Genomic DNA, 144,179 nt, shown 5'->3' on the forward strand with positions numbered 1-144,179 from the left:
AAATTGGGGCCTCAACTGCCCCTTCTTGCTGTGGGGGCTGCTCTTTGTCATGCTGCCCTTGTTCTTGCTGTAATTCCTGTTGTTGTTGTTGTTCTACCTGCTGCTGTTGTTGCTGCACCTTCTCATGAGGTGGCTGTTCGGTCTCCATTTCCTTTTCCTAGCCTTTGCTAGATATATCTTCAGTGGCTTTGGGTGCTTGCTGATTTGCAGTCGAGGAGGATGCAACTGCCCCCAATTGTGTGCTTGGAAGGGAAAACACCTGTGAACAAAGTTCAAGGTCAGCCATCTTCTTTAGATTCCTCACCGCTCTTTGATTCAGCTCTTCTTGTGTAACAGACTCTTCTAAGGTTCCTCTCCTCCATTTTACTTGGTTTGCATATTTTTCAATGTGAGGAATCTTTTCATGATCATAGCCAGGCAGCTTATATTTGAGCCTTCTCAAAGCTATGAAGTGATTGGGGTCATAAGGTTTCCAAAGGAAACTGGTTTGAAGGCCAAGGGACTCAAGCATCTTGTCTGCTTCTTTCCAACCTTCCTCCCTCTGGTTATAGACAAAGTGGCCAAGTTGGTTCCTGACTTTCAACTGTGCTTTCTTGCCTTTGCCTGAAAAGTGAAGCACATCAACATTGCCAAATTGCCTGAATTATTCTAGGGCAAACAGCCTCATAGGCACATATTTGGGTAGTCTGTAGGGAGGCAATTCACACCCATATATCCTGATGACGGTGTGGTTCTGGTAAAAGTACCAGTCCCCAATGCTGTATGATTTGGATAACTGCAGGATCCTTTGGATGTCATCAGTGAGCCTTGGAGGAGGTGAGCTCATCAACATAGACATAGCTGGGTGGATGAAGAGATCTATGAACTCACAATAAGTATAAGGAGACTCAAATCTACAGTGGAAAACAGAGGACCAATAGGCCACTGATCTTGGATTGCCTTGGGCATCCACTCTTTTGATTGGAAAAGAGAACTTCTGATGTTGATGATATAAGATTGAGTGGTAAATGTAAGAGGTGTATCTGAACACCCTCTCTCTTGCCAGGTTCATTAATTGCTCATGTATTTTGTCTGATATATAGGTGGCATAGTCATAGCAGATAGGAGACTTGCCAGGGGAAAACATAAGCATCATTACCAGCATAGTTTCATCAACAAACTCAATTGAATTGTAGCCCAAAATGGGACTAATCATGTCTGCAAGATCTCTGCCCAATTGGTTGAGGTATACCTGATTGATAGGAGGATACATCACAGAGTCAGAGTCAATGTACAGCTGATTTAATTTGGTGACCTGAGCATCTGTCAATCTGGCTCCTTGATTTATCAAGTCTATGAGTGATAGAGGGACCAGTTTCTTCTCAGTCCTGAAGCAGAGCATCTCTTTGATAGCTTCTGGGGTGATATAAAACACAGCTGAGCCTGAAGGGTCAAGAACTGCCCTCTGAGTGGGGTCATAGTTTTCAGCACACAGGTGGATCAAATCAGGGAATTGTTTAACCTGAGGGAGCTTGAAAATAGGGAGGAAAGACTCCCATATGCCCAGCACATCTGTTCCAGTCTCATGTTTGGCCTTCAATTCATTGAGCAGTTGGATGTGGAACTTGGTCCTCATCAACATTTCCTCTGAAATTTTATAGTCCATGTCTGCTAGAGGCTGCCATTCCAATTGTCTCTGAGGGGCATTCAATGGAGCAACGTTTAATGCCACCGGGGCCACTGGTGGATCCATGGTTTCTCCTAGGATTATGGATGGGTGTTGCTATGCAGAACAACACAAAGGAGTTTTCTTTATCAGAGAGATGTGAATTATTCAGGGATGAAGGATAAATGATCAGCTGCAGCAATTGAAATACTGCTTTAAGGTGCAGATAAGACTAATGTCTGGTCTTAATCTCTCTCTTATAGCAGGTAGGTGTAGTTTGAGTGGCCGGTTCGCGATTGCGCGAACAGAGTGCAGTTTTTTGGTGAAATTTAGGCAAACAAGGCTCAGCTGATGATTTTCGACCTTTCAGTTGCAAATGGGGACTAGGCACAGGGATTTTGCCGGCGAATTGCAAGTTTCTTTGTCTCTTAAGCTTTTTTGAGGGAATTTACAGACAAATCAGGTGTATGAAGGATTTACGAGGATAAATACCTGGTATATAGCGAGCAACGGCCACGAATGCAGGTAGAAATGACGTGCTGAAGGTCTCCAGGTCGAATTTAGCAAGGTGGTGAACGTTTGAACGTAAAAACCATGCAGAGAAAGCAACAATGTTTTGGCAAAAAAGTATGAAAAACGCGAAAATTCGGCCAAAATATGGATTTTTTGGGACATTGGCGCCTTTTTTGGATGACGTCAGCATGACGTCATCGGGTGGGGTCAAGGCCGGATGACGTCAGCATGACGTCATCGGGTGATGTGGCAAGGTGTGATTGGTCCACGGGGATAACGAGGTGGCAGGCATATTAGCGCAGGGGCAGACAAGGGTGCTGACGCGACGGCGGGGTGGCACTGACGTGGGCCTGACGTGGTGATGACGCTGGACGGGCAGATCAACCGAAACCGGGAGTGGTTAGCGGTTTCTCATCGCACCGCTTTTGATACGAAAGCAGAATTGTCAGGCGTACCTCCGATATGCTGTGGGGGTGACGCGTGGCAGAGGCCTGACGTCACCCTCTGACAGATATCGGAAGGTATCTGTCGGACGTCGGGGCTGGTCCGATATGGATGAGGGTCGTCGGATCAAAGGGGTCCGATCCGACGGTTGACGGATCAGTGAGGTGATCGGACAATACGAAAGGGGGCGGGATTATTTTAATATTTCTTTCGGGATCTGTGTTCGGCGGAAACCTCTTGGGATATGGCGGATTGTAAAGGTTTTTTAATGCATTTTCAAAATAAAAATAATACGGCGCCGATACTTTGGATAAGTCAAAAAAGTGGGTTTTTTTGCGCTTATTGCAAATACAGCGGGTTATAGGTAAAAAGGGTTTTTCATAAGGTTTGCTTAGCAAATAAACGTTTAATAGGTCAAAATGGATTCAGAAGGGGGAAGGGGGTTAGGCTTAGGTTTCTCAAACTGACCAGATGTCCATTTGATCCCTGACAGAGGACTTATTGGCTATAATGCCAAGGGGAGGGATATTTATACAATGCTTGGGGGTTTATACACCATGGTGTTATAATAGTAGGGGAAGGGGTAACATAGGGGAATTATATAATAGAAGTTAGGAATTAATGTGGGTGAAAGAGTGGATGAGGGGTGATATTACTAAGTTTATTTGAAAATAACTTAGCTTAGGGAGTAGATCAAAATGAAAAGAATTTAGACAAGAAATGTGGCTTCTAATAGGACTAAGAACCACCATAAAACCACCAATTCTTCCATGAATCTCAACTGATGAGGGGATATTAGTAATGAATGGGAAAGGGGAAAAGTGGGAAGTTAGACATGCTTCTTTGTTTTGCTGCAACCTGATAGAGAAGAAGGACTTCTCAATCCATTGATTCTGCTTTGTGAAATAGGTTAGCACACCTTCAATTATAAGGAATGACACTTCTGCAACCCCATCTGCCTACCCATCTATTTGCCTAGCATTTTTTGTTTCTTCTTGGAGGGTGCACTTAGTCTTGCAGACCCTTATTTGCCTTTTCTTTTCTCTGGCTTTTTTCCTTTTGATTTTCTATCTACTGCTACCCTTATTGCTTCCAAGGTCCCAGATTAAGCAGTTGGGAGCCTTACTTCTCTACCTAAGCTACTTGTCTGCCAAGATTAAACAGTTTGGACAGACTTCTTTCTCTATTCTACAACTGAAAATTTAAAACATGGCATGATCCAGATTAGGCAGTTGGACCATCCATCAAAATTGAGTCTATATCAAGTTATATGCACAGCTTGTCTTCTCTTGGAAATATGGGATCTTTGCATCATCAAAGCAGAGCATATTTGGACCTTTCCTTGCCAATCATGAAATATGAAACCTATTGGTATAGGCAGCTAACAGGATGAATATCTGAACAAACGGGTTTGAAACTTATCTGAGAATCACAAAGAAGGTCTAATGCCCTCTCATAATAGTTGCAATAACATTTATTAGATTATTCATTCATCAACCATTCATCAATTAGTAAAACATGTCAAGAGCCATAACTAAAACCTATTATGAAACCGTGCTTATGACTAGGATATAACCGAAATAATAATTATGATAGAACAACCATCAAAGCCACATAATAACAAGTACAAATACTCATGAAATACAAGAAAAAAAGACCTCATATTAACATTTTCAAAATCCAACCAAGTTAGGGACTTCCATGTACCACTCAACTATAGATTGAGCTAAACGAAATCTTTCTTTCAGTCAATCACCCCCATGCCATATTCCAAGAATGAATGTGGGACTTAAGAAAAAAACAACCAGGGCTTCCTGGCGATTAAACCACCTCCACCCTCAGGCTTTACTGAAATCCCGCCAAAATTGGTCAAGGGATTCCTAGGCCCAAATAAAGAACCTAAATAATTAGGCTTTACCGCAATCCCGCCAAAACTAGTCAAGGGATCAATAGGACCAAATAAGAACATAAACCACCAATATTCACCACAATCCCACCAAAATCGATCAAGGGATCCGTAGGCCCTAAAAATTCGTGGATGCCTTAGAATTGCTTCACCAATACCTTGAGGAATTTCTCATCTACACCTTCAGAATTTACTACAATCCTGCCAAAATCAGTCAAGGGATTATGAGGCCGTTGGGAATTTTCCTAAGGCCATCTCACCTGGTTCCAAAACCATTTGGTAATCCAAAGCTCAACCGAACAAAATAATCCCATCGCACCATGATCTAGAAATGCCAAGAAAACATTGAAACCATTGTCAAACCTAGAGAAACCCATGCCAATGACAACAAGAGAACCAAATAAATAGATGCATGTACCATGGATTCATAAAAGAACTAGTAAATAACACATGCAACCTGTTACCTACAAGTATTCTTGCTAAAGTTGTTTGAATCAACTTTTCCTTGCTTGTTCCTTGCTTTCCTTATCCTTCTTTTTCCTTGCTTTCATTTCCTTCCTCAATGTTAGAGTATTCCAAGAATTCTCTAAGTGTCCAATAGTATGTGAAAATAGAGAGATCTCCAAAATTAAACTGGCAAAAAGTTACAAACTGATCCTCAGAAGCCTTTTTAATATTGAGGCCTCTATTTTCTTCAATTTCCTCTAATTTCCCTTGAATTTCCCTCTCATGAAAATATGTGTCTCTTCACCTTCCTTCTCTACTATTTTCCTTTATTTCATAAATAAAATGTCAATTAATGCCACTTTACATTTTCCAATGCCTTTACCAATTTCCTTAGCCATAAAAAACCAAATGAACACCCACTAGGATTTTTTTCCCAACATTCAGCTTGGAATATGTGTCCCATGCTCTTGGTCTTATTTTTCCTTTATTAACTTTACTACATGAAATTTTAATCCAAGGCTATTACATTTAAATATCAAGCAAATTTCAAAAATTTTAAATTCCAAATATTTAAACCTAAACTTCTCACTAAAATAACCCTACAAAATATACAACTCTATTTTTTCCACATTATAAAATGATCCATTATATAATTTTATGATCCAGGTGGATATTTGTGGCCATGTGCCTATTCCATAGAGACCCCCTAGTCAATTTCATTTGTTTCCTTGTTCATTTCAGCATTTACTATTTTTAGTAGTTTTTCGGGTCCTGAACTTCCCGAGCAGTTTTGACCCCCTAAACGACGCTTTTCTGGGGTCCATGGCAGGACCATCTCCATAGGCAATGACTTGCAGCAAAACTTGTAGTACTCAGAGAGACCTTTCCAGCAAGGTATCATACATGCCAAACAAAGATAATATGACCAAGTTACAACCCCTAGAATTTGGTTTCCCAACTAACCACAACGGGGCCCACAAACTCTTGGTGTTACATCTCCTGGGGTTAGGGTTTTGGTTGTTTAGGGGTTTCTCATTTTTTCCACTAATAAATAGGCTCTTGAGCATCATTGTAACATGGTTTAGATGCATGTAGCCACCACATTTCTTCTTAGATATAAGCTACCATTGCCCGAGCTATCTTATTTCCATTCTCTTTGTAAGCATAGTTCTGTACTTTACTATTAATGAAATGAAGTGTTTTTCTATTGCATCTTTGTGTTTATGATTAGATCTGGATGTTGTTGCGTTATTTTTTAAGTTTGAATCAGTGGTATCAGAGCGGTCTGCTAGATCAGCCCCGCAAAACTTGATGACCTCCCATGGCAGAAGAAAAGAAAGACGAGGGGGTAGGATATCCTTTCAAAATTTCTCTCAAGGAAGCCCCCAAGAAATAGAGGGATCTGATGATGGATAACTTTGCCCAGATCCTTCGACAGCTACCCACAGGCGATGCATATTCATCAGCAGCCACTCTGGAGGCTTCAATCCTTTTAAGGTACAAGTTAACTTCAATATTCCCATATTTGAAGGCTTAATAGATGCAGACGTCATAGATAAATGGTTAAATCTATTGGAAGGATATTTTTCAGTTCATGACTTTTCCAATCGGGAAAATATTACTTTTGCACTTCTTAAAGCCACCCCACAGATCAAGGATTGGTGGGAAACCTACTGTGAACAAAAGGACTAGAGTGAACCCTCACTATTTTTAGCTGCATCCACTTGGAATTCTTTCTGAGACGCCATCAAGGAACAATATTACCCTGTCGGGAACTATGAAGACAAATAAATAAAGTGGACCACACTATGGCAGGGAAGGGACCAAGATGTGCCAGAGTTCACAAATACTTTCCATACCCTTAGCATAAAGCTGGGTATCAAGGATACTGAGCGGCATTTGGTGCTCAAGTATTGCGGTTGTCTACAAAAGTACATCCAGGATGAGATGGAGTTCTTGGACATTTCCTCGCTTGACATAGCGTATCGATATGTTGTCAAGATTGAGCAGAAATTTAAATAGAAGAAGCGGGAATTTGGATCTACAGATTCAAAGAAAGGAAAAGGTGCCCCCAAACCACAGAACAAAGGACCAAGCCAAGGCAGCACTACCCAGGATAGCCCGTAGAAGCTACAAGTAAATAACAACACCCTGGAGACATAGAAGGACATGGGAAAATGGTGTGAGTTCCATAATAGATCCACTCACAATACAACTAAGTGTTGGGACAAGTAGTCAATGATGGCCAAGCTGAAGGCTTCTGAAGCAGACACAGGTTCTAACACTGAATCTAATCCCAATAAGGGAACTGAGAAAGGGAAGCATATTATTGTTGCGAAGCCCAATGCCACCATGGCCACCACTAAGATCTAGAATATTAAGCCTACAGATCTAGAGGGGGAATGCCTCTTCCACTCACAGATTTGGGTGAAGGGTTCTCTGCTGCAGTTCATTATTGACAAAGGGAGACAAAAGAACCTTATTTTAGTTGATGTTGTGAAGTGGTTGGGCCTAAAGACTATAGCACATCCAAAACTATACACCATTGGGTGGCTTCACCAAGGATGAGATATTTGTGACAGCCAGCAGTGTCGCCTTCCCTATAGAAACAAGCCCTTCACAGATGAGGTACTGTTTGACATTTCTCCTCTTGAAGTTTGTCATTTATTCTTAGGACAACCATATTTGTGGAAGCGAAATGTTGTATATGAGTCTACATCTTGCTCTGTGATTATTACTTTGGCTAATAAGCTGTACAAGATACTGGAGGTAGCCTTACCCACCACTATCTCCTTGATCACTGCAAAGCAATGTATTAAGATCATTTCCCAGACTAGGAAATTTTTTTTCCTTATGATTCACCCCCAAGGCAAGAAGAAGGTTGTGGCCATGGCTTCCAGGCAAGGCTCCTCTGCACAACAATAACAGATGGACAAGGTCATGTAGGAGTACAAGGATATTTTCTTCTCACCCACAGGGGTACCTTTACACTGTCAGGTCAAGCACTCCATCAATATGACCCTGTGCATGTCACTTCCCAATGGATTAGTCTATTTACACTCTATTCTAGACAACAATGATATTAAGAGGAAAATTCAAGAACTATTGTAGAAATGACACATCAGGCCAAACCCATCACCTTGTGGGAGCTCAATTGTATTGGTAGAGAAGAAGGATGGCACTTGGAGGCTTTGTATTGACTATTGAGTGCTGAACAAGATCAATGTTTCGAATTGGTACCCAATCCGACAAATTAATGACCTTTTGGACCATCTCAAGGGGGCCAAATATTTCAGAAAAATTGGCTTGAAGTCAGGTTATCACCAAGTGCCTATCGAACCCTCTGATGTGTGGAAGATTACCTTCAAATCCAAGGAGGGCCTTTTCAAATGGTTGGTCATGCAGTTCGGATTAACGAACACCCCTGTAAACTTCATAAGACTGATAGACGATATCTTGTGACCCTTCACCAATGCATTCGTGGTGGTGTATTTAGATTACGTCTTGATCTTCAACCAGAGTTGGGAAGAGCACCTTCGCCATATTTGACAGGTCCTTCAAACCCTTCGCCAACAAAAGTTGTGTGCTAACTTGGAGAAATGTGCATTTGACCTAACCCAGGTTCAATATCTAGGGTACATCAGATGAGCAGGGTGTACATGTGGACCCATCAAAGATACAAGTCATTCAGGATTGGCCAACCCCAACCACTCTAACGGAGTTCATCAATTGTTTGGGTCTTGCCAATTTCTACTATAGGTTTGTGTTGGGGTTCTCTCATATCACTTGGCCTTTAAGTCAAGTAACCAAGGGTGGAGCAAAAGAAAATTTGTTTGGGTCGGAAACCCAACAACAATCATTTTTTGAGTTGAAGAATCACCTCTGTTCTACACCAGTACTCACATTACAAGACCTACAACAACCATTTGAGATTGAGGAAAATTCCTTTGACTATGCTATCACTATAGTTCTTACTCAACATGGGCATCCAATGGCTTACCACAGTGAGATAATTTCAAACACAATCCGAAAGTACCCCATCTGCAATAAAGAAATGTATTCCATTGTGCAGGCTTGTTGTCAATGGAAGCATTACATTCTGGGGAAGGAAACAATCATCCACACAGACCATCGACCTCTACAATTCATACATACACATGGGAAGTTGCAGAATGATCACCATCAGAAATGGTACACCTATTTGTAACAGTTCCATTTGGACATTAAGTCTAAGAAGGGCAACACCAATAATGTTGTTTATTTCCTCAGCCAACCACTAGTCATGGCACTGATCACTGTGCTCAACTCTTGTGGGCATGAGACATCGGGGTGGCCACATCTTGACAAGATCGATCTCGAATTTGGTAGCATATACTAGACACTCTTGGAAGGGAAGTAAGTTCCAAAATTTCACCTTCAGGATGCACTGTCTTGCCATATGGGACACATCTGTGTTCCTTCAAGTGAGCGTGCCAAGAGGATTTGGGAGGCACATTATAGTCGGGTCGCTGGATACTTCGAAGTAGAGAAAACAATGGAGGTATTGAAGAAGTATTTGTATTGGCTGAAACTTTGTCAGGATGTTTGGAAGTACATTAGATCCTACACCATCTCTGCCATTTCCAAACCAACCATCAAGAAGAAAGGCTTGTGTACCCCCTCTACATACTCCTAGCTAGCCTTGGGAATATGTCTCCATGGATTATAAGTCGTCCCTTCTACTAAGCACGACAAAAATTTCATTTTCATGGTTGTCGATAAATTCTCTAAGATGGCCATCACAGCAGTGGCCACTGTTAAGCTCTTATTTGAGCGAGTATGGGTACACTTTAGGATCCCACAGTCCATTGTCTCATATTGGGACAATAGGTTCCTAAGTGCATTTTGGTCAAGTCTCTGGTCGATGCTAGATACAAAACTTACTAATTACATGGCTTTCCATCCCAAAAACTGATGACCAAATAGAGGTTGTCAACAGGATGATCGTACACATTTTGCCCATGTACAACTCAAAGAATTCATGCACGTGAGATGAAAATATAGCCTATGTCCAACATAGTTACAACAAAACTCTCCACAACTCAACTGGCCACAACCCCTTTTAGCTAGGGCTGAGATTTCAGCCATTATGCCCCATTGATGTGGCCATACCATTTGCAACCATTCAGGTAGATTCGACTCACATTTAGTCTGAAGCTAAAAGGGTTAATAGCTTCATTGAGTGCATTCAACAAATCTGCCATCAGTTCCATGATATATTGCACAGAGCCAATGCTAAGTACAAGTAGCACCATGATCAACATCGAGTGTTGCACAAGTTGCAGGTGGGCAGCAAAGTTTGACTACATTTGTAGAAGGAGAACCTTGCTAGATCCCATCGTAAGCTTCACTTGCTCCAATATGGGCCATACACCATCACCAAGGCTGTTATCACAAACAAATTGATAATCTAGCCTTAATTTACTAGATGGATCGAAGTACACCATGTAAGGCCAATTTTACCATAGTAAAATTGCTTTCACGGTGAGAAATTACTTAATAAAACACATTTGTTAAGTAATTTATAATTAAACCCATGAAGAATAATTAAATAAATTACTATCGGCCTGGGGTAGCTCAAGTGGTGATGGCTGTGGAATGAAGTCTCACCGAACTGGAGATCTTGGGTTCAAATCTTATGCTACCCTCTCCTGTAGTGGGGTGAATAATGGACATGTAAACTCGAAGATTGGAGAGTCCTACCAATCTTACATTTTTTTTTTTAAATAAATCACTCTTTATTTAATTATATTCTAGGAATAATTAATTAAACCATTGATTAGTTAATATTTCTTGTCATATTTGAACCACTTATGAAAAATAAACAGATAAATTATTAATTATCTTATTTTTCTCTAGGAATAATTAATTAATCACTAATTAATTATTATTCCTTGTCAAGTTTGACTAAATCCCTTAGGAATAATTAAATAAATCATTATTTTTTTATTATTCCTTAACCTTATTCCTTGAGATGATAAATAAATCATTTATTTATTTATTATTTCTAGATAAAAGTTTAAATATCTTTTCCCTCCTAACCAAATATAATAAAATATTCCAAGTGGCTATTTCTAGAACAGGGTTAATAATATTTTATTATTGCTCATTAGTCGAGGATAACTCAATATTTTGTTATAAATAGAAGGCTTTTCCATTCATTATTCACTTTTGATCATTTTCATTGTTGCACTCGTTGTTGTAACTCTTATTATTATCACAGTTGCACACCATTTTCTTTCGATTTGAGTTCCCATTGAGCTCAAACATTCTGTTTGCTGGGTTTACAAATTATAGAGGAGAGAGACTCTACAAAAGTTGAAGACATTTGATGATAGCCAAGAACCCATCCCATAGAGGGGGGCTGGTAACATTTATTTGTTCCCTTCACAGGTGTTGTTTAATAAACTATATTCTTTGTGTATCGAGTTTCCATTAGATTATTGGAGTTACCCGCATTTATTATTATTTCATTTTGTTGTATAACTATGATTGTGGCATAGATTGGGGCTTTGATAGGTTTTGTTTCTATCATTTGCTGCAGATCTACAATGTTTAGCAGCCATTTATATTGTTGAGATTGTTTGTCATCCACAATCTTAGGTGATTTCTTTTCATACACCTTTGAGAAGAAAATACTACAAAAAAATTGGCGACTCCACTAGGTTTTTACTTCTGATCTAGAAACCTAGGTGACCTTCAGTTTTCAACTTAGGGTTTCGTATTTTTTCAGTCTCTTAATGTTGTTTACTAGCTTTCTAACCCTAGATCTATCAAATTTCTATCTTCCGTAAGTTTTATGGTCTTTTCCGCAGGTCAAAGGAACCAACTACGACAAAGACAACAAATTTTTCCCTGACTTGCTGACTGGGAATCAAGGAGCAGAAATCGCACTGTTCTATCCCAAAAGTGTGATCTAGAGGTCCATAGCACACCTTATGGCTGAAAAAGTGTGATCTCCCAAGAATCAGGTCAGTACCTACGTTTTTTAGGGTTTCTGGGATTTTTTCATATCTGTTTCTCGCTTATGTCAAGAGTTATCTGTTGGGTTGGTTGACCACTATCCTATCCTACTTAGGCCTTGATTTACTCTATTTTTCTCATCGAAGTGGAATTTATCCCCTTAGGGCTTCTAGTAGACTCGTACCTTTATAGGAGGAGTTTAGCTGAGTAAGAAGTCTGATTTTTTGCAACGCTTTCAACCATATTTTCCAGATTTGTACCCTTCTATTTCTAATCTTCAAAGATAGGTTTTTTCCATCCAAAGTTTCATCTTAAACCTTGTTTGGTCATTTTTCTTAGGGTCCCATTGGTTTCCCTAGGTTTTACACCCATCTCCCTATCTTTTTGCAACAATTTTCCTCTCCGGTTTTTTGTTGTTGTTGCACCAATTTCCAGCAGCATAATGTCATTTGATCCCACTAGCATTGATGCTTAGACCTCTTGGCCTTTTCAGTGTGTTTTCAATTGATTTCGCCACCAACCAGCACAGTGTTTGCAAACCTAGTTTGGGTGGGGTATAGTTAATTGATTTGTTGTTCATTTTTTGTTTTCAATTTTAGTTTATTTTCAACAAAATTTTTTCTTTTTTCAAACACACTATGGGCTTAATTAATAAACTCACTTGCACACACAAGAACGCCTTAAGCCAAGGGCGCCTGGTTTACACCACCAAGCCAAGACTTAACATAATTAATTTATCTCCCCACACAAAGAATAAAACATCTTGTTAATCTCCCTTCACCAATTCTGTGTCACTTGTGTCTTACCACCATTGCGCCACCAAGGTGTTTGTCGTGGAGACTCTAAGGCCTTCATGACTAGTTTCCGCTTGGGCATATTACTCCTCCCCATAGGGTTCAGGTTCATAGTCCCCCGAGTCCCCATAACAACTCCTCTTCTGGTTTATCTGATTCCCCATCAGATTCTGAGCCTCCTCCACTAGATACCGTGACCATGCCTGGACCTACTACTGGTGTAGGAACTCAACCCGGTGTTGGCACCGGTTCTACCTAGTAGTCACATCTAGAAGAACCATCTCACAAACCATTCCGGTAGCTACCATGCTACCTTTTATGGTTGGGTTCAGCCTCCCGAAGTTTAGCCAGTTGATAAATGACCCTATACACCATGATGTTGGTTGGCCAGCTATGCTGACTATGCTTCCCTACGAAATCCCCAAGTTTGAGGATAATTCTAGAGAATACCCTACCAATCACGTCCGCTCCTTCCATATTTTGTGTTCATCTAATTCCATTACCGATGACTCCATTAGTCTTCGATTGTTCCAATGAACGCTCACTTGAGATGCTACAAAATGGTATGTAGACCAACAATCTACCTCTCATTCATTTTCACGATTCTTGCTAAAGAGTTCCTCTCATATTTTCAATTACCTCTCTGATACGATACTAATACAGAGATCTTCACCGCATTTCGTCAGTCCTCTACCAATCCTCTTTCCGATCATGTTCAGGAATGGCGTAGGAGGAGCACATGTCGTGCCCCGCCCTTCCAAGACCGTGTCTACCTCGATTGGTTTCTTAGGAGCCTTTTACCACCCATTACCAAAGATTTATTATCTCACTTTCCTCAGACAGAGGAAGAAGCTCTCTAAATTGCTTTGAGATATGAATTGATTTATGCGCAATCCAGTTATGTCTATACTATCATTCCAAATCTCCCCCGTCCTGGAGGTGCCAATGCACCTGGGGAATATCACATTACTGATGGTATCTTTGGATCCATTTCACATCCTTCTCCATATAGTTTGCATAGTTATGGTTTCCGTAGGGGGGCACCAGTTCCTCCAACACTTGTGTCCCTCCTGTTAGCAACATGTTTTCAGCGCCGCAACCTCGCATGCATCCTCAGCCCAAGAAATTACCGCCCCCTCAAGGTCAAGTGTTTACACAATATAGTGTGACCAATCCCCAAAATTCAAAGAAAAAGAACAAGGGGAAATGTAACAAGGGTAACTAGGGTAATCAACATAATCAACCTAGTGAATCCTAGGGGAATGAGCCTAACACCAACAACAAACAATAGGGCAGCCAGCCCAAGAAGAACAAGGTTATTCATACAAACACGGCTTGTGTTTGTTGTGGTGTACATGGCCATTATATACATGAGTGTCCTCTCTTACCGCAGATGCACCAAATGTGGGAAGCTCAAGCACCTTTTAGAGGTCAACCACCCATCCAACAATTGCCTCAGAATCCTGTGCCATCTCAACCGACAATGCTTACAAATCCTTTTCCCCATCAAGGATTTGTCATTTCTCAACATCAACCAGGTCAAGTAGCCCACCCCGCCCCAATCTTTTGGTCCTGGTGACTACCAGATCCTCATGATGAATTCTGATGAGGTTAATCCCTCTAATATCAACCTGCAAACTTGGTCACATCAATATGACAAGCCATCGACTTCTTCTACTATTGAGTCCAAAGCCAAAGCATCTACCTAGCCTCTTACAATGCCGAATGGCCCGCTAAAGATCCCTCAACCTAAAGTTGCGTTAATTCCCAAGATCCCCAAGGGACCATTACATCGTAAAGCAGATTCAACCGAGCTGCCCATACATACAGTATTGTAGACAACTTGGTACAATCACCTGTTTCCATGTCGACAATGGAAGTACTCCTATCATGACCATCTCAAAATAAATCTCTACTAAATGCTTTGGGCATAGTAGATCCTTCCGATGATTGTTTTATTGTCTTCCTAGTTGATGCATCAAAACATCCCCCACTACCTTCATCTGTTTCTTTCCAAATACCAGTCTGATTCCATAATGCAATCATCTCTCGATGCATTATTGACAAAGTTATATCCACCTGTGTGATGTCTACTGCCATTTGGAAACAACTCAAGTCACCTAAACTATCCCCATCCACCATCACTTTGCGTGCGTGGGATGATCACTCCTCCCAGCCTCTCAACATGTATTGCAATTGTCCAATGACTCTTGTAGGCAAGACTTTCCATGTAGACATTGAGGTTATTGATGCCCCTTTAGATTATAACATTCTCTTGGGTCATATTTACACTTATTCCATGTCAGTCATCGCACCTGCACTTTTCCGCAAGATTTTATTCGCCGATGAAGGGAATATCACCACCATTGATCAGTTGAGATACTACAAGTTGGAATCCATGACCTCCCCTAATTCCATTATCTCGTCGATGTCTGGCAAGAAGTCTTCAAATCCTCTGACTGGTGTTTCACCTGGAGTCTACAAATATTCCTCATTATTATGTTCTTTCCCCAGTCCTTCCCCTCTTATATCTGAGCCTATCTCTTTGCGTGTTTGCATGTTACAAGTGTCACGAGCTTCTCACAAGCATTCTGGTACATCTTGTCAATAGCTAGCTCTTTAGTACCCTGTTGTTACCCTTTCAGCTGAGCCATCAAGATCCAACCCCCCAGGACCTCCTCGTTTGTGGGAGCCTCTCCTATGTTCTCACCACAAACTATTCCTCCAGGTCTCAAGCATCTAGGAGTTGTTTCGCTAGGACATTACCCTGTAGGCCAGATACCTTTCTTATTTCCTCCTCTGGGAATATTTTCTTCCCTATCATGGCTTCGCTGGTCCTCCCTAATATGACTTTGGGGATCCTAGTCTAGTACATTGATCCCCTTGCAAGCACTCCACCTCGTTAGATACCACCATATCATGATTTAACCCTGGCTAAACTGGTCCTTTTGGCCCTTGCTGCTACTCTAGTTCCATCACAACCTCAACAGGAATCCACTCCTGTTGCGAAAGCATCCGGACAGGGGGCCAAAGCGAAGAGGAAAGAACCTAAGGACAAGGTTCCCCAAGCTTCTCCATCCCCCAAAGCCCCAAATTCGTCACCTCCATGCACTTTCTATAAAGTTGTTATGCACGCCACAAATAATTGTCCTAAACTTCCTCATCTCAAACCTTTGGTTCATGAAACATTCCCTGGGTTTAATATCCCCAAGGTCCAAGTTACCTTACCGGGTCCAGCCAAGAAACTCATAATGTTATGCACAATTCACCCATGTGCCTTGTGCAATCATCATGGTCACTATTACCATTGTCTCCCTCATCTTAATGAATTTCATGATTGCATGGAGGCGCTTCATCAATACGAGACCACTCGTAGTGGATCACATACTCGTCTACCTATGGATTTTGGTAGCACTAGTAAACCAGAATAGGGGGACTATGGTCGCACCATTGTGATCCCTCCCCCCGATGTTAAGGTGATGGACTCCAAGGTCCATATCCTTTACCTATCATCATCTTTGAGTTCCTCGTAGGAAAACCTCTCTGAGGTTTTTGCACGTGCTTCTATCGACTCTCTTTCGACGGAAGCCCAGGTCACAACATTGGTAGAATTTTCATCTACTAGCTCTTCGTATACCATTCCAAATGATGTGTATGTGAAACATTTTTTCTCAGGAGGATGCACCAGGTACCTCCATTGCATCTTGTAGTCAATCTTCCTCTCGTCCCTCCATCTTCCATTCTGATGAAGACATCATGGAATCCATGACTACCCTTGATTATCCTTGGGATGATATGCACGATTAGTTTGTCAGCTATGATCTCCACAAGGTTTAGGGCCTTCTCCTCCTGTCAAATTGGAGGGAAAACACCCTTTTATAGGAAAACCCACAGCTTTTCTTTCACACATTGTGACTATACCATAGCTTCATTTGATGAACCATAAACACCATTGGAAATATCTCATAGATTATTATAATCAATGTCTCTTATTTTTTGAAGATTTGACACTTCACCAGGAAATCATTTTTCCAAGAAGGATCACTTCGTCGCCTCTCAAAATCGAAATTCTTCATAAGAGACACTCCTAGTTTCCGAACAACCTTCCCTTAGTGCTTGTCATCTCACTTGTTGATTTTCATCATGAACAACCATCATTTTACTCATGATTTCATGGTCCCCACCGGGCCTATTCTGTGTGGCAGTGTCATTGGGTCACCCTTGTTCAGAGCATCCGTGATGAGTCACCCTTTCATCCATGGAGTCAGTTTCATATCCCATTATATCATATCAAAGTATTCCATCCATATTTTCATACCATTCATCATGTGTTTCCCATTTTTTCCTCAAATCACACTGTCCCCCATCTCCTCTGGAGTTGAGTCAGTCACTGTGAGGTCAACCATGCACTTTATGCTCTCATAAGGGAAGTCGTTTGTTTCTCCCTCAGTCCCATTTTCCTCCATTGTCCCTGTTTTGGGAAGTTTTAGTGTCTACGGATAAACGCTTAAACTCCTAGACTAGTAGCTAAGTCTAGACAACCATGCAAAGCATTCTCTACCTTTTCTATAACCAATAGATTAAATAAGATAGTAAAGAAGCCTACTTGTAGCTTTTGCTTACTCCTTATCTCCCTTGACCAGTTCTGTCACTCCTTTCCATACTTAATCCACTTTAAAATTACCTGCACATTGACAGAAGACAAAAACCGATCAAAGCATATGATAATGATCTATTGATTAAACATAGAATGGAATCAAGTTCATAATACACATACAAAAGCATCAATGGACAATACAAACATATGGAAAAAACTTTGAACACTTTATTAGTTAAAGGAAGAGTTACAAATCAATTTGCTTGATTCAATATCACTCCTCCAGTTCAATCCCATCCTCTCCTCATAACAAGCAAGACATTTTGACATCATTACAATACTTGAAATCAACTCAAGTCTCATACTGATAGCATCTCCCTATAATTCAATGATTTCCAGCCCCTGATCACATGGATGAGTGGTCTTTTTATAAGTGAATGAAGGAAATTATGCCATAAATGGTGATAATGAATGCCCTCCCAAACTTAGAATTTAGTTCCATGGAGGAAGGGATAAAGGGATTAATGTTCCTTAACTCCCTACCTCATCCAAATTCGAGCTCAAAGGATTTGACAAACTTGGGAAGCTTCTAGATGCACCCAATGGATAAGAATATTCCCAAACCCCAATAAAATTTCGCTCAAATTCTCCCAGTGTAAGCCAAAGATGGCCCAAGTGCGCTGCATAGCACCCAAACAGTGTACTGGACTGCACTGCAGTGCACCCTAATGAAGGCCTTCCTGTGTTGATCTTCTAAAAGGTTGTTTTTGGATGATTTTAGTCATGAAATCTCTTGGGAAGGAGGCATTCTGATGGTTGACTTCATTTAGGGCATGTAACAACTAAATTAGGGTTTGATGGGCCCTAATAGTACTGATCTGTAGTTTGGGGTTGATGTCCCCAAATGGATCCACAATAGTTGCCCCCTAAAGCATGAAGTCGTAAATATGTATGTCGAGTGAAATGATTTATCATGTGGAGAGGAGGTTTCGAGGCTAAAGGTGACTTGCATCAATTACAATACATATAGCAAGATAATTTTTTTTTTTCTCATGAACTCGCTGAGGGAAGGCATACCCATGCTCAACTTATAAACTTTCATTACATGTACAAATATAGTCATCTACAGATATAGACCCATGAATGGATGACCATGAATGTAAGGCCATTGTACATCTGATTTAGTACTCCTAAAAATATCACAGCTCGGATAGATGAAACTAGATCCAAGGTCTTCAATCTCGTTCAATCTTTTGCTCAAGTACAAGTCTAACCATGTGAATAGATGATCTGAAGTCGAACATGGGAAGACATCGTCTGATTGCCAGCCAATGATGTACGCTGTTAACAGACGTGAGAGGAATCACCGATAATGATAATGACCCTCAAGGTACTACAGTACATTTCGCATGGTGTGAATAAATGATTTGATGTCGAACACCATACAACGTCTTTCAGTCGAAGGTCAGTGATGTCAACCTATCGCCGAAAGTGAGAAACCTTCCATTGATGTCTACAGGCCTCAAGGTACTGAAGGGGTGTTTCTAAGTCAACTTCTTGGATAATGTGCTGATGTTGACAAGAAGCGACTCATTGTAGGAGGGTCTTGATGTATCCCACATCAACGACACAAAATGAGGTAAATGTTTTTGGAGATGAAAAATCGACTGACGACAGAAGGTTCAGGAATGGCGATCATGAAAATCAAGGTTTACGGTATTGCAAAGGATGAAGTTTTAACTGAATGACTTCTCTTGAACATGTCAGCGACACTAAGATGAATTGGTATCATTGACCCAAACAATGTAATGGATGGTATGATAGACCAACAGTGTGATAACCATCAAGCTGAATGACCCAACCCACATAGTCACGGTGATGAGGTGAAAGTGTCATGTTCAAGAGCGACTTGCTACCATAAAGTGTTTCCCCTTTTTCCAATTTTCCCCAGTCATTGCTGACTAGTACCTCTTTACTTTTTATCTAGCTTGAGGAGGATAACATATGCTTGTTGTATAATTCCACCCTTCGAGTGAATCCATCACTATTTGACGTTTTAACGAGTCTAGCAAAGGTGAAACTCGGAGTTGTCTAGATAGACAAGTTTGTCACTATTTGATGTTTTTAACGAGTTTAAAGACAAAGATAACTCAGTCCTTTTCATGTTTAGAGAGTTTGAAAAGGGACCAAAAGGAAACTCCACAAGTTCTTTTTCATAAATTAATCTCTCAAGTCCAAAAAAGCGTAAAATAATACAAGAGAGATACCTTTTCCAATCCGTTAATGAGTTGAAAAGGACAAGCGCTCGAGAATCTTTTCATATTTAGAGACTCTGAAAAGAGCTTAAAGATGACTCCATTTTGAGGAACGATTGGTGTCTAGGGTAGCAACTAGTTCTGGTGATGTTGAAACTTCTCAAAACATGTTGATTTATGTGAAGAGGCTAGCTAATAAGACCACTCATTGCAATTGTTCCTCAAAAAGGGTAAAATAACCAAGTGAATGCATATGATCGGCCAAAGGGATGGTGGCGATGGGATGAAAAAAACCAAGGCTCATCTAATGAAATAGGCTGATAGAATGTAAATCATGAGGGTTAAATTAGAAATGGGTTCATTTTTACACAAACTTGAACCATAGGGAACTATTCTTAGATTCAGTTTCATGTTTATACAAGCTTGAAACGAAAAACTATGATTGAATTGAGTTTCATGTTTACACAAGCTTGAAATGAAAAAAATATGCTTGAGATTGGTTTACATGCCCCCAACATAATGAAAGGGAAAGTCTCCTGTAACCAGATGGAAGATGTTGCGGTGAAGCAGGACGGTTATCCAACACCTTTTTGGCTTCATCCAAATAGGGTCAAAGGTGAATGGGGTGATTCCCTTCACATAACCTACAGGGAAACTTAACTTTACCACTAGGTGCATGCCCCCCAAGGTTCATTACATTCACCTAAGTAGACCACTCGTGGCTATCAAGTGGATGGAATGAATATTCATTTACGAGATCAAGTGAAAGACTCGACTGGAATTTTACGAGATCTACTCAAAGTATCAACTTGGAACTTTACTCCAGGGGACCTTTTTTCATTTTTTAATGACCTTGACACACGACAAGGAAATCTGCTCAAATTCGTTGTTTCATCTTTTAACAAGCTTGACACAAGACAAGGAACTATGCTCATGGGCCGTTTTCATTTTTTAACGAGGTGATACAATAAAAGAATTATCCTCATATTCCTTGTTTCCTTTCTTAACAAGGTTGACACAAGACAAGGAACTATCCTCATGGACCCTTGTTTCATTTTTTAATGAGGTTAACACAAGACCAGGAACTATCCTCGTATTCCTTGTTTCATTTTTTAACGAGGTTGACACAAGACCAGGAAGTATCCTCATTCTCCTTGGTTTCATTTTTTAACAAGGTTGAGAAAATACAAGGAACTATCTCGTGGAGCCTAGTGGAGTTTCGAATTTGTTTTAGGAAGTTTTAGTGTCTAGGTATAAACACTTAAATGCCTAGACTAGTACCTAAGTCTAGAAAAATAGTGCAAAGAATTCTCTACCTTTTCTATAACCAATAGATTAAATAAGACAGTAAAGAAGCCTACCTATAGCTTTCGCTTACTGCTTATCTCCCTTGACCAATTCTGTCACTCCTTTCCATACTTAATCTGCTTGAAAAGCACCTGCACACAAACAGAAGACGAAAACCGATCAAAGCATATGATAATGATCTATTGATTAAACATAGAATGGAATCAAGTTCATAATACACATACAAAAGCATCAATGGGCAATACAAACATATGGAAAAAGCTTTGAACACTTTACTAGTAAAAGGAAGAGTTACAACCCAATTTGCTTGATTCAGTATCACTCCTCCAGTTCAATCCCATCCTCTCTTCATAACAGGCAAGACATTTTGACATCATTACAATACTTGAAATCAACTCAAGTCTCATACTAACAGCATCTCCCTATAATTCAATAATTTCCAGCCCCTGATCACTTAGATAAGTGGTCTTTTTATAGGTGAATGAAGGAAGTTATGCCATAAATGGTGATAATGAATGCCCTCCCAAACTTAGAATTTAGTTCCATGGAGGAGGGAATAAAGGGATTGATGTTCCTTAACTCCCTACCTCATCCAAATTTGAGCTCAAAGGAGTAGATAAACTTGGGAAGATTCTAGATGCATGTAATGGATAAGAATATTCCCAAACCCCAATGAAATTTTGTCAAATTTGCCTAGCGCAGGCCAAAGAGGGCTCAAGTGCACTACATAACACCCAGACAATTTACTGGACTGCACTGCAATGCACCCTAATGAAGGCCTTCCTGCGCTAATCTTCTAAGAGGTAGTTTTTGGATGATTTTAGTCATGGAATCTCTTGGAAACGAGGCATTCTGATGGTTGACTTCATTTAGGGAATGTAACAATTGAATTAGGGTTTGATGGGCCCTAATAGTACTAATTTGTAGGCTAGTGTTGATGTGCCCAAATGGATCTGTAATAGTCCCTAGTGTCCGTCCATCAGTGACATTACTATTTTCCCTCGTGCCTTAGTTGAGGATCCTCATTGCCTCACCTATCGCAGGCCCTATTCTGTCAACATCAGCTCATTTATTCTAGAAGAACAACCTAGAGGGCTATGTATCTTGGTTCCAACTTCCATTCTTGTTTGGTACCTTGGATCAAGTAGAGGGACTCATTATTGCCCTTTGACTTGGTTGTTTCACGCTCTTGACTCATACACTTGATCGTCCAATGATGTAGCAGATTGTACCAGCAATTTCTGGGTGTGTGTGAGAGGTTTTAGACCTCATGAGGGGATGTCCCTTCAGGTAGCCCCTCACATGCTCAGATGCCTTCATATTATGCTCTAGCCTCAGATGTAGTTCCACAGATTTTATGGGTTCGGTTCCTACCGATCGCAGTGTTCATAGCATGCACGTCTCCTTCAAATGATCCATTTAGTTTTGCAAAGCCCTTCCCTGTTCAGCAGGGCTTCTTCGGTTGTTCTACCCTCCCTCCAACCCATTTTTTAAGGTAAGGGTCATTATATCTCATGTACTCAAATGATATTATATTTAGTCCAAGCTAATGTTTTTCCTAGGTGCATTATGTATATGGGACACATTGTATTATTTTCTAACTCAGTTCCAGCTTTTCATGTACCATTCAGCATGTACTTCATTGCTCAGTTTTATGTTTCTGGGTGCATCATCATTTTTGTATTAAGTTATCTCGACAGGTATAGGTATGCCTCTCCTGCCTCACTGAGATCTGGTACCACAACATGAAAGGAGACTTGCATGGTCTATCCCCCTTTGTCCCTATCCTCTTCTACCTCAGTTCTATTGGTCTCTCTCTCTCTCTCTCTGATACCACTTTGTTGTTTAGTGATTGTGTCTTTACAACATACTTTGGTCACATGTTTTACTCCTAACACTCGTACATTTGGGGGTAATCTATTATCACCAAAAAATTGATCATCTAGCCTTAATTTACTAGATGGATCGAAGTACACCATGTAAGGCCAATTTTATTATATTAAAATTGCTTTCACTGTGAGAAATTACTTTTTTTTTTTTTTCTATATTAAGACTAACCTACGTACCCACGGGAGATTTGAACCGGTGACCTATCGCAAGGAGTGCCTTAACAACACACCCATTCACCGTCAATCCAAACCCCCGTGGGCCACTGTGAGAAATTACTTAATAAACCACATTTGTTAAGTAATTTATAATTAAAACCATGAAGAATAATTAAATAAATCACTATTTATTTAATTATCTTTTAGGAATAACTAATTAAACCATTGATTAATTAATATTCCTTGTCATATTTAATCCAATTATGAAAAATATACAGATAAATTATTAATTATCTTATTTTTCTCTAGGAATAATTAATTATTATATATTGTCAAGTTTGACTAAATCCCTTAGGAATAATTAAATAAGTCATTACTTATTTATTATTCCTTAACAATATTTCTTGAGATGATAAATAAATCATTTATTTATTTATTATTTCTAAATAAAATTTTAAATAATTTTTCCCTCCTAACCAAATATAATAAAATATTCCAAGTGGTTATTTTTAGAATGGGGTTAATAATATTTTATTATTACTCATTATTCGAGTATAACTCAATATTTTGTTATAAATAGAAGGGTTTTCCATTCATTATTCACTTTTGATCATTTTCATTACTGCATTCACTATTGTAATTTTAACTATTACTATTTTCACACACCATTTCTCTTTCCATTTGAGTTCCCATTGAGCTCAAACATTTTATTTGTTGGGTTTACACATTATAGAGGAGAGAGACTCTACAAAAGTTGAAGACGTTTGAGAATAGCCAAGAACCCATCCCATAGAGGGGGACTTGTAACATTTATTTGTTCCCTTCACATGTGTTGTTTACTAAAATATATTCTTTGTATATCTGCATTCCATTGGATTATTGGAGTTACCTTCATTTATTACTATTTCCTTTTGTTGTTTAACTATGATTGTGGCATAGATTAGGGCTTTGGTAGGTTTTGCTTCTATCTTTTGTTGTGGATCTACAATGTTTAATAGTTATTTATATTGTTGAGATTGTTTGTCATCCACGGTCTTAGGTGATTTATTTTCGTACACCTTTGAGAAGAAAACACTACAAAAAAGGCCATCAGTGATAATTCCTTCAAGCTCAGCATCCCACTGTTCCTTGGTCTACACCCAATATTCAATGTAGATTTCCTTCAGCCATACTTTCCACCATTGTTGGACACATATGACATTACAAAACAGCTCACACCAACAAATCTCAACCCGGACTGCATGGAACATGCCACAACTAATCAGATCATGGACACACATATCAATAACATTCGTCAACAGAGGATATAGCTATATCGAGTTGTCAAAGAATGCCAACTCCTTCACCAGGCCAAGTGGTTCACCAAGGACTAGGTTCAACAGAAATTTCCTTAGCTCCTAGAGGCTCTGCACACAATGGGGAACAATGTTTCCTAAGGGGGGAGGAATGCTCTAGGTGGATATTGGTAGCCACCCACCTATTCCACCTAGACCCCCCAGTCAGTTTCATCTATTTTTTTATTCATTTTAGCAGTTTTTTGTGTCCTCAACTTCTGGAGCAGTTTTGACCCCCTAAAAGGCATTTTATTGGGGTCTGCAGAAAGTTCGTAGCCATAGGTGGGGGACTATGGCGAAACCTATAGTAATTAGAGAGACCTTTATAACAGGGTATCATATGCGCCAAACAGAGATAATACGACCAAGTTACGACCCTAGGAAGTTGGCTTCCCAACTAACCCCAACGGGGCCCACAAACTCTTGGTGTTACACCTCTTGGGGTTAAGCTATTAGTTATTTAGGGTTTTCTCATGTTTTTCAATAATAAATATGCCCTTGAGCCTCATTGTAACATAGTTCAGAGGCATGTAGCTGCCACATCTAGTCTCATAGATAAGCTACCATCGTCCATGCTATCTTATTTCCATTATGGTTGTAAGCATAGTTCAATATTTTTCTATTAATGAAATGATGTGTTTTTCCATTGTACCTGTTTATGATTATATTTGTAATTTGTTGCATTCCTTTTTAAGTTTGGATAATTTTAAACGGTGGAAAAATAATATTTGTAAACTCATCTAATAAAACTTAAAAAATTCTAAATAATATTTAAAAGAAATTTAAATATTAAGTATTAAGTATATTTATTAAGAGAAGTTTAAATATTAAACATCAATGTATCGATAAGAGATTTATATCAATTGGATCAAGAAGCACGAGAGTTATTTATGATTTTTACATTATTGTTGAAATTATTATTATTTTGTTTTGTAAATGGATACTTTGTATTATATAAAATTCTAGGATTACATAGTTGTGCCACATTTTCATCTGAGGATTTTATCTTCATCAAATCATTTACAATGAAACCAATAGACCAACAGTTATCTAGATATACATGGTTACAAAAGTTCGCAAAAAAAAATGCCACACATAGAGGCTTCACTCAATAAACCTCTGACATAGCACGTGTCTTAGTGGATTACTAAACAATACCCTTAATTTGAGTACATATTGGAAAATACATCTAAAAATCACATTATTTAACCCTTTATAAATACAAACCCAATACACCTTCCCAATTTAAAAAACCCCTACTTTCACTACATATTGTAGGTATTAACATTTTTTATACCCCTTTATATTTATATCCCCATTATTCCATTCAACTGCACTTTATCATGTTCTTATTCTTCATTTGATTCCAAGTTTTAAGAATTCACGTGAAATGTATATCTAACCTTCCTTGATTTTAGAAAAAACTCTTTGAAATATATCCCCTCAGACACATGGTATATTGTGAAACAAGTATGTCAAGGCGATGGGAGTATTAGGGAAATGTAAAAATGATAAATATTTATCATTTGTGGCCTCTAATCCAAGGCCCATAAGTTATTCAAGGTTGAGATAACTAAAATGGAAACTTCCTATCCTTTAATTTTTAGATGAGATGAATTGAAGAGTTATCCAGAGGCTTCTACTTGCATTAGGTTTTTCCCATTGTACCTTGTCTTAGCCAATACTTTGTCAACAACACTATAAGTGGCTGATATATGTGTGTGCATATAGGTGCGCATGTGTGTATATACTTTTTTCCCATATCATATAAATTTTAAGTTGAGATGTTATCCCAATTATCGTGTCTAGATCTCTTTACCCCATCTTATTGCATTTCGAAAAGATGCAAATTGATTTATTTTTTTTCCTAATATTAAGGATACTTGGCATCAAATTGGTCACATAATTTTAATGGGTTCTTGGGTAGATATGTTAGAAAGATCTCTTATTAATATGGTGGTATTTTTTTCTTGAGGCATATTTTTTTAATGTGGTTGAGAGTGGACACAATGATTTGAATGAAGAACACAGTATCTTCTCAAGATCTTTGGGAAGCATTACTTAAGGTTGGAGAAGAAAGTGTTTCCTAGGTTGTTATGGATGGTGCTTCAAATTATGTGGGTGTTAAGAAGTTGATCGTGGAGATATTTAAGATAATTGATGACATCCCTTGTGTTAGAGTGTCACTCATTGTGTGGATTTATTACTTCATGATCTAGACAAATTTCCTTAGGTAAATGCAGAGTTTGTAGATGAGAAACAATTATGAATTTAATCTTCATCCATCACCTTACAATGATCGTCTCTAGGAATAATGATAGCAAGAACTTAGGCTTTTTGACACAAAATTTTCCTTGTTTACATCATTTTTTAGAAGAGAGACATAGGAGAGGCTAACATAAATCTCTCGTTTCCACACCTATATATGGATTACTTTGCTTATATGATGCACATATATGGGAAAAGACAATTGAAAATTAGCTTTTGTAAATTAACCTAGGATTCCATTGTTTAAACATATAATTAGTTTTTGACATTTACGCATTTGAAAATCTTTGTATTTTTTGTTCCAAATGAAAATTGATTCAACCTTTATGGAACGCGAGCCACTATCCAATTTATCTAACCAATTTTAGACTATTCTTGTGAACAATATCAATGAAATTTCTCCGAGTCGCTTCATTAGTTACAAGTTTAATAAACTAATGCTAAGCCAAATCCATTTTAGATTGATTAACTAGTGAATTAATGAGGATGTGAAACTCACTAAGCTCTAAGAAAAACATGTTTGTAGAATAAAAGACACACGTAATACTTGAAATTCCACTCATATCACTTTGTTAAGTTAAGCTGCCAAAATTGTTCCAGATAACTTGCTAGCATATTATTATAGAAATCACCCTGGAACTTCGTCAATTATAAAACACTCACAATTGAGTCTTTTCCACAGTGTTGCAGGCTTGTAGTAATATCTTACAGCAGATCTTTTTCATTTTTGAATATGTCAGAGTGGCATTGATCCAGGTGGATATTGGTGGCCACCTGCCAAGTCCACCTGGACCCCCACCATTGTCTTTCTCAGCATTTTCAGTTTCCTTAATTGTAGCACAACTTACTATTTTTAGCAGTTTTTCGGGTCCTGAACTTCCGGAGCCATTTTGAGGCCCTAAACGACGTTTTTTGGGGAATCCAAGGGCAGAAAGAAATAGTGCCCGTTCCACCAATGATAGTGCTCGGATAGGTCTTTCTAATGAGCTATTGTACGCGTCAAACGGAGATCATATGCCAAAGTTACGACCCCGGGAAGTTGATGTACCAATTTACCCCAAACGGGGCCCACAGTTTGGCGTTTCATCTCCTATGGTTAGGTTTTGGAATGTTAAGGGTTTTCCATTGTTTCTCAACAATAAATAGGCCTTCGAGCCTCATTGTAACACAATTCAGAGGCATGTAGCCAACACATCTCTTCTCAGAGATAAGCTACCATCGCCCTAGCTGGTTTATTTCCATTTCTGGTTGTAAGCATATTTCAATATTTTCCATTAATGAAATGAAGTATTATTTCCGCTGCATCTTTGTGTATATGGTTATCTCTGTAATTTGTTGCATTCCTGTTTAAATCCGGATCAGTGGTATCAGAGCGGTCTGCTTTTTCTCTGTTTTTCTTTGCATGTCCCCAACAAGGTCGGGATATAAGGAGTTAGGGCTTGAACTGGTTGAACCTTTGCAAGACCAGCCTCGCAAATCCCGACGGCCTCCCATGGCGGACGAGAAGAAAGACGAGGGGGCAGGAGATCCCATCAAAATCTTGCTTGAAGAAGCCCTCGAGCGACAACGGAACGCGATGATGGACAGTTTTGCCCAGATCCTTCAGCGGCTACCCAGAAGCAACGCATCGGCTTCCAGCAGCTACTCTGGAAACGCCACACCCTTTAAGGTACAAGTTAATTTTGAAATCCCCATATTCGAGGGTCAGATAGACGCAGATGCCGTAGATAAATGGTTAAATCTGCTAGGGGGTTATTTTTCTGTTCATGAATTTTCGAGTCGGGAAAAGATTGTTTTTGCTCTTCTCAAAGCAGCCCCCCACGTCAAGGACTGCTGGGAAACCTACTGCGAGCAGAAGGATGAAAGTACTGGCTCACTATTTTCAGCCGCATCCACCTGGGATTCGTTCCGGGATGCCATCAAGGAGCAGTACTACCCTGTCGGAAGCTATGAGGATGAATACATAAAGTGGACCACGCTGCCGCAGGGAAGGGACCAAGACGTGCCGGAGTTCACCAATCTTTTCCATACCCTTCGCACAAAGCAAGGATTCGGAGAACCATTTGATACTCAAATACCATGGCTGCCTGCACAAGTACATCCAGGAAGAAATACAATTCCTAAACATCCCCTCGCTCGGCGCAGCATACCGATATGCCGTCAAGGTCGAGCAGAAGTTTAAACAAAAGAAGCGAGACTTTGGATCTGCGAATCCAAAGGGGAAAGGTGTCCCTAAACCATAAAACAAAGGACAAAGCCAAGGCGGGATGGCCCAAGACAACTAGCCGAAGCTGCAAGCAAAGAACAGCGCCGCGAAGCCAAGAAAGGACACTGGAAAATGGTGCGAGTTCCATAAGAGCTCCACTCACAACACAAGTGAGTGTCGGGCCAAGCAGTCACTGGTGGCTGAGCTAAAGGTTTCAGAATCAGATGCATGTTCCGACTCTGAGTCAGAACCCGATAAGGGGTATGAAAAAGGGAAGCAGATCATTGATGCGGATCCCAGCGCCACTGTTGCTACCGCAAAGATCCAGAAAAATGAACCCGAAGATCCAGAGGAGGAGGAGCATCTCTTCCACTCCCAGATGTGGGTAAAGGGCTCCCCGATACAGTTCATTGTTGATAGCGGGAGTCAAAAGAACCTCATTTCGGCAAAGGTCGTGAAGCGGTTGGGCTTACCGACCACAGCACATCCATAACCATACACCATTGGGTGGCTTCACCAAGGACGAGATCTTCGCGTGAGCCAACAGTGTCGCCTTCCATACAACTTCAAGCCCTTCACGGATGAGGTATTGTGTGACATTGCTCCCCTTGAAGTTTGTGATGTATTACTAGGACAACCATACTTGTGGAAGCGACATGCTGTGTATGAATCAAGGCCCCGTGCTGTTATTATTACATTGGGAAATAAGTTGTTCAGGATACCAGAGGTAGCACCACCTGCCGCCATCTCTTTGATTACTGCAAAACAATGCAGTAAGATCATTTCCAAAACTAGGAAAATTGTTTTCCTGATGATACGCCCTCAAGGAAAGAAGAAGATGTTGGCATTATGAGACAAGTGTTGTCCTTGATGGCAAATCACACTGATGACAAATCATAGTGCAGAAGGATAGCAGCAAGGAATTGATGATCAGTCTACAAGTATGAAGAAAAATATATACACGCTGGTTCGCTATATACCAAGTCGCGTGTACACACTGGTTGGCTTCAGTAAAGGCGCGTGTATGTGGAAAACTTATCTTTGGTCCATGGCGGTTATTCCTTGGAAGTTGTGCCTATGGTTTTGGACCTTGGTGTCTCGACGGACGTGTTGATCCCTAGTTTTTGAAGTTGATGGTATTGGATTTCTATGGTTTTGGCTCTTGGTATTGAACAAGGCCTAAGGCTATATAAGGAGAAGGAAATCATTAGGCAAGGGTATCTAAAATGGCTTGAATATCTGATGAAGTATTAGATCCAGTATGCAGGTTATTGGTTGATGATGTATTGCTTGATCTGAGCTAAGGAGAGATCTCATCGGTTGATGGAGAACAAGATCTAAGGAGAGATCGGGATCAAATGGTTTGAAATGAACTATCTTTATATAGTTGATTATGCGTATTTCTAGATCTGCATGACTGACGCAATGTTATGTTCTGGGTATAACTGATGTCTGGTACAGCTGCAAGTTATGAAAAATTATTTTTAGATCTGTACGCAGGTTGTCTTCAGTAAAACCGCGTGTATACGCGGGTTGCCTTCATTGAAGTAGCGTATATCTTTTGGAGCTTGATTTTTGGGTTGCAGCTGGGTCTGACTGTTATTACAGAGTTCTGTAGTCTTCTCTGTGTTCTGGTGACTGGGTTTGATAGGGTTTTCAGTGGTTCAGTGATTGTTGGTTGTTTTGTAATCTGCTATGAAAGTTGAATGAATTATGGTCTTCAGATTGTAATGTTGTGCTTCAGGAGTATCCAGTCTGAAAATTGATGAAAAGTGGTACCTGAAGGAAAGAAGATTGTAGGCCAGCACCTACGTACTAGTATCTTAGCTAGTACAAGAGCAAAGGGGGTTGGAGCTCCCTTCCAAGGAAGTTTGGAGAAGGAGAGAAGGTTGAAGCCTTCTGCAGGTTGTAGCCTGCGTACTGGTATAAGGCTGCACCAGTACAAAAGATTGTAAACTGAAGTTCTTATTAAAGAAAGATAGAGACGACTTGCAGCAGGTGGTTTTCACCCACATTGAGTTTCCACCTTATATCATGGTGTTCATGTGTGTGGCTTTTGTGTGATGATCTGTTCTGTTATACTGCATCTGTTTACTCTTAATATGATGAATAATGTCCTGATGCATTTAATTGAAGATAAACTAACTGAATTATAAGATTTATGGTTATACGCTGGTTTCTTTAGACACAGTAGCGTGTACACGCTGGTTCACTTAATTGAAGTAGCGTATATGTTTCTGAGCATTGAAAAAGTTTTATTGATCTGATAATACTGATTCACCCCCCCCTCTCAGTATTATTTCCAACAATTGGTATCAGAGCAGGTCCTTCAGAGAAGCTTGATCGCTTGAAGGTAGATCGTTCATCATGAGCAACTACGAGAGAGAAGCATCAATCAGGCCATCGGTTTTTGATGGGACAAACTTCAATTATTGGAAGGTAAGAGTTACTGCCTATCTTCAATCTCTTGGTACAGAAGTTTGGGACATCGTAGAGACATGCTACACTTTTCCTTCAGCTACTCCTACAGATGCAGCCGAGAAAAAGAAATATGAAACAAATGCGAAAGCAGTCAATACTCTATTGGGATGTATATCTCAATCAGAATTCATGAAGGTAATGCACTATAAATCTGCAAAAGAAATATGGGACAAAATTGTCACGAGCTATGAAGGAGACGAACAGGTAAAGCGTGCTAAACTTCAAACTCTCAGGATTAAGTATGAGACTCTCAGAATGTATAATGATGAAAGTGTGGCTAACTATTTCCTTAGGGTAGATGAGATTGTTAATTGCATGAAAAACCTGGGTGAAGAAATAAAAGAGGCTATTGTGGTTGAAAAGGTTCTAAGATCTTTGTCCCCCAAGTTTGAATCTAAAGTGTCTGCCATAGAAGAAAAGGAAAATCTGCAAATTCTTACTATGTCTCAGCTTCACGGAATTCTAACCGCTTATGAAATGAGAAAGGGACGTCCATCAGACAGAAGAGAAGTTGCCTTCAAGGCTTCAGGCAAAGAAGATTATTATGAAGCAAGTCACGTGCCAGAAGATGAAGAAGAGGAATCAAATTTTGTCAGAAATCTTCAAAGGGGTTCTGGAAGGTTCAGAGGTAAGTTACCTTTTAAATGCTTTACTTGTGGAAGAGTAGGTCATTATGCTGCCAGATGTCCTAAAAAAAATAAGAATGACAAGGGGAAGGAACCTGTTAAATGGAACAAGAAACAAAATGAAAAGAAGAAAAGCTATTACACTCATGAAGATAGTGATGGCCTTTCAAATAGTGATGAAGATGAACAAGGTAATAAATATAAACTTTTAATGGCTTTTGAAGATGATGACTATATGGATGCTATAGATGTAGAAGGCTTTTGTGAAGAAATGAAAGATCTCAAAGTTTGCTTACAAGAGAAGAGTGCTATTATTGATTCTCTACAATGTCAACTAGCTGAAAAGGAAAAACATCTTGAAAAATTGGAATGTGAGATTGTTTGTCTTAGAAAGGAGATTGAGAAAACAAAAGAGATTAATTTTAAATTTGTTAAAGGATCTGAAACCTTGGATGAGATTATCAATGTGCAGCGATCTCCTCTGATCAAGACAGGTCTTGGATATAATGGAGAAACATCTCAAGCCTCTACCTCTAAAAGCTATCTTGATGCAGCAAGGAGAAGCGAGCAAAGGCCAAATAAAAGTCATCAGGTGAATCAGGGACAGTTTACCTTAAGAACAAATAAAGACCATCAAGAAATTCGGGGACAAACTGCCTTAAGGACAAACAAAAGCTACAATCAGCCTCAGGTAAAATCTTCCCAATTTTCTCCAAGAATGAATGTGAATAGAAGCTACAATCGGTTGGATGATAGATCTGATTATCGCAGAAGTTTCTTTAATGGCCAATGCTTTTCTTGCCATAACTTCGGTCACAAAGCAGCTCAATGTGTTGCCTACAAGACAATCATGACTAGAGAAGCTCAAAAGCAAGGGAGAATGACTGGAACCATGAAAAGGACTTATAACAACTTTTCGGTTCTTGAAAATGAAGTTGAATGCTCTATTTGTAATAACTTTGGTCATGAAGACTCTAAATGCAGGAGCAGGTTCCGGAAGACAACTTAGAAGGAACAAACCTCAAATGTCAGAACATGGAGAATAAAGGAACCGCAACCAGAAAGATGTGGGATAGCCTTTTATGCAGAAGGTCAAGAAAGTCTATGGTACATTGACAGCGGATGTTTGAAGCATATGACAGGGGACAAAGAAAAGCTTGAGTCATATACCGCATTAGAAAAGGGGAAGAAAGTTTCTTTTGGAAACGATATCTCTGCAGCCATAAAAGGAAAAGGTGTTGCTCCATTGAAGGAGAAGGTCAAAGCTGGAAATGTTTTGTATGTTGATGGATTGAAGCATAATCTTCTGAGTGTCAGTCAGATGTGCGATCAAGGAACATAAGTAATATTTAGATCAAATGGATGTTGTGTTCGTGACCTTGACACATGTAAAACAGTGATCAAAGGAAGAAGGACTCCAAATAATCTATAGATATTTGAAGAAGGACCACAACAATGCTATTTGAGCAAGGATGATGAACACTGGCTATGGCATCGAAGGTTGGGACATCTAAGCTTTTCACAAATAAGGAAAGCATGCAAATATCAGGTAGTTCGTGGTCTTCCAGATATCAAAATTCCAGACAACACTATATGTAAATCTTGTCAGTTTGGAAAGCAAACCAGAACTAACTTTCCAGAGAAGGAAGGATCAGCTAGCATACCTCTTGAGCTAGTCCATACAGATGTATGTGGTCCATTCAGGAAAAGGACACCTCGAGGAGAAGAATATTTGATATTATTCATTGACGATTTCTCCAGGTTTGTCTGGTTAGGGCTTATGAAGCACAAGGATGAAGCATTCGAAAAATTCAAATCCTTCAAAGCCTTGGTTGAAAATGAATCAGGACACAAAATTAAGTGCCTCAGATCTGACAGAGGTGGGGAGTTTACCTCAAACGAATTTTTCGATTTCTGTGAAGAACATGGGATAAGAAGAGAATTCTCTACAGCTAGAACTCCTCAGCAAAATGGGATTGTGGAAAGAATGAACAGAACAATCCAACAAATGGCTCATGCTATGCTTGATGAATCAGGTACTCCCGCAACTTTCTGGGGTGAGGCTGCACATGCTGCGGTTATTATTCTTAACAAAACAAATGTCCGAGTAAACAGCACTCAAACACCTCATGAGCTCTGGAGTGGCGAGACTCCTTCGGTGAAGCATTTCAAAATCTTTGGGAGCAAATGTTATATTAAGAATACTGATGAGAAACTTAGAAAACTTGAACCAAGAGCAGATGAAGGCATTCTTCTTGTTTATTCTCCACATAGCAAAGCATAAAAGTGCTACAACAAAAGACTTGGCAGAATTGTTGACAGCATTGATGTAGTGGTTGATGAGAAGGGATATATTCCTAGGCAAGTTCATCATGAAGACATTGAAGAAGATGAAGGCTACCCTCAAAGGCAGAATGATGAAGAAGAAGAACCTCAAGAAGAAGAAGAACCTCAAGAAGAACCAGAGGAGCAGACAAGAATAGAAGAAAAGACTCCATCCAGATATGTTCAAAAGAATCATCCAGAATCTCAGATTGTGGGGCAGAAAGAAGCAGGAATACAAACAAGAATAAGAATTGCAGAAGCTTCAAGCTATTTGGCATTACTCTCTTCCACCGAACCACAAAATGTGAAAGAGGCATGCAAAGATGAATGTTGGGTCAAAGCAATGGATGAAGAACTTGAGCAGATCGAAAAGAACAACACTTGGGAACTGGTTCCTAGACCAAAAGATAAGAATGTCATAGGGACAAAATGGGTCTTCAAGAATAAATTGAATGAAAATGGAGAAGTAATTAGAAACAAAGCCAGACTTGTTTGTAAAGGGTATGTACAGCAAGAAGGGATAGATTTTGAAGATACTTTTTCTCCTGTAGCAAGACTTGAGGCCATCCGAATGTTCCTTGCTCTCTCAAGCTTTCAAAACTTCAAGGTATTTCAAATGGACGTGGAATCAGCCTTTCTGAATGGAGACTTAGAAGAAGAAGTATATATTGAACAGCCATATGGTTTCATTCTTGGGAATGATCCAAACCTTGTATGCAGATTGAAAAAGGCTCTCTATGGTCTCAAACAAGCTCCAAGGGCTTGGTACTATCGGTTGGACAAATATCTTCACCAACAAGGCTTTTCAAAAGGATCAGCAGATAGCAATCTCTATATGAAAGTTGAAAATAACAAATTGCTAATACTTGTTGTGTATGTAGATGATATTATCTTTGGTAGCAATGAAGAGGCTATGAGTCAGAACTTTTCCTTGGTTATGCAGAAAGAATTTGAAATGTCATTACTTGGAGAATTGACATACTTTCTTGGATTGCAAATCCAACAAAATGAAGGAGGTATTTTCTTGTCTCAAACCAAGTACCTCAAGCAGATCTTGAAGAAGTATGGCATGGAAGATTCAAAGCCAGTTTGTACCCCCATGGTTACAGGATGCAGCCTCTGTGCAAATGACGAATCAGCAGCAGTTCACCAACCCACTTATAGATCCATAATTGGGAGTTTGCTTTATTTGACAGGTACCCGACCAGATATTATGCATGCAGTAGGAATTGTTGGAAGATTTCAAGCCAACCCAAAGGAAACTCATCTTCAGGCAGTCAAAAGAATCTTCAAGTATCTTCAAGGGACCCAAAACTATGGCTTATGGTATCCTAGAGATACAGATCTCACTCTTCATGCTTACACAGATGCAGATTGGGCCGGAAGTGTGGATGATAGGAAAAGCACAAGTGGTGGTGCTTTCTTCATGGGTTCCAGATTAGTATCTTGGTTCAGCAAGAAACAGAGTTCGATTGCCTTATCTACAGCTGAAGCAGAATATGTGGCTGCGGCATCTTGTTGCACACAACTTCTTTGGATGATGCATACCTTGCAGGATTTTCAAATCACTTGCACTCCACCAGTCTCTATCTTATGTGATAATACAAGTGTAATCAGCATTTCAAAGAATCCAGTCATGCACTCAAAGACCAAGCACATACCAATCAAGTACCATTTTCTTCGGGAATAAGTGCTTGAGCAAAAGGTCAAGCTGGAGTATGTTCCTTCTAAGGAACAAGTTGCTGATATTCTCACAAAACCACTGCCCAGGGAAACTTTTGAATATCTCAAACAAAAGCTGGGAGTAGTTGATGCTTCATCCTGCTGTTGAAGCTTGTCTGTTCTACAGAAAAGTTGGTATACGCAAGTTACGTAAGGGATATCCGCGTATATACACCGATTTATGCTGGGAAAGTCGCGTGTATGGTGTACGTGTGTTGCAGAAAGCATATCCGCGTGCATACGTTGTTTTATGCAGGAGAAGTCACGTATATGGAGTTCTGAACAGCAAGGGCAGACTCCGGTTGGAGAAGGTCTGAGATGGGTATGCCAGAATTCTTCAGGCACAGTTTCAGGGGGTGCAGCAGGCACAGGTTCAGGGGGAGCAACTTAAAGTCTCATAAATCATTGTTAGCATTTAGATGCTTTTGGTTCTAGTACACAACTTTTGTTGGTTTCAGGAGAAGGAGCGCAGAAGGAAATCTTGGTTGCTGATCTAAAAGATGTGTATCAGATGTTTCTTGTGACTTTCATAAGTCTTGGTCTAGATTTGTTGTCCCTATGTCATGTATCTCTTCTGTGATATCTCTTTTATGGTGTCAAGGTCATGTAACGGCCTATGTTGGTTTCCCCACTATGCCTGGGATGAATGATGTAATATAATTGGTTGATTTTGATGTATCCCCTCTTGGTTGGGAGTATGGATGTATGTATTGAGTCTTTTGGTGATAGGAAGGTCCCTTATGGTGTATAAGTCTTGGTTCTTTTGATGAACATCTTTTGCAGATCTTGCCTACAGTCAGAGGGAGCATGTTTCAGCACAGCTAAGCAAAGATATCAGCATGTACTCAGGGGGAGCACAGCCCTTTGCCCTTGATGACAAAGGGGGAGAGTGATTTGATTTGGTGTTGTTGTCATCAAGTCCAAAGGGGGAGATTGTTGGCATTATGAGACAAGTGTTGTCCTTGAAGGCAAATCACACTGATGACAAATCATAGTGTAGAAGGATAGCAGCAAGGAATTGATGATCAGTCTACAAGTATGAAGAAAAATATATACACGCTGGTTCGCTATATACCAAGTCGCGTGTACACGCTGGTTGGCTTCAGTAAAAGCGCGTGTATGTGGAAAACTTATCTTTGGTCCACGACGGTTATTCCTTGGAAGTTGTGCCTATGGTTTTGGACCTTGGTGTCTCGATGGACGTGTTGATCCCTAGTTTTTGAAGTTGATGGTATTGGATTTCTATGGTTTTGGATCTTGGTATTGAACAAGGCCTAAGGTTATATAAGGAGAAGGAAATCATTAGGCAAGGGTATCTGAAATGGCTTGAATATCTGATGAAGTATTAGATCCAGTATGCAGGTTATTGGTTGATGATGTATTGCTTGATCTAAGCTAAGGAGAGATCTCATCGGTTGATGGAGAACAAGATCTAAGGAGAGATCAGGATCAAATGGTTTGAAATGAACTATCTTTATATAGTTGATTATGCGTATTTCTAGATCTGCATGACTGACGCAATGTTATGTTCTGGGTATAACTGATGTCTGGTACAGCTGCAAGTTATGAAAAATTATTTTTAGATCTGTACGCAAGTTGTCTTCAGTAAAACCGCGTGTATACGCAGGTTGCCTTCATTGAAGTAGCGTATATCTTTTGGAGCTTGATTTTTGGGTTGCAGCTGGGTCTGACTGTTATTACAGAGTTCTGTAGTCTGCTCTGTGTTCTGGTGACTGGGTTTGACAGGGTTTTCAGTGGTTCAGTGATTGTTGGTTGTTTTGTAATCTGCTATGAAAGTTGAATGAATTATGGTCTTCAGATTGTAATGTTGTGCTTCAGGAGTATCCAGTCTGAAAATTGATGAAAAGTGGTACCTGGAGGAAAGAAGATTGTAGGCCAGCACCTACGTACTAGTATCTTAGCTAGTACAAGAGCAAAGGGGGTTGCAGCTCCCTTCCAAGGAAGTTTGGAGAAGGAGAGAAGGTTGAAGCCTTCTGCAGGTTGTAGCCTGCGTACTGGTATAAGGCTGCACCAGTACAAAAGATTGTAAACTGAAGTTCTTATTAAAGAGAGATAGAGACGACTTGCAGCAGGTGGTTTTCACCCACATTGGGTTTCCACCTTATATCATGGTGTTCATGTGTGTGGCTTTTGTGTGATGATCTGTTCTGTTATACTGCATCTGTTTACTCTTAATATGATGAATAATGTCCTGATGCATTTAACTGAAGATAAACTAACTGAATTATAAGATTTATGGTTATACGTTGGTTTCTTTAGACACAATAGCGTGTACACGCTGGTTCACTTAACTGAAGTAGCGTATATGTTTCTGAGCATTGAAAAAGTTTTATTGATCTGATAATACTGATTCACCCCCCCCTCTCAGTATTATTTCCAACAGAAGACAGTGGCCGTGGCCTCCAAATGGGGTCCCTCTGCACGACAACTACAGATGGACAAGATTGTGGAGGAGTACGAGGACATCTTCACCTCCCCGGCAGGGGTTCCTCTGCACTGTCAAGTCAAGCACTCCATTGATCTGACCGCAGGTGCGCCACTACCCAATGGACCAATTTATCGGCGCTCCGTTCTGGAGAACGATGAAATCAAGAGGCAGATTCAGGAGCTCCTGCATAAAGGTCACATCCGTCCGAGTTCATCGCCCTGTGGGAGTCCGATCGTGTTGGTACAGAAGAAGGATGGGACGTGGAGACTCTGTATTGACTATCGGGCGCTGAACAAGATCACTGTCCATAATAGGTACCCGATCCCGCGGATTGATGACCTCCTAGACCATTTAAAGGGGGCGAAATATTTCATCAAGATCGATCTGAAGTCAGGATATCACCAAGTACCAATCGAACCCTCCGATGTGTGGAAGATTGCCTTCAAATCCAAGGAGGGCCTCTTCGAATGGTTGGTCATGCCTTTCGGATTGACGAATGCTCCTGCAACCTTTATGAGGCTAATGGATGACATCTTGCGGCCATTCACCAACTCCTTTGTAGTAGTATACTTGGATGATATTCTGATCTTCAGCCAGAGTTGGGAAGAGCACCTCCACCACATCCGACAAGTTCTCCAAACACTGCGGCAACATAAGCTATGTGCCAATTTGGAGAAATGCACTTTTGGCATGACCCAGGTTCAGTATCTGGGATACATCATTGATGAATAGGGGGTGCATGTCGATCCAACCAACATCCAAGTCATTCGGGATTGGCCCTCTCCAACCACTCTAACAGAGCTCCGCAGCTTTCTGGGTCTTGCTAACTTCTACCGCAGGTTTGTGTTGGGGTTTTCTCATATTTCTTGGCCCTTGAGTCAAGTCACCAAGGGCGGGGCGAAAGCAAAATTCTTTTGGTTTGAATCTCAACAGAAGGCATTCAGGGAGTTGAAGGATCGCCTCTGCACGGCACCAGTGCTCGCGTTACCAGATTTACAACAACCATTTGAGGAAGAGACAGATGCCTCTGACTATGCTATTGGGGCAGTCCTTACTCAACATGGACATCCATTAGCATATCACAGTGAAACACTTTCAGACACAGTCCGGAAGTACCCCACTTATGATAAAGAGATGTATTCCATTGTACAGGCCTGCCGACAATGGAAGCATTACATTTTGGGGAAGGAAACGGTCATCCACACAGACCATTGACCTCTGCAGTTCATACAGACCCAAGGGAAATTGCAGAATGATCGCCATCAGAAGTGGTCTACATACCTGCAACAGTTTCACTTGAATATCAAGTATAAAAAGGGCAGCACCAATAATTTTGCAGATTGCCTTAGTCGACCACCAATCATGGCGCTAACCACCGTGCTCAACTCTTGTGGGCACGAGACTTCTGATTGGCCACTTCTCTACAAAAGCAACCCAGAATTCGGCCACACATACCAGACACTCTTGGAGGGTCAGCATGTTGCAGATTTTCACCTCTAGGATGCCCTATTATGCCACCTCGGTCACCTTTGTGTTCCTTCAAGCGAGCGTGCCAAGATGATTTGGGAAGCACACTACAGTCAGGCTGCTGGGCATTTCGGGGTCGAGAAAACAGTGGCAGTACTGCAAAATTATTTCTATTGGCCGAATCTTCGACAGGATGTTGGGAAGTACATCCGATCATGTACTGCCTGTGCCATTGCCAAACTGACCATTAAGAAGCACAGCCTCTATACCCCGCTGCCTACCCCTAGTTGACCTTGGGAATCCATCTCCATGGATTACATGTCAGGCCTTTCTTCCACTAAACATGGAAATGACTGTGTTTTTGTGGTCGTCGACAAGTTCTCGAAGATGGCCATTATGATGGCCTGCAAGAAGAATATCACAGCAGAAGCCATTGCTAAACTCTTCTTTGAACGAGTGTGGGTGCACTTTGCGATCCCACAGTCTATCATCTCAGATCGGGACAGTCGGTTTCTCAGCACATTTTGGTCCAGTCTCTGGTCAATGCTGGACACCAAACTCATAAAGTCCACAGCCTTCCATCCTCAAACTGATGGCCAGACAGAGGTTGTCAATAGGATGATTGTGCACATTCTGCGCATGTATAACTCAAAGCATCCACGCACATGGGACGAGAGCCTCCCCTATGTTCAGAACAGCTACAACGAAGCTCTTCATAGCTCCACTGGCCATAGCCCTTTTTAGGTGGGTTTGGGATTCTAGCCACATGCCCCATTGATGTGGCCATGCCACTTGCAGCTACTCACATGAATTCAGCTCATGTCCAGTCCGAAACAGATAAGGCCACCAGCTTCATTGAGCACATCCAACATATTCGCCAGCAGGTCCATGACATTCTTGAGAAATCAAATGCCAAGTACAAGCAGCGACATGATCAACATCGGGTGCCACACAAGTTTCAGGTGGGCGACAAAGTCTGGTTGCATTTACAGAAGGAACGCCTTACTGGAGCCTATCGAAAATTGAGACCACTCCGATATGGTCCTTACACCATTACTAAGGCCATGGGAGACAATACATTTGAGCTCAGCATTCCCCCATTCATTGGCCTGCACCCAGTGTTCAATGTGGACCGCCTTCGGCCATACTTTCCACCATTGCTAGACACATCCGACATTGCAGAACAGCTCAAACCCACAGAATTAAATCCAGATTGCATGGAACAAGCTGCAACTGATCAGATCATGGACATACAGATAAAGAACACTCGCCAACAGAATATCCAACTGTATCGAGTTGTCAAAGCAGGCCAACTCCTTCAGCAGGGCAAGTGGCTCACCAGGGAACAAGTTCAGCAGAAGTTTCCTCATCTCATGGAGGAGCTCAACGCAATGGAGACCATTGCTTCCTAAGGGGGGAGGAATGATCCAGGTGGATATTGGTGGACACCTGCCAAGTCCACCTGGACCCCCACCATTGTCTTTCTCAGCATTTTCAGTTTCCTTAATTGTAGCACAACTTACTATTTTTAGCAGTTTTTCGGGTCCTGAACTTCTGGAGCCGTTTTGAGGCCCTAAACGACGTTTTTTGGGGAATCCGGGGGCGCCCGTTCCAACAATGATAGTGCTCGGGTAGATCTTTCGAATGAGCTATTGTACGCGTCAAACGGAGATCATATGCCAAAGTTACAACCCCGGGAAGTTGATGTACCAATTTACCCCAAACAGGGCCCACAATTTGGCGTTTCATCTCCTAGGGTTAGGTTTTGGAATGTTAAGGGTTTTCCATTGTTTCTCAAAAATAAATAGGCCTTCGAGCCTCATTGTAACACAGTTTAGAGGCATGTATCCAACACATCTCTTCTCAGAGATAAGCTACCATTGCCCTAGCTGGTTTATTTCCATTTCTGGTTGTAAGCATATTTCAGTATTTTCCATTAATGAAATGAAGTATTATTTCTGTTGCATCTTTGTGTATATGGTTATCTCTGTAATTTGTTGCGTTCCTGTTTAAATCTAGATCAGGCATGCAATTTTTTTTTTAAATCTCATGCAATAGTCTACTGATCTCTTGGAGTGTGTCTTCCTTTGCATGGTCCATTTGTAAGGATAGTATACATAGTAATATCAGGGATATACATTCTATATTTCATCAGTTTAAATAGTTTTATTCACTATTTAAGTATCTTAAATAATTTGTGGAAAATTTCCCTAATATTTAGAACCACCTCTATCCACCAGGATCTGTAGCACTCAGTGTTGTGACAGGTGATATATGGATTGTTCAATTTGAATATTTGCATGTGATGGTGTATATATCATTTATAATGACATTCATTAAACATAACAGTTTGTATATCACCAACAAAAGCATTGAATATTACATAACCATATGGATGGATGTGGCCACAACATTGTGGGGTCGGTTGAAAGCAAGGTGGGGGTCAACGAAAGTGAAGTGGTACTATTATATTTAGTAAGATTTCATTTCCATGTTACATTGTAACATGCAATCCCACCTTTTGTTCAGTTTTAGATGCTAAACAATCAAATATCAAGAATCTTGCAAAATGATTGAATCTTGAAATACCTCCAAATGAGATAAAATATTGTGTCGCAAGAGATGGGCTGGTCTAAATCATTTTGCAATCCCTCCAAATGGGAGCAAACAATGTGTCACAAGAATTGGATGAATCAATTTCAAAAGGGTTAGATAATGTTTGAGATGAATGTTTCCATTGAAAGGTTAGGTATAAAGGTCGATTATTTCACTGTCAAGCACATTAGTGTCAAGTACCAATATTATTATTTTTTATACTTATTTCGTTTTAATTCTTGCTCATAAAATTTCACAGTAATCTAAAATGAGCAAGTTTTCAATCAGATTCACCATTCATTTCAAATGCAATCATTCTTCTTAATAAGTCTGAGAGAATTAGCCCCATGAATCATCATTGGTATCTAATTCATGCATGAAGAGTTGATTAAAACATTTAGAAACATATGAAAATAACCAGTGGATAAATCACCGAATTAGGTCATGCAATTGCAATGCACTTTATTTCCTTCCACATATTCCTCATATTGTTTAATTTCTAAATTGAGGATAAATGAAGGCCCTATTATTAGCAAGGACTTATTTTTTTATTCAAAAAAACTCTCGTCTATAACATGATTGAATTAGAGTGAGATAGCTATCAACATGAATTGAAAACTCCAACTGAAATATCGAATAAAATGATAGATACAACACGAAAGTTTATCTACTAGAGTTTAACCGAATGTTCGATGAACGCTACCTAATTGATAAATTTCAAAATCAATTTCGTTAGAATCTCCTTTCATGCAGATGTTTGATGGTAAAAGCCTAGAAAAAAAATTTCATAAGTAATATTTAGTGCCAAGAAAAATGCTAGGTCATTCACATCTAAATGTGGCACCATGTCATAGTTGTTTCAAAGAGCTCCATAGTGAAAAATAATTTCAGAAAATATTTATATTTATCAATTTCAGAACATACGCATACTTATTCATGTCATATATTATTTTGCAAATAAAATGCATAGCTTCATATTTACCCTGACTACCTCAAAACTCCATTAACATTGTAAAAAGTGAAAAATACCACAAAAAACATTATACCATTTATAGACATTCTAAATAACATTACACCATATATAGACATTCCTATCTAGGTTCTCTACACCATATTCTGCTCAAAGATTAAACATGACTTTGATTGCATTCCCCCCACCAGCACTAGTCTCAAAAGCTTCTTCCACTTCCTTCTGAGAGAAGCCAAACCAATGGGTGATCAAGGGTTTGACATCCACTTTTCCACTCCTTAATAATTCCAAGCATAAAGGCCAAGTGTTCATGTAGAGGAAAACACCAAAATGAGCGGAATCGACATGAGCATAAATGCTTCCCTAAAATGAAATGCAAAAATATACTCCTGATATGCTTCAGAAAATAAATATTGAATGTGGAATATCAGATATGAGAAGACCATACATGGCAACAATTAGAGTGATTGGCACAGTCATCTCATTATGGCCCATTCCCACAAGGCATACCTTACCACCAACAAATGTAGCCTTTAGAGTCATCGACATGGTTTTAGCAAAACCAACACAATCAAAAGTTACATCTATGTTTCCACCCATAGCATTTTGTATGCGAGTCACTTCTTCATCAATATCCTGAAATATCATCATCCCAATTAGTAGAAAAAAGAATTTGGTAGGAAATTATCCCATCCATAAAACTTTTCACCACTTAATCATCATACATATGTGAATACAAGTAACGACATGATTAGCATTATGCCTTAGAGTCTCTGAAAACTAAGATACATTCATTGGAGGCAACATTTTTAGCCATTGACAAACGCTCTTCATCTACATTAGCAATAATAATCCGTGGAGCTCCAAATTCACGTGCATATAGCACGATGACAAGGTCGGTAGGACCTACCCCCACTACTAAGACATTTCTCTTAGGTACTACAAAAGCAAAACGACAAGCATGAACCCCAACACTCAGTGGTTCAAACATGGCACCTTCCTCTAGAATTACATTATTTGGCAACCTGAAACATAAATATGCAGGATGAACAATCTATAATTCAAAATTAAACAATTATCAAATTGTCATATGTAGGAAACTATGAATAATATGAATTATCTATATACATCAAGATGTAGATAAATATTGTGTTAGACTGAAATGATGTCTTCAATAAAAGAAGATGAATAGCTATATAAGTTTCCTAACTTACCGAAAGGTCAACAGTTAATTTTTAGCTGCAGGCTAAGCTATTACACCAGTCTTAATCCTAAATGGTAAATTAGCATAAATCTTTTTTAACTCCTAACCTATCATGTATCATTTATTGAGATCGATCAAGTTTCTCCAAGTGAAAACCTGTTTAAATTAAGAAAAACTTTAGGAAAGTCTCGTAACAGTCAAGGATTTGATCTCTTTAAGAGCATGATAGATACAAGTATTTTATTTAAGGTTCATGTTGAAAAAAGATTATTATTATTTTTTTAAATGTTACATGTAAAATCCATGTTAAACATAGAAGAAATTAAACATATCCCTCATACTGTTGAGCATCGAAGGAATTAAACATCCACTCCTCATATTGGACTATAGAAGTCATCTTTCTATGAAATAATATAATATCATATTGAAATTAAATGTGAAGAAAAATATATTTTTGACACAAATAATGCCTTCTGGATTCAAAAAAAGACTTGTTGGAAGTTGTTGAACATAATAATTGAAAGATAGTTAAATCCTAATTACAATCATGTGTAATTGATAAATAGTTTGAGATAAATATGTGAACAATTATCACTAACCAGTTAAGCATCTACGAAGACAACGAACCAATATGTGCAAGAACACAGTTTGAAACTAGAAAAGTGGTAAATATTTATGATTTGCCTAGATCAATTATCTATGTATCATCATCAAAGTTATAACCCACACTTGAAGGTTTGAGTACATTGAGGTCATAACCAGAAGTTTACATTAATTTTGGAAGAGGTCATAACCAAATTTGAAGACTGAAGTCATATAAGGTTCATTGAATAATGCTCTTCTCAAAGGAATAACATTTATTGATTAGGTGATTGAGGAATCAGAACCATATTCATTTTGTATTTCCATCAATATCATATTCATTAGGATATTTTTTCATTCAAAACCTATCATTTGAAAATGGTTTAATCATGAACAAATTCTAAAAAATGTTCATGCCACATATTTGGAAGCTATGAAAAGAAAGGTTGATCTAAAAATTTGTGGAGGATTCCATTATCCTAATAGGAAAAGCTATCAGTGACCGACAAACAATTCGTAACACCAGTTCCCACAATAATTACTAACGAAAGTCACTATGAAATAAATCATAGGTTACTACAACTTTCTTATTTAATTAAGTCCCAATTAGCTTCTTTGCAATGCTGAATTTAAGGCTTTATAAGTTGCAGCATAAGAGGCATTGGACAAGAACTTGCTTAAGCAAAATCAAAGATACAATGAGCATGTTGGAACTTTTTGTATGGTAAATTTTCTTTTGAATAGTTAACTTGCTACTCGAATATAGATGAAAATTATTCCTCAATGGGAAGTTGGAGCAAAAGGGATAATCCATTCTCTTAAGATTTATCTCTTGTCTATTGATGATACTGTCTGAAAATATTAATAGAGGCAATAAGTTCTTGATGATTCACAAATTTTCATAGAAGTATATCCTAACCATGAACTTGAACTTAGTTATCAAACCACATTTCCATATGCAATCAAATGATATAGATACAAAACAAACTTCTTTGTTTCATACGGTTATCCTTACGTAAGAAAAAAAAAGGCCCTTACCTTAGAGAGGAAAAGGGATGTAAATACAAACCTGATTGGCCAAGGAACCATGCACGTGAGGTGTTGCAGACAACTTCATCTCGGCACACAAATTGTAGGAACCTTTCTTACATTTCTCACACTGCCAACATGATATTCCAGACTCCAAAGTTCCATGGTCACTAGGGACCAAATATTTCACTTCATTGCCAACCTCCTCAATTATTCCAGAAAACTCATGACCAATCACCATTGGTTCTTTTGCAATCAATTTTGCACACTGTAATGTCTACAACCAAAACCAAGAAAGATATTCTTTTAAGTAAAATTGTGGACCGCTAAAGCAACATCCATGAGATGAATGTCCTGGAACTTAAACATATAACTACCATAGTTTAAAAAAGGAAAACTACCACAAGGGATTATTATCCATAAGATCACAAATTACTAAACAAAGTCTATCTTTCTAGATAGCACATAAGGAAATTAATAGTCAACAAAGAGAACATGAAGATGGAGAAGGAACATGCACACAGTGGTCATTGATTTCCTTTTCCAGTGCACTTCAACCATCATGAATAGGCTCTAAGTCTCTTACAATTGGCCAAGCACATTGTCAATTTTTTTTAAGGCCATACATTATAATTTTTAATCAAGGTAGGGCACATTAACTAAGTTAAATATTTAATGCTCAAGCAAGATATTTCCTCATGCTCTTATGGTTGATAAAATTGAAATTTCTAAAGCTATTTATCCAATGCAATTATTTAATAATGTTGATGATTTAACCTCTTTTATGTATGATTGAACTTGAGAATGAAGATCTTGTTATGAATGTGTATGATAGGAATATTTCTTATCTAGTGAAGGAATGAACATCATTCAAAAATTACATCCATAGATCCTTGAAAATTAAAGAATTTATAGAGAATGATAAACAAAAATCATATTGCACCACAACTCTTCAAGCTTCATCCCAAACACTACATATGAGAGAAATTCAACCATACTCAATTGCCCAAACCATTTTCCCAATGCATGTTGCTGATCAGGAGGCCATCGATCACAGGTTTGGTTGAGTCACTTCGGGTTACCAACAACTATTGTAGCTAGAATTTAAGCCCCCTTCCATCTATAAATTCCAAGGAAGAAAGGGTGATGTAACAATTTATTATGAATGCATGTAGAGAAACATCAATTAATGTATAATATTTTAAAAAACCTACTGAATATTTTCTATAAAAAAATAGAGAACAAAATCAGATGTCTATACAATTCAATCAATTTCATCAGTTTCTCTAGTCAAAGATGAATTGGAATGAATTCCCATGTGAGAGAATTTAAGCCTTGATCTTCACCAATTCAAAACACTGAAATTGATCTATCTGTACAGGGAATGACACGTTTTCCCAAAAGGATGCTAAGTCCTCTCTACAAATATGGAAGAAACCCAAATTATCTATGACACCACCTTTTTGTTTACGATACCCAACCTATTTTCAAAGCCATATCATGGTCACCTCGATTATCATGAAGAAATACATAGAATATTGCCATGAAGGAGGGCTCAATACACTGAAGTGTGTATGGCATCTTAATATGGTGCAAGAAATTCCAAGCGATGTCAATTATGATTATATCATCACATAAAATCAGTTCCACTCTACCATTAGTATTGTAACAATTCGTAGATAAACTATCTGTAGTAGTATAAGAATACATAGATAAACTATCTTTACATGAAAGCTTTAATTTCACCTACGAGAATTTTCCAGCATGCTTGACATCTGATATTCTTTAGATGTAAATCTAGATGAATTCATGGGAACTGGTCTTAACAAGGACCCTATTTCAGGCCTCAATCTAACAAAATAGCATTTTTTATTGCAATAGACACCGAAATTGAGAGGTGTTAACTGATGATGAAAGGAAACATATAGATCCTCCTTTATTGTTTGACTTGGACCAAGACAATGAATATATTACATAGAAATAACTTTTGGTGGTTCTAATGAAACCACAGGTCTGCAATACAATCCAAATTTTACATGTTATCTCTAGTCTAGACTTGAGAAGACCACAACATGTTCAAAAATTTAATAGATAAAATAAATCCATATATGCAAAAATATTATGTGGAAACATGGAGATGAGAGTGAGAATGTGTGTATGTGTGTTGAAGGGGGAATCCAGATATTCAAATACCTACATCAAAAAATCCTTGAGCTATAGCTTGAAACTAAATATTTCCTAATATACTTCAAGGTTAGAAGCTCAATGATCATGTACTTCTATTGTTGGTGCTCCAGATTCCATAGAAGACTCTATTGACTCATCATCTTTTACAACAATGTTATAAATTGCATCTACTAGATGATTATAGAAAAATGACAAACACAGAATATCAATGGTGAAAAACTTTATTGTGTATTAGAGACTGAATACATGACATTCATACCATCAACATTTGTGAAATCTAAAAGTGTATACTTATGTTAGCTCTCTATCCATAGTTCTGATAGACATGTTTGCATAGCTAGACATTACAGATTCTTTTCTAGTTGAAAAAGGTCCATGAACAAGAAGGTTTGACCCTATAGCCATGACTCCAATGCATACTAGTGCATTAGTGTTATACTATCAGAAAATGTAGACAGATCATAGTGATCAACTTCTTTGTATTTCGCATGCTCATCATCTGATAAAGAGATTGGTGATTCGACATGTTTTTTTCCTCATCTTTTCTCTTTCCTTATACATCTTTACTTGTTTTATCATTTGACTCAAAAGCTTTCAACTTCACACAAGAGTTTCTAGTCAAGTTGGTTGGTGAATATCCTAACCTCTCCTTGCACATAATTTCAAGGTCTGAGCCTTCACTAACATTTGACTGGTCAATTTCTCAGTCATATCCACTTTCAAGGCCCTACAAACTTTCTGTTACTGTCAGCATCTGCATACTTCCATTAGGGATCAAAATTCGCTCTTTGCATTTTCATTTTAGGGGTCCCATACTGAAAATTTTGCATCATTCCATTAGGTCATGACATACCGATCCACTGATGGTTGTCCTATCTTCAGAAAATCTAATTTTTTCCCTCATAGAGTATACTTATTGATCCTTCTTCAGGTTGTCTTCAGTTATGGTTTTATGATCAATCTGCAGTCATCATTTCATTAGGTCATAGGGCATGATTTCATTAGGTCTTAGGGTTTCACCACCAAGGTCAAAAGTTTGATTTTAAACTGTAAATAAAGGTCAACAAGGGTATGAGGATGATTGATAAATCAAGCATGATGGTTTGTAAGTCATAGCTACTGAGTTATGATCTTTTAACCTAATTTAGTTTTCACCTCAAAAACAAACAGAGTATTTTAAGTTTATTTGTATTTCATATGTAATTTTAAGTCCCTATATGTAATAATTGATCTCAGCTGCACTAGAGAATTTCTCCTTGTGGCAAGACAAAGAACACTGCAAAAATCAAGTCAAATTGAGCATTTATCCACCTGCAAAGACACAAAGAAGAAAAAGGCTTTAAAATAGAGTTTTAAAGAAGAACAGGAAACTTTAGAAAAGTGGGTTTTTCAACTGAAAAATTAAAATCCACTCATATTTAAGCCCTCACATTTCATTTTCAAATTCATGATCTTCATTTGCCAAGAAAGGAGTGAAGAGGTGAGAAAAGAAAACAAGCTTGAGTGAGCTAGAGTGAAGAAAGCTCGGCGTTGCGCTTTTGGCAGAGTGGCACTGTGCTTTTGGCTAAAGCATACTGGCACTGCGCTTTTGCAGACAGGAGCTGCGCTTTTCACCTGGCACTATGCTTTTGCCCGATTTTCCCAGTGAAAATTAACACGGGCGCTTTCCTTTCAGGTTTCTTGAGAACAAGTATGTCCCCATGATGAAAATCATCATGAAGTATTTCACTTGTGAGGGCAGGTTCTCCACGCTGAACATTTATCACATCATGCTCCTCATGCATTTTACCAAGGTGAGGATTTTAAACCTCCCTTACTACTTGTTCAAGAGTATTGATAAGATGGATTTTATTGTCCAAAGGAAGCCTTACCCTCAGTAGATGAGCAGCATTTATCATTACTCTCTGATCAAGGTCATTGTCCTTCATCATCTCAGTCTCCTTAACATCCCTGGGGAGACCTTTATTTCTCATGAGATCTTTAGAGGTCCTCAAATTCCTTCACCAATGCCTCAAGAAACAAGACGACCTTCTAGCCCAGTGAAAATAAATGAGTAGGCCAAGGAGACAAGAAATACGAAGGTGCCCATCTACATGACATATCAGAGGGGCACTAGGAGATTATTTGCGGCAGATAGATAAGTGTTTTCTCCACGGGATGTCGAAGGAGCCTTGCCTTCTTCATTGACACAGCAGGTAAAGGTGCAACAGCTCCACAAAGGCAAGGAAAAGATGCCAGATCAGAGTCTTGATGATGAGGAGGAAGGGACTTTGAATTGACTGAGCATGAGGAGCCGCAACAACGTTATACTCGTCATGGGGTTGAAATCATTGACTTAGAGGCTCAGGATGAAGAAACCATCAAGGACATCATCATACAGGAAAGAGAAGCTCAAGTGCAAGCTTTGGCAGACAATTTGGAGAGGGAAAAATACGTCATTACATACTTGGAGCAAGAAAACAAACAATTGAGTGACAAACAAGTCCTCATGGAGCTAGAAATGGTCAAGTTGAAACGACAAAGTGGCAGAGAAGCACAAGTCACTTTGACTCATATTAGGCAGGAGATTGAAGTTGATAGGGAGAATTGGATTGAAAGAGTCAACTTGCACCTTGAGAAGCTTCTATGGAAGGCCAACATAGATAATTAGATGATCAAACACATGGCCTATCATTATAGGACTCGAAACAAGATTTGCAATATGAGGGTCAAGAGAATGAAAACTAGGCTAAGGCGGGCCTTGAAAGGCAAGAAAGAGGAGGATAGACATAGGATGCTGGCTAAAGCTTCCTTGGCTCATTATATCACATGATGATGGTGCTTATCACCAATTTTGAAAAATTTTTGAGCAAATTTTGTCATTTGCAAATTTTGGATTTCAATACACAGGAAAACTGCCTATGAGTGCAGCGCCACCGGCACTGCGCTTTACCTAGGGGCATCCATTGAAGAAATGGTTTACATTTTTGGGTTCCAAGCAATGAGGACATGCACCCTAGCAAGTTTCAAAGTTTTTGGGGCAGAACTGGTCCACCAAATGGTCAAAACACACCCTAAAAATGACCTTTCTGCCACTTTTTGGACACACAGAAGAAGTCTTGGGAGAACCAAGTTTTGTGGGGTCAAATGAGCTTAAAATTCAGAAACTCTAGGTGTTTTGGAAAGTATACTTGAGGAAAATTTGAATGAGATATCATGGGCTCAATTTGAATGCTGGGAAGGCCTCCAAAAGGGACGTGAAAGTGGCACTGCGCTTTTGACAGTTTTGCTCAGGGTTGCTGTTTCTCTAGTTTTTTTACTTTAATCATGGATTATCTCTCATGGTGGATGATTTAATATTTTAAATGATGAATTGCCATGTAATTATGATAGATAAATATTTATATAGGGTAAATTCATTGCTTTAGAAGTTAGTTTGAGCTCAAATGAATTAGTTTTTCACTTTTAGAGGCAAGTTGTTGATGATGCCTGTATTCCTGTTTCTTGTTCAGTATTAGTTAGATTAGCTCCTCATCTTAGGGATTCGAACCCTAAGAATGGGAGGAGTTTGAAATCATGTCTATATATTCTCCTTCTTTCTCATTGTAAAGGGTTGGACTCAACTCGATGCTCAGACATTGATTGTACACCTTTTGTAAGCAATTTGGTAGGAAATTAATAAGATTTGCAGCTATTTTTATGGGATCCCTGTGGTATGGAGTTCTAGTACAGTTTCTTCTTCTCTGATTATATGTTTATATGTTTTATTTATTCCATCTATCATTTCATTGCTTCTAGTTGACTGTTTTCAAGTTTGATAGGTATAATCCATTATATCAGTGCTCTGCCTTGGGAAATCATTCATCATTTCATGTTTTCTGTAGTCTAGCAAGGACCCATAGTTGTCACATGCCCTTCTTATCTTCTCACTAGTCTTAAACATCTCACCCCATCAAGCCCAAGAGTTCTAAAGCCTCTGCCTACCTTGCCCAATAGAACACCCTGCATTTCTGACCTAATTTCCCACACCTAAACTACCTAGCTCCTCCCGATCTGCCAAAACCCCTTCAAAATCCAATAAATTTTTTGTGATGTTATACCTAGCCTAAAATCCTTTAACTAATCCACTCATCTTCACTGATATCCTTATGGAGAGAGACCTATCCCGGCCTAGTAGAGTTACCTACTTGCCTAAGCTTGGTTTGTGGTTACCCTGGCATTGCCTCCCTTTAGCCTGAGGTCAATCTAGGTGATAACATAGTGGTGACCATACTGTGGAATGAAAGACTAATCACCCCAGTAAGATCTTTCATTTAAATTCTTGAACTTTGGATGATGAGTTTTAGAATTTCCTAGGCTGAAATAGAAAGTTGTAAAGAAATATAAAAAACTTTGAAATTTTGAGCACACTGTCTTTGAGAAAGTACACTAGGGCCAATCCTGATCCCAATCCTGCACCAGTAGTGGATAATCCTAACTTGATTTCAAGAAGACTCAAAAGACTAGAAAGTTTAGTCAGCTTGACACCTACGATAAAAGTAGATTCCTGCCCAGATGAGTGGTTGTTCTTAGAAGATCTCTCTTTCAATTTGTCGTTTGACCTTTCTCTATTTAGAACCAAATCTGAAAGTGCACTTGACGATATCGTTCTAGATCTGGAGTTTATTGCAGATCTCAAAATTCAAAAGGAAAACCGATCAATTGATGAGTATATCCTAAATTCTCCTCAATCATCCCTTGCTACTACTAAGATCCCTGAGTTTTCTGAAACAGTGTCCACTGCCCTCAGTTCATTGTTATTCCCATCAACCTCTGAAGTACATTCCCAAATTTAGTTTATACCTACCCTTCCCTTTCAACCTATCATATCCTATCAAACACCTATTACCCCTACTTCTCCATCAACCACTCCATTAAACCCTAGAAATCCAACCGTTGTTTCAAATCCACCTCAAGTCATGGTTGCCTATTATGCACCCCTTGTTTTACCTCATAATCTTGGTGATATGCCTATTGATTACCAAATTAAAATACCTCTTTTTGATGCCACTCAAAACATTACAGCTCAACATCATGTTGATAGAATGAATGAATTTTTTGACCTTCATGAGGTTGAGATAGAAGATGTGACTATGAGATTGTTTGTACAAAGCGTTGGAGGTGAAGTTCGAAAATGGTTCAGAGCTTTACCCGCAACCTCTATCACCACTTTGCCATTCCTACATAGGCAATTCCTGGATCGGTGGGAAGTAAAGAAGAATCCACTCCAAATTTTGTCTGAGTATGAAAACATCAAAAGGAATGTCGGTGTAAGTGTGCAAGATTATTGTGTGAGGTTTAATGCAGTCTACAATGCTATTATGGACAACATTAAACCACCAAAGGGGTTATCCTTGCTCAATTCTCTAGACGGTTTCGATGCTGATATGGCATATCACTTACGGGAATGTGATCCCACCACACTAGAAGACATGTAGAAGAACACTGTAAGTGTAGAAGCCAATCTGTTGGCCAAAAGAGCAAGAATGAGATCTGAAAAGAGACTGACCATAAAGGAGAAAGCATCTACCTTAGATGTCAAGATGGATACTTTGATCCGAACAATGCAGAAGATGGTTGACTGGCTAACCATTATAGATAGACCTGAACCACCAATCAGTAATCCAAACTTTAGAGGACAGCAGCAGTCCCAATTCCAGATCAAGCAGAGGGAACAAAAGGCACCAGACCAAATAGCACAACAATAATAAATTAGAACTCATTTGCAGAAAAATTATGTTCAGGGAATGGAAGGAGAAGATGATGATGATTAGGTAATTGAAGCAAACCATTTTTCACTACCGATGGTATGCCCATTTTTCTAATGGAAGATGAAGAATATACAGAGGTTCCAGACATTCAAAGGGTTGAAGATTACATATTAGTAAATTATGTAGCTCTGGAGGCTGACTCTGATGTTTATCAATGCAGTTATATGAATTCTTTGTCTTCACAGCAGAGGCAGTACTCTTTAAGGAGCAGAGATGTACTGGTCAATCCCATTTAGAAAAGAAAGGATGTGCAATCAAAGAATGATTCCTCAAACACTTAGAAGAAACAGAAAGAACTTGTTGATCTGAGTCCCAGTAAAGTACCATCAAAAAGTGTCACTGCAAATGAGAAGAACAATCAGCAAAAGGATGGTGTAGCAAAAGAGAAAGCAGAGAAAAAGGACATTGGTGTCAAAGAGGTAGAAAAAGATTTTAATTTAGAAAGTGAAATTGCTAAGTTAAAAGTGTCCATTCCTTTGACTGAGCTAGTTAAGCATAGCAATTATAAACACCATGTATCCAGAATATTTCAAATTGATCCTTTGTCACACATGGTGAATGTCGAGGATGATCATCCTGAACTCATTTTTGGTCCCGCTATAGAAGGTCAGCCTGAAGATAGTGAAGTCCCTCCCTTCTATCTGATTCTTAGATTGCATGAGTACATTCTTCATAATGCCATGTTGGATTCTGGAGCTTCTCATAGTTTGATCCCTAAAGCCATTATGGAGAAGTTGGTTCTCGATATTACCCGGAAATATCATGATTTGTACTCCTTTGACTCCGGTAGAGTTTGTTTCATCGAACTCATTAAAGATTTGGTGGTTTCTTTAGATCAAATCCCAGCCAAAAATGTCTTGATGGATGTGGTTTTTGTTGATATACCACCTTGTTTTGGTATGCTATTATCTATATCGTGGGGTGCTAAGCTCAAAGGCACTTTACAACTTGACTTCTCTTATGCTACCATCCCTATTTTCGGTCAATTGTGAAAGTTGTACCAGGAAAAGAAAATGAAGTACATGATCACTAGTAAAGAGAAGCCTATGAATCATCCAATAAATGTTGTACATATTGATTTAGAGTCATTTTTTTTGTACTCTGATAGTGGATTGAATGATTTAGATATTCAGCTTGTAGAAGTAGATGATGTACCAGAAATTTCCAAGAATTTTAAAGCACTCCTTAATCAGGAAAAAGAGAAAATAGCAAGTTCCTCTGAGCATCCCACACAACAGAAAAAGGACAGTGAAGATTAGAAAAATGAAGTGATCAACCAAGGTAAGTTATAGAAAGAAACAAAATTCAGCATCTAGAAGATGAAGCCAGCCTTTGGAGCACGGACTTTGATGGCACTATGGGTATGGACGGTGCTGGTATTGGTATTTGGATTCACAACCCTACTTTCTAGCCTACCAAAGTCCCAAGTAATGATAGAGTATGTTCTTACAAGTTGGATTTTGCTTGCTCTAACAATGAAGCAGAGTATGAAGCTTTGATTACAGGTCTTAAAATTTTGAAGAAACTGAATGCAGAAAGGATTTTTGTCGATGGTGATTCAGAGCTGGTGATCAAACAGGTAAAGGGAGAGTATCAAGCAAAGCATCCGCGGATGAGAGCCTATAGAAATGTAGTTCTAGATATTTTGAGAATGTTTCCTGAATATACCTTGACAGCAGTACCCCGGACTCAAAACATTAATGCAGATTCACTCGCTACTACGGCAAGAAGTTTGAAGATCCCAATGAACTCCAACAACAAGTTTGAAATTCATGTCAAACATTGGCCTGTTGTTTTGGATAATTTAAGGTAATGGCAAGTTTTTTGGGATGATAATGAAATCAATGCATTTTTGTAGAATGAAGGAAAATTCAAGAATGCTTCCATTGTTGATGATTGTGATACCAGTGAACAAGAGATTGAGGTGAATCAGATTGAGGTATTACAGCTGAAGGACAACACTATTCCTAGAGGTCTCATACCTTTAGAGGAGCTTTTTGATCAAGATGATGTTGTAAGAAAGCTAAGCTTGGTCCCTACAAACAAAGGAGTTGAAGATGTCAATCTCAGAACAGCTGACAAGCCCAAGCTTGTAAAGCTATCAAAAGCATTGTCTCCTGAGGTAAAGGCCCAATATGTTAGATTACTTTCTGAATTTTCTCATGTGTTTGTGTGGGCTTATTCATATTTGAAGGTGTATGACAAGGATATAATTTAGCATACTATTCCTATCACGCCGGATCAAAATCCTTTGAGACATAAGTTGAGAAGGATCAATCCAAAGTTGCTGTCATCCATTAAGAAAGAGGTGAACAAATTGTTCAAAGCTGGCATCATTATTCCAATCAGGTTTTCTGATTGGATTTCGAATTTGGTCCCGGTACGAAAGAAGACTGGAGAAATAAGGTTGCGCATAGATTTGCAGAACCTCAACAAAGTATCCATAAAGGATAACTATCCACCTCCAAAGGTGGGGAGTTTACCTCAAACGAATTTTTTGATTTCTGTGAAGAACATGGGATAAGAAGAGAATTCTCTACAGCTAGAACTCCTCAGCAAAATGGGATTGTGGAAAGAATGAACAGAACAATCCAACAAATGGCTCGTGCTATGCTTGATGAATCAGGTACTCCCGCAACTTTCTGGGGTGAGGCTGCACATGCTGCAGTTATTATTCTTAACAAAACAAATGTCCGAGTAAACAGCACTCAAACACCTCATGAGCTCTGGAGTGGTGAGACTCCTTCGGTGAAGCATTTCAAAATCTTTGGGAGCAAATGTTATATTAAGAATATTGATGAGCAACTTAGAAAACTTGAACCAAGAGCAGATGAAGGCATTCTTCTTGGTTATTCTCCACATAGCAAAGCATACAAGTGCTACAACAAAAGACTTGGCAGAATTGTTGACAGCATTGATGTAGTGGTTGATGAGAAGGGATATATTCCTAAGCAAGTTCATCATGAAGACATTGAAGAAGATGAAGGCTACCCTCAAAGGCAGAATGATGAAGAAGAAGAACCTCAAGAAGAACCAGAGGAGCAGACAAGAATAGAAGAAAAGACTCCATCCAGATATGTTCAAAAGAATCATCCAGAATCTCAGATTGTGGGGCAGAAAGAAGCAAGAATACAAACAAGAATAAGAATTGCAGAAGCTTCAAGCTATTTGGCATTACTCTCTTCCACCGAACCACAAAATGTGAAAGAGGCATGCAAAGATGAATGTTGGGTCAAAGTAATGGATGAAGAACTTGAGCAGATCGAAAAGAACAACACTTGGGAACTGGTTCCTAGACCAAAAGATAAGAATGTCATAGGGACAAAATGGGTCTTCAAGAATAAATTGAATGAAAATGGAGAAGTAATTAGAAACAAAGCCAGACTTGTTTGTAAAGGGTATGTACAGCAAGAAGGGATAGATTTTGAAGATACTTTTGCTCCTGTAGCAAGACTTGAGGCCATCCGAATGTTCCTTGCTCTCTCAAGCTTTCAAAACTTCAAGGTATTTCAAATGGACGTGAAATCAGCCTTTCTGAATGGAGACTTAGAAGAAGAAGTATATATTGAACAGCCATATGGTTTCATTCTTGGGAATGATCCAAACCTTGTATGCAGATTGAAAAAGGCTCTCTATGGTCTCAAACAAGCTCCAAGGGCTTGGTACTATCGGTTGGACAAATATCTTCACCAACAAGGCTTTTCAAAAGGATCAGCAGATAGCAATCTCTATATGAAAGTTGAAAATAACAAATTGCTAATACTTGTTGTGTATGTAGATGATATTATCTTTGGTAGCAATGAAGAGGCTATGAGTCAGAACTTTTCCTTGGTTATGCAGAAAGAATTTGAAATGTCATTACTTGGACAATTGACATACTTTCTTGGATTGCAAATCCAACAAAATGAAGGAGGTATTTTCTTGTCTCAAACCAAGTACCTCAAGAAGATCTTGAAGAAGTATGGCATGGAAGATTCAAAGCCAGTTTGTACCCCCATGGTTACAGGATGCAGCCTCTGTGCAAATGACGAATCAGCAACAGTTCACCAACCCACTTATAGATCCATAATTGGGAGTTTGCTTTATTTGACAGGTACCCGACCAGATATTATGCATGCAGTAGGAATTGTTGGAAGATTTCAAGCCAACCCAAAGGAAACTCATCTTCAGGCAGTCAAAAGAATCTTCAAGTATCTTCAAGGGACCCAAAACTATGGCTTATGGTATCCTAGAGATACAGATCTCACTCTTCATGCTTACACAGATGCAGATTGGGCCGGAAGTGTGGATGATAGGAAAAGCACAAGTGGTGGTGCTTTCTTCATGGGTTCCAGATTAGTATCTTGGTTCAGCAAGAAACAGAGTTCGATTGCCTTATCTACAGCTGAAGCAGAATATGTGGCTGCGGCATCTTGTTGCACACAACTTTTTTGGATGATGCAGACCTTGCAGGATTTTCAAATCACTTGCACTCCACCAGTCTCTATCTTATGTGATAATACAAGTGCAATCAGCATTTCAAAGAATCCAGTCATGCACTCAAAGACCAAGCACATACCAATCAAGTACCATTTTCTTCGGGAATAAGTGCTTGAGCAAAAGGTCAAGCTGGAGTATGTTCCTTCTAAGGAACAAGTTGCTGATATTCTCACAAAACCACTGCCCAGGGAAACTTTTGAATATCTCAGACAAAAGCTGGGAGTAGTTGATGCTTCATCCTGCTGTTGAAGCTTGTCTGTTCTACAGAAAAGTTGGTATACGTAAGTTACGTAAGGGATATCCGCGTATATACGCCGATTTATGCTGCGAAAGTCGCGTGTATGGTGTACGTGTGTTGCAGAAAGCATATCCGCGTGCATACGCTGTTTTATGCAGGAGAAGTCACGTATATGGAGTTCTGAACAGCAAGGGCAGACTCCGGTTGGAGAAGGTCTGAGATGGGTATGCCAGAATTCTTCAGGCACAGTTTCAGGGGGTGCAGCAGGCACAGGTTCAGGGGGAGCAACTTAAAGTCTCATAAATCATTGTTAGCATTTAGATGCTTTTGGTTCTAGTACACAACTATTGTTGGTTTCAGGAGAAGGAGCGCAGAAGGAAATCTTGGTTGCTGATCTAAAAGATGTGTATCAGATGTTGCTTGTGACTTTCATAAGTCTTGGTCTAGATTTGTTGTCCCTATGTCATGTATCTCTTCTGTGATATCTCTTTTATGGTGTCAAGGTCATGTAACGGCCTATGTTGGTTTCCCCACTATGCCTGGGATGAATGATGTAATATAATTGGTTGATTTTGATGTATCCCCTCTTGGTTGGGAGTATGGATGTATGTATTGAGTCTTTTGGTGATAGGAAGGTCCCTTATGGTGTATAAGTCTTGGTTCTTTTGATGAACATCTTTTGCAGATCTTGCCTACAGTCAGAGGGAGCATGTTTCAGCACAGCTAAGCAAAGATATCAGCATGTACTCAGGGGGAGCACAGCCCTTTGCCCTTGATGAAAAAGGGGGAGAGGGATTTGATTTGGTGTTGTTGTCATCAAGTCCAAAGGGGGAGATTGTTGGCATTATGAGACAAGTGTTGTCCTTGAAGGCAAATCACACTGATGACAAATCATAGTGTAGAAGGATAGCAGCAAGGAATTGATGATCAGTCTACAAGTATGAAGAAAAATATATACACGCTGGTTCGCTATATACCAAGTTGCGTGTACACGCTGGCTGGCTTCAGTAAAAGCGCGTGTATGTGGAAAACTTATCTTTGGTCCACGACGGTTATTCCTTGGAAGTTGTGCCTATGGTTTTGGACCTTGGTGTCTCGATGGACGTGTTGATCCCTAGTTTTTGAAGTTGATGGTATTGGATTTCTATGGTTTTGGATCTTGGTATTGAACAAGGCCTAAGGTTATATAAGGAGAAGGAAATCATTAGGCAAGGGTATCTGAAATGGCTTGAATATCTGATGAAGTATTAGATCCAGTATGCAGGTTATTGGTTGATGATGTATTGCTTGATCTAAGCTAAGGAGAGATCTCATCGGTTGATGGAGAACAAGATCTAAGGAGAGATCAGGATCAAATGGTTTGAAATGAACTATCTTTATATAGTTGATTATGCGTATTTCTAGATCTGCATGACTGACGCAATGTTATGTTCTGGGTATAACTGATGTCTGGTACAGCTGCAAGTTATCAAAAATTATTTTTAGATCTGTACGCAAGTTGTCTTCAGTAAAACCGCGTGTATATGCAGGTTGCCTTCATTGAAGTAGCGTATATCTTTTGGAGCTTGATTTTTGGGCTGCAGCTGGGTCTGACTGTTATTACAGAGTTCTGTAGTCTGCTCTGTGTTCTAGTGACTGGGTTTGATAGGGTTTTCAGTGGTTCAGTGATTGTTGGTTGTTTTTTAATCTGCTATGAAAGTTGAATGAATTATGGTCTTCAGATTGTAATGTTGTGCTTCAGGAGTATCCAGTCTGAAAATTGATGAAAAGTGGTACCTGGAGGAAAGAAGATTGTAGGCCAGCACCTACGTACTAGTATCTTAGCTAGTACAAGAGAAAAGGGGGTTGGAGCTCCCTTCCAAGAAAGTTTGGAGAAGGAGAGAAGGTTGAAGCCTTCTGCAGGTTGTAGCCTGCGTACTGGTATAAGGCTGCACCAGTACAAAAGATTGTAAACTGAAGTTCTTATTAAAGAAAGATAGAGACGACTTGCAGCAGGTGGTTTTCACCCACATTGGGTTTCCACCTTATATCATGGTGTTCATGTGTGTGGCTTTTGTGTGATAATCTGTTCTGTTATACTACATCTGTTTACTCTTAATATGATGAATAATGTCCTGATGCATTTAACTGAAGATAAACTAACTAAATTATAAGATTTATGGTTATACGTTGGTTTCTTTAGACACAATAGCGTGTACACGCTGGTTCACTTAACTGAAGTAGCGTATATGTTTCTGAGCATTGAAAAAGTTTTATTGATCTGATAATACTGATTCACCCCCCCCTCTCAGTATTATTTCCAACAGAAGACAGTGGCCGTGGCCTCCAAACGGGGTCCCTCTGCACGACAACTACAGATGGACAAGATTGTGGAGGAGTACGAGGACATCTTCACCTCCCCGGCAGGGATTCCTCTGCACTGTCAAGTCAAGCACTCCATTGATCTGACCGCAGGTGCGCCACTACCCAATGGACCAATTTATCGACGCTCCGTTCTGGAGAACGATGAAATCAAGAGGCAGATTCAGGAGCTCCTGCATAAAGGTCACATCCGTCCGAGTTCATCGCCCTGTGGGAGTCCGATCGTGTTGGTACAGAAGAAGGATGGGACGTGGAGACTCTGTATTGACTATCGGGCGCTGAACAAGATCACTGTCCATAATAGGTACCCGATCCCGCGGATTGATGACCTCCTAGACCAACTAAAGGGGGCGAAATATTTCATCAAGATCGATCTGAAGTCAGGATATCACCAAGTACCAATCGAACCCTCCAATGTGTGGAAGATTGCCTTCAAATCCAAGGAGGGCCTCTTCGAATGGTTGGTCATGCCTTTCGGATTGACGAATGCTCCTGCAACTTTTATGAGGCTAATGGATGACATCTTGCTGCCATTCACCAACTCCTTTGTAGTAGTATACTTGGATGACATTCTGATCTTCAGCCAGAGTTGGGAAGAGCACCTCCACCACATCCGACAGGTTCTCCAAACACTGCGGCAACACAAGCTATGTGCCAATTTGGAGAAATGCACTTTTGGCATGACCCAGGTTCAGTATCTGGGATACATCATTGATGAACAGGGGGTGCATGTCGATCCAACCAAGATCCAAGTCATTCGGGATTGGCCCTCTCCAACCACTCTAACAGAGCTCCGCAGCTTTCTGGGTCTTGCCAACTTCTACCGCAGGTTTGTGTTGGCATTTTCTCATATTTCTTGGCCCTTGAGTCAAGTCACCAAGGGCGGGGCGAAAGCAAAATTCTTTTGGTCTGAATCTCAACAGAAGGCATTCAGGGAGTTGAAGGATCGCCTCTGCACGGCACCAGTGCTCGCGTTACCAGATTTACAACAACCATTTGAGGAAGAGACAGATGCCTCTGACTATGCTATTGGGGCAGTCCTTACTCAACATGGACATCCATTAGCATATCACAGTGAAACACTTTCAGACACAGTCCGGAAGTACCCCACTTATGATAAAGAGATGTATTCCATTGTACAGGCCTGCCGACAATGGAAGCATTACATTTTGGGGAAGGAAACGGTCATCCACACAGACCATTGACCTCTGCAGTTCATACAGACCCAAGGGAAATTGCAGAATGATCGCCATCAGAAGTGGTCTACATACCTGCAACAGTTTCACTTGAATATCAAGTATAAAAAGGGCAGCACCAATAATTTTGCAGATTGCCTTAGTCGACCACCAATCATGGCGCTAACCACCGTGCTCAACTCTTGTGGACACGAGACTTCTGATTGGCCACTTCTCTACAAAAGCAACCCAGAATTCGGCCACACATACTAGACACTCTTGGAGGGTCAGCATGTTGCAGATTTTCACCTCTAGGATGCCGTATTATGCCACCTCGGTCACCTTTGTGTTCCTTCAAGCGAGCGTGCCAAGATGATTTGGGAAGCACACTACAGTCAGGCTGCTGGGCATTTCGGGGTCGAGAAAACAGTGGCAGTACTGCAAAATTATTTCTATTGGCCGAATCTTCGACAGGATGTTGGGAAGTACATCCGATCATGTACTGCCTGTGCCATTTCCAAACTGACCATTAAGAAGCACAGCCTCTATACCCCGCTGCCTACCCCTAGTTGACCTTGGGAATCCATCTCCATGGATTACATGTCAGGCCTTCCTTCCACTAAACATGGAAATGACTATGTTTTTGTGGTCGTCGACAGGTTCTCGAAGATGGCCATTATGATGGCCTGCAAGAAGAATATCACAGCAGAAGCCATTGCTAAACTCTTCTTTGAACGAGTGTGGGTGCACTTTGCGATCCCACAGTCTATCATCTCAGATCGGGACAGTCGGTTTCTCAGCACATTTTGGTCCAGTCTCTGGTCAATGCTAGACACCAAACTCATAAAGTCCACAGCCTTCCATCCTCAAACTGATGGCCAGACAGAGGTTGTCAATAGGATGATTGTGCACATTCTGCGCATGTATAACTCAAAGCATCCACGCACATGGGACGAGAGCCTCCCCTATGTTCAGCACAGCTACAACGAAGCTCTTCATAGCTCCACTGGCCATAGCCCTTTTTAGGTGGGTTTGGGATTCTAGCCACATGCCCCATTGATGTGGCCATGCCACTTGCAGCTACTCACATGAATTCAACTCATGTCCAGTCCGAAACAGATAAGGCCACCAGCTTCATTGAGCACATCCAACATATTCGCCAGCAGGTCCATGACATTCTTGAGAAATCAAATGCCAAGTACAAGCAGCGACATGATCAACATCGGGTGCCACACAAGTTTCAGGTGGGCGACAAAGTCTGGTTGCATTTACAGAAGGAACGCCTTACTGGAGCCTATCGAAAATTGAGACCACTCCGATATGGTCCTTACACCATTACTAAGGCCATGGGAGACAATACATTTGAGCTCAGCATTCCCCCATTCCTTGGCCTGCACCCAGTGTTCAATGTGGACCGCCTTCGGCCATACTTTCCACCATTGCTTGACACATCCGACATTGCAGAACAGCTCAAACCCACAGAATTAAATCCAGATTGCATGGAACAAGCTGCAACTGATCAGATCATGGACATACAGATAAAGAACACTCGCCAACAGAATATCTAACTGTATCGAGTTGTCAAAGCAGGCCAACTCCTTCAGCAGGGCAAGTGGCTCACCAGGGAACAAGTTCAGCAGAAGTTTCCTCATCTCATGGAGGAGCTCAATGCAATGGAGACCATTGCTTCCTAAGGGGGGAGGAATGATCCAGGTGGATATTGGTGGACACCTGCCAAGTCCACCTGGACCCCCACCATTGTCTTTCTCAGCATTTTCAGTTTCCTTAATTGTAGCACAACTTACTATTTTTAGCAGTTTTTCGGGTCCTGAACTTCTGGAGCCGTTTTGAGGCCCTAAACGACGTTTTTTGGGGAATCCGGGGGCGCCCGTTCCAACAATGATAGTGCTCGGGTAGATCTTTCGAATGAGCTATTGTACGCGTCAAACGGAGATCATATGCCAAAGTTACAACCCCGGGAAGTTGATGTACCAATTTACCCCAAACAGGGCCCACAATTTGGCGTTTCATCTCCTAGGGTTAGGTTTTGGAATGTTAAGGGTTTTCCATTGTTTCTCAAAAATAAATAGGCCTTCGAGCCTCATTGTAACACAATTTAGAGGCATGTATCCAACACATCTCTTCTCAGAGATAAGCTACCATTGCCCTAGCTGGTTTATTTCCATTTCTGGTTGTAAGCATATTTCAGTATTTTCCATTAATGAAATGAAGTATTATTTCCGTTGCATCTTTGTGTATATGGTTATCTCTGTAATTTGTTGCGTTCCTGTTTAAATCTGGATCAGGCATGCAATTTTTTTTTTAAATCTCATGCAATAGTCTACTGATCTCTTGGAGTGTGTCTTCCTTTGCATGGTCCATTTGTAAGGATAGTATACATAGTAATATCAGGGATATACATTCTATATTTCATCAGTTTAAATAGTTTTATTCACTATTTAAGTATCTTAAATAATTTGTGGAAAATTTCCCTAATATTTAGAACCACCTCTATCCACCAGGATCTGTAGCACTCAGTGTTGTGACAGGTGATATATAGATTGTTCAATTTGAATATTTGCATGTGATGGTGTATATATCATTTATAATGACATTCATTAAACATAACAGTTTGTATATCACCAACAAAAGCATTGAATATTACATAACCATATGGATGGATGTGGCCACAACATTGTGGGGTCGGTTGAAAGCAAGGTGGGGGTCAACGAAAGTGAAGTGGTACTATTATATTTAGTAAGATTTCATTTCCATGTTACATTGTAACATGCAATCCCACCTTTTGTTCAGTTTTAGATGCTAAACAATCAAATATCAAGAATCTTGCAAAATGATTGAATCTTGAAATACCTCCAAATGAGATAAAATATTGTGTCGCAAGAGATGGGCTGGTCTAAATCATTTTACAATACCTCGAAATGGGAGCAAACAATGTGTCAAGAATTGGATGAATCAATTTCAAAAGGGTTAGATAATGTTTGAGATGAATGTTTCCATTGAAAGGTTAGGTATAAAGGTCGATTATTTCACTGTCAAGCACATTAGTGTCAAGTACCAATATTATTATTTTTTATACTTATTTCGTTCTAATTCTTGCTCATAAAATTACACAGTAATCTAAAATGAGCAAGTTTTCAATCAGATTCACCATTCATTTCAAATGCAATCATTCTTCATAATAAATCTGAGAGAATTAGCCCCATGAATCGTCATTGGTATCTAATTCATGCATGAAGAGTTGATTAAAACATTTAGAAACATATGAAAATAACCAGTGGATAAATCACCGAAATAGGTCATGCACTTGCAATGCACCTTATTTCCTTCCACATATTCCTCATATTGTTTAATTTCTAAATTGAGGATAAATGAAGGCCCTATTATTAGCAAGGACTTATTTTTTGATTCAAAAAAACTCTCGTCTATAACATGATTGAATTAGAGTGAGATAGCTATCAACATGAATTGAAAACTCCAACTGAAATATCGAATAAAATGATAGATACAACATGAAAGTTTATCTACTAGAGTTTAACCGAATGTTCGATGAATGCTACCTAATTGATAAATGTCAAAATCAATTTCGTTAGAATCACCTTTCATGCAGATGTTTGATGGTAAAAGCCTAGAAAAAAAATTTCATAAGTAATATTTAGTGCCAAGAAAAATGCTAGGTCATTCACATCTAAATGTGGCACCATGTCATAGTTGTTTCAAAGAGCTCCATAGTGAAAAATAATTTCAGAAAATATTTATATTTATCAATTTCAGAACATAAGCATACTTATTCATGTCATATATTATTTTGCAAATAAAATATATAGCTTCTTGTTTACCCTCACTACCTCAAAACTCCATTAACATTGTAAAATGTGAAAAATACCACATAAAACATTATACCATTTATAGACATTCTGAATAACATTACACCATACACAGACATTCCTATCTAGGTTCTCTTCACCATATTCTGCTCAAAGGTTAAACATGACTTGATTGCATCCCCCCCACCAGCACTAGTCTCAAAAGCTTCTTCCACTTCCTTCTGAGATAAGCCAAACAAATGGGTGATCAAGGGTTTGACATCCACTTTTCTACTCTTTAATAATTCCAAGAATAAAGGCCAAGTGTTCTTGTAGATAAAAACACCAAAATGAGCGGAATCAACATGAGCATAAATGCTTCCCTAAAATGAAATGCAAAAATATACTCCTGATATGATTCAGAAAATAAATATTGAATATGGAATATCAGATATGAGAAGACCATACATGGCAACAATTAGAGTGACTGACTGGCACAGTCATCTCATTATGGCCCATTCCCACAATGCATACCTTAACACCAACAAATGTAACCTTTAGAGTCATCGACATGGTTTTAGAAAAACCAACACATTCAAAAGTTACATATATGCTTCCACCCATAGCAATTTGTATGCGAGTCACTTATTCATCAATATCTTGAAAAATCATCATCCCAATTAGTAGAAAAAAGAATTTGGTAGGAAATTATCCCATCCATAAAACTTTTCACCACTTAATCATCATACATATGTCAATACAGGTAACGACATGATTAGCATTATGCCTTAGAGTCTCTGAAAACTAAGATACATTCATTGGAGGCAACATTTTTAGCCATTGACAAACCCTCTTCATCTACATTAGCAATAATAATCCGTGGAGCTCCAAATTCACGTGCATATAGCACGGTGACAAGGTCGGTAGGACCTACCCCCATTACTAAGACATTTCTCTTAAGTACTACAAAAGCACAACGACAAGCATGAACCCCAACACTCAGTGGTTCACACATGGCACCTTCCTCTAGAATTACATTATTTGGCAACCTGAAACATAAATATGCAGGATGAACAATCTATAATTCAAAATTAAACAATTATCAAATTGTCATATGTATGAAATTATGAATAATATGAATTATCTATATACATCAAGATGTAGATAAATATTGTGTCAGACTGAAATGATGCCTTCAATAAAAGAAGATGAATAGCTATATAAGTTTCCTAACTTACCGAAAGGTCAACAGTTAATTTTTAGCTGCAGGCTAAGCTATTACACCAGTCTTAATCCTAAATGGTAAATTAGCATAAATCTTTTTTAACTCCTAACCTATCATGTATCGTTTATTGAGATCGATCAAGTTTCTCCAAGTGAAAACCTGTTTAAATTAAGAAAAACTTTAGGAAAGTCTCGTAACAGTCAAGGATTTGATCTCTTTAAGAGCATGATAGATACAAGTATTTTATTTAAGGTTCATGTTGAAAAAATATTATTATTATTTTTTTAAATGTTACATGTAAAATCCATGTTAAACATAGAAGAAATTAAACATATCCCTCATACTGTTGAGCATCGAAGGAATTAAACATCCACTCCTCATATTGGACTATAGAAGTCATCTTTCTATGAAATAATATAATATCATATTGAAATTAAATGTGAAGAAAAATATATTTTTGACACAAATAATGCCTTCTGGATTCAAAAAAAGACTTGTTGGAAGTTGTTGAACATAATAATTGAAAGATAGTTAAATCCTAATTACAATCATGTGTAATTGATAAATAGTTTGAGATAAATATGTGAACAACTATCACTAACCAGTTAAGCATCTACGAAGACAACGAACCAATATGTGCAAGAACACAGTTTGAAACTAGAAAAGTGGTAAATATTTATGATTTGCCTAGATCAATTATCTATGTATCATCATCAAAGTTATAACCCACACTTGAAGGTTTGAGTACATTGAGGTCATAACCAGAAGTTTGCATTAATTTTGGAAGAGGTCATAACCAAATTTGAAGACTGAAGTCATATAAGGTTCATTGAATAATGCTCTTCTCAAAGGAATAACATTTATTGATTAGGTGATTGAGGAATCAGAACCATATTCATTTTGTATTTCCATCAATATCATATTCATTAGGATATTTTTTGATTCAAAACCTATCATTTGAAAATGGTTTAATCATGAACAAATTCTAAAAAATGTTCATGCCACATATTTGGAAGCTATGAAAAGAAAGGTTGATCTAAAAATTTGTGGAGGATTCCATTATCCTAATAGGAAAAGCTATCAGTCACCGACAAACAATTTGTAACACCAGTTCCCACAATAATTACTAACGAAAGTCTCTATGAAATAAATCATAGGTTACTACAACTTTCTTATTTAATTAAGTCCCAATTAGCTTCTTTTCAATGCTGAATTTAAGGCTTTATAAGTTGCAACATAAGAGGCATTGGACAAGAACTTGCTTAAGCAAAATCAAAGATACAATGAGCATGTTGGAACTTTTTGTATGGTAAATTTTCTTTTGAATAGTTAACTTGCTACTCGAATATAGATGAAAATTATTCCTCAATGGGAAGTTGGAGAAAAAGGGATAATCCATTCTCTTAAGATTTATCTCTTGTCTATTGATGATACTATCTGAAAATATTAATAGAGGCAATAAGTTCTTGATGATTCACAAATTTTCATAGAAGTATATCCTAACCATGAACTTGAACTTAGTTATCAAACCACATTTCCATATGCAATCAAATTATATAGATACAAAACAAACTTCTTTGTTTCCTACGGTTATCCTTATGTAAGAAGAAAAAAGGCCCTTACCTTAGAGAGGAAAAGGGATGTAAATACAAACCTGATTGGCCAAGGAACCATGCACGGGAGGTGTTGCAGACAACTTCATCTCGGGACACAAATTGTAGGAACCTTTCTTACATTTCTCACATTGCCAACATGATATTCCAGACTCCAAAGTTACATGGTCACTAGGGACCAAATATTTCACTTCACTGCCAACCTCCTCAATTATTCCAGAAAACTCATGACCAATCACCATTGGTTCTTTTACAATCAATTTTGCACACTGTAATGTCTACAACCAAAACCAAGAAAGATATTGTTTTAAGTAAAATTGTGGACCGCTAAAGCAACATCCATGAGATGAATGTCCTGGAACTTAAACATATAACTACCATAGTTTAAAAAAGGAAAACTACCACAAGGGATTATTATCCATAAGATCACAAATTCCTAAACAAAGTCTATCTTTCTAGATAGCACATAAGGAAATTAATAGTCGACAAAGAGAACATGAAGATGGAGAAGGAACATGCACACAGTGGTCATTGATTTCCTTTTCCAGTGCACTTCAACCATCATGAACAGGCTCCAAGTCTCTTACAATTGGCCAAGCACATTGTCAATTTTTTTTAAGACCATACATTATCATTTTTAATCAAGCTAGGGCACATTAGCTAAGTTAAAAATTTAATGCTCAAGCAAGATATTTCTTCGTGCTCTTATGGTTGATAAAAAGACATTTCCAAAGCTATTTATCCAATGCAATTCTTTAATAGTGTTGATGATTTAACCTCTTTTATGTGTGATTGAACTTGAGAATGAAGATATTGTTATGAATGTGTACCATAGGAATATTTCTTATCTAGTTAAGGAATGAAGATCATTCAACTATTACATCCATAGATCCATGAAAATTAAAGAATTTATAGAGAATGATAACCAAAAATCATATTGCACCACAACTCTTCAAGCTTCAGCCCAAACACTACATATGAGAGAAATTCAACCTTACTCAATTGGCCAAACCATCTTCCCAATGCATGTTGCTGATAGGGAGGCCATAGATCACAGGTTTGGTTGAGTCACTTCGGGTTACCAACAACTATTGTAGCTAGAATTTGAGCCCCCTTCCATCTATAAATTCCAAGGAAGAAAGGGTGATGTAACAATTTATTATGAATGCATGTAGAGAAACATCAACTAATGTATAATATTTTAAAAAACCTAATGAAGATTTTCTATAAAACTAAATAGAGAACAAAATCAGATGTCTATACAATTCAATCAGTTTCATCAGATTCTCTAGTTAATCATGAATTGGAATGAATTCCCATGTGATAGAGTTTAAGCCTTGATCTTCACCAATTCAAAACACTAAACTTGATCTATCTGTACAGGGAATGATTCGTTTTCCCAAAAGGATGCTAAGTCCTCTCTACAAATATGGAAGAAACCCAAATTATCTATGACACCACCTTTTTGTTTACCATACCCAACCTATTTTCAAAGCCATATCATGGTCACCTCGATTATCATGAAGAAATACATAGAATATTGCCATGAAGGAGGGCTCAATACACTGAAGTGTGTATGGCATCTTAATATGGTGCAAGAAATTCCAAGCGATGTCAATTATGATTATATCATCACATAAAATCAGTTCCACTCTACCATTAGTAGTGTAACAATTCGTAGATAAACTATCTGTAGTAGTATAAGAATACATAGATAAACTATCTTTACATGAAAGCTTTAATTTCACTACGAGAATTTTCCAGCATGCTTGACATCTGATATTCTTTAGATGTAAATCTAGATGAATTCATGGGAACTGGTCTCAACAAGGCCCCTATTTCAGGCCTCAATCTAACAAAATAGCATTTTTTATTGCAATAGACACCCAAATTGAGAGGTGTTAACTGATGATGAAAGGAAACATATAGATCCTCCTTTATTGTTTGACCTAGACCAAGATAGGGAATATCTTACATAGAAATAACTTTTGGTGGTTCTAATGAAACCACATGTCTGCAATACAATCCAAATTTTACATGTTATCTCTAGTCCAGACTCGAGAAGACCACAACATATTCAAAAATTTAATAGAACAAATAAATCCATATATGCAAAAATATTATGTGGAAACATGGAGATGAGAGTGAGAATGTGTGTATGTGTGTTGAAGCGGGAATCCAGATATTCAAATAGCTACATCAAAAAATCCTTGAGCTATAGCTTGAAACTAAATATTTCCTAATATACTTCAAGGTTAGAAGCTCAATGATCATGTACTTCTATTGTTGGTGCTCCAGATTCCATATAAGACTCTATTGACTCATCATCTTTTACAACAATGTTATAAATTGCATCTACTAGATGATTATAGAAAAATGACAAACACAAAATATCAATGGTGAAAAACTTTATTGTGTATTAGAGACTGAATACATGACATTCATACCATCAACATTTGTGAAATCTAAAAGTGTATACTTATGTTAGCTCTCTATCCATAGTTCTGATAGACATGTTGGCATAGCTAGACATTACAGATTCTTTTCTAGTTGAAAAAGGTCCATGAACAAGAAGGTTTGACCCTATAGCCATGACTCCAATGCATACTAGTGCATTAGTGTTATACTATCAGAAAATGTAGACGGATCATAGTGATCAACTTCTTTGTATTTCGCATGCTCATCATCTGATAAAGAGATTGGTGATTCGACATGTTTTTTTCCTCATCTTTTCTCTTTCCTTATACATCTTTACTTGTTTTATCATTTGACTCAAAAGCTTTCAACTTCACACAATAGTTTCTAGTCAAGTTGGTTGGTGAATATCCTAACCTATCCTTGCACATAATTTCAAGGTCTGAGCCTTCACTAACATTTGACTAGTCAATTTCTCAGTCATATCCACTTTCAAGGCCCTACAAACTTTTTGTTAGTGTCAGTATCTACATACTTCCATTAGGGATCAAAATTCGCTTTTTGCATTTTCATTTTAGGGGTCTCATACTAAAAATTTTGCATCATTCCATTAGGTCATGACATATCGATCCACTGATGGTTGTCCTATCTTCAGAAAATCTAAATTTTTCCCTCATAGAGTATACTTATTGATCCTTCTTCAGGTTGTCTTCAGTTATGGTTTTACGATCAATCTGCAGTCATCATTTCATTAGGTCATAGGGCATGATTTCATTAGGTCTTAGGGTTTCACCACCAAGGTCAAAAGTTTGATTTTAAACTGTAAATAAAGGTCAACAAGGGTATGAGGATGATTGATAAATCAAGCATGATGGTTTGTAAGTCATAGCTACTGAGTTATGATCTTTTAACCTAATTTAGTTTTCACCTCAAAAACAAACAGAGTATTTTAAGTTTATTTGTATTTCATATGTAATTTTAAGTCCCTATATGTAATAATTGATCTCAGCTGCAGTAGAGAATTTCTCCTTGTGGCAAGACAAAGAACACTGCAAAAATCAAGTCAAATTGAGCATTTATCCACCTGCAAAGACACAAAGAAGAAAAAGGCTTTAAAATAGAGTTTTAAAGAAGAACAGGAAACTTTAGAAAAGTGGGTTTTTCAACTGAAAAATTAAAATCCACTCATATTTAAGCCCTCACATTTCATTTTCAAATTCATGATCTTCATTTGCCAAGAAAGGAGTGAAGAGGTGAGAAAAGAAAACAAGCTTGAGTGAGCTAGAGTGAAGAAAGCTCGGCGTTGCGCTTTTGGCAGAGTGGCACTGTGCTTTTGGCTAAAGCATACTGGCACTGCGCTTTTGCAGACAGGAGCTGCGCTTTTCACCTGGCACTATGCTTTTGCCCGATTTTCCCAGTGCAAATTAACACGGGCGCTTTCCTTTCAGGTTTCTTGAGAACAAGTATGTCCCCATGATGAAAATCATCATGAAGTATTTCACTTGTGAGGGCAGGTTCTCCACGCTGAACATTTATCACATCATGCTCCTCATGCATTTTACCAAGGTGAGGATTTTAAACCTCCCTTACTACTTGTTCAAGAGTATTGATAAGATGGATTTTATTGTCCAAAGGAAGCCTTACCCTCAGTAGATGAGCAGCATTTATCATTACTCTCTGATCAAGGTCATTGTGCTTCATCATCTCAGTCTCCTTAACATCCCTGGGGAGACCTTTATTTCTCATGAGATCTTTAGAGGTCCTCAAATTCCTTCACCAATGCCTCAAGAAACAAGACGACCTTTTAGCCCAGTGAAAATAAATGAGTAGGCCAAGGAGACAAGAAATACGAAGGTGCCCATCTACATGACATATCAGAGGGGCACTAGGAGATTATTTGCAGCAGATAGGTAAGTGTTTTCTCCACGGGATGTGGAAGGGGCCTTGCCTTCTTCATTGACACAGCAGGTACAGGTGCAACAGCTGCACAAAGGCAAGGAAAAGATGCCAGAGCAGAGTCTTGATGATGAGGAGGAAAGGGACTTTGACTTGACTGAGCATGAGGAGCCGCAACAACGTTATACTCGTCATGGGGTTGAAATCATTGACTTAGAGGCTCAGGATGAAGAAACCATCAAAGACATCATCATACAGGAAAGAGAAGCTCAAGTGCAAGCTTTGGCAGACAATTTGGAGAGGGCCAAATACGTCATTACATACTTGGAGCAAGAAAACAAACAATTGAGTGACAAACAAGTCCTCATGGAGCTAGAAATGCTCAAGTTGAAACGACAAAGTGGCAAAGAAGCACAAGTCACTTTGACTCATATTAGGCAGGAGATTGAAGTTGATAGGGAGAATTGGCTTGAAAGAGTCAACTTGCACCTTGAGAAGCTTCTATGGAAGGCCAACATAGATAATTAGATGATCAAACACATGGCCTATCATTATAGGACTCGAAACAAGATTTGCAATATGAGGGTCAAGAGAATGAAAACTAGGCTAAGGCGGGCCTTAAAAGGCAAGAAAGAGGAGGATAGACATAGGATGCTAGATAAAGCTTCCTTGGCTCATTATATCACATGATGATGGTGCTTATCACCAATTTTGAGAAATTTTTGAGCAAATTTTGTCATTTGCAAATTTTGGATTTCAATACACAGGAAAACTGCCTATGAGTGCAGCGCCACCGGCACTGCGCTTTACCTAGGGGCATCCATTGAAGAAATGGTTTACATTTTTGGGTTCCAAGCAATGAGGACATGCACCCTAGCAAGTTTCAAAGTTTTTGGGGCAGAACTGGTCCACCAAATGGTCAAAACACACCCTAAAAATGACCTTTCTGCCACTTTTTGGACACACAGAAGAAGTCTTGGGAGAACCAAGTTTTGTGGGGTCAAATGAGCTTAAAATTCAGAAACTCTAGGTGTTTTGGAAAGTATACTTGAGGAACATTTGAATGAGATATCATGGGCTCAATTTGAATGCTGGGAAGGCCTCCAAAAGGGACGTGAAAGTGGCACTGCGCTTTTGACAGTTTTGCTCAGGGTTGCTATTTCTCTAGTTTTTTTACTTTAATCATGGATTATCTCTCATGGTGGATGATTTAATATTTTAAATGATGAATTGCCATGTAATTATGATAGATAAATATTGATATAGGGTAAATTCATTGCTTTAGAAGTTAGTTTGAGCTCAAATGAATTAGTTTTTCACTTTTAGAGGCAAGTTGTTGATGATGCCTGTATTCCTGTTTCTTGTTCAGTATTAGTTAGATTAGCTCCTCATCTTAGGGATTCGAACCCTAAGAATGGGAGGAGTTTGAAATCATGTCTATATATTCTCCTTCTTTCTCATTGTAAAGGGTTGGACTCAACTCGATGCTCAGACATTGATTGTACACCTTTTGTAAGCAATTTGGTAGGAAATTAATAAGATTTGCAGCTATTTTTATGGGATCCCTGTGGTATGGAGTTCTAGTACAGTTTCTTCTTCTCTGATTATATGTTTATATGTTTTATTTATTCCATCTATCATTTCATTGCTTCTAGTTGACTGTTTTCAAGTTTGATAGGTATAATCCATTATATCAGTGCTCTGCCTTGGGAAATCATTCATCATTTCATGTTTTTTGTAGTCTAGCAAGGACCCATAGTTGTCACATGCCCTTCTTAGCTTCTCACTAGTCTTAAACATCTCACCCCATCAAGCCCAAGAGTTCTAAAGCCTCTGCCTACCTTGCCCAATAGAACACCCTGCATTTCTGACCTAATTTCCCACACCTAAACTACCTAGCTCCTCCCGATCTGGCAAAACCCCTTCAAAATCCAATAAAATTTTTGTGATGTTATACCTAGCCTAAAATCCTTTAACTGATCCACTCATCTTCACTGAGATCCTTATGGAGAGAGACCTATCCCGGCCTAGTAGAGTTAGCTACTTGCCTAAGCTTGGTTTGTGGTTACCCTGGCATTACCTCCCTTTAGCCTGAGGTCAATCTAGGTGATAACATAGTGGTGACCATACTGTGGAATGAAAGACTAATCACCCCAGTAAGATATTTCATTTAAATTCTTGAACTTTGGATGATGAGTTTTAGAATTTCCTAGGCTGAAATAGAAAGTTGTAAAGAAATATAAAAAACTTTGAAATTTTGAGCACACTGTCTTTGAGAAAGTACACTAGGGCCAATCCTGATCCCAATCCTGCACCAGTAGTGGATAATCCTAACTTGATTTCAAGAAGACTCAAAAGACTAGAAAGTTTAGTCAGCTTGACACCTACGATAAAAGTAGATTCCTGCCCAGATGAGTGGTTGTTCTTAGAAGATCTCTCTTTCAATTTGTCGTTTGACCTTTCTCTATTTAGAACCAAATCTGAAAGTGCACTTGACGATATCGTTCTAGACCTGGAGTTTATTGCAGATCTCAAAATTCAAAAGGAAAACCGGTCAATTGATGAGTATATCCTAAATTCTCCTCAATCATCCCTTGCTACTACTAAGATCCCTGAGTTTTCTGAAACAGTGTCCACTGCCCTCAGTTCATCGTTATTCCCATCAACCTCTGAAGTACATTCCCAAATTTAGTTTATACCTACCCTTCCCTTTCAACCTATCATATCCTATCAAACACCTATTACCCCTACTTCTCCATCAACCACTCCATTAAACCCTAGAAGTCCAACCGTTGTTTCAAATCCACCTCGAGTCATGGTTGCCTAGTATGCACCCCTTGTTTTACCTCATAATCTTGGTGATATGCCTATTGATTACAAAATTAAAATACCTCTTTTTGATGCCACTCAAAACATTACAGCTCAACATCATGTTGATAGAATGAATGACTTTTTTGACCTTCATGAGGTTGAGATAGAAGATGTGACTATGAGATTGTTTGTACAAAGCTTTGGAGGTGAAGTTCGAAAATGGTTCAGAGCTTTACCCGCAACCTCTATCACCACTTTGCCAGTCCTACATAGGCAATTCCTGGATCGGTGGGAAGTAAAGAAGAATCCACTCCAAATTTTGTCTGAGTACGAAAACATCAAAAGGAATGTCGGTGAAAGTGTGCAAGATTATTGTGTGAGGTTTAATGCAGTCTATAATGCTATTCTGGCCAACATTAAACCACCAAAGGGGTTATCCTTGCTCAAGTTTCTAGACGGTTTCGATGCTGATATGGCATATCACTTACGGGAACGTGATCCCACCACACTAGAAGACATGTAGAAGAACACTGTAAGTGTAGAAGCCAATCTGTTGGCCAAAAGAGCAAGAATGAGATCTGAAAAGAGACTAACCATAAAGGAGAAAGCATCTACCTTAGATGTCAAGATGGATACTTTGATCCGAACAATGCAGAAGATGGTTGACTGGCTAACCATTATAGATAGACCTGAACCACCAATCAGTAATCCAAACTTTAGAGGACAGCAGCAGTCCCAATTCCAGATCAAGCAAAGGGAACAAAAGGCACCAGACCAAATAGCACAACAATAATAAATTAGAACTCATTTGCAGAAAAATTATGTTCAGGGAATGGAAGGAGAAGATGATGATGATTAGGTAATTGAAGCAAACCATTTTTCACTACCGATGGTATGCCCATTTTTCTAATGGAAGATGAAGAATATACAGAGGTTCCAGACATTCAAAGGGTTGAAGATTACATATTAGTAAATTATGTAGCTCTGGAGGCTGACTCTGATGTTTATCAATGCAGTTATATGAATTCTTTGTCTTCACAGCAGAGGCAGTACTCTTTAAGGAGCAGAGATGTACTGGTCAATCCCATTTAGAAAAGAAAGGATGTGCAATTAAAGAATGATTCCTCAAACACTTAGAAGAAACGTAAAGAACTTGTTGATCTGAGTCCCAGTAAAGTACCATCAAAAAGTGTCACTGCAAATGAGAAGAACAATCAGCAAAAGGATGGTGTAGCAAAAGAGAAAGCAGAGAAAAAGGACATTGGTGTCAAAGAGGTAGAAAAAGATTTTAATTTAGAAAGTGAAATTGCTAAGTTAAAAGTGTCCATTCCTTTGACTGAGCTAGTTAAGCATAGCAATTATAAACACCATGTATCCAGAATATTGCAAATTGATCCTTTGTCACACATGGTGAATGTCGAGGATGATCATCCTGAACTCATTTTTGGTCCCGCTATAGAAGGTCAGCCCGAAGATAGTGAAGTCCCTCCCTTCTATCTGATTCTTAGATTGCATGAGTACATTCTTCATAATGCCATGTTGGATTCTGGAGCTTCTCATAGTTTGATCCCTAAAGCCATAATGGAGAAGTTGGTTCTCAATATTACCCGGAAATATCATGATTTGTACTCCTTTGACTCCGGTAAAGTTTGTTTCATCGAACTCATTAAAGATTTGGTGGTTTCTTTAGATCAAATCCCAGCCAAAAATGTCTTGATGGATGTGGTTTTTGTTGATATACCACCTTGTTTTGGTATGCTATTATCTATATCGTGGGGTGCTAAGCTCAAAGGCACTTTACAACTTGACTTCTCTTATGCTACCATCCCTATTTTCGGTCAATTGTGAAAGTTGTACCAGGAAAAGAAAATGAAGTACATGATCACTAGTAAAGAGAAGCCTATGAATCATCCAATAAATGTTGTACATACTGATTTAGAGTCATTTTTTTTGTACTCTGATAGTGGATTGAATGATTTAGATATTCAGCTTGTAGAAGTAGATGATGTACCAGAAATTTCCAAGAATTTTAAAGCACTCCTTAATCAGGAAAAAGAGAAAATAGCAAGTTCCTCTGAGCATCCCACACAACAGAAAAAGGACAGTGAAGATTAGAAAAATGAAGTGATCAACCAAGGTAAGTTATAGAAAGAAACAAAATTCAGCATCTAGAAGATGAAGCCAACCTTTGGAGCACGGACTTTGATGGCACTATGGGTATGGACGGTGCTGGTATTGGTATTTGGATTCACAACCCTACTTTCTAGCCTACCAAAGTCCCAAGTAATGATAGAGTATGTTCTTACAAGTTGGATTTTGCTTGCTCTAACAATGAAGCAGAGTATGAAGCTTTGATTACAGGTCTTAAAATTTTGAAGAAACTGAATGCAGAAAGGATTTTTGTCGATGGTGATTCAGAGCTGGTGATCAAACAGGTAAAGGGAGAGTATCAAGCAAAGCATCCGCGGATGAGAGCCTATAGAAATGTAGTTCTAGATATTTTGAGAATGTTTCCTGAATATACCTTGACAGCAGTACCCCGGACTCAAAACATTAATGCAGATTCACTCGCTACTACGGCAAGAAGTTTGAAGATCCCAATGAACTCCAACAACAAGTTTGAAATTCATGTCAAACATTGGCCTGTTGTTTTGGATAATTTAAGGTAATGGCAAGTTTTTTGGGATGATAATGAAATCAATGCATTTTTGTAGAATGAAGGAAAATTCAAGAATGCTTCCATTGTTGATGATTGTGATACCAGTGAACAAGAGATTGAGGTGAATCAGATTGAGGTATTACAGCTGAAGGACAACACTATTCCTAGAGGTCTCATACCTTTAGAGGAGCTTTTTGATCAAGATGATGTTGTAAGAAAGCTAAGCTTGGTCCCTACCAACAAAGGAGTTGAAGATGTCAATCTCAGAACAGCTGACAAGCCCAAGCTTGTAAAGCTATCAAAAGCATTGTCTCCTGAGGTAAAGGCCCAATATGTTAGATTACTTTCTGAATTTTCTCATGTGTTTGTGTGGACTTATTCATATTTGAAGGTGTATGACAAGGATATAATTTAGCATACTATTCCTATCACGCCGGATCAAAATCCTTTGAGACATAAGTTGAGAAGGATCAATCCAAAGTTGCTGTCATCCATTGAGAAAGAGGTGAACAAATTGTTCAAAGCTGGCATCATTATTCCAATCAGGTTTTCTGATTGGATTTCGAATTTGGTCCCGGTACGAAAGAAGACTGGAGAAATAAGGTTGCGCATAGATTTGCAGAACCTCAACAAAGTATCCATAAAGGATAACTATCCACCTCCAAAGATGGACCATATTCTACAAAGAGTAGTTGGAGCATCACAGATATCACTACTCAATTGTTACTCAGGCTATAATCGGATATTGGTGCATGAAAAATACCAAGACAAAACTGCCTTCACAACACCTTGAGGAACTTTTCAGTATGCCAAAATGCCATTCCAATTGAAGAATGTTGGAGCCACTTTTCAGTGAGCGATGGACATCGCTTTCACTAATGAGAAGGATGTTTTCTTGGTTCTTTATTTAGATGATTTGACGGTATCTTCTGGTTTTGATGATGAACACTTGCACCACTTAAGGATTGTCTTTCAGAGATGTAGAAAGTTCAGGATTTCTCTCAACCCCAAGAAGAGTATTTTTTCCATGGATGAGGGTAAGCTCCTTGGTCATATAATTTGTAAAGATGGTATCTGCATTGATCCTTTAAGGGTGGAGGCAATTCAGCATATAGACTTTCCGCGCAACAAATAGGAGATTTAGGCTTTAAATGGTAAGATGAATTCCTTACGCAAATTTATACCCAATTTGGTGGAACATTTAAGTGAAATGAATAATATGTTGAAAAAGGACAGCACTGTGAAATGGACCGAGGATTCCATGAAGTCATTCAATTTCGTAAAGTTTTCTTTGACCACAACCCTAGTCTTGATTAGTCCTAATTACACTCAAGATTTCATTATATTTTCATTTGCGTCCAAGCATACCATGGCTGCGGTATTGATGAAAAAAAGAGCTCAGATTGAGCAACCCATTTCTCTTTTCAGTAGGACTATTCGAGATGTTGCCTTGTGATATAATATCATTGAAAAACAAGTGTTGGCTCTTGTTAGCCTCCTATTGCAATAGGTTTCATATTTCATGATTGACAGTGGAAGTGCCAAAATGTTCATCTTTTCAATGCTGCAAAAGTTCCATTTTTGAAAGATTTCTCAGATAAGGGAAGGCCAAACTACTTAATCTTGGCTTCCCTAGGTTTAAATTTCTTGTTTTAAGAAGATAGAGAATAAAGATCTGACCAAACTATTTAATCTTGGCAGATCATTAGATAGGTAGAGAATCAAGGGCGCTCAAATGTTTAATCTGAGCCCCTGGAAGATATAAGGCTAGATTTAGATAGGAAAATAGTTAAAAGAAAAGTTGAAAAGCTGGGTTTGCTAGTTCAAGTGCACCCAAACCAAAAAGAAGAAATTTTTTTAGGTAAGTAGGCCGGGTAGGTAGTTTTGTGGTTGCAGAATGATGAATTGTGATCCACTTCATGTTTTCAAGTGTTATATCTATTCAGATCACAAGTATGAGGAAGTTTCCCATTTGGGTCAGCTCAAGTGATACATGTCTAACTTCCCCTTCTTCATCTTTCCCAATCACTCACTAATTCCCCTAAAAGAGATCAAGATCTGCTTGATATCTCTTAATTTCATCATTTTCATATCATTTGCCTTAGTAAAGATATTCTTTACTTAAGGAGTGTTCATATTTCCTCTATGAAGTTCTATTTCCCCTTTATAGCCTAAGTTGCTCATACTTAGCGCTTTCTTCACAAATCCATATTAACTTCTAACTTTATTATGTAAATCCCATCAATTCTCCCTTCCCCTTACTAAAATATGTATAAAATCCCCCTATTTACATATCCCCTCCCTTTGGTTGAAATATAACCATAAATATGCTTGGGAATTACTAAGTTTTCCTGAAACTTAGTAAGAACCCTCAGTTTTGCTTCATAAACCTTCTTCTAATGCATTTGGACTCCTTCCAAGGCATGAAATTCCTCTTTTTTGGTTATCGGACCCCTTCCGAGGCCTCAAGAACCCTTCCAAAGCTTTAAAAAGCCTTTTTCTGATCGCATTAACCCTCTTCCAATTGAGTGTTTCCTCCTCCGATGAGTTTTCCTCCCCTCCGACGCGATATCGCTGTCGGAGGTCGCAACATTCATTCATCGGCCCCCTTTTATAACTCCCCGATATCATTTCGCCGATGCGATTTCACAATTGGCAGTCGCAATGGTTTATATGCCCCCATTCATGTCACAGACCCATTCCTCTGATGCGATATCGCTATCGCACCCGAAGGCATATCGCATCACAAAAGCTTCCTTATCGCAAGCTCCCTTTTCCATATATTTCTGCATATTTCAATTTTAACGCAAAACTTAGGTTTTTTGCAAAACCTATGTTTTATCGCAAGCCATATTGCATGCCTTATCACTGCCATCCGATCAAGCCTTAGATCCGACGGCCCATATTAAGTCGCAACCCCCCCCATTTCGGCGATCGCGTATGTATAAACCCTTCGCCCCCGCTGATAGCGAAATTCTGACTTAATCATAGTCGCCCATTCTGGGCCCCCAGATCAACGACCCATGTTTAATCGCATCGCAGCCCATATAAAGCTCTGACTGGCCGAAGCCGAAACACTATAAAGAACAGTTTTGAAGGGATTTCGAGTCCGCAGACCCATTTCATTATAAATCCGCTGATATGAAATCGCCGACGGGCCGGACCCGATCTCCATAAAAGAAAGAGCCTATAGCATTTCGGGTCCGCGGCATTTCGGAGGTTTTGTGTTTTGGATCCGTCGATCCGCCGATCACCGATTTAGCGCCAGCCGTTGGATCTGCCCTCGCGCGATCCAACGGCCCGGATTTAATCTATGCTACAGTGCTCATTTTGCGCCCAATTTTCATGAAAATTCACGTTTAAAGAGCATTTTGCCTTTTATAAAGGAAAAGGGCCATTCTTCATATTTTCACTTCGACGGTTGAGCGCGCTCCTTCTCCAAGGGATCATGATCATTTCTCAGCCATTCTTGGATCGCTCCAGGCCCAAATTGCCCCAAATAGCAGGTTTTTTGCCTCGGCAAGCCATCAATGCCCGATCTCCGCCATTTTTGCATTGATTCATCACTTTTTAGCAGTGTTTTGATCGGCCAAGTGCCGATAGTAATCCAAAGGCAGAAGGAGGCCTCGCAGCATTTCTTTGGCCGAACAACGGCCATAAAGGGGGCAATTAGACAGTTAAAGCGTTTTAGCAATAAAGGAGGGCCCAGAGGCATGTCAAAGAGTATCAGTGTTGCGGCAAAGTGTATCAGTTGATATTTTCAGTGGAAATATTTATTTCCAGCACAGATGAACATTAAAGGCTTTCACCAAAGTCAAAGAAGCAGTTTTGAGCCATAAAGGCTCACCAGATCACAATTAATGCGCATTAAGGCAACCCAAGAGCAGCAGAGCCGAATATAAAGAAGCAGAACAAGTGTTAAAGCACAGTTATGATAAATTGCCATCGCATTGTAGCAAAGGACCAATATTTATCCATTCTTGAGGCTGCTACCCCAGCGCAGCTGTTAGATAGACATTTTTTCATTTATTTTCAACAGATGTTAGGTTAGAAGCATTTATTTCTTCAGATCTGTCTCAGATCTGCTGTTGTAGATATTTTTAGATATTTTCTCTATAAAGACCTCCCTCTGTATTATGAAAAGGGTTGGTTGGTTGATTTCCTCTTTGGAGACTTGCGCTGTATATGTTGAGAGCTTCTGTAATCAAAGATTGCTGGAATATTTGCATCTGAACTGGCTGGTTGTGCTTTCAATGGCTGAAGAGCTTGATATGGAATTCTCGTGCTTGCTCATGGTCCAATAAGTCTTTCCTCCCTCTGTTTATCAGCTTATATGTATCTGTATCATCTATATATCATAATCTAAGTTGCAGGTAGAAGGAATAGTTCAGACCTGGCTTCCATGCCCTCTGTGCTCAATTCTTGTAACTTTTCTATGTTTTCCTCTGAATTAGTGATGAATATGCATACTTAATTGATCATGTTTAAGCTAATTCTCGTTTTTGAATGCTATCTAGGAAACTCTTCATTACTCCTATTTAGCCTTCATCCACTTTCCCTCTTTGGCTGGATGAGAGATCCTTAATTGCCTCTCATCCCCTGACCTCCATTCCATCTTGTTCCATCATTAATCATTGTGCCATGTGTAGCTATCCTGCTCCATATTCCTCTCTTCTGCCAAAGAAAACACATCCATCAGTTCACATTCATGGACTCCATGCCCAATGGTTTGAAATTATTACACTTTGCATGCCAGCTCTGCTTGAATAGATCAACCATCCCACCAAAATCAAACAAAACCCATGTGCATCATAACTAGCCTAAAATCACCCCTAAAACAAAGCTAAATCATAAAGAGAGAGCCCTCTCTGATTGCAGGTAGGCTAGGACCTGCAATCCAAAGATTGGTTTGTGGTTACCTCAGCCGTATCCCTTAAGGAGCCAAGGGACAACCTGAGTGATAACATACTGGCGACTCCACTGGGGAAATCTTCAGAAAATTCCAAAAAATAATTTAGAAGCTGGCTCCAAAGAGGAAATCTCGTTTTCTGGAGAAAGTCCTCCTTTTCTTCAGAATTATTTCATGTTTAGATCTGATCTGTGATGGTGGACAGGGATCAGACACACAAAGGTTAAATCATCCACCTGGCGACTCCACATCATTTTTACAATCAAGACTCCACTGGAGGAATGGACCTGAAAGAGAAAATCTTTAAGTTTCCTCTGAAACAGTTCAGCAAAGCTATTTTCAACTCCTTCTATTATTTCCTCTTCCATCCCAGTTGTTATGTTTCTTCCTGCCGTTCTGCTTATCCCTATAAATATGGCTAACAGATATACACCTTTACAGTTACCTGCAAATCTAGGGGCTATGCCTCAGGATTATCAAACCAAGATCACATATTTTGATGGTACTGGTTCTTGCACAGCCCTGCAACATACCAAAAAAATGCAGGACTATTTTGAGATTTATGAAATAGATGATGATGCTATAAGAATGAATATTTTTGTCCAAAGTTTAAATGGAGATGTAAGGTCGTGGTTTAGAGCTCTTCCTGCTAATTCCATAGTTGATCCATAGGCTCTTTACCAAACATTCCTTAACAGATGGGAGAAAAAGAAGGATCCCCTGCACATATTATCAGAATATGATACTATCAAAAGAGGCCCTCAAGAGGCTGTCTTAGACTATTGTGCAAGATTTAACAATGTTTATAATGCAATCCCACAGAACCTCAGGTCTCCACTTGATCTTTCTTTGTATAAATTCCCAGATGGTTTTGATGCCGACATGGAATATCAATTGAGGGAGAGAGCCCCTCAAACCTTAGCAGACATGCAGAATGTAGCTGTTAGTGTGGAGGAAAATCTGATTGCCAAGCGAAACAGAGCAAGAGCTGAGAGAAGAACTGCTTTCAAAGATGAAACTTCAGTTTCTGAGCAATATATGGATGAATCTCCCAATCTATTGTATGAACATAAATGCTTTTCTTCTTTCAGTTGTCTGCCCAAATATCACCAATATGATAATGATTATGCGCCTAATGTCCAAACCAGCCTTGCAGAGGAGTCAGAGCCTATTTTGGCAGAAAGCATAGTTCAAATTCAGCAGCCTGAACCTAGTGATCAACTTGTCTGTTTCAACTATGAAGAGGAGGAGGAAAATGCAGAGAATTTTGATTTCAACGAAGAAACTTTACCATTTTGTTTTTAATCTTTTCAGTTTATTAGGGAGAATTATCATGCAGTTTGTAACCAAGTATCATCAAGTGTTGATATTGGCCATCTAGAGGAGAGTCAAATCCTTGCTCCTGATGCATTACCTCTAGATTTGCAGCCCCAGAGTGCCATTGAATGTCAGATTGAAGAAGAAGACTCAGAAGCAGCTGCTAATGATCAAGAAGTCCAAGTTGATTCTCTGCTGCTTTCTTTTGAAACATCTGAATTATTTAAAGATAGAGAGGAGCAGCCTGTGCAGATTTGTCAGGTTCCATCTGAGCCTGTATGTAACAAATTGCAAATATCATTCCATGTTCCGTGTACTCCATCTGTTGACAGGCTGAGTGATGAAATAAATCACTACTCTACTCCATTAGCAGGCTGTAAGGCTCAAAATCAAGATGCTGGTGATTTCCAGATTCCAAGACATGATAGCGGTCCTAAACTTTTGTAGAGTTGTTTATTTCAGCTCAGCAATAATGTATATATGTTGCAGAACCCTTTTGTACAGTGGTTAGATTCAGCAAAGGAGATCAGCAATTCCCTTTTCTTCTCAAAGGTTAACAAAGCTATATCAGATAGCAAGATCTCCATTTCAAGCACCAGCAAGCACAAGCAGCAAAGCTCATTGATGTTTTTAATACTTAAGTGGCTGCATTGGCTGTTTCATTTCACCTAACCAGCAAAGTAAGTGCTGATTAGAGTAGGTAGGTAGGATTTCAGTTTTCTGTTTGGATAGTAGCTTGCTGCAGTTGAAGCCCAAAGTGAAGGCCCTAAGCTCTTCAAGTCTGTTGTCATATATATAAATAAAGCAGCCAGCAAAGGGAAGTTTTCAAAGTACAGCAACAATTGAAGATCAAGGCAATCTGACCTGTTGTTCTTGACTTTTCGCAAGGAAAAGCCATCCCCAAGTGGAGCCACTGTTAGCCTCCTATTGCAATAGGTTTCATATTTCATGATTGATAGTGGAAGTGCCAAAAATGTTCATCTTTTCCATGCTGCAAAAGTTCCATTTTTGAAAGATTTCTCAGTTAAGGGAAGGCCAAACTGCTTAATCTTGGCTTCCCTAGGTTTAAATTTCTTGTTTTTAGAAGATAGAGAATAAAGATCTGACCAAACTGTTTAATCTTGGCAGATCATTAGATAGGTAGAGAATCAAGGGCACTCAACTGTTTAATCTGAGCCCCTGGAAGATATAAGGCTAGATTTAGATAGGAAAATAGTTAAAAGAAAAGTTGAAAAGCTGGGTTTGCTAGTTCAAGTGCACCCAAACCAAAAAGAAGAAAAAATGTTAGGTAAGTAGGCCGGGTAGGTAGTTTTGTGGTGGCAGAATGATGAATTGTGATCCACTTCATGTTTTCAAGTGTTATATCTATTCAGATCACAAGTATGAGGCAGTTTTCCATTTGGGTCAGCTCAAGCGATGCATGTCTAACTTCCCCTTCTTCCTCTTTCCCAATCACTCACTAATTCCCCTAAAAAGAGATCAAGATCTGCTTGATATCTCTTAATTTCATCATTTTCATATCATTTGCCTTAGTAAAGATCTGCTTTACTTAAGGAGTGTTCATATTTCCTCTACGAAGTTCTATTTCCCCTTTATAGCCTAAGTTGCTCATACTTAGCGCTTTCTTCACAAATCCATATTAACTTCTAACTTTATTATGTAAATCCCATGAATTCTCCCTTCCCCTTACTAAAATATGTATAAAATCCCCCTATTTACATATCCCCTCCCTTTGGTTGAAATATAACCATAAATATGCTTGGGAATTACTAAGTTTGCCTGAAACTTAGTAAGAACCCTCAGTTTTGCTTCATAAACCTTCTTCTAATGCATTTGGACTCCTTCCAAGGCATGAAATTCCTCTTTTTTGGTTATCGGACCCCTTCCAAGGCCTCAAGAACCCTTCCAAAGCTTTAAAAAGCCTTTTTCCAATCGCATTAACCCTCTTCCGATTGAGTGTTTCCTCCTCTGATGAGTTTTCCTCCCCTCCGACGTGATATCGCTGTCGGAGGTCGCAACATTCATTCATCGGCCCCCTTTTATAACTCCCCGATATCATTTTGCCGATGCGATTTCGTAATCGGTAGTCGCAATGGTTTATATGCCCCCATTCATGTCACAGACCCATTCCTCCGATGCGATATCACTATCGCACCCGAAGGCATATCGCATCACAAAAGCTTCCTTATCACAAGCTCCCTTTTCCATATATTTCCGCATATTTCAATTTTAACGCAAAACCTATGTTTTATCGCAAGCCATATCGCATGCCTTATTGCTGCCATCCGATCAAGCCTCAGATCCAACGACCCATATTAAGTCGCAACCCCCGCCATTTCAGCGATCGCGTATGTATAAACCCCATGCCCCCGCCGATAGCGAAATGCCGACTTAATCATAGCCGCCCATTCTGGGCCCCCAGATCAACGGCCCATGTTTAATCGCATCGCAGCCCATATAAAGCTCTGACTGGCCAGAGCCGAAATACTATAAAGAACAGTTTTGAAGGGATTTCGGGTCCGCAGACCCATTTCATTATAAATCCGCCGATATGAAATCGCCGACGGGCCGGACCCAATCTCCATAAAAGAAAGAGCCTATAGCATTTCGGGTCCGCGGCATTTCGGAGGTTTTCTGTTTTGGATCTGCTGATCCACCGATCCCAGATTTAGCGCCAGCCATTGGATTTGCCCTCACACGATCCAACGGCCCGGATTTAATCTATGCTACAGTGCTCATTTTGTGCCCAATTTTCATGAAAATTCACGTTTAAAGAGCATTTTGCCTTTTGTAAAGGAAAAGGGCCATTCTTCATATTTTCACTTCGGCGGCTGAGTGCGCTCCTTCTCCAAGGGATCATGATCATTTCTCAGCCATTCTTGGATCGCTCCAGGCCCAAATTGCCCCAAATAGCAGGTTTTTTGCCTCGGCAAGCCATCAATGCCCGATCTCCGCCATTTTTGCATTGATTCATCACTTTTTAGCAGTTTTTTGATCGGCCAAGCACCGATAGCATTCCAAAGGCAGCAGGAGGCCTCGCAGCAGTTCTTTGGCTGAACAGCGGCCATAAAGGGGGCGATTAGATAGTTAAAGCGTTTTAGCAATAAAGGAGGGCCCAGAGGCATGTCAAAGAGTATCAGTGTTGCGGCAAAGTGTATCAGTTGATATTTTTCAGTGGAAATCTTTATTTCCAGCGCAGATGAACATTAAAGGCTTTCACCAAAGTCAAAGAAGCAGTTTTGAGCCATAAAGGCTCACCAGATCACAGTTAATGTGCATTAAGGCCACCCAAGAGCAGCAGAGCCGAATATAAAGAAGCAGAACAAGTGTTAAAGCACAGTTATGATAAATTGCCAGCGCATTGCAGCAAAGGACCAATATTTATCCATTCTTGAGGCTGCTGCCCCGGCACAGCTGTTAGATAGACATTTTTTCATTTATTTTCAACATATGTTAGGTTAGAAGCATTTATTTCTTCAGATCTGTCTCAGATCGGCTGTTGTAGATATTTTTAGATATTTTCTCTATAAAGACCTCCCTCTGTATTATGAAAAGGGTTGGTTGGTTGATTTCCTCTTTGGAGACTTGCACTGTATATGTTGAGAGCTTTTGTAATCAAAGATTGTTGGAATATTTGCATTTGAACTGGTTGGTTGTGCTTTCAATGGCTGAAGAGCTTGATATGGAATTCTCGTGCTTGCTCATGGTCCAATAAGTGTTTCCTCCCTCTGGTTATCAGCTTATATGTATCTGTATCATCTATATATCATAATCTAAGTTGTAGGTAGAAGGAATAGTTCAGACCTGGCTTCCATGCCCCCTTTGCTTAATTCTTGTAACTTTTCTATGTTTTCCTCTGAATTAGTGATGAATATGCATACTTAATTGATCATGTTTAAGCTATTTCTCGTTTTTGAATGCTGTCTAGGAAACTCTTCATTGCTCCTATTTAGCCTTCATCCACTTTCCCTCTTTGGCTGGATGAGAGATCCTTAATTGCCTCTCATCCCCTGACCTCCATTCCATCTTGTTCCATCATTAATCATTGTGCCATGTGTAGCTATCCTGCTCCATATTCCTCTCTTCTACCAAAGAAAACACATCCATCAATTCACATTCATGGACTCCTTGCCCAATGGTTTTAACTTCTTACACTTTGCATGCCAACTCTGCTTGAATAGATCAACCATCCCACCAAACTCAAACAAAACCCATGTGCATCATAACTAGCCTAAAATCACCCCTAAAACAAAGCTAAATCATAAAGAGAGAGCCCTCTCTGATTACAGGTAGGCTAGGACCTGCAATCCAAAGATTGGTTTGTGGTTACCTCAGTCGTATCCCTTAAGGAGCCAAGGGACAACCTGAGTGATAACAGCTCTCATAAAAGCATTGAAGGATTTCAGAGTGTACATTCTGCATTCACATAACATAGCATATGTTATTAATGCAGTGGTAAAAGATGTTTTGATGCAAATTGATCCGGGGGGAAGAAGAGGTAAGTGGATAGCAGCAATGTTGGAATATGATCTGGAGATTAAACCCACTAAACTAATCAAGGGACAAGGCTTAGCAAAACTGATGGCAGAATGAAATCTGCATGCTCTAGACATAAGTCTCATAACATCGATGTCAGAGGATCAGGATGGTGACTCAATCATTCAAGTTTTAGAAATGTTTCTCCAATCACTATGGTATTTTGATATAGTTTATGTTCTTTAGCATCTTTCGCCACCTCCTGGAATGTCAAGAAGCAAAGGTAGATCACTAAAACTCAAATCAGCAAAATTCTGCATTTTAAACAGTGCTCTTTATTGGAAAGATCCGAGAGGGGTTCTTCTTAATTGTTTGGTTGAAGATGAAGCTCAGCAGGTGATGCACAATTTTCATAAAGGTGATTGTGGCGGTCATTTGTTTTGGAAAACAACAGCTAACAAAGTGTTGAGAGCAGGATATTATTGGTCGACTTTATTTTCAGATTTGTATAAGACAGTGATGAGTTGCCATGAATGCCAAGTTTTTCAAGGAAAAAGGAAGTTGCTTCCTCTTCCTTTGAAACCAGTTGAAGTAAATGCACCTTTCCAACAGTGGGGACTTGATTTCATAGGGGAAATCCATCCTATATCATCAGCACAGCACCAATGGATCTTGACAGCTACCAATTAATTCACCAAGTGGATTGAAGTCATTCTGACAAGGCAAGCCATGGATATGGTAACTATCCAATTTTTAGAATCTAATATCCTTTCTCATTTTAGCTGCCCTCACAAGATTATAAACGATAATGCAGCAACATTTAAGTCCAAGAAAATGGCGGAGTTTTGCAAAAAGTATAATATTACATTGGGTCATTCCATAACATACTACCCGCAGGGCAATGGATTGGTTGAGTCGTCAAATAAGTCCTGGGTGAATATAATCAAGAAAATGTTGGAGGCAAATAAGAAGAATTTGCATCGAGAGCTTGTTAATGCCTTGTGGGCCGACAAAGTGAGTAGTGAGAAATCCATAGGTATGTCACCTTTTGAGTTGGTTTATGGTACTGATACAATATCTCCTATGTCACTTGCAGTCTCAGTCATGAGACTACTACAGGAAGCTGGAAGCGAAGAGGATGATATTCAGTGAAGAATTAATCAAATGATTCACCTTCAGCAAACAAGAGAAGAGGTTTCTCAAAATATTTTCCAGTTGCAAGAAAAGATAAAGAAGATCTATGACTGCAAAACCAAAGCGGAAAAGTTTCAACTGGAGGACGTAGTGTTGCGGTGGGATACATAAAATGAGGAGAAAGAAAAGCATGGTAAGTCTGAAAAACTATGGAAAGGACCGTACAAAATCTCAGCCTATCAAGGACAGAATGCCTTTTTGTTGATGGAAATGGATGGTTAGGATTGTTCAGGAGGGCCAGTAAATGGTAGGCTCTTGAAGCATTATTACTTTTGAGGTTGTTTTCTGAAGTTACTACACCTCCATTGTATATACCAATTTGATTTGCCTTGCAAGTTTTCAAGAAAACTGTCATTTGAGCTTGGGGCCCGAAGTGAAGGCTATAAAGTTTGAATGATTAATGTCAAGTTGATTCGATTTGGTTTATAGTCAAGTTTTGAGTCAATTTGGTTGAGAGTCAGTGTTCAGTTGTATTGAGTCATTTTTCATTTTTTTTTAGTTTTGACCGTATTACCCAATGAATGAGGCACTTGGTCTACAGTGTTCTTGACACCTCCGAGGAGCTGCCATCCCCAATAAGGCCAATGTTAGTGTCAATATCAGCATACTTCCATCAGGGATAAAAATTCGCTCTTTGCATTTTCATTTTAGGGGTCCCATACTAAAAATTTTGCATCATTCCATTAGGTCATGACATACCAATCCACTGATAGTTGTCCTCTCTTGAGAAAATCTAAATTTTTCCCTCATAGAGTATACTTGTTGATCCTTCTTTAGGTTGTCATCAGTTATGGTTTTATGATCAATCTGTAGTCATCATTTCATTAGGTCATAGGGCATGATTTCATTAGGTCTTAGGGTTTCACCACCAAGGTTAAAAGTTTGATTTTACACTGTAAATAAAGGTCAGCAAGGGTATGAGGATGATTGATAAATCAAGCATGATGGTTTGTAAGTCATAGCTACTGAGTTATGATCTTTTAACCTAATGTAATTTTCACCTAAAAAACAAACAGAGTATTTTAAGTTTATTTTTATTTCATATGTAATTTTAAGACCCTATATGTACTAATTGATCTCAGCTGAACCAGAGAATTTCTCCTTACTGCAAGACAAAGAACACTACAAAAATCAAGTCAAGTTGAGCATTTATCCACCTGCAAAGACACAAAGAAGAAAAAGGCATTAAAACAGAGTTTTAAAGAAGAACAAGAAGCTTTAGAAAAGTGGGTTTTTCAAGTGAAAATTAAAATCCACTCCTATTTAAGCCCTCAGATTTCAAATTCACTATCTTCATTTGCCACGCAAGGAGTGAAAAGGTGAGAAAATAAAACAAGCTTGAGTGATTTAGAGCAAAGAAAGATCGGCGCTGCGCTTTTGGCAGAGTGGCATTGTGCTTTTCGCTGAAGCAGACTGGCACTGCGCTTTTGGAGACAGGCACTATGCTTTTCACCTAGTGTTGCGCTTTTGCCCAATTTTCCCAGTGCAAATTAACATAGGCAATGCGCTTTTAGAAGGAGAGCCCAAAAACATCCAAACCCTCAAGCAAACTTCAAAATTTCTCTTGCTCTCCATCATCACAGGTAAGTATATATCCCTCACCTTGGTTTTGATTTGCAAATCTAAGTTATAAGCATCGTTTGCCATGTTTAATCTCAAACCCTAAAATCTCCCTAATGATGCTTAAACCCTAAATCCTTACTATTCATGTTAGCACCCAGCCCTACAATCCTAAAATTCCCCTATCACTATTTCACTATCACCCTATCCCTTTTCCCCTTTACCACTATTCCATATCATTCACATTCCCCTTTGTCCTTTTTCCCAAGAGCAAATCTCAAGCAAACAAAACCCTCCCTCTCATTTCCTACTCCTCCATTCATTTCCTAGCGACAAGCTCATCTTCTATCCCCTCATTCCTCATTCCCATACACCTCAACCTTGCAAACATGGACCTAGAAGACCAAGAATATGAGGAGGAGAACACAAGCAGTGATGCTTCAACTGATAGAGCCATGCAACCGAGAAAACCACACAAGGGAGGCAAGATCTTCATAGAAGAGCCTATTAGTTCTACTACATGTTGTCATTTTTCGAGGAGGAGGAATAAGCTTGGTCCTTGGTTGCTGGCTCCGAGATGGTTTACAGTGGTTATCCTCGCCTCTCCCTATTTCCCCGCTTACTTCATTTCACTCTGCTATCTCTGTTTTCCTTCCTAAACCTCTCCATTCCTTGCTTCCCTTTCATTCTCATTTTTCTCCCTTAACCCGTCATTTCTATTTTCCTCTATAATCCTTTATAAACCCCATATTAACCCATTTTTCCCTTGGGTCCCAGCCGCAAATTTGAACCCATATGACTATATTCATATAGCCGCGTGTTGTTACCATTGTTGTCCTTGTCAAATCAGTCCCGAAAACATGTGCGATTAATCCCTGCCATCTGATCATCCCCACCACGATCGGACAACAGTCGCACCTCCCACTGCTGGAATAGGCCCGTGCGTTAACCCGTGGGGAAAGCAGTTTTCCTCCACCACGTGTAGCTCGTTTAACGTGATCACGACCCCTCAGTATGAATACCAACGTCCCCTGATAGCAGTGCGGGGATACCGCTTACCACCCATACTCCATCCCCCGCTAGTTAACGTTCGCACACCTCTGCCGTACAAAATCTCAGCCTATCAAGGACAGAATGCCTTTTTGTTGATGGAAATGGATGGTTAGGATTGTTCAGGAGGGCCAGTAAATGGTAGGCTCTTGAAGCATTATTACTTTTGAGGTTGTTTTCTGAAGTTACTACACCTCCATTGTATATACCAATTTGATTTGCCTTGCAAGTTTTCAAGAAAACTGTCATTTGAGCTTGGGGCCCGAAGTGAAGGCTATAAAGTTTGAATGATTAATGTCAAGTTGATTCGATTTGGTTTATAGTCAAGTTTTGAGTCAATTTGGTTGAGAGTCAGTGTTCAGTTGTATTGAGTCATTTTTCATTTTTTTTTAGTTTTGACCGTATTACCCAATGAATGAGGCACTTGGTCTACAGTGTTCTTGACACCTCCGAGGAGCTGCCATCCCCAATAAGGCCAGTGTTAGTGTCAATATCAGCATACTTCCATCAGGGATAAAAATTCACTCTTTGCATTTTCATTTTAGGGGTCCCATACTAAAAATTTTGCATCATTCCATTAGGTCATGACATACCAATCCACTGATAGTTGTCCTCTCTTGAGAAAATCTAAATTTTTCCCTCATAGAGTATACTTGTTGATCCTTCTTTAGGTTGTCATCAGTTATGGTTTTATGATCAATCTGTAGTCATCATTTCATTAGGTCATAGGGCATGATTTCATTAGGTCTTAGGGTTTCACCACCAAGGTTAAAAGTTTGATTTTACACTGTAAATAAAGGTCAGCAAGGGTATGAGGATGATTGATAAATCAAGCATGATGGTTTGTAAGTCATAGCTACTGAGTTATGATCTTTTAACCTAATGTAATTTTCACCTAAAAAACAAACAGAGTATTTTAAGTTTATTTTTATTTCATATGTAATTTTAAGACCCTATATGTACTAATTGATCTCAGCTGAACCAGAGAATTTCTCCTTACTGCAAGACAAAGAACACTACAAAAATCAAGTCAAGTTGAGCATTTATCCACCTGCAAAGACACAAAGAAGAAAAAGGCATTAAAACAGAGTTTTAAAGAAGAACAAGAAGCTTTAGAAAAGTGGGTTTTTCAAGTGAAAATTAAAATCCACTCCTATTTAAGCCCTCAGATTTCAAATTCACTATCTTCATTTGCCAAGCAAGGAGTGAAAAGGTGAGAAAATAAAACAAGCTTGAGTGATTTAGAGCAAAGAAAGATCGGCGCTGCGCTTTTGGCAGAGTGGCATTGTGCTTTTCGCTGAAGCAGACTGGCACTGCGCTTTTGGAGACAGGCACTATGCTTTTCACCTAGTGTTGCGCTTTTGCCCAATTTTCCCAGTGCAAATTAACATAGGCAATGCGCTTTTAGCAGGAGAGCCCAAAAACCTCCAAACCCTCAAGCAAACTTCAAAATTTCTCTTGCTCTCCATCATCACAGGTAAGTAGATATCCCTCACCTTGGTTTTGATTTGCAAATCTAAGTTATAAGCATCGTTTGCCATGTTTAATCTCAAACCCTAAAATCTCCCTAATGATGCTTAAACCCTAAATCCTTACTATTCATCCTAGCACCCAGCCCTACAATCCTAAAATTCCCCTATCCCTATTTCACTATCACCCTATCCCTTTTCCCCTTTACCACTATTCCATATCATTCACATTCCCCTTTGTCCTTTTTCCCAAGAGCAAATCTCAAGCAAACAAAACCCTCCCTCTCATTTCCTACTCCTCCATTCATTTCCTAGCCACAAGCTCATCTTCTATCCCCTCATTCCTCATTTCCATACACCTCAACCTTGCAAACATGGACCTAGAAGACCAAGACTATGAGGAGGAGAACACAAGCAGTGATGCTTCAACTGATAGAGCCATGCAACCGAGAAAACCACACAAGGGAGGCAAGATCTTCATAGAAGAGCCTATTAGTTCTGCTACATGTTGTCATTTTTCGAGGAGGAGGAATAAGCTTGGTCCTTGGTTGCTGGCTCCGAGATGGTTTACAGTGGTTATCCTCGCCTCTCCCTATTTCCCCGCTTACTTCATTTCACTCTGCTATCTCTGTTTTCCTTCCTAAACCTCTCCATTCCTTGCTTCCCTTTCATTCTCATTTTTCTCCCTTAACCCGTCATTTCTATTTTCCTCTATAATCCTTTATAAACCCCATATTAACCCATTTTTCCCTTGGGTCCCAGCCTCAAATTTGAACCCATATGACTATATTCATATAGCCGCGTGTTGTTACCATTGTTGTCCCTGTCAAATCAGTCCCGAAAACATGTGCGATTAATCCCTGCCATCTGATCATCCCCACCACGATCGGACAACAGTCGCACCTCCCACTGCTGGAATAGGCCCGTGCGTTAACCCGTGGGGAAAGCAGTTTTCCTCCACCACGTGTCGCTCGTTTAACGTGATCGCGACCCCTCTGTACGAATACCACCGTCCCCTGATAGCAGTGCGGGGATACCGCTTACCACCCGTACTCCATCCCCCGCTCGTTAACGTTCGCACACCTCTGTCGCCCGATAGCCATCGGATCTGCCCGACTGCGATCCGACAGCCCATGTTCACCCGTCCACATTTCCTCCCGATGCCGCTCGCCAAGAGATCTTAGCCGTCCATCTGTTTCATCCAATGGCCCACATTTGTTGTTCCTGCTTCCTCCTGATAGCCATTGAAAAGCGCTCTCCGCCTTCGATCCACACTATCCAATGGTGGATCTTCCTCCATGATGCCCGTGTCCATAGCCCATCCCAGGCTCCCAAAGGATAACAATGATTAGCTACCCTGTACTCAGCGCAGTTATTCCTCAACCACTGCATTCAACAAAAAGGATGGCCGAAGAAGGAAAGGACAACCTCCAACAATTACAAGCATTTATCAGTCATGGAATGTCTTTTATACCACACTCCAGCTGCTCAAGAAGGACAACGGAGTACCAGAGAATTTCTAATTCATTTATGGAAGTAGCAGATTGTATCAAAGACCCATATCAGATAGTTAATGTGGTTGGTGGTCCATTATGACCCCTCCATGCATAAGATAGCATATATTTTTGTAATCAACCTCCAAATATACCGAGAAACAATATGTAATGAGGGTTGGTGGATATTGTTTTGATGTAAGGTTCAACTTCTGGAGACTGTGACCACTCTGATACCTACAGCGTCTGGTCTTCATTTTCAGCTAATGCAAGCTTCTTTACTGTTAATTGCTCACTTTCCACTTCTTCTTTGTTCTAGGTTGTGCATGTTATGCATTTTTCATGTGCTCTTGATGTTTAGCATTAGAGGGGCTGTCATCCCACCTCTGTGTTAGAATCTAGTATGTATTATTGAAGGTGTATGCAGGTTTGTATTTTCTTGGTGCCAGAGAGTTGTCATCCTGTCTGTGCATTAGGAAATAGATTTATATACCTTTCTACTGGTTGCAACCAGCCATCACATGGTCTTCTACATCTGCTGGTGTGATCAGTGTTCTCCATCTTCACCTATTCCTTAAACTATGAGTAATTGTTGGTCTAAAGCCTTGTAGTCTGGGGGTGTTCACCCATGTCTGGGGTGAAGCATAGTAGAAGTGGTTATCTGGCTTGAATATGCATCATTCCTTCCATTCATCCACCTATTTCCAACATTTGTGTTGAGTTTGTAATGTTCCCGAGCATCTCTGAGATACAACCTAGGAGAGTTTCTTGGGGTGATAACATTAATTGGTGCCATTGCCGTGGATCGAAGATTGAGGCTCATCTTCCTTGGGAGAACGACACAGTTCCAGATTTTGATGATAGACAAGGTCTGGACACATTTCTGGTTGTAATCATCTATCTGGCGACTCCATTGGAGGAAGACCAACCTTTGGCGACTCCACGTTGAAGCTCTGGCTCAGTTTGTGAGACATTCTCGAAGAAATCCTCAGAAATCACCAGTTGAATTAGTACCTGACCCTGAGAAGATTGTCAAGTTGAAGAAAACATCACAGAAAGGAGCCTCAGGATCAGGTAAGCCTAAGAAATATTATTTGTCTCTACATGAGGAGTTTTTAGTTGAAAATACACAATTTGAAGACTTAGAGCCTAGTGCTGCTAGTGAACAAACACCTATAGAGATTAATAGAGCTCCTTATCAATCTAGTTCCCCTTTGAATCTCAGTCCAAAGAAAGTTTCCCATTCAATCAAAAACATCCCTTTGTCTCTATCATCCATTTCATTGTTTCATACTGCTCAATCTCTCGGTGTTCTTCCACATACCCCAGTCATGGCAGGCCAGCAAGCACCCGCGAAGATAGAAAGAATTGTTGCTACTAGATATGGACCTTTGGTCTTGCCTGTTCCTTTGAATCCCATGCTTGTGGGAGAATATTAGAAGTATATGCCCAAGCTTACTTATACAGAGGGAGAGACAGCAGAAGGACACCTTGAAGCTTTTTATAGTTACGCTAATAACTTAGATATAAGTGAAAACGATGTGTGGATGAGAGTTTTTGTCTAGAGCCTTGATGGAGAGGCCAGAAAGTGGTTCAGAGAACTAGCCCCTAGATCTATTGCTAATATTGAAGCCTTAGATGAAGCATTTTTGAAGCACTGGGGAGATAAAAAAGATTTTTTATATTATCATACAGAGTTTGGTAACTTAAAGAGGGAAAATGGTGAATCATTTCCTGATTTTAATAAAAGATTCAATCGTATGTATAGTAAGATACCAGCTGAGGTAAAGCCTACCCCTACCTCTGCCAAACTCACTTATGCCAATGATTTTGACTCTTATTTCTGCCTATTGTTAAGAGAAAGGAGATGTGCTACTTTGGCAGACATGCAGGATGCAGCCATAGAATTAGAGTCTAATATCATGGCTGCAGAAAAGCTCAAAGGTCAAGCTGACAGAACGAGGCAGAGAGGTCAGGATTCTACTTCCTCTGCTTCATCTTCAGAACCCAAATTAGATAAATTGACTAAGATGATAGAGTCATTGGCTACTGAAATATCTAAGTTGAAGATTGAGCAGAATTCAGGAAAGACAAGGCAGCAGAACACATTTGCTCCAAGAAATCCAAATCCATTCAGAAGAGCAAATGAACAGTTCCAAATTATTCAGAGGGGAAAAGAACAAAATGAAGAACAGAAGGTTAAAGCTCCTTTCCAGAATGTAGTCATGGAGGAGGAATATTTTGAAGATGAGGATGAAATTCACTGCATGGAGGATAAAGGTAGTGCTGCATTTTTTACATTGGCAGCATATGGAGAATCTTTGCTGCAGGAACAAAACAGTCAGGAGTGGGACAAAGCGGCTATTCTGCAGACTGGTGAACAACAAAGGTATAATCTAAGGTCACATGCAAAAAATGTCAAAGAAAATCTTGCCCAAAGAGCTGCTGCCCAAACAGAGTCACAGAATACCAGACAGAGAAGACCAACAACTTTTCCAGTCATCCTCAAAGCACCAGTTCAAGAGGTAAGAGGTTCTGATAAGTTACCTTCCTCTTTTAGCTTTGAGTTAGAAGTCTAGAAATTAAAAATATATGTGCCTGTAGAGTTGGTAAAGGATGAAGTATTTAGAAAGCCTATCCTTGACGCTTTTGAGCTGGAAACCACTCAAACCTCCACTGACTCTGTCAATTTGCAAGATGATAGGCTTTTTTTTGTGCTTAGCCCCATGATTGAACCTACTAATAATAATTCTCCATCTTTTTATGTCTCCTTGACCATTCATGACAAAATCCTCCACAATTGCCTGCTAGACATAGGGGCCAGCCACAATTTGATGCCTAAAGCTGTCATGGAAGAGTTGGGCCTTGCTATCACTAGACCATACCATGATTTTTCTCTCTTGATTCAAGAAAGGTGAAATGTCTGGGATTGATCAAAGATCTAGCCATTACCCTAACTCATCTGCCCATGAAGAGTATGATGATGGATATTGTGGTAGCAGATGTCCCTCCTAAGTTTGGCATGCTGCTGCCCAGAGGATGGATTAAGAGACTAGGCGGGACATTACAGAATGATCTATCATATGCCATTGTCCCAGTTTTTGGAGGAGAAAGCAGGAGATTTATAGAGAAGCACAATTGGCGTACATCATCAGTGATGAGAAGAATCCTACCAATCATCCCATATATGCTGTGGACACTGATTTTGGAGCATGTATTCTCCAAATAGAAGAATCTTAGAAGGCCTCAATGCAGATCGAAAAACCAACAGTTCAGGCCGAGAAAGAGCAAGGAAGTCAAGTTTGGGAGATGTTCTTTGATGGAGCATGTTCCAGGGAGACTGCAGGAGCAGGGGTGGTGCTGATATCTCCAGAACAAAAAAGCACACAGTTGTCTTTTAAGCTAGCTTTTCATGTCACAAACAATATAGCAGAGTATGAGGCTCTGCTATTGGGCCTTAATGCAGCAAAAGACAGAGGAATCAGAAGCATAAAGGTGTTTGGAGATGCTGATCTGATCATTCAGAAAGTAAATAAAACATTTCAAACAAAGCACCCAAGGCTGAAAGCGTACAGAGATGAGGTATGGAGACTCAAAGATTCCTTTGAAAATTTATGTATTTCATATATCCCTAGATCCAAAAATCAGCTTGTTGATTCCCTAGTTGTGTCTACTATCTATTTATCCCTCCCACGCCTCCCAGACTGATTTATGAAGTCCAAATGAAATATAGACCATCCTTGCCTAATAATGTCCACCATTGGAAAGTTTTTGAAGATGATGATGAATTAAATAGGTTTCTGCAAGTCATTGATGAATTTTCTGAAATGTAAATTGACCAAGAGAATGAAGCCTTGCAAGAAATCCCCCAGCCCCAGCTTAGAAGTAAAATTGGCAAAGAAAGCATTGTCCAGCTTCCTAGTAATCATATTCCAAAGGGTCTAGTTCCTCTTGAAAGACTGTTCAACTAGAATGATGTGCCTTACAAGGCTTCCCAAAAAGAAGATCAATTTGCAGTCTGTAAGCACGATATAGGGAGTCCTGGTTAGCCTAGATATGTAAATTTGTCTTCCCAGCTATCTGCTAACCAAAGTTCTAAGTACTACGAATTAATGAAGCAATTTGCTAATGTGTTTGCCTGGGAGTATAGTGACCTGAAAACCTATGATAAAAAGATTATTTAGCATAAAATCCCTCTGGAGAAAGACACCATTCCTTTCAAACAAAAGCTGAGACCAATAAATCCTATGCTTCTTCCTCTGATTGAAAGAGAAATTAAAAAGTTGTTGGCTACCAAGATCATAGTCCCTCTCAGATATTCAAAATGGTTAGCCAATTTGGTAGTAGTGAGGAAGAAAAGTGGAGAAATCAGATTGTGTGCTGATTTCAGAAAGTTAAAGAAATGCTCTAAGAAAGACAACTATCCTCTACCCAAAATAGAGAATTTGTTGCAGAAGGTCTCAGGAGATAAGGTAATGTCTTTCTTGGATGGATTTTCAGGGTTAATCAGATTGTTGTGCATCCAGATGACCAAGAGAAGACTGCATTTACCACTCCTTGGGGCACTTTTATGTATGCCAAGATGCCTTTTGGATTGATGAATGCTGGAGCAACCTTTCAGAGAGCTATGGATATAGCATTTATAGGAGAGAGGGGTAAATTTGTCCTTATCGACCATGATGACATAACAGTATACTCCAGCAGCCATCAAAATCATTTGCAGCATTTGAAAAAAGTGTTTCTGAAGTGTAGAAGGTTTGGAATTTCAGTCAATCCTAAAAAGTCACAATTTGCTTTAGAAGAAGGCGAGATGTTAGGACATGATTTTTTTGCTGCAGGTGTTCAAATTGACCCAGAAGGAGTAAAAGAAATACAGACTTTGTCTGTCCCAAGATCAAAGAAAGATATCCAATCCTTTTTGGGCAAAATTAATTTTTTAAGGAGGTTTATACTAAATTTTGCAGAACTGGTGAAGCATGCTGCCTCCATGTTGAAGAAAGGGTCAGAGGTCAGATGGACTGATGCAGCAAGAGGATCTTTTGAGTCCATTAAAAAAGCTATTATGGAGGCTCCCACTTTAATAAGTCCGGACTACAGTAAGGAGTTCCATGTATTCTCATTTGCCTTTGAAGACACCATTTCAGCAGTTCTATTGCAAGTAGATAAAGAAGGCTCAAAGCATCTGGTGGCATTTTTAGCAAAAACTTGAGGGATGCTAAGCTGAGGTATGACATTATTGAAAAACAAGAATATGCCCTTATCAAATCCTTGAAAGCTTTTAGAGTTTATATCTTGCATTCCAAGATAATTGCATGTGTACCCTCTGCTGCAATAAAAGATGTCTTAACACAACCTGATGCTGATGGAAGAAGGGCTAAATGGATTGCAAACCTAATTGAATTTAATATAGAACTGAAGCCCACCAAGCTGGTCATAGGTCAGGGTCTTTCCAGGTTGTTAGCTGAAGAAAATTACAGATCATTGGATATAGATTTCCTGTGCACAATTGCAGAAATTGGTCAGACAAATGAAGAAGAGGAAGCAGCTGAACCAGACAAAAAGCAGTCAGAGGCCAAAAATTTAGTTTCTTGTGATCGGTATTTTGCAATAGTTAAATTCTTGTTGAAGCTAGAAATCCCTTCAAGCTTTACTCAAAGTCAAGCTAGAACTATAAAGCTTAGGGCAGCTAAATATTGCATTAATGAAAATCTGCTCTACTGGAGGGATCCATCTGGAGTGCTTTTGAGGTTCCTGGACAAAGAACAGTCAATAGAAGTTATGCAGCAGTTTCATTCCAACATGTGTGGAGGGCACCATTATTGGAAAACCACTGCCCCTAAGATTCTCAGAGCTGGGTACTATTGGCCCACTTTATTTTCTGATGTATTTTCATTTTTGAAATCTTGTGATAGGTGCCAAAGATTTGAAGGAAAGCAGCAGTTGAAGTCCCTGTCCCTAAAACTATTACGGGCAAGAGGACCTTTTAAGCAGTGGGGCTTGGCTTTTATTGGAGAAATCAATCCACATTCCAATGGCCAGCATAGATGGATATTAGTAGCCACTGATTATTTTACCAAGTGGATTGAAGCAATTCCTACCAGAAAGGCTGATCATAATGTCGTCATGAAGTTTTTGACAGAGAATATCTTTACCAGATTTGGTTGTCCATATAAATTAGTCACAGATAATGTAGCAGCCTTCAGGGGAAAAGAATTGGTGGAAATGTGTCATTCAATGGGTATTAAATTGGTCCATTCCACCTCATACTATCCTCAAGGAAATGGTCTAGCAGAATCATCTAATAAAAGCCTGATAAGAATAATTAAGAAGCTCTTGGAGGAAAATAAAAAGAATTGGGATTCTAAGCTCAAGTATGCATTGTGGGCTGACAGAGTGACCATTAAAAGATCCACATGGAATTCTCCTTTCAAGCTGGTATATGGTACTAAAGCTGTATTCCCAATTCAATTAACTCTCCCTGTGGCAAAATTCCTTCAAGAAGACCAAAATGAGGAAGAAGACATGGCAAAAAGGATCATTGATTTAGCAGAGGTACATCTAATTAGAGAACAGCTGGTTGAAAAGGCTGCAGCACATTAGTAAAAGATCAAGGATGCTTTTGACAGGAGGACAAAGACAAATAATTTTCAGGTTGGAAACTTGGTTTTGAAGTGGGATGCACTAAAAGAGAAGAAAGGCAACCATGGGAAGTTTGATGCTTTCTAGATAGGCCCTTTTATTATTTCACAGATTCAAGGGAACAACACCTTCATACTGAAAAGTATGGGAGGAGAGGCAGTTTTTGATGGCCCAGTTAATGGGTGTTTTCTGAAAATTTATGTGATTTAAGGTCTTTTGGCCTTAAAGTTGTAAATATTTTGTTTTATCAGTTTTAGTATAGGTTCAGTCAGACTCCATGCCCAATGGAACACTAGGAATTTTGTTAATTTGTTTTCATCAGGAAGGCATTGATCTGCAGGTTCTTGAGACCTCACAGGGAGGATCTCATCCCCAGAAGGAGCCAGTGTTAGCTCTGCTACATGTTGTTGTTTTTCAAGGAGGAGGAATAAGCTTGGTCCTTGGTTGCTGGCTCAGAGATGGTTTACAGTGGTTATCCTCGCCTCTCCCTATTTCCCCACTTACTTCCTTTCACTCTGCTATCTCTGTTTTCCTTCCTAAACCTCTCCATTCCTTGCTTCCCTTTCATTCTCATTTTTCTCCCTTAACCCGTCATTTCTGTTTTCCTCTATAATCCTTTATAAACCCCATATTAACCCATTTTTCCCTCGGGTCCCAGGTGCAAAGTTAAACCCATATGACTATATTCATATAACCGCGCACTGTTACCGTTGCTGTCCCTGTCACATCAGTCCCGAAAACTTGTGCGATTAATCCCTGCCGTCCGATCATCCCCGCCACGATCGGACGGCAGTCGCACCTCCCGCCGCTGGAACATGCCCGCGCATTAACCCGTGGGGAAAGCGGTTTTCCTTCGCCACGTGTCTCTCGTTTAACGTGATCGTGACCCCTATGTATGAATACCACCATCCCCTGATAGCGATGCGAGGATACCGCTCACCGCCCGTAATCCGTCCCCCGCTTGTTAACGTTGGCACACCTCTACCACCCGATAGCTGTCGAATCTGCCTGACTGCGATCCGATGGCCCATGTTTGCCTGTCCACGTTTCCTCACGACGCCGCCCGCCAAGAGATCTCAGCCATCCGTCTGTTTCATCCAACGGCCCACATTTGTTGTTCCTGCTTCCTCTCGATAGCCATTTCAAAGCACTCTCCGCCATCGATCCATGCTATCCAACGATGGATCTTCCTCCATGCTGCCTGTGTCCATAGCCCGTCCTAGGCTCCTGAAGGATAACAACGATCAGCTACCCTGTACCCGGCGCAGTTATTCCTCAACCACTGCATTCAACAGAAAGGATGGTCAAAGAAGGAAAGAACGGCCTCCAACAGTTACAAGCATTTATCAATCATGGAATTTCTTTTATACCACACTCTAGCTGCTCAAGAAGGTCAACATAGTACCAGAGAATATCAAATTCATTTATGGAAGCAGTAGATTGTATCAGAGACCCATATTAGATAGTTAATGTGGTTGGTGGTCCATTATGACCCCTCCACGCATAGGATAGTAGATATTTTTGTAATAAACCTCCATATATAGCGAGAAACAAGATGTAATGAGGATTGATGGATATTTTTTTGATATAAGGTACAACTTCTGGAGACTGTGACCACTGTGATACCTGCAGCGTCTGGTATTCATTTTCAGCTAATGCAAGTTTCTTTTGTTGTTAATTGCTCACTTTCCACTTCTTCTTTGTTCTAGGTTGTGCCTGTTACTCATTTTTCATGTGCTCTTGATATTTAGCATTAGAGGGGCTGTCATCCTACCTCTATGTTAGAATCTAGTATGTATTATTGAAGGTGTATGCAGGTTTTTGTTTTCTTGGTGCCAGAGAGCTGTCATCCTGTCTGTGCATTAGGAAATAGATTTACAGACCTTTCTACTGGTTGCAGCCGGCCATCACATGGTCTTGTGCATCTGCTAGTGTGGTCAGTATTCTCCATGTTCACCTATTCCTTAAACTGTGAGTAATTGGTGGTCTAAAGCCTTGTAGTCTGGGGGTGTTCACCCATGTCTGGGGTTAATCATAGTAGAAGTGGTTATCTGGCTTGAATATGCATCATTCCTTCCATTCATCCACCTATTTCCAACATTTTTGTTGAGTTTGTAATGTTCTCGAGCATCTCTGAGATACAACCTAGGAGAGTTTCTTGGGGTTATAACGGAGCCATCAAACATTAGGGAATTGCAGGCCTTTGAGTTAGCTGTCACATGATTTAGATACCTTGGCTGCTATGAATTCTGTGAATAGGTTGAGAGAGTTCAATATCACCTGGAGCTCACTAGACTTTTTACAGCACATTTTCAGGACAATAGGGTGACTCTTGCTAGGGTGAATTTCACCATTTCATCTTCCATTATTGATCTGGAATTTATCCAGGACAAAGAATTTAAAGGTATTACAGACTCATGTGCATGGATGTGCCTATGTTACTTTATGCAATGGATTGATAAGATTGCAAAATACGTAGACACTGAAGTAGTTAGAGGAAATATAACATGAAAACATGTAATACAACAAGTTTAATAAGGAGTTCACCCAATACTCCTGGGCTATGTCTCCTGGTCCAGCTTTCATTGGTGGCCTTTCTATTATGTTTTCAAAGCAGAGTTTCTTTAAAACAGTGAGCTCAATTTGAGTCTCACTCAACAGATATGAATCAGTAGGATTTGAGTACATAGACTCTCCTTGCTGGTACTTGACCTCTACTGGTCACAGTAGTATGAGCCCAATCTGAAACTCATACATGACAAGCCTAAGCCGAGGAGCTCGCTTGAACCTCTCAAGCTGTCTCTAGAGTGCACAGACTCTCTGGCTCTCTCTCTGGCTCTGTCTGGCTCGATGCTGCCTTCAAGTCAGCTCGGCTTCTATACTCTGTTCTCTGCTTTTAGCTTTCTGCTGCTAACTAACTCCTCCCTCTCAAGCTTTCTCTGTCAATTCATGGTTTTAAATCCAGTTTGCCTTCTATTGGTTCATTTCCACTTCCCAGCATTCTAGTTTTCCTTCCCCTGCCCATTCGAATTCCCCTGGTTTGCATCATCATCACTATGTAACGCTTCATAGGGAGGTGGCCATCTATTTCCTAGCGAACTAGGTGTTAGATTTCTTGAATCATATTTAAATCATCATTAATTCTGTTTGGTTCAAGATCTCCCGTGAAATACGAATCATTTGCCAACTCATCATCCACGTCGGACTTCAAATCCCCTGTAATCTTGCTCTACAACCTTGTCAAATCTAGTCATTTATCAGGACACGCCTCTGCCGTTGATCTAGGCCATCCAGATCCTATGGTCATCGTGCATATTGGGCTGGCAAGTTGCATGACGTTTACCCATCCGATGTGGGCGGTTTTCTCTCTCATCCGCCAAATGCATGGTTCTCGATGTGTGGCATCAGGCGGGACTCAGTCAAAACTGCTTACCGCCTCGAGGCCTTCTGATATCCTGCGAGTTTGTGGAATCCCACACTACGAAACCAAATGCATTACTTTTCCACATTTCATAGAGATTTCGGGTCCAGGTGCTTTGGGGCTTTCCTTCACTAAGGGGACGCCCTATGATACGCGATTAACACTTAGCTAATAGCGTATTAGAATCTACCTCCATTTCTCAAACTAGCCTCCGGTTTTTCCAGTTTGTGCCAGCGCGCATTACCATGGGCCAACAGTCTGCGCGCTCGACCGAGGGTCGTCATTGCTCCTCTCTGACCACAACTACAACTATCATGAGGATTCCTTCTGATAGCTTGATTTTTCTAAGACTTGAATCTTTTGGCATAATTTGAGACTGTCATGAAAACTTAGAGAGTGTTTAGGATCCAATTTGGAACATGGCCTTCCCACTGGAAAAGCTTTTGGACCACCAAAAGTTTATTTTTAAGCATCGATCAAGTGAGGGTATTGATTCCTCACTTGCCCAATTTCTAACCATTTCACACTGCTTGGCTTTGAACCTTTGAGTCCAATTCTTAGGTACTCAACATCCCCTCTACATGTAGTTCTCACCTTCCTGTCCAAAACTATATCTTCTTGCAATTCATTAAGATATTCAGGCAACATATCATCAATAGAAGGCAATTGACTCTGCTCTTCGGGATCTTCAATTAATGAAGGCTCAAATAGTATCAAGCTATCTGCATTAACAACTGAGTAGATGTGCATGTAAGCTGGTAAATCAAGGCAAAAAGCATTCTCACCAATTTTCTCAAGTATCTTGAAAGGTCCATACCTTATTGGCTTCAGCTTCATACCTTCACCTTGCATTCGGGCTTTGCTGATATACAGCTAGATTTGATCACCAACTTGGAAACTATGCTCCATCTGATGCTGTTCCCGTACTGCCCGATGAATCTCTTATATTTGTTCAATGAACTTGGTTTCCTTGTCCACATCACTGTGTCCATCAAATGCTATGTCCTTACCAAAGACAAAATCCAAGGGAGACATTGGTGTGAAACCAAAACAGGTCTCAAAAGGAGATCTTTATGTAGAAGAATGCTTAGCTCAATTGTAAGAATGCTGCACATAACATAAGTGTTCATCCCAAAGCCTGGGATGTTTGCTGCAGTAGCCTCTGAGCAACTGGATCATTGTCCTATTGACCACTTCCGTTTGGCCATCTGTTAAAAGCTGTACTCTTTTTCAGTCTGGTGTCCATTAATTCCCATAGACTTGACCAAAATTTCCCAATAAATCGGGTATCTCGATCAGATATAATGGAAGTGGGTAATCCAAAATGAACCCATACATGCTGAAAGAACAACTTTGCAGTTTGTTCAGCTATAATATGTTTGTTACAAGGTATTAAAATACACATTTTGCTAAACCTATCCACAACAACATATAAATAGTCATGACCTTTTCTAGATTTAGGCAGTCCTCCAACAAAGTCCATGGAAACACTTTCCCAAGGATGAGAAGGAACTGGTAGTGGAGTGTACAAACCTAGTTTTCTATTGTTTGGCTTGCTTTTAGCACACATGGTACACCCTCTTACATATCTAGAAACTGTCTCATTCATTTTTGGCCAATAACAAAATCTTTGAAGATGTGCAACTATTTTACTTACACCAAAGTGACTTGATATTAGAGAAGTGTGTGCTTCTCGAATTATCTTTACTCTTTCTATTTGAGGAATGCATAATTTTCCCAAATGATACAAGAGTTGGTCTTTAACATGATAATCCAATTCTTATACTTGTTTTCCATGACTTAAATTTGCATATACATCTTTAAAATCTATATCTTGAGCATACTGTTCAATGTAGCTTTCATGCAATACTGAATTATGCTTAAGTCTAGTGGATGCGTTTATGATTGGCCTAGACAACATATCTGCAACTTTATTGTGTATGCCCTTTTTATATCTGATGACAAGATGAAACTGTTGTAGAAAACCCATCCACCTATAATGTCTTGATTGCTGCAACTTAGTTTGTGAGTGTAAATATTGAAGTGGTTGATGATCAGTATGTATAACTATCTCTTTGCCCATTAGGTAATGTTTCAACTTTTTCACACTCTGTACTAATGCATACAATTGTTTATCATATGTGGGATAATTAACTACTGTAGTCTCAGAATGATAACATATGGGTTTACCGTGCTGCATCAACACTGCTCCCATGGCATAGTCACTGTCAATCTCAAATGGTTTTTGAAGATTGGGTAGTGCTAGTACTAGTGTTCTACTAATCTTTTCTTTCAAGGTGTCAAAGGCTTTCTGCTGCTTGCCTCCCCACTGAAACACCTTGTTCAATACTTTTAAAGCATGTAAGGGAGCTGCAATTAAGGAAAAGTTAGAAATTAAATTTCCCCAATATTGTGCGGCTCCTAAGAAGCTTCTAACTTCAGTAGCATATTTGGGTTTAGGCCAGTTTACAATGACTGCAACCTTAGAGGGATCTATCTTCAATTCACCACCCCCTACAATATGACCCAAATAATTCAAAGATGTTTTGCCAAATTCACATTTTGAGAGCTTAACATAAAGATTCTCTTTCTTCAAAACATCTAGAGTCTGCTTAACATGCTTTAAATGTTCTTCCCATGTTTTACTGAATATAAGAATGTCATCCAAATATACAATGACAAAATCATCAAGAAAAGGTCTGAGTACATCATTCATTACTCTCATGAAAGTAGCAGGAGCATTAGTTAAGCCAAAAGGCATAACCAACCACTCATACAATCCCTGCTTTGTTTTGAAAGTAGTCTTCCATGCATCTTGCTCTGCAACTCTGACCTGATGATAGCCACTATGCAAGTCCAACTTGGAAAAATAAACAGCTTCTTTCAATTGATCTAATAGATCATCTATGTGAGGAAGGGGATAACTATTTTTTATCGTTATCTTATTCAGTGCTTGGTAATAAACGCACATTCTCCATGAGCCATCTTTCTTTCTCACCAAGACAATTGGAGACCCACAAGGCAATGTGCTAGGTCTTATGAACCCTTTCTCGAGCAGCTCCTGTACCTGCTTCTTGATTTCTGCATTCTCTAAAGCAGACAACTTATACATTCCGATGTTAGGCAATGGAGCATCTTGCTGCAAATTAATATCATGTAATATTTCCTTTTTGTGTGGCAGACCTTTAAGTTCTTGAAATAGTATATCATATTTTGAAACAAATTTTTCTAAATCAGCTTGTTGTTTAGCATTACAGCCCTCAAACACATTGGTTTTATTAGGTTTCTTTTCCTTTACAACCATCAGTAAAAATTGTTTGCATGAATTTACAATTCTTTTCATATAACCTGAGTTTATGAGACTATAATTATTCTTGTGTTTATGAGCTCTTAAAATATATTTGATTCCATCTTTAACAAGTTGATACTTGTTTTCAGCTCTATAGAAAATAGTTTTCCTATCATACAAGCAAAGACTTCCTAAAACAATTCCACATATATCCAAAGGAACTATATCTAACTCAACCTCATCTACAAATGCTGACCCAAAAGAAAACCTAAGTTTACATTGTCTAGTCACTTGTAGTTGTGCTTTATCACATAACCAACCTAATGGATATGGCTTTTTGTGAGGTGTGGTTGGTAGTTCCAACTTCTTTACAATTGATTCATAAATTAAATTTACTTGTGAGCCACTATCAAACAAAGTATCAATCTTTTGATGCTTGTAAACAAATCTAGTATGAAATAACTCATGTCTTTTCCTCTCATTTTCTTCATTATTAGTAGATTATGCAGAATTACTAGTAGATGCTTCAGAATTTTTACCTTTTATACATGTGGCTGCAATTTTTGTTTCATCTCCTGAGTCTGACCCCAAATATTTTTGAATAACTACAACAGTCTTCTTCTTCTTGCCCTCGAACTTCTTGCGTTTCAGCTCTGAATGTAGAATCCAGCAATGTTCATCATCATGCCCATCCTTCTTACAGTGAGTGCATGAAGATTTGACCTTTCGTACAATATTTGTCTTCCTCTCTTTCCATTTATGTTTTCTTTTCTCCTTATTATTACTTGCAGTGGGTTTTGATGATCCCCCAACTTTTGGGTTCACATTCTTTCCTCTAGCCTCTACATGTGTAGCTTGAACAGATACCTCATCTATGCTAGTGGGATTAAACATGAGAATTGTGTGCCTTAAGTAGCTATGTAGACCACCTATATACTTCACCAGAGTTTCAGGTGAGTCTAAAGAAATTCCTAGAATCAAAGCTCTTTTCCTAAATTCTTGAGTGTAAGTTTGTACACTTTGCCCTTTTAATTGTCGAAGATTTTGCCAACTCATCATGGCTTGCTACATATAAGCTAATGGATAGAACTGTTTTTTAATTACAGAAACAAATTCACTCCAGACAGAAAGAATTTTACCATGCTTCTTCAAGTCAACTTGTGTCCTATCTTCCCACCATACCAAGGCAGTGCCTCCAAGGCATAGGCTGGCCAGCTGAATCTTGCTACTGTCCGAATCGATACTCTGCACTCTGCAATAAACATCAATCTGTCTAATCCAATTATCCAGCTTCTCTGCATTCAACTCTCCATCATATATTGGTAAATCAAATTTAACATCTAATTTAATCAAAGATGTTTTCTTTTTGTTTTCAGGGCTACTAGGAGGTGTGGGAAGTTTTTCTTCTTTCCCCTTGCCTTTAGAGTAGTCATGGAGGAAGGATTCTTCTGCTCCTTTATCTTGTTTGGATTTTGATGAATCTTCCTCTCTACCTTTCTTAAATTCTCTATACATTTCCTCTACCATGGCTCTCATGGTCATGAAACTATCCATGAACTGAGGGTTTGATTCCAAGGGAGTTTCATCTGACATTTTCCTCTTAGGATAGACTCTCCCAATTTCAGGGTTAGTTTCAATCAACTCTCCTTCTCCTAGTTTAAGCTTTGATCTAGTTAGCATTCAACAACAAAATCTAGCACAAGCTTGTCTAACCTTAGTAAACTTGAGCTCTGATACCACTTGATCTGGAATTTATCCAAGACAAAGAATTTAAAGGTATTACAGACTCATGTGCATGGATGTGCCTATGTTACTTTATGCAATGGGTCGATAAGATTGCAAAATACATAGACACTGAGGTAGTTAGAGAAAACATAAGAGGAAAACATGTAATACAACAAGTTTAATAAGGAGTTCACCCAATACTCCTGGGCTACGTCTCCTAGTCCAGCTTTCACTAGTGGCCTTTCTATTATGTTTTCAAAGCAGAGTTTCTTTACAACAGTGAGCTCAATTTGAGTCTCACTCAACATATATGAATTAGTAGGATTTGAGTACACAGACTCTCCATACTGGTACTTAACCTCTACTGGTCACAGTAGTATGATCCCAATCTGAAACTCATACATGACAAGCCTAAGGCAAGGAGCTCGCTTGAACCTCTCAAGCTTTCTCTGGAGTGCACAGACTCTCTAGCTCTCTCTCTGGCTCTGTCTGGCTTGATGTTGCCTTCAGGTCAGCTCGGCTTCTACTCTTTGTTCTCTTCTCTTAGCTTTCTGTAGCTAACTAACTCCTCCCTCTCAAGCTTTCTCTGTCAGTTCATGGCTTTAAAGCCAGTCTACTTTCTATCGGTTCATTTCTGGTTCCCAACATTCTGGTTTGCCTTCCCCTGTTCGTTCAAATTCCCTGGTTTGCATCATCATCACTGTGTAACGCTTTGCAGGGAGGTGGCCACCTATTTCCTAATGAACTGGGTGTCAGATTCCTTAAATCATATTTGAATGGCCACTAATTCCGTTTGGTTCAAGATCACCTGCGAAATACGAATCGTTTGCCAACTCATCGTCCACATTGGACTTCAAACCCCCTGTAATCTTGCTCTACAACCTTGTCAAATCCAGTCATTTATCAGGATGCGCCTCTGCCGTTGATCTAGGCCCCCTAGATCCTACGATCATCGTGCACATCGAGCAGGCAAGTTGCATGACTTTTACTCGTCCGATGTGGGCGGTTTTCTCTCTCATCCACCAGATGCATGTTGCTTAATGTGTGGCATCGAGCGAGATTTGGTCAAAACTGGTTACCGCCTCAAGGCCTTCTGATATCCTACTGGTTTGTGGAATCCCGTGCTTTGGAACCGAATGCATTACTTTTCGACATTTTATAGAGATTTCGGGTCTGGGTGCTTCGAGGCTTTCCTTCACTAAGGGGGACACCCTAGGATATGCGATTAGTGCTTAGCGCTAATCGCGTATCAGAATATACCTCTGTTTCTCAAACTAGCCTCCAGTTTTGCCAGTTTGTGCCAGCACACATTACCATGGGCCAACGGTCTGCGCGCTCAATCGAGGGTCCTCGTTGCTCTGCTCTATCCATGATTGCAACTGTCATGAGGATTCCTTCTGATAGCTTGATTTTTCGAAGACTTGAATCTTTTGGCATAATTTGAGAAAGTCATGAAAACTTAGAGAGTGTTTAGGATCCAATTCAGATCAATTATTTCAGATGCCACCAGGATTCCTAATGTAGGGGAGAAGTGGTTGAAGTGCCAGGATCTAGATGAGTTCTATTATGAACATTATATCAAACCCCAGTATAAAAATCAGGTGAAGAGACTATTTCCTTTCAGGTTTCTTGAGAACAAGTATGTCCCCATGATGAAAATCATCATGAAGTATTTCACTTGTCAGAGAAGGTTCTCTAGGCTATACACTTATCACATCAGGCTCCTCATGCATTTTACCAGGGTGAGGATGTTAAACCTCCCTTACTACTTGTTTGAGAGTATTGACAAGATGGCTTTTATTGTCGAAAGGAAGCCTTACCCTCAGCAGCTGAGCAACCTTTATCATTACTCTCTGATCAAGGTCATTGTGCTTCATCATCTCAGTCTCCTTAACATCCCTTGGGAGACCTTTATCTCTCATGAGATCTTCAGAGGTCCTCAAATTCCTTTACTAGTGCCTCAAGAAATAGGAGGACCTTCTAACCCAGTGAAAACAGATGAGGAAGCCAAGGAGACAAGAACTATTGAGGTGCCCGTCTACATGACATATCAGAGGGGCACTAGGAGATTATTTGCAACAGATAGGAAAGTGTTTTCTCCAGGGGATATGGAAGGGGCCTTGCCTTCTTCATCAGCTCATAGGCAAGTGTTTTCCCCACAAGATTTGGAAGGGGCCTTGCCTTCTTCATTGACACAATAGGTGCAGCTGCAGCAGCTGCACAAAGGCAAGGAAAAGATGCCAAAGTAGAGTCTTGATGATGAGGAGGAAAGGGACTTTAACATGACTGAGCATGAGGATCCGCAGTAGCGTTATACTCGTCATGGGGTTCAAATCATTGACTTAGAGGCTCAGGACGAAGAAACCATCAAAGACATCATCATACGGGAAAGAGAAGCTCAAGTGCAAGCTTTGGCAGATAATTTGGAGACGGCCAAATACGTAATTGCATACTTGGAGTAAGAAAACAAACAATTGAGTGACAAACAAGTCCTCATGGAGCTAGGAATGCTCAAGTTGAAACGACAAAGTGGCAAAGAAGCACAAGTCACTTTGACTCCTATTGAGCAAGAGATTGAAGATGATAGGGAGACTTTTCTTGAAAGGGTCAACTTACACCTTGAGAAGCTGCTACGGAAGGCCAACAAAGATAATTAGATGATCAGACACATGGCCTATCATTATAGGACTTGAAACAAGATTTACAATATGAGGGTCAAGAGAATGAAAACGAGGCTAAGGCGGGCCTTGAAAGGAAAGAAAGAGGAGGATAGACTTAGGATGCTAGCTGAAGCTTCCTTGGCTCATCAAAGCACATGATGATGGTGCTTCTCACCAATTTTGGGGAATTTTTGAGCATATCTTTTCATTTGCAAATTTTGGATTTCAATACACAGGAAAACTGCCTATAAGCGTAGTGCCACCAACGTTGCGCTTCTCCTAGGGGCACCCATTGAAGAAATTGTTCACATTTTTGGATTTAGAGCGATGAGGACATGTACCCTAGCAAATTTCAAATTTTTTGGGGAAGAACTGGTCCACCAAAAGGTCAAAAAACACCTTAAAAGTGACCTTTCTGCCACTTTTTGGACACACAGAAGCAGTCTTGGGCGAATCAATTTTTGATGGGTCAAATGAGCTTCAAGTTCAGAAACTCCAGGTGTTTTGGAAAGTATACTTGAATACCTTTCCAATGAGCTATCATGGGCTCAATTTTGATTCTGGGAAGGCCTCCAAAAGGGACCTGAAAGTGGCGATGCGCTTTTTGCCAGTGGCGCTGCAATTTTGACAGTTTTGCTCAGGGTTGCTATTTTTCTAGTTTTTTTACTGTAATCATGGATTATCTCTCTTGGTGGATGATTTGATATTGTAAATGATTACTTGGCATGTAATTATGATAGATAAATAGTGATAGAGAGTAGATTCATTGCTTTAGAAGTTAGTTTGAGCTCAAATGAATTAGTTTTTCACTTTTAGAGGCAAGTTGTTGATGATGCCTATATTCCTATTTCTTGTCCAGTATTAGTTAGATTAGCTCCTCATCTTAAGGATTTGACCCCTGAGGATGGGAGGAGGTTGAAATCATGTCTATATCTTCTTCTTCTTTCTCACTGTAAAGGGTTGGACTCATCTGGATGCTAAGACATTGATTGTACACCTTTTGTAAGCAATTTGGCAGGAAATTAATAAGATTTGCAGCTATTTTTATGGGATCCCTGTAGTATGGAGTTCTAGTACAGTTTATTCTTCTGTGATTATATGTTTATATGTTTTATGTATGCCATATATAATTTTGTTGCTTCTAGTTGAATGTTTTCAAGTTTGATAGGTAGAATCCATTGTATCAGTGCTCTGCCATGGGAAATCATTCATCATTTCATGTTTTATGTAGTCCAGGAAGGATCCATAGTTGTCACAAGCCCTTCTTAGCTTCTCACCAGTCTTAAACATCTCACCCCATCAAGCCCAAGAGTGTTAAAGCCTCTGTCTACCTTGCCCCATAGAACACCCTGCATTTCTAACCTAATTTCCCAGACCTAAACTACCCAGCTCCACCTGGTCTGGCAAAACCCCTTCAAAATCCAATCAAAATTCCGTGCTACTATACCTAGCCTAAAATCCTTTACCTGATCTAGTCATCTTGACTGAGATCCTTACGGAGAGAGACCTCTCCTAGCCTAGTAGGGCTAGCTACTTGGCTAAGATTGGTTTATGGTTACCCTAGGATTGCCTCCCTTCAACTTGAGGTCAATCTAGGTGATAACACTTTCTTCACTAAAGGATCCATCAGAATGAAAATATGTATTATCATTTATATTAGTGAAACTATCTTGATCATTGTCCTTATCCTTGCCTTTTAATACAGTAGGTTTCCTAACCTCATCAGTCTAATGGATGTGAAATTAGCACAGATTACCTAGTTTTAGTAAAGGTCTATAACTTGGAGTTGTGTCTTGGACAACGTGAGAAAGGGAACCAGGTAAGAAAACCCAAAAATTTCTTCCTTGATGCAATAATGTAGCCAGCTTGGGCAAAAGAAGGATGTTTTTTGTAAGTGCAGGGAACAAGTTTGCATGAATCTCATGCTATGAAAGAGATGTTTCACCAACATCATGCTTTATAGAACTACCTTGAGACTTTTCTAATTCAATACCCTTAGGCCTAGGTAAATGAAGTAATACAATGTGTTCTCTTTCTTTCAAATTTTGTTTGGCATTATTTCCTTCATCGAAACAAACACCAAATAAATAAGGTTCTAAAATATTTTTGAGCATATGTTCTCGATGTCAAAAATCGTAGCTTAAGTCACATTTTCCCATGTCAAGTACATAGTTTTCCACCAATGATATAATGTTTCTATAAACAATAAGAGAATGCAAAATAACCTGCACAAATGGATTTGCTTGATGAGATGAACCATCTATATATTACTTATTTAACATTCTATAGAAACATTACAACCAAGCTACCAAGTGCATATGATAGTGTGAACCTAGACTATGGTATATAAACATTCAATAATAAAAGATTGATAACAACACATAGGATATACAAATCAAGAATCTTAATGACTTGTTAAATCACAAATGATTTTCCAAATCACGCATGTCCATCTTTTCAAATCTATCATGAGACAATGTTTGAGCACATACAAGAAAACTCTAGAATCCGAATGGTATAAAGACATCCATTATATTGGGTTCATAGAAAGGTACATATAAAAAAAAACTTCTTCATTTCCTATGGTTACTCTTATGTAAGAAAAAAAGGGATGGAAATAAAAATGTGATTGGCCAAGGAACCATGCATGAGAGGTGTTGCAAAGAACTTCACGTTGGGACACATATTGTAGGAACCTTACTTACATTTCTCACATCACCAGCACAATATTCCATGCTCCAAATCTACATGATCACCAGGAACCAAGTGTCTCACTTCATTGTTGACCTCCTCAATCATTCTAGCATACTCATGACTAATCACCATTGGTTCTTTTACGATAAATTCTACACACCATAATGTTTGCAACCAAAACCAAGAAAGCTAGTTTTTAAGTAAAATTGTCGATTGCTAAAGAAACTTCCATGTGCTAAACACCCTAAAACTTAAACATATAACTGCCCTAAGTTAAAAAATTAAAACTACCACAACGGATTATTATCCATAAAATCACAAATTCCTAAACAAGGTCTACCTTTCCAGCTAGCACACAAGGAAGTTAGAAGTTGGTAAAGAGAACATCACACTGCAGAAGGAACATGCATGCACTAGCCATTGAGTTCCTTTGTCAATTGCATTCAACCATCATGAACAGGCTTGGAGTCTCTTATAATATGTTTCCATACATCATTCTCTTTAAAAATGATATATGACCAATCTAGATCTATCTTAACTTCAAATTCATCTTAATCAAGAAGAGGCATCAAATCCTTGGACATGTAAGCCCTTTTGATGAAGTAAAAATAGTTCTATAAAAAAATACACCTAAAATAATTCCATCCCTACTCCTACTTGATAAATATGGGATTAACTTCTGCTACTTGATAAATCTAAGATTAATAAGTTAAGATAGATCTATCTCTCTCTATATATATTTAATGTGAAAAGTAAAAATAACACCAACATTACACTCATTCATGAATACACTTATAACTCATCCCCATACTATATTGTATATAAGACATCCCCATATTGGACTATAAAATGTGCATCTAGATACAAATAATGTTAAACCCATTTGAAAGAAAACTTCTCCTACTAGGCTATATGATACACCTTTTAGCACAACCAATGTTATAGTCAATCACTCCTGACACAACTCCCCCATACTAGGTAATATGATGTGTCCTTGGGCACAACATTACACTCACTCAAGCATGACACAGTTCCCCATACTGGGCTATAAACTGGTCCATTTGTTCTCTACTCGGATCTATGATTGGAGGATCTAGATATTCTTTTTCTTGCAACACCCTTAGGCAGGCGAGCCTACCAGAAGGGGCCTCACGCCTAGTTGACAAAACTTTCAAGCCTTGACCCTGCTATACCCAAGGATAACTGAACTTGCACCTCATGACAGAGGGGTAATGACTTGGCAAGGGCTTCATCCAACTAGGCTACCCATCAGAGCTAATTGTGGGATCTAGATATCCTACTGGTGAATCTGATTCTAACCCTATAGTGACAGATGTGACTCCTTAGGAAGTCCTATCACACTATGGGATATATCCTAGGACTTTAGGGGTGGCCTTGGTTATTAGACATATAGAACTAGGTACTTTTTGAACAGATAGGATGTAGATATCTACCATGATATAGGGTATGTCAGGGTCTCAATCTTAAAGGAGTAGAATGTGCATATAGCTTTAATTAGCTAACATAGTTCCCCTTGCTTGAGTGTAGAACGTGCATCTAGCTGCAATTAGATGACATAATTCCCCATGTTACACTATAGAATGTGCATCTAGCAAGAATTAGTTGGAAAAAATACCTTTTACTCAATTGATATTAGATCATCCAAAAATATATACTACATATTAGATCATCCAAATAATACATAATACATATCCATTGATCGATTGATCCTTATTTTAACATGCTTTAAGACCTACATGGTCTATATACAAGTCCCCTACACCTTGGTGATGAATGTTCAATATCTGATACAAAGACCTTCATATTACTATTATGTGTAAAATGGAAAAGAGAGAGACATTATCCCTTGCTTGTGGAAAGCACATCAAAACCCCCTAAACCTAGTTGTATTGTGGTTATCTAACTATTCCCTTTCTTTGCAGTGGGTGCAATGAACCACACAAATATAACAACTGCATTTAACATATCAAGAAACAGAGGCAGGAAAGCCATTCACAAAAAAAGAATATCTTACAGGTTGAAATTCCATTCCGCAATTTGCAGAAAATTGGAGGATTATCCATTCATAACTAAGAAACTTATAAGTGATGTGTTCAACCAGACCCTAAATCCCAAAATCCTAGATCAAATTCTGAATAAATTCAATTTTCCATTAGAGGATGTCCTATAGACCCGATGGCTCTTAAACTATGTTAAAAACATACATAAACAAAAAATCATACCCTCAAATAGTGGACATATCTACCATAGATACCCACAACCTTCATGCACACCTTTGCATCATGAGGGTCTGCAACAACATGCATTTAAATACACATTAATTAATTAATCTCTCCAAGGTTCCCACGAGTTAGAATGAAAAGCCAAGAAAAAACTGAGTAGTGACTTACCAGGAGGCAAAAGTTTAAAGGGTTGGATGTGAAGAGTGTTTATTTCGGTGAGCCATGCAGCCATATTACCACCTTCCCCATTTTCGTTACCTTGAAACATTTCTCCCTCCCCTATTTTTTCTCCTTTGGTTAGATGATCAATTCAAGATAGATAGGCATAAAAGATTATATCTGATCAAAAATTTATAAAAGAACATTGGAAAATTTTCTCCAAAATCTAGCTAAATTGATTTGGGATAAGTATTTTGTCAAGTCCATCTCAGGCCTAGACTTCGCAAAAATCTAGAAGCGCTGACTGAAAATAGACTCTCGACTTACTCTGGACTAGAGATTTCTCCATGCACTCTCATACTCCCACAAATTTCTCCATCATACCTAATTTTTTCCCTCCACTTGGCCAATTTATTATATAAATAATACCCTGTAATACACATATTGATAAATAATATATAAAAACCCTTTACCCTCTATTATATGACCAATATATGATTTTATGTTTCCCTCATTTTTTGTGCCCCAATATGAATGTACATGGTATGGTATCTCATTGTCAGTGAAGCCCTCATGGTGTCAGGCCATATTTGACATATAGAAAACTAAGACTTGAATACATCATAAAAGCATAAGCCGTTTTCAGTGGGCTGAAGCAAAATTGAGTAGATAGAATGAAAGAAAGCTAATAGATAATACATTTTAATCAGTTTTAGAGAAATACATTTGCATGGGATCCTTTTGCCCGAACTTGACGGGTCTGGTGGATCCTCGTTATCAGATTCACATAGGATATGCCCCTTAACTTGAGAAAGATGACCATCAAATCTTTTCCAAGCAAAAGCGTTGATTCCTTAACATTCTATTGATATCTTCTAAGGTGGTGAAGACATTATACCACTCCACTTGCTTTTCCTTTAAGACAAGCCCCAACATGGTTTTCATTTGTCAATGTAAGGCCACAGAGTTTAGATATTGTTTCTTCCTTCCCCTAGTGTGCCCAAGATTAGGAATAAAAGTAGACATATCCTCTAATATTTTTGAATTAGAGTGGGATTATTTCTCCACCCCAACTTGAGTTTCTAATTTATGTGTCTCTTTCCTTATTTCTAGCAGAAATGCATTAGTGTGTGACAACCAATTCATGAGCAAAAATCCTTGCTTCTTTCTACCCCTATGGATTGTTGCCCCCTCCCTGATGCCTACAATGCATTTTCTGCCTAAGAGAGATGTTTGAAACTGGGTGGGCACACCTGGAGCAACTATTATAAATACATCCACATGCAAAAAAATAAGAAATGAAACTAGACACATCCATGTTAGAGATAGAGTTCCAACCCACTAAATCATCCCTAAAACTCGTGACATGGACCTTAGACCCACTGGAATCACTTGGGTGTTGTACAATAGTCACAGAAACCTCTTAAAAGGTCCCCTTCCCCAACACCATTAAATATATGCCCAAACACACACATTACATTGAACCGAGGTCGCAAAAAACTCTTAGACACCTAGGAAGCCAAAACCAAAAAACCTTCTAGCCCAAACCTTACGATTCATTAGACAATGCTCACTAAATTTATCATAAAATTTAGCAATAGAACCAAACATTACAAATGTAAGGAGATTCCTAAGAAAAAGATGAAAACTTGTTGCCAAAACCTTGCGAATCCAAGAAATAGACTAAATCTAAAGACCCCAACATATAGAAATCAAACCTATAACCTGAGACCTTACCCCAACACATAAGTCAAAAAAAATTGTCAAGCAATGGGAGGAATCAACCTGAATTCTAGCGTAGGGGGTTGAAAGTGAAGTCCACACCATCCCACCACATGCTAAGGTTCCAAGCTTCAAGCTAGAGACCTAAACACCAAAGGCAGTTCATTTCTGCCACCAACACCCTCGCAAGACAAAGAGCCCTATCTTTGTTTCACTACAATGGACCCAAACTAGAATGCGAAGCACCATTCACCACCGACTAGGTTAGAAAGCACCCATAAGGAGGCCAAGGACCTAGCCTCCCTTCCTCCCCTCAATCCATCGCTAACTACTCTGCAAGACATCATTTGGACAGGTTTATAATAAGTTCAGACCATCTGGGGTTTTGCATGTGAATGCATGCAAGGGGGTGGTTGCACCCCCTCCTTGTAAATGCACATCACGTCTAAGGGTGGTAGGCACAACCCCCCATGTCTCGTCATTACTCACATTAACACTCCCATAGGGGAACGTTATTGCACAACTAATAAAATAAACTATTATAGATATTCTAGGGTTGAGTAAATAATGTTTGGAAAACGAAAAAATAAGATAATATATATATATATATATATATATATATATATATATATATATATATATATATATATATATATATATATATATATATATATACACACACACACACACACACACATATATATATATATATACATATGAAAATCCTATTATAACTTAGTTGTTAAACTAGCATCATTGTTATTCCAAGAAAATCACACCACCTAAAATTACCTGTTAGTGGTTCATAATGCCTCTAAGTCTTGGGTGGTTACATCCAAAAAATTCTTTTTAGCAAACAGAAAGTTTTAAGAAATACTCCAAGCCAAAATTTTAAAACGTACTCTAGGCCAAATAAATATTTATAATTATATAACTATTGTTTGAAAAATAATTTTAAATTATTAATATTAAAAAATAATGTTAAGAAAATATACTAAATTCTTAATTTTGATAGATATAAAAATTTCCAACCATATGTATATATATATAGGTTAGCTAGAATTATTTAAATCATCGACTTTGTGTACCTTCAATATTTATAAAAAAGAATCAAGTAATAAAATTGAGTTGTCTATAGTGCGATTTTTTGGAGTTTTTGTTGCGGAAATCCAGTGGAGGTGAAATCTTGATTTGTGCTATTTAAACTAGCTTTTTGACTTTATATATGGATTTAACACCATAAAAAACCCTTAGGGCACTTCTATTGTGCAAGGTTTATCCATCAAACTTGTGATTTCAATGAATTCCCGCCCTATTTTAAAGAAATTACACTCGGAAAATCCACCAAAAAAACTTCCAAAAAACACATTAAAAACGACTCCAATAAAATCTATCCACACTTACCATTTAAATAATATATTCTAATAAAAACCAAACCACAATTTATAAATGGACGACGTATGGACACGAATTCTTTTTGAATAAGGGAAAATCTAGGTATCTAGGTATAACCACAAGGACGGTAGGTCCATTATCGAAATTTTGTATCAAAACTTTCTCATATACATATTTGGTAGATTAGCTGGACCCCAGCCTAATATTTTGATATAATATATATTCACATTTTCAATTATTAAAAAAAAAGATAACGTGATATAAAAATTCTCCGAAAAAAGTCATTTATCATTTAGACAACTTTTAAACCTAAAAATACAAAACGTCAAAAGTTTAGTTGACTAAGTGAGAGACTCATCAATACCAATAAAGGGTACGTGATTTTTCCTTTGGTTTTCAATGTACTATCAACGAATTTAAGGCTCCTAGTGCAGCGTACATTACTACTAGCTGGCCGGTTGCCTACCAATCTCCTCCTTTCAATTGCCTTCTCCGAAAATACAGGTTGCAATTTGCAAGCGAGATTGAACATGCAGCTCATAACGCCGCCACGTCACTGTCTGTTCTCCTCATGGAATTTCCATAACAATTCCGCGCAGTCGATGGTCAGTTTCAGATTGCCACACCGACCACGGTTGGCACCGTAAGACTATTTGACTTTCTGGATGAATGCAACATGTGCACGCAGATTAGATATGCTTTTTGTCCAGAGTGACAAAATCCAGACTATGATATATTGACACCTTCTCAAATTCTCCGTGCCTTCTTTCTCTTTCGATTTCTCTCTACGGCAAGACAGGAAATTGGTTATTCACGTAATGAGAATGTAGATTCGTATTGATCGATTTGATTTGAGACGCATATATATATATATAAATTGTTATGATTTCTTTATAATGGTAAGTTTTGTTTTTGGGTTAAACGTTAATATAATTTACTGTAAAATAGTTATATATATATATATATATATATATATATATATATATATATATATATTTTAAATTTCGGTGGAACTACATTTTTATTTTTGTAAGTTTGGTGGAATTACATCTTCATTTTTGTAAATTTGGTAGAATTATATTTTCATCATATATAATATATCACCTGATAGGGGCAAGGAATTGAAGTTGTGACTTGTAATATATCACCCCATAAGGCCAAGGAATTGAAGTTATCACACGTATAATATATCACCTAATAGGGACAAGGAGTTGAAGTTGTGACCCAATGTCTTAGAGCACGAATATCCAAAACCTCTTAGACAAATGATATATTAATTTACAATAAAATGAGTATTCTTTTTGCTATTTAATATATGTTTTTCTTTTCTTATTTAAAATGTGTTTTTAATGTATTATTAAATTAAAAAAATTGAAAAAAGAAATTATATAAATTTAATAATTTAAATATATTATTTTAACTTTTTAAGGAAGTTTCCAATTATTAAAGAATAAAAGTAGAACTTCATACTTTGAATAAAGAATAAATATAGAAACTACTAAAACAAAATATTTAAAATAATTTATTTATAATTTGCATAAGAGTCAAACCTCACTCGAATAAAAGGCTCGTAACTTTCTTCGAAAAGGATGATGTCACACCTCACGAATCCATACCTAACACAATATTCAATTTTCCATTTTAACAAATCTAAAAATAATTTCATTATTAATAAAAGAATATTTTAAAAAAACAAGTTTATTTTTTATTTAATTTTATTAAATAAACATTTATTTTATTTTATTTTATTGAAGAATTTATTTTTAGTTTATGAGACAGTATTTTTTGGCCTAAATTACATGTAATAAACTTAATTAAATAAATTACATGTAATAAACTTAATCAAATAAATTTATGTAATTGAGAAAAATCATATTTATCCTTTTTATTTAATTATTAATAAAAGAATATTTTAAAAAATAAGTTTATTTTTTATTTAATTTTATTAAATAAACGTTTATTTCATTTTATTTAAGAATTTATTTTTAGCTTATGAGAAATTTTTTTGGTGTAAATCACATGATAACACATGATAAATTGAGTAATAAACTTAATTAAATAAATTTATGTAATTGAGAAAAATCATATTTATCTTTCTATTACATTTTAATAATTACACAACATTTTAGCTTCATGACCAATATATTTTTATAATAACTTTTAATTTTATTATTATTTAATTTTATATTATAATATGGAAATAAGATATCAAAATTAATTAAAAATTAAATATAAATTTTAGTAATAATTATATGGTGTTTTGAAGATGAATCAAACTAGCTGATTAGAAACTCATTAGCTGATTAGAAACTCATTGACCAGACTCCTCCCAAAAAAAATCTCCAAAATGCAAGGACCTACTCAAAAATATCCCCCTGAAATCTAAAACCAGGTAAAGTTTATGCATTCAAATTCAAAACTAGTCAGGTAGGTCAAGGTACATCTAATGTCGTCACGTCAAAGACCTCCATCCACACAGACAGACCTATATGCCTCCATCTGCCCAGACAGACCTATATATTTAGCGCGCTTCTTTTCATCTGCTTATCATTGCCTTTTCCTTCCTCCTTTCAGGTCCAGGATCCACAGGTTTCCAGCTCTGCTGCACGGACCGTGACAACAAATATTAGCGGCAAGGCAAGCACTAATAAGTTGAATTACTCGTAATATAATATTATATTGCAAAGCTAAGGGATGCAGTGTGAGAAGAAGTCTGATTTGGTGTGCAATTGTTGTGCAGATGAGCGATCTGTCTGGTTGGAAGGAAGAGACCTCTGCATGCAGTGGTTGCAGGATCCAGAGAAAAAAATGTTCAGATAAATGCGTACTCGCGCCATATTTTCCGCAGAGCGAACCCCAGAAGTTCATATCGGTACACAGAGTTTTCGGACATGGCCGCGTCGTCAAATTACTACAGGTTTGTTACGGCACAACATTGCATATTTGAAATGCAAAAATATTGTTTGGACTAATATCAATTCCCTAAAGTTAAATTAATCTCTCACCTTGCTCCAACTTTTGAAATAAATTAGTGGAATCCCGAAGTGTGGGAGGAATCATGGTATTTATGGAATCTCTAATTTTGATTCAGGGGATTTTAGTTATTTGTTTGGAAAGTTTATTAATATTTAAGGGTTTTGGTGTAACTGTAAATTTTTTTATTATTAATTTTCACAGTAGAGATACTAGAATTCGACGAATCAGGACATCTCTATAGAATCTATAATTTTCATTCTGGGCATCTACTTACCTAGTTGCAATGATGTAACTGCAAATCTCTTCACTAATGATTTTCTCTTTGAGAACCCTAAAAATCCTAATTACTGGTTTGAAAAATTTACAAACAGCTGTAACTTTTGGTATAACTGAAAACCTCTACACTAAGAAATAGTAAAGTCATTGAGATCGTGCTCGCAGTGTCTACTTTTGTTCTCTTACAATCTTCCAGCTTTAAAATTAAATGTAAAAAGTATATGTGATTAAGTGGTTGATTGTGTGAATTTTGGATAGGAACTTCCGGCCGAGAAGAGAGGTGATGCTGTAAGCAGCATGGTGTACGAAGCAGAAGAAAGAATTCGAGATCCTGTCCATGGCTGTGTAGGAGTTATCAATGATCTCCAGAGAAAATTAGCAGAGCTGCAATTGCAACTGGAGTCCACACAAGTAGAGCTCGCTAACATTATCGCCGAACATGACAATCTCTTAACACTGCTTACAGGATATGAGCCCTATGGTTCGTATCCCAATATTTACAGCGCCCCACTTCAAGAGTTTGAAGACACGATCGTGAACTCCAGTGCTTTAGACAATGACGATCCAGTGCCGTTATGGGAAAAATTTTGAGGTGATGACGGTTGTATGTTTTAACAGTCGAATCGCTGAGTGATGCTGTGTGGAGGTGGGATTATGGATCCCTGATCAGATAAATAAACGAGTATTAAGTAAATTAGTTATATGAAAATCTTTAAATTAAATAATGGTTAAAAGTTATATCTTAAATTAAAAAAACTACTATATTTTGTTCCAACCAGAAGGATAATATATGCTTGTTTTATTGATGAATGTCTATTTATTCACCTTTCATTGCAAATCCAAACTTGATTGTAGATGTTTTTGCCAGGCTTGGCCATAATGTTAACAATTTACTATCAGTCATTGATTTTCACTATGCGGTTAATCTCTCCGCTGATTTGAATCTACAAAGTTTTCACATTACCAATTACTTCGCAGCTGGGCTTTACAGTGATTGGAATGTACAATCGCAGTTGGGCTTTCTGGTAATATTAAGATGTAAGATTATTAAAACAAAACAAAATCATTCTTTATTTATAAAAATAGAAAACAAAAAAAATTGTATGTAAAAATAGTAACTTATATCATTTCAACACAGTTCAAGACAATATATATATATATTAAGATTTTGGTTAGACAATATATATATTAAGATATTTTTTTATTTTCTTTTGGGCACATTAATCCATTTGATGTATAGGTTTTGAGACAATTTCATTTATGGCGGTTCGACACTATTTATTGTTTCCTTATTACTATCCAAGTGATCTAAGTTCTGGTAATGTAATCAATATAGTTCAAGACTATATATATATATATATTAAAATTTTGGTTTTAATGTTTATATAAAGGTTTTTTTTTTCTTTTCTTTTGCACATTAATCCATTTGATGTATAGGTTTTGAGGCAATTTTATTTATGGCGGTTCCACAATATTTGTTGTTTCCTTATTACTATCCAAGTGATCTAATTTCTGGCAATGTTTATGCCTGCTCATTGCATAGTGAAGACCAATGATGTGCCTCTTACGTCTCCCTTCAAATGTTGGTCCTATACAAGTGATCTAATTTCTGGCAATGTTTATGCTTGCTCATTGCATAGTGAAGGCCAATGATGTGCCTCTTACATCTCCCTTCAAATGTTGGGCCCCGATGTTTGAGGGATGAGATGGGGCTACCTAAGGCTGAAGGACTTGATTTGGCTATAGAAGTCTTTGGTTGTTGCATGTGGGTTTGTTTGTCAACTGATGAATTCATGGAACCATTTAATCTTTTGCATCTTACTATCCATGGACCTTATGCATGGGATTCACGGGGGAGAGATCCCTTTAGAAGGAGGACAAGAAGTCTAGAGATGATTGAGATGTTGACAAATCCTACAACAAGAAAGTTGTGTTTTTGTAATCTAGTGGCTGCGAATAAACTATGTTGTTCTAATTGATGAGGATTTTTTCCAATAACCCTTTAGTGAGATCTATTTAACCAGATATGCAAGCAAAGGAAACAATACCCTTCTCAAGCCTATTTGTATCTACATTAATGAAATGGCCGAATGAATTACCCACATCAGCTAAGACATCCAGATGTGGCAAATGAATAGTCATGTTCAAGAGTCTTACCCAAACTAGAGTGACTGGATATGACATAGAAAGAGGGTTAAAACTAGGAAACCGTTGCTTGAAGAAGAGATGAGAATGGCCCCAAAAAACCATTTAACGATCTTGAATATTTTTGAACTATACTACAAAGAAACCCTTTGAACAAAAAAAAGATCACTATTCGGTGACTAGGTTTGATGCCCCCATTCTAGAAGTGCACTAGCCAAAGTCCATAATGCATTAAAATGAAAAATAATGGCATGTTGCAAATAATCTATGCAAGTACTAGTAGGTTGAAGATTCTTCACTTTGATATTTGGATTCTCTTCTTCTTATCCACATTGAAGGCTAGAGTTGAGAGATATTTAGGGGTTGTATGTGAAAGCCTTGGCTTTAAGACATCCTTAAAGGATCTACTATCCCAACCTCTCGCTCCACTGTTTAATCTTGAACCTAAGAAGAATGTATTTTCCTTGGCTATGCCATAATATTTCAGCAATTTACATTCCTAAACCTATCTCACTCTATGAAGGAGTCGTATATAGGCGGAGGGGATTCTTGTTCAATCCTGGATTATGGCTATGAGTATAGAGACAAGATCAGAAACATTCACCTAAATATAGAAAGAACCCTCAGAGATTGGCCTCACAAATATGGAAAAATTCAATACATCTAGGTAAATTGTTAGGTCCCCATAATACTAGTGTATTCCCTTTATTGTTATTGTTAGTGTAGCCTCCTATTGTTATTGTTGTGTCCATGTATCCCCCATGTTGTTATTGTTGTTCTCCATAGAAGCCCAATATTGTTATTGTTGTTCCCTTACATTATTATTGTCGTAGGCTATGATTATATTGTTACCCCTTAGACTCCTATATATACCAAGGAAGTCTTATCATTTGTATCATCCAAGAATTGTTCATTTATATGATATAAAGGAGGTTTCTCCCTCAAATAGGATATTTATCAAGTCATTGATCTATCTATTCTTCTATTTTGTGAGATGGTTGCATAAAATTTGGTATGAGAGCTTTGGATTCTAGGGTTTTTCTTCTTCGAAAAACTCATCTTGGAATTTTTGCTATAAAAAAAATTTCTACGAGGCTTCACATGTTGAAATTGCAACCACGTGAAGCAAAAGTATTGATGAAATTTGTGTACTAATTTAAAATCTTGGTTCACTATATTTTTGGATATATGATCCGAGGAAGCTAGGGTTTTTGCAAACTCCAGAATTCCATCTCAAACAGGTGACATAGGGAAAATAATCATAACTTTCTCCTTGAGAATTGAATTTAAAATTTATAAAAGGTGACTGAAATTTTACGGACTTCAGTTTTTTGGGTATCATTTTCAGAACCAAATATTGAAATAGTGATACATGGCACTCTGTACAAGTTCGCTCTACTGAACCAGTCTATAATCAAGTCATCGTGGTAGATTGGGAATCACTCTTTCTTGAGGAATCCAATCTTGGTCTGACTTATGGAATTGGAAATAGGACTCAGAGTGCTACTAGAAGACAAAATTTGAGACCCTGGGAGGCCAAAATTGTTAAGATAAAATAGTTTCAATATTGTGCTCCTAAAAGTAAGAAAAATATGTGTAATGTTTTTAAATTTTTTACATAACTTTTGTTTCAAAAATCTGTTTGAAGTGATTCAAAATGGATAGTGAAGCATAGATATCATTGATTGATTCTAAAATGTCTCGAAACAAAAAAAAAAATGGATACACTTAGTAAGAAACTACAAATCTCTACTCTGACCCATGAAGAAGAGGAAGAAATGCAACAAGATATATCAAAATTACAAGACCAAGTGCAACAAATTTCGCTCTCGCAAAGAGTAACAAAAAATAAATTGGAATCTAAGATGGATGGTTTAGAAGAATAATTAAAAGGAAACATGGATTCTTTTAAAGTAGACATGGATGCAATGAATGTCAAGTTGGAAGTGTTGACAAAGTTGTTGCAAGAAAGGTTTCCCAGTGGTGACAAGGTAATCCATGAAAATCACGATGAGGACACAAGGAATATGAATTATGATTTTAGATACTCCAGTGTGGAGTTTAAGAACCACCACATATGAGGACTTTTGATGGAAAAAGACCCGATAACATGGATACTGTAGCTGGAACAATATTTTGATCTACATGATGTGCAACACACACAAAAGCTAGGCACTGCATCCTTATATTTAGAACCCACTCAATTCGTATGGTATCGATGGATTTGTTCTTGTAAACTAATTGTTACTTGGTCAATTTTTACGCAGGAAATGATAGCAGTTATGCGGATACAAAGAACAACACATTATTTAGTCAATTAATCAATCTTAAACAAAAGGGTTCAATGAAGGAGCACATTGAGGACTTCCAAAAAGTGAATATCAAGGTAACTTCTATTCCAAATGAGCATAGAATTGATGTCTTTATAGCGACTTTGAAGGATGAGATCCAACATGGGGTTCACCTTCGGGAACCTGATCCATTGGAGAAGGAATTTAGGGTGGCAAGAAAGTTTGAAAGAACAATTATGGCAATAAGGAATTCTACCACTCACAACTATAAAGATGGAAGTGTTTCTGACCCTAGACTTCCACAACCTACAAGATTGACGGCATAACAAATGGAGGAAAAAAGAGAAACAGGGCTTTATTACCATTATGATAGAAAATACACTAAAGGTCATAAGTGTGATGAGAAGAAATTATTCTACATATATTGGGAAGAGGAGGAAGAAAAGGAATAAGAAACACCAAAAGAGGAGGATATACACTATGATCCAATCCTAGAGAAAGAAGAAATGAATCCGACCATATCTTCCAATACATTGGTAGGAATTACCACTCCTCAAACTCTCAAGATAGAAGGATATATCAAGAAGAAAAGGTAATAGTGTTGATTCATTTGGGTAGTAACCATAATTTTATTTATTGCAAGATAGCGAAGGAATTGAATTTCTTCCTATATCTAGCACCGAAGTATCAAGTGATGGTTGAAAATGGAGTAACTATAAATCTCTTTGGAAAGTGTCATAATATCAAGCTAACCATGGGGGAATGTGTACTGAATAGTCTAATGCTTTCCATTACAATGGGTGGTGTTGATGGTGGAGTACGAGTCCAATGATTACAATCTTTGGGGACGATAGATTTTAATTTTTAAGAACTTTTCTTGAATTTTTTTGGGAAGGAAAAGAAGTTGAAAAAGCTTTTGAAGAAATAATGTTCAATGGGGCATAATTTCACAATTAGGCTCACTAGAGGTCCAAACATCGAAATTATCTATTTCTTGAGATCTCCAAAAAGTCTTGGACAATCATTCTAAGGTATTTGAGACTCCCAAAGGCCTCCCACCTATTCATTATCATGATCATGCTATTCATTTGATTCCAGGAAGTGATCTTCCAAACATCAGACCTTACATATATTTGTATGCCCAGAAGAGTGAAATTGAACGTACGGTTGCAAAAATGCTAGAGGTTGGTATATTTCAACCTAGTCAAAGATATTTCTCTACTCCAGTAGTATTGGTGCATAAGAAGAATGGATCATGGTAAATGTGTCAGGATTATAGGGAGCTCAATAAACTCATTACTAAAGATAAATTTACCATTCCTGTCATTGATGAATTGTTGGATGAATTAAATGGAGCAATTTTCTTCATCAAGCTGGATCTTCATTCAGGATATCATCAAATTAGAATGAAGAATGAAGAAATTCTAGAAACAACATTCATAGCTCATCCGAGTCATTATGAATTTTTGGTCATGCATTTTGGCCTTACTAATGCACATTCCACATTTCAAGGTTTGATGAATTCCATTTTCAAACCATTCCTTAGAAAAATTGTGTTAGTATTTTTTGGTGATATACTAATCAACAGTGGGTCTTAGAAGGATCACGTTCAACATATTGACAGGGTGCTGAAACTATTGGAGGAGAAACAATTATATGAAAAAACCTCCAAATGTTTCATTGGAGATTCAACAATAGGTGGAATATTTGGGTCATATTGTATCCAATGAGGGTGTTAAGGCAGACCCTAAAAAAATCAAATCCATTAAGGAATGGAAAATCCCCACAACCATAAAGCATATTTGAGGATTTCTTAGGTTGACAGGGTATTATCACAAGTTTTTTAATAATTATTGGAGAATAGAAGCACATCTAACAACATTACTGAAGAAAGATGCATTTTCTTGGACTCCAGAAGTAGCTAAGAACTTTAAACATCTTAAAGAGGCAATGTGCCAAGCATCGGTCTTAGTTACACCAGAATTCACAAAAAACTTTAACGTGGAATGTGATTCCTCAGGGAAATGGAATTGGTGTTGTTTTAATGCAAGAAGAAAGACTCATTTCTTTTGAAAGTTGTCCAATCAAAGGAAGTTATTTACACAAACCTACTTATGAGAAGGAAATGTTGGAATAATTCACACACTAAATCAATGGAGACCTTATCTAATGGGAAGACACTTCAAGGAAGAAAAGGTCATGATAGTCTTCAATATTTTTTGGAACAAAGATTATATTTAGAAGAGAAACAAAAATGGGTCACAAAGATGTTGGGTTATGAATTTGAAATTATCTACAAAAAAATGGAAGCAAAATGTTGTGGTAGATGCACTCTCAAGAAAGGATGAGGATGTGGAAGCATTGCTTTGTGTCATTTATATTATCTAACGTGATTGGATAACCAAAACAAGGGATGAATGGAAGAATGATGAAGAGGTGTGGACACTCATTCAAATTTTGCAGCAAGATCCCACTACATCTTATACATTTAGTTGGAAACATGGTTCATTAGGGTATAAATATTGCTTATATATTCTTAAGAATTCCCAACTCAAGCAAAATATTATTTTCGAATTACACACCTCCTCCTTAGGAGAGCACTTAGGATTTTTAAAAACTTACCATAGGGTCAAGAAGGAATTTTTTTGGGATTGCCTTAAATCTAATATTCAGAAGTTCACGACAGAATATTTGGTTTACCAACCAAATAAGTTGAGATAATTAAGACCCCAGGTCTATTACAACCTTTATCCATTCCAATTCAACATTGGAAGGAGGTCTCAATGGATTTTTTCATAGGTTTACCCAAGTCTGAAGGAAAGAGTGTGATCACTGTGGTAGTTGATATACTTTCCAAGTATGCACGCTTTTGTGCATTATCTCATATTTTTAAAGCTAGTACAATTGCTACTGCATTTATGGAAACAATTCAAAAGTTACATGGAAACCCAAAGATTATTGTAAGTGAGAGAGATCCCATTTTCATTGGAATTTTTTGGATGGAATTATTTTCTTGTCTTGGTACTCAATTAGCTCATAGCCCATCTTATCATCCTCAATCTAACGGGCAAACTAAGATAGTCACTACAACAAAACAGGCAATTTGCACCAGATTTAGCACCAGATTTTAGTGCATTTTTTTCTTAATTTGGATGAGCAACTTGGTGCTAAATCTGGCTCTATTGTACAATTTTTAAAGCATCCTTTTTTGCACCAAATTTTGCATTTTTTTTACGCCAAATTTTCCATCACTTTTTGCATCATATTTTGCACCAAGATTTTCATTTGGTTTTACAGCAGGTTTTGCTTCTAGTTTTGTGCCATTTTTCGCATCTATTTTTGCATCATTTTCTGCTTCCTCTTTTGTGGCATTCTTTGCTTCTAGTTCTGTGTCATAATTTGCATCGATTCTTACACCATCTATGGTGTCTGATTTAGTGCCTTTTTTTACGTCCAGTTTGTGCCAATTTTTTCATTTGGTCGTATGCCATTTTTTGCTTCTAATTTTGTACTTATTTTTACATCTATTTTTGTGCCAGTTTTTCTGTCTTTTTTTACACCATTTTTTCCATCCAATTTTGCACCATATGTTGAATCTGATTTAGTGCCAAATTTTTCATGCATTTTTGCACCATTTTTTGCATCTACTTTTGTGTTTTATTTATCTCCCTTTTTTGCATCCTCTTTTGCACCATATTTTGCATTTAATTTTGCATCATTTGTTTCATCCAATTTAGCATCATTTTTAACACCATTTCTTGCATCCAATTTTGCATCCTTTTGAGCATCTAAATTTGCATCCTATGTTGAACCATATGTTGCATCCACCTTTGCATCCCATTTTGTGTCTATTGTTACGTTCAATTTTGAGCCATTTTTTTCATCTACTTTTGCATTTGTTTTTGCACCAAGTTTTGAATGATTTGTTGCACCTCATTTTACATCCAATGTTGCATCTCAATTTACATCCAAATTTGAGCCATTTTTATGCCCATTTTGCACCATTTTTCTTCTTTTTTGTCCAATTTTGCACCATTTTTTATGTCCAAATTTGCATCCTTTTTGGTATCTAATTTTTCATCCTTTTTGGCTTCCAAATTTGCATCATTTTTTCTGCCACATTTTGTGTCCACATTTGCATCTCATTTTGCACCTAGATTTTAGTTTGAATTTTCATCTAGTTATGCATCATTTTTGACATCCTTGGTTTCACCCTTTTTTAGTCCCATTTTGCATCTTGTTTTGTGTCTTTTCTTACATCCTTTTTTCATCCTAATTTTACACCATTCTTTGAATACTCATTTTGGTGTCCATTTTTGCATCCTTGTTTGTGCCCAATTTGGTATCCTTTCATATGCCCTATTTTGTTCCTTTCTTTGTGTCTAGTGTTGCACCATTTTTTAATTTTACTTTAAAACCCTTTTTGTGTCATTGTTTGCATCTTGTTTTGATGGCTAGTTTAACATCCAATTCTACTCCCAATTTTTCATCCATTGTTAAATCCACTTTTGGCTTCCTGTTTAGAGTTTTACTTTTATTTCCATTTATGACCCCCTCTATGGGTTCATTTTACTAAGTTCATTTACATAGTGAAATATATTAAAGTTTCTAAATATCATTTTACTGTAGAATTTAATGCACAGTTAGATGAAAATAAAACCCTCTCAGCTTATCCCAGAAACTTAGGACAAACCAATTAAGTGAAAGGTTGTTCTAAGGCTTAGGATTCTTCGTAGATCAATATGTAGAGTATAGATTTAGAAAAAGAAAATGAATCCTTGTGAGTCCTCGCATGCATGTCTTCTTGGAGTTTTTAGTATAGCTAGGAAGTGCTCCTAGCTAGCTCCAAAGCTTTGTCCTACACATAAGAGAGAGAATAAAGCAACCTTCACAGCATAATACCTTAATAATTGAAACTATCAAAAACATATAAATATTATTGATTAAATAAATACAAACCAAAATTCCATACATCCATTAGTTAAATAGAAGAAGTAAAAAATGAATAGAAACATATGGAAGGAAGAACAACTGATCTATATGAATAAAGAAGTTGGAGGAAAGTTACAACAATCAGAGGTAGCTACAACAACACCTTCCCCAACTCATAGCTCCAAAACTCTCCCTCTCAAAATAGATCTCAGCAGCGTGACAGTACAAGAATTCCCATGATTTTTTCAATGGCCAAGCCTCCAATATATAGGAAAGTGAAGGCTATGAAGATTTCCCAAATTCCTCCTTAGTTCAATTTGGGAAAAATATTTTGGGTGAATAATGTTTCCTCATATAAAAATGGCCTTTTCCACTTTTTAGATGCTTTTGTTCTTAGGAAAAAGCTTCCCGATGCTTTATGGCTATTTCCCGCCTTTGTATGCTTTTATTTTTTAGGAAAAAGCTAAAGATGAGGATAAAGAGATCACATTCCACCATATGAGTTTCTGAAAGTGAACAAGAGTGTCAAATTCAAATTCTAGTTTGCTTATGTTTTAGTTTTTTTTTTTAATATATATTTAGTTTTAGTATTTTTTTATTTTCTAAAAAAATATATTTAGTTTTTGGTATTTTTTTGTATAAGAAAACTTATATTTTGTTTTTATAAAAATGGATTTTAAACATTCCATTCATGCTAAATTTGTGATTTTATGATAGGAGTTTAAATTATATACAAAAAAGTAACTCAATGCCATGTGTTGTGTCGCTGAGATGGGTGTTATACATCTCTTCCTTGCTAAGTTATAGAATGTGCTTGGGTTTTCTTAATGCAATAAAACTAATTATGTTCTTCATGATATCTTGAAATGTTCATCTTGACCCAGGCTAATAAAACAATAAAGTTAAAATAGGTTTTCCTTTGTCCTTTGTAGATCTTTGTCCCCATTAATCTTGATCTTAATAGATTAATTGTCTTATGGTGGCCTTGAGTGGTCACTTCCATTAGTTGCATGCTTTATATTTTTCTATTAGTGACATTTTTTAGGCTTGATAATATGTTATTTAATTTATCAAAATGTGTTATTGTCCATATTATTGTTAAATATGTTGGTTTTTTAGCATGTTTTAGCAAAACGTTCCCAAAATGTTTATAGATTGTATTTTATAATGCAATGATTCATTGCTTGATGAAATTGTTTTGGATATTTTTTTTAATGATTCATTGATTGATGAAATTGTTATGGATATTTTTTTTAGTATATTAAATTGTATGTGATAAAGTCAAAATTCACCTCTTTTTTAGATTTTCATTGGTCAATTTCCCTTAAGGCCATCAAGTTCACCATTCGGTCCCAGGCTAAGGAAATATAGGAGTCATGAAGTGGAATTGTCCAAGCACTTAAATCTTGAGACATGTTTTTTTTAGTCACATTATACTTTCTTTCTATGTAAATTATCAATGAAAATAGTCTCATGGAACATGAGGGGTCTCAATAGTAAAGGAAAAGAAAGAATCCTAAAAGAAAAATGGTACGCAAAGCACCCATCAATAATGTTGATATAAGAAGCAAAAATATTAAGTGAGGTTCTACCTCATATACTTAGAAAATGGGGGAGGAATTTCCAAGTAGTAGCGATTGATGCTTAGAGATACTTGAGGGGAATGGTTATTATTTGAAATGATCAAGACATCAAGGTTACCAATGTGTTTACCTCTTTTCGCATTATGACAATACAATTTTAGTTAATTGACATCGAGGACTACTACCATGTATCCAATGTCTATGACTCCAATATCGCAAATGGAAAACCTCTATTTCTCAATTCTATTTCTAGCACAAGTAATTTATACTCCCCATCTCCATGGATTATTGGGAGTGACTTCAATATTATCAAGTGTCTCGAGGAAAAGAAAGGATGAATCGCAATGTTTAACAAGATATTTTGTAAACTATACCATTAAAGCCATAAAGTAGTCTCCATTAAAGTTGTCAAGCAATGAGTCTCCAACCCACACATGTGGATCAATGAGATGTAATACATGTGTGTGTGGTGACTAACTTAATACACCGCTCTAATAACTCCACAAACTTATGTATTTCACTCCGTCACATAAACTGACAGCAGTGTGACATAAGTAAACCAAGAGTAGACATGAAAGCCTTAGGCAACAAACATTCCCTAGATCCTCAATTAGGTTCTTAAATGATAAAATGAAAATGCAAGGAGAAAAGAGGAATTCATGATTTAACCATCACAAACATATGATCAAGTGTGACTAGGAGTGTATATATTCATATATTTTCCAAAGAGGGAGTGAATACATGAGTTACCATTCATTGGCCCTTATTTTTCTTTCTTTTTCATTTTCTTAAATATAGGACTTAGGGAATAAGGTTTTCATAAGTTTAGCACAACTCATAGATATAAGATTTACATGAATTTTCACTTCAACCTTAGAGTTTAGACTTAGATAAACCAATATAGTGTATCTTTAATGATTTTGGCTTTCACTTTTTGATTTTATTTCATCAAAAATGACAAAAGGGGAAATATTTTTCCACAAATATATGAATGCTTAATCATAAAGGCGTCACGTGATGAAAACAAATTAATGATGTTATTCTCTATGAAAATGATGGGTATTCTTGAGAAAATCTTATGCTTGTGGATGTCTCCTCTCTGGTTGAGAGGGAGTGAGGGTAGACACCATGTTATCCATGTGTCATGTACTATGGCCAGGACTAACAATCGTAAGCTTAGTAAAGACACTAGTAGGGAGAATGGTGGATTGGATAAACATCTGGGACCAATATTTGTCAGGCCAGCCAGTAAATCCTCAAAGAAAAATTGATTCGTATGTATTATTCCTTCAGGTTGGTCTTTATTATATACATGAGGGAGACTATTCACTTCATCTCCCAATGACTGGTCATGTTTCTTATTATTTATTTACATTGATTTTATTTATTCACCCAATCCTGATGATTAGGTGTCAACATTCCCCCCCTTAATCTGAAGGGATGTTGGTGAGTCCAAGCATCATTTTGAATCGTTCAAGCTTTTCTCTTCCAAGTGCTTTGGTGAAGATGTCGGCAATTTTCTCATTGGTTGAACAATGACAAAGATGGATTGTTTTGGCCTCAACATGATGTTGAATCAGATGATATTTGGTATTGATGTGCTTCGTTCGATCATGGAACTTTGGGTTCTTAGCCAACTTTATTGCAGAGGTATTTTCAATCATGAGTGGAGTTGATTGTACTTATCTTACCTGCAAATCTTCAAGAATTTTCCTGAGCCACACAATTTCTTTTGTTGCTTCAACTGCTGCCATGTATTCTACTTCTGTTGTGGAATCTACTGGAACTGATTGTTTGTGTGATCTCCAAGAGACAGCTCCTGATCCAAGACCCATAGCATATCTTGAAGTAGATACCCCAGTTTCCTTGTCTCCATCAAAGTCTGAATCAAAGTATCCAATCAAGCTGAAGTCGTCCACCTATGTATACTTGATTCCAAAGTCTTGAGTTCCCTTAAAGTACCTTAGAACTCTTTTTGCAGCAGACTAGTGTCCCTCACAAGGCTTTTGCATAAACCTGGAGATGATTCCAACAGCAAACAAAATGTCTGGTCTGGTAGTATTTAGGTAGTTGAGACTTCCTACAAGCTGTCTATACTTTGTTGTATCCTCAAATTCTTTTCCTTCAATAGATGTGAACTTTAAGTTTTGTTCCATTGGAGTAGTAAGAGGATTTCATTCTATCATGCCAAACCTGTTCAACAGATCTCCAATGTATTTCTTTTGAGAAAGAAATATGGACTTCGGATGTTGGGTTACTTCAATACCAAGATAGTAATGAACATAGCCCAAATCAGTCATTTCAAAACTTTTCCCCAATTCCTTCTTTATGGATGCAATGTAGCTTTCATTGTTCCCTGTTGTCAAAATATCATCTACATATACCACAAGATATACAACTATTTTGACAACTTTCTTGACAAATAAAGCTGCATCATCAAGATCATAATGTTTGAAATTGAGTTTTAGAAGATGCTCAGTTAGTTTTTCATACCAAGCTCGCGGTGCTTGTTTGAGGCCATACAAGGAATTCACAAGTTTGCATACTTTATGTTCATGTCTTTTCACAGCAAATCCTTCAAGTTGGGACATAAAAACATTCTCTTTTAGATCTCCATTCAAGAAAATAGTTTTTAATCCATTTGATGGACTTTCCAACCGTTCTGAGTTGCTAGGGAAAAGAGTGTCTGGATGGTAGCCCATTTTGCTGTGAGGGAAAAATTCTCCTCATAATCGACCCCTTCCTTCTTTGCAAAACCTTTTGCCACAAGCCTAGCTTTGTGCTTGTCAAGCGAGCCATCAGCTTTATACTTGTTCTTGTAGACTCACTTGCAGCCAATTGGTTTGGTTCCTAATGGAGGATCAACCAGCTTCCAAGTGTCATTCTTTATGAGGGCATCATACTCCTTTTGCATCGCTTCTTTCCATTCATCATGAGAAGAAGCTTCTTTGAAGGAAGTTGGTTCAAAATCTGTAGACAAGTTCAATTCACAATCATAAGAAACATCCATATCAACAGGTGAATTAGAGTCATCTACATCACCTCCATTTTTCTGGTTTGAATTTCTAGTTATTGCCTTTCCAACCTCATCAGGATGAACACTTTCAAGTGTCTTTGTTAGCCACTTTGGGGGACCTTTCTCAAATGGTCCAGGCTGCTCCATTTATTGAGTTAGGACTGAATCAAGATTGAGTCTTCCAATTCTATCAATCACATCACTTAAAGCATCATTCGTTGTTGGAGTTTCATGCGGGGGAGAGTGTTCTTTAGAAGAAGATTCCACATGTTGATCTAGTATAGGAATCCCCCCTTCAAGATGTGGAATCTGATTATAAAATTCTTGAAATGATTCTGCTTTTGCAAATCTATCCAAGCAATCAAGTTGTCGCTCAACAACATTGTCAGTTTTGGATGATTCAAGAAAAATTACATCTCTAGATACAACAAACTTTTTATTTACTTCATCATATAGACGATATGATTTGGAGGTGTTTGAATACCCCAGGAAGATACACTTACAACTTCTTGCACCAAGTTTGTTTCTATGTACCTTTGGTATCAAGGCATAACAGGTGGAACCAAAGACCCTGAGATGCTTTACCAAAGGAACATGTCCATACCACATTTCATATGGAGTCTTTTTTCTGATAGCATTAGATGGACATCTATTCTTTATATATGCAGCACATAGAACAACATCAGCCCAAAACATTATCTTTACATTTTTGAAGAAGTGCATGGATCGTACCATATTTAATATTGTCCTATTCATTCTTTCAGCTACACCATTCTGTTGGGGATTATAAGGCACAGTTGTTTGATGTTTGATTCCGTGTTGGCGAAGATAGTTTTCAAATTCATTTGATGTGTATTCTTTTCCAATATCAGTGCGAATAGACCCAATATGAGATTGTGCATCATTTTCAATCCATCTATGAAAGTTCTTGAATGTTTGAAAAGCATCAGATTTGTTCTTCAATAAATAAACCCAACACATTCTAGTGTAGTCATAAATAAATGTCATCATATATTTATTTCCATTTGCAGAAGGAACAGGAATTGTACCACATAAATCTGAATGAATGAGTTCAAGTTTTCTATGTGCTCTTGAATGTGAATCATGAAAAGATTTTTTGCTATGCTTTCCTAGAATGCAAGCATTACATTGCTTAAGTTTCCTAAGACTTGTAGGCAAACCAACAACACCATTTTTTTTCAACAAGCAGAGGTTGTCATAGTTCAAATGTCCAAATCTAGCATGCCATAATAAACTTGATGGAACTGTACCTTCTTCATAATGAGAATTATATGAGAAATGTTTTGCATGAGCAGAGGTTCCTTGCAGCTTGAGAAGTCTTTCTTCTTCTATTCCCCTCATGACAAGTGAGTGGTCAAATGCTTTTCTTACCTCAAGCTTGCCATCAAACATATGAATGGAATGACCTTGCTAGCAGATGTGGACCAAGGACAACAAGTTTCTCTTGAGCTGTGGAAGATAGAGAACATGATGCAGAAGAAAGTTTGGAAGACCAGGCAATTGAAGCCTGATTGTGCCAAGCCCTGATGGCTTGATTTTTTATTGGTTTGCAAAGTATACTGCTCCATCAACATTGTCAGTAAATTCTTCAAAAAAATATTTTCTATGAGTCATGTGGCAGGTTGCTCCTGAATCAAGTAACCAATAATTTTTCCAAGAAGCAAGTGAAGTATTAAATAAATCTTCATTTACTCCAATATTACATTGTGCCACAACATAGTGAGCGGATTCAGGTGCTTTACCTTTCTCTATATCATCAGTTTTACCTTTCTGTTGGTTTCTTTGTTGCTCAATTTTGTCCCATGGTAGCTTGCATGTAGAGGCATCATGTGATCCTTTTGCAGTGTATGCAGTGCAAATCTGCCTTTTCTCCTTGACAGTGTCTGCCCCCCTGCCTCTGAAATATCTTCCTCTTCCTCTTCGACCACCTCTTCCTCTTGAAGAATCTTGAGCAGGATGCTTTTCTTTATGAGCAAGGCACACAACATCTTCAGAAGATTCAGGGGTTGTCTTCTTTGCAAAATCTTTCTCTCTTTCAGCAAACATTTTCACAAGAGAGTCAAAGGTGATATCTTTGAGATTCCATTTGCTTGCAATGACTCAAGATAATTGGAGTAAGTAGGATAAAGTGCGTTGAGAAAAGCTATAAGAGGAATATCCAATTCAACCTTAGTGCATTTGATATCATGCATTATAGACTTTACTTCAGATGCAAGAGTTAGAGGATCATTATTTTGCAGTTCAAGAGTGAAGAGTTTAATCATGAGTTGAACAACTTCAAGTGCAGAATGTGAGTCATAGAGTTCTTTCAGCTTTTGTAAGGCTTCAAAAGCAGTTGAAAATGGCGAAATATGGCGACTCACCTCTTCATTTACAGATGTTGTGATTAATGTGTAAGCTTTGCTGTTCTTGTTTTCCCAAATGACGAGCTCTTTGTCTACTGCACAGTCTGTTCAGTCAGTTTCCTGCCTATATTCTGCCTGGTTGCCTGAAACCTGCTCTAGGTAGTGTCATATACGTTTTTGATATTGTATGCATTTTTTTAAATTTGTTGACCCGCTGTCATATGCGTTTTTCACATCTCCACCCTCTGTCCCTCTGTCAAGAGACATGGTCTGACTTGGTGTGAATGTTGAACGCTGGTGCTCTTCATTTTTATTTTTGATGTAGAAAAGCGTAACCGCAACTGGCAGTCCAAGTTTATGGTGAACTGCTGAAAGTTTCTTCTCACGTCCTACAAAATCCTGCACTTTCTGGGTGTCACCTAAGTCTACCACGTCTATGGTATCACACCTTCTGGAATCACACCTTTGTAAAATATTTTAAAGTACATAGTCTGTTGGGTTTTCCATACTCAAGCGTTACAGCATACCACACATCATCCAGGAAATCTGGAAACTTTCCTGAGAAGAAACTACTTATGGTATTTCACACCCTCAGCTTCTCACGCTGTATTGGAGACCTGAGCTCACGTGCATCAGAGAAATAAGTGGTCGGTGAATTGTTGACAGTGTCCATCCTGGTTGATTGGCGAAAGGATCATGAATATCTGAGTTAAGTAATGATGCACATGAGGTATCTGAATAGTAATGCACGCCTAAGTCTGTTGCGTGAATGATGCTGGTATATATGTTGAAGTTTTTTGGCATACATGTTGAAGTTTTTGGCATATAACGTTGGCATATACTTTGAAGTTTTTGGTATATACGTTGAAGTCTTTTTGGCATATAAAATGTGTTAAAAGCCATGCGTTGAATGTACTATTGAACGTTGTTTAACACATGGCATTATATTGAGCCATTTTTTGGTACGCTGTACATGGTGGGCGTTGAATATTGAACTGTTTTGGTACACGACGCCACTCTGATGAAGCGTTGTCCTATAATGTATATGTGAGTTGAGCCCTGATGTTGTGCATGTTTTAAAATCGCCTTTGTGTGTTAAAATTTTTTTGAAGGGCTGCACTGGGTGATCAATGTAAAAAAAAAAACTGATATATAGTTTGAATAGTGCCGATATATATGTCTTGGGTATTGACATTTGATGTCAGTTGAGTTTGTTGTCCAGTCATATCAGAACTATTTTTTTTCCCATTAAGAGTAAAAGTTTTGCAGCAGAAGTTTTTTTGTTACAGTATGCATTCAATCATATCCATCGTGGGAATAGTTCTCACTGGCAAGGAGAACTATCTTGAGTGGTCCCGGATGATAAAACACACTCTCATTTTCAATGAGTTGTGGAAAGGAGTGTGTGTTGGAGACGGAGACAAAGAGCCAGAACAACCTACCTTAGACAAAGAGCTCGTCATTTGGGAAAACAATAACAAAAAAGCTTACGCATTAATCGCAACATCTGTAAATGAAGAGGTGAGTCGCCATATTTCGCCATTTTCAACTACTTTTGAAGCCTTACAAAAGCTGAAAGAACTCTATGACTCACATTCTGCACTTGAAGTTGTTCAAATCATGATTAGGTGTCAACAATATTCTTTGAGAATTTGGAATATTGTTGACACCCAATCTTGATGATTAGGTGTCAACAATATTCTTTGAGAATTTGGACTTTGACTAGGACTAATCACCATAAGTCAAGTACATTAATCCAAGATAAGAATAGTCATGAGGATTGACATTTCCTAGTGTCAAATATTATGATAGTGGATTAGGAAATGATCATGTGAGGACATACCTGGTGAACATCCTGGTGGGGTAAGTGCCTAGAGAGGCAGTGGTGTCCAAATTTATGCCTCCCAACATTGTGCTCTAATCTAATGGAGAGATAAACTTGTTAGTCAAGGCCTTACTATTTTGACAATGTTGGCTATGATGATGTAAATCATCATTGATGCTTATCAATCCAAATCCCTTCTTATATGAATATTTCAAGTTGAGAGTACTTTTTTGTCTCATTGTGAGTACCTCCCTAGTTTAGAGGGAGGGTCATCATCTTCATTATCGCCATCATCACCACCATAAATGTCATCATTATTGTCATTATTTCATTATTGTCATAATCACCATTCATGTCTTCATCATCATCATCATCATGATGACTATCGATATTGTCATCAATTGTTCATAATTATAGGCATCATAAGAAATATCATCGACCTAAAAAATGTTACAAGTGCTCGAAAAG

General features: G+C 38.4%; 1 protein-coding gene and 2 pseudogenes across 2 annotated transcripts; 1 reads left to right on the forward strand and 2 right to left on the reverse strand.

The window, feature by feature from the left end:
• Window positions 1-43,539: 43,539 nt before the first annotated feature.
• Window positions 43,540-66,407, reverse strand: LOC149154113 (sorbitol dehydrogenase-like). Its single transcript, XM_089444052.1, has 5 exons — window positions 66,348-66,407; window positions 46,255-46,491; window positions 44,163-44,453; window positions 43,856-44,035; window positions 43,540-43,762 (listed from the first exon to the last, which is right to left on the reverse strand). Exons 1-5 carry the CDS (start codon window positions 66,405-66,407, stop codon window positions 43,550-43,552), a joined length of 981 nt encoding a protein of 326 aa, XP_089300178.1. The 3' UTR covers window positions 43,540-43,549.
• Window positions 66,408-66,413: 6 nt separating this feature from the next.
• Window positions 66,414-119,302, reverse strand: LOC149154114 (sorbitol dehydrogenase-like; annotated as a pseudogene).
• A 5,635-nt stretch (window positions 119,303-124,937) lies between these two features.
• On the forward strand, window positions 124,938-126,144 carry LOC149154115 (LOB domain-containing protein 1 pseudogene; annotated as a pseudogene). The gene is made up of 2 exons (XR_016263345.1): window positions 124,938-125,218; window positions 125,812-126,144. The product of XR_016263345.1 is annotated as an LOB domain-containing protein 1 pseudogene (transcript).
• The last annotated feature ends 18,035 nt before the right edge of the window (window positions 126,145-144,179 follow it).

Source organism: Pinus tabuliformis, chromosome 9 (genome assembly GCF_031772625.1).
Source record: "Pinus tabuliformis cultivar Carrire ecotype Pingquan chromosome 9, CPIR1, whole genome shotgun sequence".
Classification (NCBI taxonomy): domain Eukaryota; kingdom Viridiplantae; phylum Streptophyta; class Pinopsida; order Pinales; family Pinaceae; genus Pinus; species Pinus tabuliformis.

Bases quoted from the DNA above. Each gene is read 5' to 3' on its own strand.
- LOC149154113 (XM_089444052.1), bottom strand. From the start codon at position 66,407: ATGTCTGTGTATGGTGTAATGTTATTCAGAATGTCTATAAATGGTATA. The intron at 44,454-46,254 runs GTTTGTATTTAC...TTTGAATTATAG, and splicing joins ATGGTTCCTTGGCCAATCAG to ATTGTTCATCCTGCATATTT. The intron at 43,763-43,855 runs GTTGCCATGTAT...ATTTCATTTTAG, and splicing joins CTGTGCCAATCACTCTAATT to GGAAGCATTTATGCTCATGT.